This window comes from Tachysurus vachellii, chromosome 19, assembly GCF_030014155.1.
Source record: "Tachysurus vachellii isolate PV-2020 chromosome 19, HZAU_Pvac_v1, whole genome shotgun sequence".
Classification (NCBI taxonomy): domain Eukaryota; kingdom Metazoa; phylum Chordata; class Actinopteri; order Siluriformes; family Bagridae; genus Tachysurus; species Tachysurus vachellii.
The window spans coordinates 18,044,073-18,159,748 of NC_083478.1; the positions used below are offsets into that span (position 1 = coordinate 18,044,073).

General features: G+C 40.3%; 6 protein-coding genes across 8 annotated transcripts; 3 read left to right on the forward strand and 3 right to left on the reverse strand.

The window, feature by feature from the left end:
* The first annotated feature begins 753 nt into the window (after window positions 1–753).
* LOC132862632 (tubulin alpha chain-like) lies at window positions 754–2,247 on the forward strand. The gene is made up of 3 exons (XM_060894755.1): window positions 754–930; window positions 1,014–1,162; window positions 1,249–2,247. Exons 1-3 carry the CDS (start codon window positions 810–812, stop codon window positions 2,227–2,229), a joined length of 1,251 nt encoding a protein of 416 aa, XP_060750738.1. The 5' UTR covers window positions 754–809; the 3' UTR covers window positions 2,230–2,247.
* A 5,780-nt stretch (window positions 2,248–8,027) lies between these two features.
* jph2 (junctophilin 2) lies at window positions 8,028–27,565 on the reverse strand. Its single transcript, XM_060893817.1, has 6 exons — window positions 26,681–27,565; window positions 23,243–24,062; window positions 13,746–13,864; window positions 11,160–12,286; window positions 10,009–10,105; window positions 8,028–9,791 (listed from the first exon to the last, which is right to left on the reverse strand). Exons 1-5 carry the CDS (start codon window positions 27,057–27,059, stop codon window positions 10,025–10,027), a joined length of 2,526 nt encoding a protein of 841 aa, XP_060749800.1. The 5' UTR covers window positions 27,060–27,565; the 3' UTR covers window positions 8,028–9,791; window positions 10,009–10,024.
* Window positions 27,566–29,495: 1,930 nt separating this feature from the next.
* On the forward strand, window positions 29,496–45,981 carry gdap1l1 (ganglioside induced differentiation associated protein 1-like 1). The gene is made up of 6 exons (XM_060894146.1): window positions 29,496–29,846; window positions 36,105–36,297; window positions 39,443–39,616; window positions 40,447–40,541; window positions 42,117–42,231; window positions 44,154–45,981. The coding sequence occupies exons 1-6, from the start codon at window positions 29,667–29,669 to the stop codon at window positions 44,495–44,497; spliced, it is 1,101 nt and encodes a 366-aa protein (XP_060750129.1). The 5' UTR covers window positions 29,496–29,666; the 3' UTR covers window positions 44,498–45,981.
* Window positions 45,982–46,293: 312 nt separating this feature from the next.
* On the reverse strand, window positions 46,294–48,925 carry mfsd5 (major facilitator superfamily domain containing 5). The gene is made up of 2 exons (XM_060894145.1): window positions 48,786–48,925; window positions 46,294–48,393 (listed from the first exon to the last, which is right to left on the reverse strand). The coding sequence occupies exon 2, from the start codon at window positions 48,282–48,284 to the stop codon at window positions 46,854–46,856; it is 1,431 nt and encodes a 476-aa protein (XP_060750128.1). The 5' UTR covers window positions 48,285–48,393; window positions 48,786–48,925; the 3' UTR covers window positions 46,294–46,853.
* A 3,335-nt stretch (window positions 48,926–52,260) lies between these two features.
* On the reverse strand, window positions 52,261–67,219 carry nr1d4a (nuclear receptor subfamily 1, group D, member 4a). The gene is made up of 8 exons (XM_060893985.1): window positions 66,547–67,219; window positions 58,495–58,794; window positions 58,294–58,382; window positions 58,054–58,198; window positions 55,160–55,737; window positions 54,420–54,605; window positions 54,032–54,242; window positions 52,261–53,652 (listed from the first exon to the last, which is right to left on the reverse strand). The coding sequence occupies exons 1-8, from the start codon at window positions 66,560–66,562 to the stop codon at window positions 53,456–53,458; spliced, it is 1,722 nt and encodes a 573-aa protein (XP_060749968.1). The 5' UTR covers window positions 66,563–67,219; the 3' UTR covers window positions 52,261–53,455.
* An 8,925-nt stretch (window positions 67,220–76,144) lies between these two features.
* On the forward strand, window positions 76,145–111,977 carry rarga (retinoic acid receptor gamma a). 3 transcript variants are annotated; one of them, XM_060894967.1, is made up of 9 exons: window positions 76,145–76,419; window positions 85,410–85,681; window positions 106,273–106,421; window positions 106,797–106,938; window positions 107,915–108,078; window positions 108,360–108,536; window positions 108,623–108,827; window positions 109,427–109,585; window positions 109,803–111,977. In XM_060894967.1, the coding sequence occupies exons 2-9, from the start codon at window positions 85,525–85,527 to the stop codon at window positions 110,180–110,182; spliced, it is 1,533 nt and encodes a 510-aa protein (XP_060750950.1). In that variant the 5' UTR covers window positions 76,145–76,419; window positions 85,410–85,524; the 3' UTR covers window positions 110,183–111,977. The 3 variants fall into 3 exon arrangements, with proteins under 3 accessions (XP_060750950.1, XP_060750954.1, XP_060750953.1); XM_060894971.1 differs by lacking the exons at window positions 76,145–76,419; window positions 85,410–85,681 and adding an exon at window positions 89,807–89,825; XM_060894970.1 differs by lacking the exons at window positions 76,145–76,419; window positions 85,410–85,681 and adding an exon at window positions 95,725–96,288.
* The last annotated feature ends 3,699 nt before the right edge of the window (window positions 111,978–115,676 follow it).

Genomic DNA, 115,676 nt, shown 5'->3' on the forward strand with positions numbered 1-115,676 from the left:
TCCACTAAATGAGTCTCTAGCCCCACTGCCCTCAGGGCGCAGGTACAGGGCTCTGAGGTGCAGGAGGGCCCGCTTTGGAAGAAGCCTGATTCCCTCAGTTATTAAGTATCTTAACAACAGACATCGCTGAGTGTTAATTCTGAATGTTTCTTGACGTGTGTATTATGACTGTTTATGTTTATGTTGGTTTATGTTGTGTGTGTCGAACAAGTGCAGTGTTGTGGAAAGGAATTTCCCCTTTGGGGACAATAAAGTAAAGTAAGTAAGACAATAAAAATAGAAACAAATTAATAGAAAAATACAGAATATGTAAATACAAATAGACAAAAAAATTGAAATAAATTGAAAAACAAATAAATTGTCTGCCAAAGTGCAGAGGGCTGTGTGCATGCTGAGCAACACCACGGCCATTGCCGAGGACTGGGCTCGTCTTGATCACAAGTTTGATCTGATGTACACTAAGCATGCCTTACTTGAGTGTAATATTTTCACATAACCAACATAATTAAAAGGATCATGTCTAATTCTGTTTAGTTCGGTTCAGTAGAAATGTAGTGTGCTCTTTTTTAGCAGTTACTAGGCAATCTAAGTTATCTGATTTTCATATCTTCACTGCCAGAAAATTAAATATTGTGTTCAACAGCACAACAAATACGGCAGACAGCAAGAATAAAAATGTCATTCATCTGTCCTTTTTGTTTCCACAGCGTGAGTGCGTCTCTGTCCACGTGGGTCAGGCTGGTGTCCAGATTGGCAATGCCTGCTGGGAACTCTACTGTCTTGAACACGGCATCCAGCCGGACGGACAGATGCCCAGTGACAAAACCATTGGAGGTGGAGACGATTCCTTCAACACCTTCTTCAGTGAGACTGGAGCTGGAAAGCACGTCCCCAGGGCTGTGTTTGTTGATCTGGAGCCTACTGTCATAGGTAGGATTAAGATCTTATGGCACATGACTTTCAGTTACCAGTGCTCTGGACATTAATATATTTGATATTGTTATTTCCTTTAGATGAGGTCCGCAATGGAATATACCGTCAGCTGTTTCACCCTGAGCAGCTCATCACAGGAAAGGAGGACGCTGCTAACAACTATGCTCGTGGTCACTACACCATTGGCAAGGAGGTGATTGACCTGGTACTGGACAGGATCCGTAAACTGGTGAGCACCTTTTGGGCAATTACTTTATATAATTATAAGAGATTCTTTTGAAAAATCAATCTGATTGCCTGTCATCATCTGTCCAGGCTGACCAGTGCACAGGTCTGCAGGGTTTCCTGGTCTTCCACAGCTTTGGTGGTGGAACTGGTTCTGGTTTCACCTCCCTGCTGATGGAATGCCTGTCTGTTGACTACGGTAAGAAGTCCAAGCTGGAGTTCTCCATCTACCCAGCTCCCCAAATGTCTACAGCTGTGGTGGAGCCCTACAACTCCATCCTGACCACACACACCACCCTAGAGCACTCCGACTGTGCCTTTATGGTAGACAATGAAGCCATCTTTGACATTTGCCATAGGAACCTCGATATTGAGCGTCCTACTTACACCAACCTCAATAGGCTTATTAGCCAGATTGTGTCCTCGATCACTGCTTCTCTCCGTTTCGATGGTGCCCTCAATGTCGATCTTACTGAATTCCAGACCAACTTGGTGCCCTATCCCCGTATTCATTTCCCACTGGCCACCTATGCTCCAGTGATCTCTGCAGAGAAGGCTTACCACGAGCAGCTCTCTGTGTCCGAAATCACAAACGCCTGCTTTGAGCCGGCCAATCAGATGGTAAAATGTGACCCACGTCACGGCAAGTACATGGCCTGCTGCCTGCTGTACCGTGGTGATGTGGTGCCCAAAGATGTGAATGCTGCTATTGCCACCATCAAGACAAGGCGCAGCATCCAGTTTGTGGACTGGTGTCCCACTGGGTTCAAGGTGGGCATCAACTACCAGCCCCCCACAGTGGTTCCAGGTGGAGACCTGGCCAAGGTGCAGAGGGCTGTGTGCATGCTGAGCAACACCACAGCCATTGCTGAGGCCTGGGCTCGTCTCGATCACAAGTTTGATTTGATGTATGCCAAGCGTGCCTTCGTGCACTGGTATGTGGGTGAGGGTATGGAGGAGGGCGAGTTCTCTGAGGCTAGAGAGGACATGGCTGCCCTGGAGAAGGATTATGAAGAAGTTGGTGTTGACTCTATTGAAGGTGAGGGAGAGGAAGAGGGAGAGGAGTATTAAAATGTTATATAAAATTCCTTTTCTGCTGCGAGATGAAATGAATCTTTTACAACCAACAAAAAAAACACTGCATGCTATAATCTCAAAAATAAAACTCTTGTAAACTTGTTTTTCTTAAAAAAAATTTAGAAAAATATTCTAACAGAACAAAACTTCATTTATGAGTCAAAACAGTTTTAGTACCGAAATAAATACTGTGAAAAATATTAGTATTATTAAATATTAGTGAAAAACCTAACAAGGAAAGCTTTACTACACACATTATTTCATTCTGCTAGCACCGAGGTGGTGGAATGAACTTCCCTAAGATTTCTGAACAGCTAAATCACTGGCTATCTACCTCTTCCTGAAACACTTAAACTATCACTTGCTTCCATTTTCTCTTATTTTAGTTGATAGAGATTTCAAAGCACTTTTGCACATTGCTTTGGATTAAGCCGTCTGTCAAATGCTGTAAATGTTATGTAAATAATTTGGTCTGAGAACAAGGGCTTGTGCTGATATGCTGTATGTTTCACAAATTCTTGATTAATTCAAACAACTGAGTCACTGGCTATCTACCTCTTCCTGAAACACTTAAACTATCACTTGCTTATATTTTCTCTTATTTTAGTTGATGGAGATTTCAAAGCACTTTTGCACATTGCTTTGGATTAAGCCGTCTGTCAAATGCTGTAAATGTTATGTAAATAATTTGGTCTGAGACAAGGGCTTGTGCTGATAGTCTGTATGTTTCACAAATTCTTGATTAATTCAAACAACTGAGTCACTGGCTACCTCTTCCTGAAACACTTAAACTATCACTTGTTTATATTTTCTCTTATTTTAGATGATAGAGATTTCAAAGCACTTTTGCACATTGCTTTGGATTAAGCCGACTGTCAAATGCTGTATGTTATGTAAATAATTTGGTCTGAGACAAGGGCTTGTGCTGATATGCTGTATGTTTCACAAATTCTTGGTTAATTCAAACACAAAGTGTGTTTTATTCTGGTCCAGTGGGTAAAATACTTTATATTAAGATTGATATATTTTAATATAATGTTGATGTTATTCAGGTGTTTTAATACATATTAGAGAGGACTTGAACTTTCAACATATTGTGTTCTAAAAAAATGCACTAGATGGATGTCAGCTATTTTGAAATCCAATGTTTGTTCTATCTACTACTACCATGTTGGAATACTCATACTCATTGTTAAAAACCATACACATTTATGTATATTTATGTATATGTATATACATTATTTTTCCACATATATTTTCATATTTTATATAGTTTTAGCATCTTCAATAAACATGTTTCCCTTGAACTTGGTCCAGTTTACTTTTCTTTTACATATTAGAAGCATTCTAGTATGTTGGTGAGCCACTCAATGTCTACACAGCCAAATTCAAGGTAAATATAACAAATTGGTGAGCCAGCCAGGAGAGACAGATAAGAAGAGAACTCGCCAAAACCACTGGAACAAGAAGTGAACATTTTACATCAACTAATGATCAACAGACTGACTCCATGGACAGAATTCTTGGAATGCTTTGAACTTGAACTTATCAGCGCTCTCAAAAAACCCTATTTTTCAAAAGAAGCAGACGAATGTTCATAGTGTTGCACTGTTTATTATTATATTAACATTATTTTGCTACTGGATCTTATTTTTCTTAGCCAATTTTTTTTATTGAATGCCCCTCCTAGACCTTTGAGCCACATGCACCAAATTTGGATATGTTTTAGACCCTTTGTTGCTGTTACTTGATATGAGTTCCGGTACTTCCGGTACCGGGTCTCAAAATGGCCTTTTTTTTTTTTTTTTTATATAGAATCCCATTTGAACACCAAACTCGGCCAGCTCCTTTAGGGTGATACTCTGAACAAAGTGTACTGACTGGTGTACTGACTGGCTTATTGGTTTTCCTGCAGCCCCGCCCCCAATATATGCAAAATCAAAAAACTTTTCACACCATTGACATGACATCAAAAAACTCAAAACAATGAGGGTAACTTCCTGAAGGGTATTTGGATGACATCACGTGATGTCACGTGCAGCCCCGCCCCCAAAATAAAAAATACAAAATCGACATGTGATGTAACAAAACACTCTGCACAATAAGGGGAATTGCGTCATGGGTATTTGGATGATGTCACGTGATGTCACGTGCAGCCCCGCCCCAAAATAAAAAAATACCACAAAATCAACATGTGATGTAACAAAACACTCAGCACAATAAGGGGAATATATACTTGTCCTAGATACTATACTATACTATACTATACTATACTATACTATACTATACTATACCTAGACTACTTGTTCTGAGCAGGTGTTTTCAATGAACCAGGGCCCCCTGGCACCATCTCAGGGCCCACAGTTTGAGAACCAGTGGCCCAGACCACTTGTTCTGAGCAGGTGTTGTTAGTGAACCGGGGCCCCCTGGCACCATCTCAGGGCCCCCAGTTTGAGAACCACTGGCCTAGACTGCCTTTTCTGACCAGGTGTTGTCAGTGAACAGGCTGTAAAACTGTTGGCTAAGTTACAGACACTCACGAAAAACTGATGCTGATTATCTGGGAAACATCTCTAACAGCAGTCAAAATGTCGTTGTGTCAAGTTGTGAATTTGTTGTAACATTAAAACAGGAGATCATGACTTACTCTGTGCTCAAAGTGATGCTCGCAGCTCCAGTGGTTTTCTCTGTGGATGAACGAGGATGATTCTGGACATTTCCAGAATATGCTTTTTTTTCATCGGTTGCGTTAAATCTTACCCAACAACACGCTTGATTCCTGCCCAGTTCCATAGAGACAGCGGTGCAGACATATATACAGATACATTTTTGGCGCTGAGGCATATTAAATATATGATATACAGTGTTTTTCTGCGTGAGAAATACAATGTGTGGTGGAAGAGCATGAGAAAGACCGAAATGAGTGACTGTCATGCTCAATGCGTGACACTTGATAGCCCTGCTGTTTTATTCATTTGCGTCCGAAGTACTGTAGCTGTGAATAAATAGACTGACGGGTATCGTAAAATTAACTAGATAGATAGCCTGTAGTCAATGAATCTGTGATTAGTTTTAATACTAAGTTTTACAAATAGTTTTAATATTGTAAAAATGGAAAAACTGATTGTTAAGTACATAGCTAAGCATGGCTCTCAGAGAATGTTTAACGGAATAGAAAATATTGTTTATAAGCCACATGAGGGATATTTGTAAGTTTGAAAATGATCCTAAAATGCCCAAGAACAAAAAAGGAAAAATTGCCAATGCAATGGAAGGAGTTCTTACCTCATACAAGGTCACTAGGAAGACTCTAGTTGCATTAAAGGCTGAAAATGAGCAACCGTAATCTCAAAAAGAGATTACCAGGCTAGTGAAATGCTCTGGAAAGAAGAAAAGGTCAGGATGCAGAATGAGATTGCACTCCTTAGAGCTAACAACAGTATGCTTAGTTCATCTGTGGAAGCATTGTTCAAAGATTTGGAGGAAGCAAAGTTTGTTTGTCCGATTCTAATGAAAAATGGCACAGCTAAGAAAAATGCCAGTAAAACATTTATATGTGTCGCATCTATATATGTCTATGTATACATCTAAATGCATCTACATGTTGTTGAACCAAGTTCCTGAAATGTTGGATAGTGATGAGAACTCGGAAAGAGTTTCAGCAGTCAATAATCTGACTGTACAGTTAGATTCCATATGGCACCAATTCACTCAACATTGGAGGAACCACTGACCTCTACTATGATCAGAGGATTTAATACCACTGAAATAGAAGCTGTGCTTAAGAGTATTGGTAAATGTGATCCTGCCAAAGAAGACCCATCAGATTTTCTCAAACACTTGAAACAATATGGAGTCATTTACAAATTAACAGTGATGCATGTGTTTTGTTAACTTTGTGTTTTCCTGACACTTTGCCTGGAGCGTTAAATCAAAAGGTCAAAACTAAAACTTCCAATAAAGTAGAGAGGAAATAGGCACTGCTTGAATTCCTAGGCGTGATGTCATTTGACTGGGATAGAATGTCTGATGTACACTTTGATTTACTCTGATGTGCATTTTCAGAGTGATTATTGGAAAATTTTAAACTTTCAGTGGCAATCCTGACATTGCTCCAAATTATGTCAATTTCAAATCTGCTTTGATTAAGAAATGTGACCACCTCACTCATTCTGCGGTGACAATATTTGTGACCCATCTCTCTGAATATAATGACATCATTGCTAAAATGACAGTTTTACAACTGCAATGCTTAACTCAAAGAGATCCCATCCTGTGTCAGCAGTAGGTGTTAAAAAGCTCAATAAGAGTAGAGGCTCCAAGGTTTCCTAGAAAAAACAGGACCATCCTACAGGAGATAAAATATAAAGATTACTCCTTATAACCCTGATAACCTCCCGGTGTGTTATTCATGTGGCAAAGGGGGACGTATTTCCAGGGAATGCATTTTTTTTTTCTCAAGAGGACAGGCCCCAAAATTGATTTAAACCAGTTACAGGCTGCAGTCAACAAAGTCAGTAAGGAGCTCAAGAATCTGTGTAACTCCTTGCATATTATTTGCCACTAAGCAAATTTGGTATAGTCAGAAAAACAAGATGTATTTTGGTCAGGATGTGCACCATCACAAGTTGAAGTTAGTGATGATTTTATGGTAAAGAATTACAGTACCAGCATGTTTACTTGGTGAGAATGTACCTAGTAAGAGATGGTTCCACATAGATCAATAATGGTTTGAGAGTTTGACTCCTAACCCTAAGGTTGTGGGTTCGAGTCTCGGGCCGACCACGACTGAAGTGCCCTTGAGAAAGGCACCGAACCCCCCCAACTGCTCCCCGGGCGCCCCAGCATAAATGGCTGCCCACTGCGCCGGGTGTGCGTTCACGGTGTGTGTGTGTGTTCACTGCTGTGTGTGTGCACTTTGGATGGGTTAAATGCAGAGAACGAATTCTGAGTATGGGTCACCGTACAGTACTTAGCCGTATGTCATGTCACTTTCAAATCTGATGGCAATCATGAGGGCCATGTAAATAGTGCGTAAAATGTCTTTTGTATGTGTTTGTAATGTTTTCTGTGTTGTGCGAAAAAAAAGGAGGGGGCATAAATTTATTATGTTTGCAAGTGTTTTTGAGATTCACTTACCAAAAAAATAAAGATGTGGTGATGACTAGGATGGCAGCCTTCAAAACAACAACTAACTTCTTCCTCATGTGTGCTGATGACCCTAACCCAAAGTGTTAATCAGCAACCTACAATGGATCCATGTTCCAGTCCTGGTAAATCTTACAGTGTGGTCTCTAGGCAAGGATGAACGGTGCCACGGAGAGAGTATAACAGGAATGTATAAGGTATGTATAATGTGTAATGTACTAATCCTGAAGTATCTCTGTGCTGTTGCAACCAGGTCATCCACAGTCCACCTAAGAAAACATCTTCAAGTAAATCTGTCAGATGGAATTTTGTGGAGTGTACTGGGAGTTAATTAGTAAACAAGACCTTCTAATAAAACAAACCCAAGCTCAAGGCCCTAATGGGGCAGCTGGTTTCACCAACAAATGCATAATTCAATTATTACCTACAGTATTCAAGTTAATTTGGGATGTAACTTATAAAAACTGCTGTTGAATACAAAGCAAATAATTATTATAAAGTCTAATCATTGAATTATGCCAGCACAACACAGATGATTCTGTGCAGTAAGGCACAGTAAAAATGTTCTCATTGCTAGCTAGTGAGACATTACACTACCCTGTTGATGTAGTTCAGTGTGTTGAGAAATATGAAGTAAATTAATATTGTTTAGGTTGAAAAATAGATTTATTTGCATTCAATAGTACTGTTCAGCACGGTACATTTATATTTGGCATTTTGAGTGCCATGATTGATTTTCTTTCCAAGTTGCAACCAAATTCGTGTTCATTAAATCCTCTACATGGTATGAACATTTTGGAACATCTAGATTTCTCAGTGTTCTTAATATGTGCACAATTCAGCCAGTGAAATCATGACTGAATGCATTCATATGAAAACAAACCTATGAATAAATCTTTTTGTTTTTTATTTTTCATAACATGGAGATTTGTGGTTGGCACTCTGATGAGAATAAAATACACTGACAAAGTTGCATTGTAAAACACTGTCATCACAAACCACTCCAGTGCAAACGGTTACAAGCCAAACCAGATGAATGCTGTTTCAAAGCATTTATATTTAACTCTTCATATCATTAGGTCATGGGACAAGCAGCTAGGTGACGGCTTTAGGATGCATAACTACTATTTATTTCTAAATAAAATAGAATATTTGGGCAATGACTATATTCATAGTGCTTAACAACAATCTGGAATTTGATTCCAAACCAATTTGTCAATGCAAAATCCTTTGAGTTAATTTTCTAAAAGGGAGAAATTAAATCAAAACATATGTTTGCAATATTCTAAGGCAGGGGATGACATATCTTATATGTGAAGGACCAGCATAAGTGTGGGTTTTAATGCCAACCAAGCAAGGACAAAATCAGTTGATTTAACAATTGAATCGGGTATAGGTCCTGAATGGCTGGAAATGAAACCTTCTAGCAACACTGGCCTTTTGCTGGTGGTGGTTCCTCAATATTTGCAAATGTACATATTGCTAATAATGTAACATCACAATTTTAGAAAGGTAGAAAAACCCTTACCATACATGCATACAAAACCAGTTTTGTTAGAGTATTAAAATGTTGCCACTTGGTGCTTTTTAAAATTAAGTATGCAAGCACAAACATGTTCACAGTACAATGTGTCTTGAGCATAAACAACTCGGTTTTTGATCATTTTTTTTGCATACAATTCCAGACACTGTAATGGATGGAAGTGGGATTTTATATTCAGAAAAAATATAAGAAACCTTCTCAGAAACATCAGACAAAACCATACGACACACTTACAGCTAGCTATACCATCTTCCTTGTGTGAACTAAAATTCTTGACCTTTGCATTTTTCTTAAACTCACGCTTATATTTGAACAGGCAAAGATTTATTGCTGATCGTTTTCTTACCATAAGGCTTGAGCAAAGTTTGTATATATGTCATATATTTGTTTGAATATTAGTATTAGAGACTGAAGGAAAAGGCCTTATTGTGAGACTTTAAGACATCTTATGTAGTCAATTTTTTTCACCAGATCTTTTTCCTTCTTCAAATTCAAGTGATTCTCAGACTGATCAGAAACTATGGCTTTGAATGATAATCAGCAGTAAACTGGAGAACTTGACATTGCTTGATTTGTATAAAATATATTCACTCTTTTAAGTAAATGGCATTGTTAATTTGGGAAGAATCATTCTTTAAAGCAGCACAATACAGATAAAATCTTTCCATCATGTGAGAGCAAAGTTCTCTCCAGCATTCAGACACAGAAACTGTATGTCATCCTTCAATCCAACTACACAACTGTCCTTCAGGTGGCTCGAGAGGGCTTTATTGAGACTGAATCACATCAGTAAAGCCTCAAGGGGGAGCTTGTGGCATCCATTACAGCTCATCTCTCTTCTTTTTTCAATCTAGGTGCTCTTGGTCTGAAGGAAAAAAAATCTGGTTTAAAAACAGACATACTGTATACAAAGCATAATTACTTCACTTTATTGTCATTTGCAGTATCCAGTTTTCAAAAAGTGCCAAACTGTCAATTTTCTGATTGTCAAAATCAGATTACAGTAGGATAATGTATAGATATATAATTTTTTTTAAATACATTTTTTTTCAAATATTTATAGTAACTTTTTTTTTTTTTACCTTGGCCATCTTTTCATCAGGACAGGATGTGAACAAAAACAATGGCCAGTCCGATATTAAGCAGAATGACCATGCAGATCATAACCGTATTTGGCCCCTAAAAAAATACAAAAACACAATTACACACATATATAATGTAAAGCACTAAACTGGCAATTATAAGCTTATCTTAACTGTGTAATGTGAAATTTTTTTTAATGCATACATTGTCAACTTTTCTGTTCTACTGTTCAGTACTTGGTACGGCAGATCATACCGATCCGAGTCAGGTTTAGGTTCTTCAAATTATATTTACAGTTACAGCATTTGGCAGATGCCTTTTTCCAGAGCAACGTACATTTTCTCTATTTTTTTTAAATATAATTGAGCAATTGAGGGTCAAATGGCGTTACACAGTGGTCCAGCAGTAAACACTTGGTGGACCTAAGATTCTGACCATTAGTCCAAGTCCTTAACCACTAAACCTTTTTTTATTGTAACATTGAGGATCAAGCATAGAATAAACGTGTATGAAAATTAAAGTCAGGGATGCATTTTAAAAGTCTCATGACTCCTATAGTGGGACTAAATTCAAGGATTGAACATTCACTAACACATTTTTGACTTTAAGACCATTTTTGTATACCCAACCTAGCATTATCAAAGTTACTACAATTATGATTAACTGGTTACTTGAATAGAAAGGGCTTCTTAATAACTAAGAAATAAGCAGGCTTATAATTAATGTCAACTTTGTAATCTAATGTGATTTCTCAGTGAAAAATTTGGGATTAAGAAACTCAGTGCCTCTAATAAATAGTCATAATGTTGAAAAACTAAGGCATAATATTTGGGTAATTTTTTGGCTTGTTTGAAATATTTCATTTCATTCTGAGGCTCGACAAACGTGGACCTTACAACCTTGATTACATTTCGCTCAGTCTATATGTTTCTTTCCTGTCCCTTCATATCACAAAACTTTATAAATTATATGCCAAGTCCAATCATATTGAATTACTAGTGCAAAGACCTCAGTGAAAGAGAGCCTAATTAGTTATCCAGCCACTAAATGTACTTATTTTAACGTACATGTACCATGTTAAGCAAAATTTTGCATATATGACAAGTAAATATCTGCACTTTGTGTGAATGTTTTGTTAGCTATATCTAACCTCTTCTGGCGCTGTGATTTCGGTGACTTCATCAGGGGTTTTTACCAAAGTCCTCTGTCTCAGTTCAGCTTTAGGGTCCACCTTGGGAGCAGGCTTAGTAACTGGTTTGGCAATACCTTTAGGCTCTGGTTTAGGCACAACTTTGGGTTCAGGCGTAGGCACAGCTTTAGGAGGTGGGCTAGGATCATGTTTAGAAGTCGGGCTAGATTCTTTTCTTGGAGCTGGGCTTGGCTCTCGTCTTGGAGCCAGGCTACATTCCTGCCTAGGAGCAGGGCTACGGTCTCGTCTCGGAGCCGGGCTTGGTTCTCGTCTCGGAGCCGGGCTTGGTTCTCGTCTCGGAGCCGGGCTTGCTTCTCGTCTCAGAGCCGGACTAGGCTCTCGTCTCAGAGCCGGACTAGGCTCTCGTTTCGGAGCCGGACTAGGCTCTCGTTTCATAGATTGCTTAGCTTCAATTTGGTTAGCTACTTTTTTGTCTATCTTGGCCTCCTCCTTTCTCTCGGTTACTGATGCTAGGTGCTCTGGTGCAGGTTCCCTGCCCTCGTCTCTCTGCTCAGGATCTTTTTGTTCTGGGGTCACTGCTTTGGAGGATACCCTGGAGGCAGGAGGAGGTGGTTCTTCCTCATCAGTAGAGGAGATGAGGATGGTCCTTACTGGAGCTGGAGCAGGTTCTGCTGCTTTGGACTCTAAGTCCATCTTCTGTAGAGGCTTAATCTCAAGGTCAGAACCCTGCTCAACTTTGGAGTTTTGGCGGCTGGGGGATCGGGACGGACCCTTCGTGACACCAGGCTCCTCTGTGCTTGGCGCTGAAGGAGTTGAAGGACGACTGCTCTGTCTGCTCCCCGAACGACTTCCCCCTTTGCTGCTGCTACCGCCACCTCGACTGCTTCTGTCCCCATTCCAGCTACCAGGACCAAGAAGGTTAGGATCTAAGGCAGCAGAGCTGGAAGGTTCAGGTGATGGGGTACGTGCTGGGCTAATGCTAGGCTTTAGGCTCTCCATTTCATGCAAGAAGGGACTCTCTGGAGGCATCATCTCCTCCGCCAGCAGTGACTCATGCATGTCTGTGTCAGCATTCTCATTGCTCTCAGCAATTTCTTGTAGCGCTCGCTTCTTTAGGTATTCTGGGCCTAAGAGACACATATGATTCCAAACAGCTTTATTATATCTCCAAGTCTTTTTGCTTTAGTCTGTCTAATATTCATTTTAGTATTCAATACTTACTTCTCAAATAAAAGGTCAAATATATTTATACTGTAGCTAAAAACACAATTATCAAACAAATTAATTAGAATTAATAAGATGTGTAATTTTGAGTTTGACCACCATTTTAAAAATAGTCTTCAGGTTGGTCCACTCTTAAATAAAATACTGCTTTGAACACTAGGTGTCGCTGTCCCATAAACTAAACTGTAATAATCTATACAAAATAGTTTATAAAAGTTTGAACACCTCTAATTTAAACAGTAAAACTACATTCCTACATTTCTTGACTTTTTTGTTTACCTTGATGTATGATGAGATTCTTTCTTACATATATACAGTGTTATTTCTGTGATGTAGAAAATGCTCCTTATGTTCATACTGTATAACTCATGTCCATATTTACATTCGGAGCCCACATTACATTTCACCCTTCAACATGTTCCTTCGAAACACAGTACAGACAAATTTAGAAATTGAAGACTAACAGAATTGAACAACTGGGGGAGTCGATTATTCATAGCCGTGCCTTTTCTATCTGAGAAAGAAAGCTGTCATATATATGGAACAATCTATAAAGTGTGTTATTTACACTCATAGTGAAATACAAGCCTAAAGCAACTGAAGAGTGTAAATGGTTTAGAGTTGATTGAGAACTCACACAAGGCCTGAGTGCAGAGTTTGAGAATGTTGTATTAATATTTGTAGACTGTAGCTGAAGTGCGACATTTAAAAGGATACCCCGTTACATTACAGACGAGATAGTAGTAGTACATAATTATGTATTTAATTAAAAACCTATTAGTGATTTTGACCATGTCTTGGTTCTTGGTGCCGATCGCCTGGGATTTGCACACAACCCTTTTTAGAGTTTACAAAGAATGGTATGAAGGACAAAAAACAAGGTCATTAAGAAGAGAGGTCGTAGGTGAATGTTCTGAAATCCAATGAGTAACTCCAATAACTACTCTTTCGCCAGCTGATATCATCAGATACTGTTCGGTTTCACCTTAGCCTGGTTGGCCCCTGGTTGGTTCCTGGCTGATGGGAATGATACCTAATATGAATTCTGCATACTGAGATGCTTTTCATTTCACCGAAGCTGTAAAAAGTGATTATAGCCTGTCTGCTCTTATACAGCATATATTCAATCATGACACAGTGAACATTAATTTATGTATGTGACCGGCATCTGTGTGACTTTATTATTTTCATTGCTGCTACATGATTGGCTGGTTGGATTAGTACACGAATGAGCAGGTGTTCCTATTAAAGTGCCCAGTGTGTGTATATTGGGCCGTGTTGTCTGATATTGTTTCAACTCATGGAAGATTTTTTAAAATAATCTATACATGAAAGTTAACAGACATTTTCCGATGTTATTACCTGGTTGATAAAATGAAGGTGAGAGTTCTCTGGCCACTACACGTGCAATGCTGGACTCGTTGTTAGAAGCTTGAGCAGCCTGTTCACCAGCCTCTCCTTTACTCCTGGCATGGGAAGCTCTGCAGAGGAAGGAATTATGTAGTGAGATACTTCTTCTTTCACTATTAATCACTATTTCACAGACCTTAAATTGAATCCACACTACAAAAGGAAAGCTGTGTTTACTGTGCTTTCAGGCTAAGCTTACTAAATATCTGATAATTAGTCTAGGTTCATTCTGGATCCAACCATTTTGATTAAGCATGTCACGCACGTGTGAAAAACGATCAGACTGACAGCAGTCGAGTGCCTGTCAATGTGAGCACACTTCCAGTTACAAATAAGTAATGCAAAACCATTAAGCTGGGGTATAACCTCCACCCTGTGGTCTATTAATAATTCACTATAATATCAAGATAGTCTTGCACAGGTGGACAAGGCTTTGAAATTTCCCACATATATGTGCATTTTACATACACGTGAACTGTTAAACTCGTCTCTGAGTCGGAAATGCAAAGCTCTTCGTCTCACGCTGACTGTATTTTCACTTCAGCAAAGCACAGCACTGTCATTCCAAGACATTCCCCTTTGTCTTTATTTGGAAGATGGGACAGCAGTTGTCTGTCCTATTTATAAAAAGCACAAGCCCTCAGCACTAAAGAATGCCTCACCATACTCTGCTCAGGTAGTAATGGAAACGTAAAATCCAAAAACAAATATGAGACAAAATGTCACATGTCTCCAGTCTCTGTGTAAACCATGTGTAGGCAGAGATCAGGGTCACGTAATATTAGCAAGTTATTAACATGGGACTCATCAGGTATCAAGCTGGTCCTGAGCTATATTAGCAGCCAGTTTCTGACAATGAGATTTGACCATGGATGCACTGAGAACCAGTCAGTTTATTCTTAACACATAGCTTCTCTATAGTAGCGCTTTAGAACAATAAACAAATCGTGTTCTTCGGGCATAGCAACAACATAAATAATTGCATGAACACCATAACATACTGTGTGAATTTGGGCTCCTAGCCCAAAAAGCTTACTTATTATTTCTATCAGATCTCTTTTTTTTTTCAACTGCTGCATCACAGGACAGAGTAACACACACCGTGGAAAGTGCTATCTACCCTATTCCTCATACACAAACACACAGATGAACATGATTGGCTACTGTTCCTGTGATTGACAGGGGAGAGAGTAAGTAAGCCATACTTCTCACCCAGACAGCACAGCCAAGTTTTACTTCCTTGGCTCCTAGCCATAGATGGCTGTGATATTGTTAGGATACGAACTCTCCTGATGACAGACTGAATGCTTTTCTGTTGTGACACAAAGCAAAAATTATACATGATGTAGAAAGCTTTGGGGACATTCAATGGAAATTATTTGACAAACGTTTTTCTTATGCTTATGCTATTTGGGTCATGCCATATACTATGACTGTTCCTTTTCCTAAAAGAAGATACGTTTGAATAATTTGATACCATACGATCAAACTAATTTTTTTCACTATATTTTATTTTTTCATCTTTAATATTAGATTTACTGTTTTAAAATAAAGAGAGTTAAGCTTTGTATATTTCAGAGTGTCCAGTAAAATCAGCCTCTACCATCTTCCATACAAATGGATTATAAAACTTTGTGTAATTTTGCTAAGTAACAAACAAACGTATTTCTGGGGACATCTAAATTCTTAGAATTTCTATACGCTACTTGTTCCTTTTAGGTTATACTGTATTTTTATCAGCTTTTTTTGTAATGCGAACTGTTTTGTTGATCAAAATGGTTCTGTAGTGTTGTGACCTGGTGAAAGCATCCCTGTGCATAATGAGTTGGAGCACTGCAGATTGTGATTACACTGGGAATACTTTACACACTGTAACATTATCCAAGCCTCAAAATAGCCTCATCCACTTTAAGAGTGTTTAGACTGCACTTCCCAATGGTGCCACTGGAAGGGCTCATAACTGCCTGTAGTGCATCTTAGATCTCCACCTGTCCGAAAGTAGTCAACACGGTTCCTCACTCCCTGCAGGGTTCCTTAGCTTAAGGGTGCCTGATACAGTAATACAGCTGCCTCTTGTTAATTGGTCTGAAATAGTCACTCGTCCCACTCTTTGTGAAAGGCTTTTTAAACTGAGGTCTATCTCAAGTCATAAACTCATAAGCCATTGAAGTTTATGTGAAAGAAGTCATCTGAAAAAAATATGACATTCAAAGTCATATGATTCATATGATTTTTTGTCTTGGGTAGGGCATACTGGAATGACATATACAGTAAGATTCTTATATTGAAACTATTACATATTTAACACAGACAACGCCTTATAATGTTAAAGTTACTAAATACTAAATTACTAAAAGTTTACTACTCCTGTTTTGAATACCAATGATTATAGTTTCAAATTTACTAATGAACGTTATGAATTATCATCCATTTATAGTTACATTTATATTAGATGTACACAGCTGTCCCATCAGCAGCTTCCCTGTTTGCTCTGACTTTCTTCATTCATTCATTCATTCATTCATTTTCTACCGCTTATCCGAACTACCTCGGGTCACGGGGAGCCTGTGCCTATCTCAGGCGTCATCGGGCATCAAGGCAGGATACACCCTGGACGGAGTGCCAACCCATCACAGGGCACACAGACACTCATTCACACACACACTCACACACTACTAACAATTTTCCAGAGATACCAATCAACCTACCATGCATGTCTTTGGACCGGGGGAGGAAACCAGAGTACCCGGAGGAAACCCCCGAGGCACGGGGAGAGCATGCAAACTCCACACACACAAGGCGGAGGCGGGAATCGAACCCCCAACCCTGGAGGTGTGAGGCGAACATGCTAACCACTAAGCCACCGTGCCCCCCTCTCACTTTCTTGAATTTTATAAAACAAAAGCTGCAGCTTGCTACTGTAAGTTGTCTAAAAAGTTACTGGAAAGTGCTTACTGACATTGGAGACTCCTTCCATAAATGTTAATTAAATATGGCCTTACAGAAATGTACATCATATCAAAGGTTCTATGATTATTCTCTTTGTTACTAAAACTATGCTTGAAATGACTGAATTGTAATATTTAGATGTTTTGGAGACGAATATAGGTCTAAAGCACTTCCTTAAGGTTCAGTTCTCTAGTTCTTTTCAGTGCCAGAGGATTCAGTGTAGTGAACTTTAGACAGGTCCTTCTACAGCTAACTCATACCACAGTTTCTAGAGACTTTCCAGTGAAATCTGCTACCTAGTGTTAAACCAGCTATCTCACAGTGACAGCAGTTATGTAGCAGATAATTGAGCAGGAGTCCCACAGCTCATTCATTTCTAGGTGAAATAAGCAGAATGCACGAGTCTGCTTCATGTCCAGGCTTAACCTTCACGACGAAATGTAATGAAGCAAATTTGCTGAACAATGGAGTTAATGTAAAATAAAGGAAAAAAAACCCAAAAACAATTAAACAGCAAATGTATGTGTGGGTGTATACTCCATGCCTGTGTTAGCATGTGGCTAAGCAGTAGGTGGACAGACCTTTGACAGATGGCATTTACTGCAGACGAGCTGAAGCAACTCAGTCAACTGACATACACTTTGTGGCTTATAAGCAAATGGAGGAAAATATAATCTTAAAGAAAATACCAGAGAATATTTGACCTCCAATCAGAAAACATCGCCAATACCATGTTCTTTGTAGTAAAAAATTCAGATTCTTAACTGTTGGCCTTTCACCAAAAATACTTATGCCATTTGAATGGCATGAATATCACTATAGAATAAACAGGAGCATAAGTTGGAACCTCTGCAACAAGGAAGCACTCACTTTCACATGCACACTAGTTTCCTAATCTAAAATATGTTTCGCTTTCGTGTCTCAACCGGACGTAACTCCAACAGTTGAAAGTAGAAGGTTTTTATTTCAACTGCGATGAAGAAGCACCAAAGGCATTCTGTCATCTTATGTCATTTTTTTTTTGTTAACATATTGACTAACTGTCACCTTACTTTTGGTGAAATATGTATCTATATTTTTTAATGATGAAGCATAAACTATGTTGTATACAATAATTTTCACAGAATTCATAATAATATCTGATGGCTTTTCCCAGACCACCACACAAGATAAGACAAGGTTTAATAACTGAGATTCGTCTCAGATTGTCTTTGAGATAATTAATACATTTACAATGGATTAGACCAAACTATCTCTAAAGCCGATTTATTTTAAAGTTGTGGTAGCAGTTTTTATTTCAGTTCCTGAATTGCACAACAGAAAAAAAGTTTTGCCCAACTGTCAGGGGATACAGCCATAGAATAAAGGACAGGAAGTACTCTATAGGGGTGGTATACTCTCTCTGCTGTCAATCACGGTGACACAAGTCAATTGCGGGCATCTCCGAGCTCACATATGCAGATAGCCTATTCCTCTGAGTGTGTTACGCTGCCCTATGACGCAAGCATAAGCAGCAATTTTTTAGTCATTTATAGATACCTCACCGTGAGTGATGGTTGGTGTCATGCCGTCTGTCAGCTTGGTCTATATTATACCAAAGAATAAAACAAGTGGCTTGATTTATGTATGTTGTCCTGCCCAACAATGCAAAGGCAAAGTCAGGGATTTTGGCAAGTATGCTTCCTATCCAAAGCCAATAATAATAAATATCATACAGTCTTTGGCCTCTGAAAACATAAGCATATTATAAGCTGCTGGTTCCAGTGTGTCAAATATTTACATTACCCCATGTCAGGTAATGTCAATGCTGTATCAAAGAAATAGGAGAAAGGCAGACACTTTAAATACCGCCTAGTGTATTTAGAACAGGCTTCATACCATGTTATTAAAGTTAAGATGAGCTAACATTAAGATAACCTAGAGAACTTTGACTCCAGATAAAGGCTAGGTGTCGGACATCAATATACCGCCAGTGATACCATTCGCTTACAGGCTGAGTAATATTTATACCTACTGAAAGATCTGACACCACTGCTGACGCAAAGCTTTTGCATAGCCTTAAATGCTTGTGGCTTTAAAACAGGAACCAGAAACCTTCCTCGCATAGAAATGGTAGTTAAAGATACTCCATTCAACATATAGTTTTATTTTTCTCCAAATTTGATTTGAGTCCTTTCCAAAGTCCAGGACTGTCTTTGTCATATTGCTACAAATTTGTGTCAAGTGAGACAGATCAGTTCAGTTGACCAATAACACATCAACAACTCTTGTTCATTCATTCTGGACAGTATATTCTGAATTCAGAATTGGATCCAACATACAGTATATGACATATAAAACAGACGTGCAGTAGCTTGCAATAGTTTTCACCCCCACAACTGCAGCCCATTATTTAATATTTTCACATTTTACAGTGTTACAGTGGAACAATATTTCATATTTGTGAAATTTGTGGCCTGTTCATAGAAATGTTCATTCTATGGGGTGATGATTTGGGTAATTACTTCAAGTTTTTGCAGCTAAATAGTGGACAAAATTCGATTGCAGTTACTCTTAAACCACATATCTATCCCACATATCTATTGCATAAGTATTCGCCCCCTTGCTGTGAAAATAGATGGTTCCATTATACATGGTTCCAGCATCCACTTTAACAGTAACAAAGAATGACTGATCATCGGCACATTTTGTCAGAAGCTGAGTTTATGGCTTTTTCCATACAAGTCAAGTATGGCCCATTTGTTGGCTTGGATTATAAGACTTGTATTTCTGACACCCTAAATTAAATGATATGATACTAAAGATAAATAGAAGATAAACACCTTGAAACATATCAAAGGATTTTAAAACCTTCACTTTCTATTTCTTTTTAAACTAGCGGGCAGGCAAATAAAGGAACCAGCAACACAACGATACAATAAACGTGTGTACACTTTCTGAAACCTTGACTTGGATCCAGTGGTTATGTTTGTTAGTCCTGGACAGTGAAACAACATTTATTCTGGCACACGCTGTAACACACTCTACATTTACAGTTCCGTATTTGCAACAGCTATTCAAAATCTATCCTAAAATATACTACAGCAGTCTCTAAACCTCTTTCATTTCACAGGTTGAGTGAACAAGAATCAGCATAGCTTCTCTATTGTAACTCTAAAACTAAGAATGGGAGACCTCGGCTGATTGTCAGTGTCTGGGAACCGCTATCAGCTGTTACATTCTTCTGCAATTGTGATACAGCAACAGTGCGTGTCCATATTTAGGCAGGACTCTTTCCTGACACCGGGGCTACACCATTTACACCCACTGACGAGCCTGAGCTTTCACAGCACACTAGGCAATGCTCAAAATACACCGAAGCAAGCCAAACCCAGGGCTGGATCTCAATGTCAAAACTCAACCAACTTGAATTTTTTCTCAAGACAAAGTAAATAAAAAACAATTCAACAGACACAACCACATTTACAGTGCGAGAAGCAGAGCAAAGCAAAGTTCTGTATGAATCTTCCTCATTTTATATAGATGAGCTAGCAGATAAGATGCCAGTCTTTGTTATAAGACTACATGAGAAAATAATATCATTGTTTCTATTCTGGCACCAGTTAGGTTTTTTCTTTTGTAACCATAATCACAACGAGTAAAACTACAGCATTTCTTGTTACTGAGCTGGTTCCCTCAAGTGTATGCTAAAGGTAATTATCCATTTCGGGGATTAAAACTTATGTGTTAAAGGCACAAAACCTAACCTAAGCGTATCTTTTTAATGGCAGTAAAAGGTAGAGGTTAGTACAAAAGGTGAACTAGGATTTAATTATGATTAATAAATAATATTGTAAAAGAGTGCAAAAGCAGTAAAGTGCCCCAACTTGTGTTGTGCCCCAACACGACATAGAGATTCACCACAAATGGAGTCTGTGAGCTGATTGAGATGCACCCTGTATTTTGTACGACTCCCAGAGCATTTTATTACATGTACAAAAACAGTGTTTATTCTTTCATTTATATTTTATAACACAACCATGAGGCTTTGTATTACAGGTAACTATTTTGTCCAGACATGTACTGAGTAAACAACTGCACTGTTTATAATGCACAAGCAGAGAATAAGCCTATTTTGTGTTATACAGTGTCACATTAACATATAGAATTTGTCTCACTGTAATTTCAGTAACACCGTCGGAATGCTGACAAATAATAACATGTTTTATACTGAAAAAAAAACCCTTCTCAGGTAAATCTGAGACCACCGCTGTGAGAATGATCTGCTTCCTGACTGTCAGCGCATTAGAAATGTGAAAACACTCTTGGAGGATCTTCATGTACTGTAGCCTCACCACAGACAATAATAAGAGAGAGAGAGAGAGAGAGAGAGAGAGAGAGAGAGAGAGAGAGAGAGAGAGAGACAGACAGAGACAGAGAGAGAGAGAGTGAGAGAGACATAAATCTGCATGTCTCTCAGGTAAAATATTTAGAGTTCTCTGAGCCACTGACAGGCTCTGCGACTCATCACTGGGGTGCTCGCGCTTATAAACAGTAGGCTAATTTCAGGTGGTTAGGCTTTGATAAAATGTTCCCTCCTTGTAAGGAGATGCACCGATGAAAGCAAAAAAGCCTTGTGCTCACAACTGGAGAGAAGTGCATGAAGTACAGAAAAGCATATAAATCATTTACTAGAAAAAAGTCAGTGCGTTCAGTAACAGTTGAAATAATAGATGGTGTAGGGTGTAGAGAAAATATATCCTCGCTGATGGATTTAAAATACAGTACAATAATTTAAAATAATTTGTTTTTGCTTTTTTTTTTAAACATCTTTTATGAATTTTTCGAAGTCAAACATAAACTCCACATTAAGCGACTTTCTATACAAAAATGACATTATAATAATAATCTGCAAAGATCTCATTATTTTGAGAAAAGTGTTTTATAGCTACTTATAGATAACTTTGAGATATATTTGTATGCATTGCTTTACTGTTACTTGACACATTTTTATTGAATTATGCTGTAATTATTGCCCACTCCCCTCCACTTTAGCTTACTTTAGGAGAATTAAATGCCACTCCTGTCCTACGACACAATCACAATGAAGAAGAAACCTTCAACCTTTGGCATGTTTACAAGCTCGCATACTCTATGTGGATTTGTATTGGCCGCCATTACCGTAGATGGAACATCTTCTCAAGGAAGAGTTTTGCTGCACTTATTGAGTCCATCACCTCATGTAGCATTTGTGTCAGTCTTTCTGCACAGCATTCACCCAGATGCCATGTGCATGAAGGTCCATTTTCACCTCAATACATCATATTGTTTGTGGACAACACAGTGAAGTACAATAAGACTTTTACTTGATGCCTCCCAGTGTAAATTGATGGATATAATATACACATAAAGTTCTGCAACAGTTTTCCAAACCCAGATCATTTTTTACCAGGAATTACCCTGAAAATATTAAGCACTTACAACAGAATCTACTTAGAGACAAACGGCTCATTCGCATCACTACAAAGGTCAGCGGTCACACATTAAACCAAAATGGTATCTGATAGCTGACTACACTAAACCTGGGCCTCATAATTATGTCTAATTCTGCTTTGTAAAGGCCAGAAAAAGACCAGTGACTCTACCAAAAAGACAGAAAGACAAAGCATGCTGTTCTCACTGTGAGAGAAATGTTCTCCTCTGCTGAAGGCTAATAAATGAGACAGGATATGCTTTGAATGGTAATAAGTATAAGACCCACAGCAACCTAACAGGCGGACTCTTAGAATCTGCTGAATTTTTGTGGCCAAAAATGCTTGCTGGACTTTTAATGCAGTTTTTTCCAAAATATGTAATGCAATTTGTTGATTTTTATATGCATTTTTATTTTTATGCCGAAAACAACTTTTAATAGATTAGTAACTAGCAGTTGAAGACTTTACAACATGTCTTGACCCAAATCTGTGGTAATTTTGAAGAATCTCAAGCTCCTCCAAATATTACAGTGTTTGCTGGATTTTGTGTTAATTTCAGTGATAGAAAATTGCAAAATCACCTGAGAGACTGAACAGAGGTTTGAATATATACAATAATGACATGAATTACACCAAGTCATGGCTGTGTCAACTGGAGAAGTGAGAATTTGCTAATAAGGTGTTTATCCCTTAAAATTTCATGTTAATAATCTCTTCGTTTGTCTCATGGTGTAAAAAAATCTGCAGGTTACATAGAGAGAAGGAGTCTAAAAAGTCATTTTAGTGGTTACTTAAAGCTCCCTTTGTGGCCTACTTCCTTCTTTAAATCAACAGACTATAGTGATATGTTTGAAGATTGTAGACTGTGTGTGTGTGAGAGAGTTTGAGTCCACTGCCTTACTGCGATAAGCTCATGCTGGGTTTGATAAGTAAAGGCTGGTCTATTTATATAATAAAACTTATAGGATATGTTTATCGTTTATTATCTTATATTAACTCAGTTATTCCACACATGAAAGTCATTCTGTCATGAACATTGACACTGACCTTGAGTTGGCAATTTCTGATTTTTGTTTGGCAATGGCTGCGGCCCTCTGTGCTCCCTCCACACTCCTTTCCACTTTTTGCTTGATCTTGGTGCCCTTCAGTTGAATCACCTTCTTCCTCACAGCCTTCACTAGCACATTGTGTACATACTTGCCCTCCTCTTTACCGCCCTCAGCGAATGTAGTGCATCCGTATCCATGCCGTTGGTTGTCGAGCCACTCACCCTCGTACTTGAGGCCACTGGAGCGCTCGCTGATGCCGTAGCCTGAGCGCTTGTCATTCTTCCACTCGCCCATGTAAACCTCGGTGGTGGTTGCGTCAATGTCAGCCTCGACAGGTGGAAACTCATGGCCCTCACCTTCTGCTTCACTGTCACCCATGCTGATAGTAGAGTTGGCATCACTGGTTGCTGAACTGAGGCCTGATTCGCTGCGCAGGAAGCTAATCTTACTCTTCTGGCTGGAGAGGGATGTGCGAGATTCCGACTTGGTTAGCTTGCCCAGCAGTGAGCCGCGACGGAAAAGGCCTCGCTTCTTTGGTTTGGCAAGTTCAGGGTCACCGTGTAGGCTGAGCGCAAAGCCACCACGTGAAGGCCCCATTGGCTTAGATGAGGTGACAACAGTCTCCTGGCCTGATGCGTTTGTAGTGGTGATGATGGGAACATCCTGCTGCAGTAGCATGCCATTGCTGTGTTCGCTACGCAGTGAGGTTAGCGAGTTGCGCAAAGGAGAGCGCACCACAGCTGCCATACCGTATGGAACACTTTGGCGTACACCGTAGCCATGACGCATTCCACCCGTAAACTGGCCTTGGAAGGTGCCTGTCGAGTGAGCAGAAAAGACCAGTTTATATATCAGAGCAACAAAAGGCTAAATATTGTGCAGTGGTAATTCAGCAGTTCATATAGTTCACTGAGTTCTTATAGTTACTAGCATATTTGACTGGTTACTTAAATTCAGTAGATTTCATCTAAATCCCAATAAATCTAAATTATCCAAATAATGCCAAATTCGACCTTTTGTATTCTGTCAATGCAGTGAAATGTCCATGAGTGAGAAGATAATCAGAAATACTATTGTACACACTTATAAAACAAGATTTATATTTGAATATTTTACATTTAAAACACCCTGGCTGTAAAAATCACATAAACATGACATCAGTGTTCCTTGCTTATCTATACCCACTGTTCCCTGTCCTCAGTTGCAACCACAAAAGACAAGCATGTTCACATGACATATTCTAGAGCCACAAACCACTTAAGGTTTTTTACTGTGTGTCCCCGGAACTTGAGGTCAAGCAACACAAGCCTATGTTCATCATTTCCAGGACATCACACAAATGTCAGCTTTTTATCTATATTATAGTTCTGCTTCAGGTTATTCTGAACATTGTTACAATAACGATACACTGAACCAGACTGACAGAAAAGTTTTCCACTTTTTTTTAACCCACGCAATAAAAATGGCTTTACCTCATTTCTTCACTTTTTGACTTTACTTCGAGAAAAACACTACAGAACAGAGACCGGAACCCTGAGATTTTATATTCAACCCAGACTCTCTCAAACACACAGCGCGAACAGAATTCATTACAGCTTTAATTTGTAACCCCCTGCTCCCCTTTCCTTTGGCAAACACTCCTTAGTGATGGGCATTAACCCAGCAGGCCATCTGTGGTGACACCATGGTGCCACCGTAATAATCCGTTAAGCAACTGGGTTTCTGTCAGAATCCATTACTCTTTATTGTTCTTTCCAGAAGACCAGCCACCTTTAAAAGTCCTGCACACATAAAGACTGGAGGATGTGTTAAACTAACAGTGGGATTCTTGCTGTGTGGGGATCTCCATAATTTGACCCAAATTTCGGCTTCTGTTTTAACGTAAACACGTAGCAAATGACTGATGGCCCAGTACTGGCCCAAATTTCTCACTACAAATAGTCCATATAAAACAGTGGAATAACAGTGATAAATTAATCTCAATCTGATTATCATCACAACAGCTACACCACTTGGTTAAGGAATGTTATGAACTGGGATGTGGTAGCTCCGTGGGGAGCTATTGAACTACTGACCATAAGGTGCTGAGTTCAAATCCTAGAGCCACCAAGCTGCCACTCCTGGACCCCTGAGCAAGGCCCTTAACCCTCAATTGCTCAGCTGTATAAAGGAAGTAAAGATAAGTTGCTCTGGATGAGAACGTCTGCCAAAATGCCAAACATGTTATGAACCAAAATCTAAAATTTGGCCTCTTTCACTAAAGCAATCCTGAAGAAAAGTATACAGTCAATTTAAAAGGTATGGAAATTTTAAGGCTCATATTTAGACTCAGTTATTTTCAGCTATCTGGGAATTGTAGTTCATTTTTGGCTTTCTTTTTAAATTTTGAACTTTAATGATGCAATAATTTTGGACTGAAAATACTTTAATACTGCACAATAAAGCTTTGAGACTTAACTGGGTGTTGGTACAAGTTGCGAAGAAAACATTTATGAAGTCATTTCTTGACTTTATCTGTTAAATACACCCCATAGATTCTCACAATACTGATTTATTTCATTTGTCTCATTCTTTTCACAAACAGGAACAAAATGAGGTCTGACTTGATATGTAGTGATTTCTGACACTCTAACTAAGCTATTAAAACTTGAAATATTCATAGACCCCTGGGGATCCTCAGAAAACATCTTGTAGAACCACTGCCAGAGAAAATTTTGTGTTCTCGTGTACTTCACGTCAGAAAAATAGCTTTACATGAACAGACTAACACAGAGGTGTCCAATCTTCTCCACAAAGGACAGGTGTCTGTGCAGGTGCCTAAGCACATGTTCCCTCTCCCACTTCTACAGAAAAATTCACTTTGGAGCAGCAGTGAGAACGCAAACGGTTTGTATTTTACTTTTCTAACAAATACATATTACAGGACTAAATGTTAAAAGAGGAAAGGTGAGATCGAGTTGTTTGCTTCCCCAGGCAATCACCCTGATTAACAACTCACCATAATTATATTCCCTGCTTCATATCTATAAGTACTGCATTATCAGGACTGACAGTCATCACATCATCTGTATATGTCACACACACTACTGCTGCTGTATATTGTACAAAAGCATAATATTGCACAATATTGTTATTTGCACTCCCACACTTTATGTACGTAAATGATTGTTCATATTCTATATTCATATTTAATACTCATTCTGTCTATATTGTATCTCATCGTCTGCATTGTCTTGTATAGTTTGTATAGTGTTATTTATGTCTGTACTTTTGAGAGTCACAAACAGCTGGAACCAAATTCCTTGTGTGTGTCAACACACTTGGCTAATAAACCTGAATCTGAATCTAATTCTGATCAGAACATTATTATTATTATTATTATTATTATTATTATTATTATTATTATTATTATTATTATTTAACACCCTAAACTCACCGCCATCCGCGTAGGTCTCGGTGCCGTAACCATCCTGCAGACCGTTATTCCACGTGCCCTCGTATTTGGCACCGCTGCTGAGGCTCATGCGCGTACCGTACCTGCCTTTGAAGCCGTGCGTCCACTCGCCCTTATACACCCAGTGGCCTTTGGTTTCGACGCCCAGTCCGTGGCGCTTGCCCTGAGCCCAGTAGCCCTCGTACGTGTTCCCGCTTGGCCAGGTGTACACCCCGACCACCTCGAAACCGTAATTCCATGAACCGGAGAACTCGCCTTGACCCTTCGGTCCCGTGCAGATGCCGTGGCCGTGCGCTTTGCCTCCTTCCCAACCGCCGCAGTAAGCGCCGCCGTCGTCGAACTCAAAGCGACCTCCACTCATCCTTCTTCAATGGAAAAAAGGAGAGGGGTAAAAAAAACTTCAAATCAGGACTGAGAGTGTGACCTTTTCCAAAGTGACGTTAAATTATTAAAAGGTGTATTTCCTCCAAGGGGAAATCTTGTTCTTCAACTTCGGTCATCGTCGGTGCGTCTAGTCGCTGGCGCGCATTTTCTGTAGACAGCTGTTCTGTTTTATCCGAATTCCTTTTAGTTTGTTTTTTATCCACATGTATTCCACATTAAATGATGGACCTCTTCGAGAAATTGTCGGCACAGAGCGGATTTGACAAGGGAGAGGGAGTTACTTTTCTTTAGTTACATGGTTTCGAATTGTAAGGTGAGTACCATTGAGTCGAATTGGTGAGCCGGTGGTCTTTCATGGCTCTCCCCTCTCCCTGTCTCCCGTCTTTTCTCCACCGACCTCGGTTAATGTTCCAGCACTCCCAACAAGGATAACCAGACCCCGACACTGTATCCAAAAATACAGCCCAATCCTGCCCCGGCTACAAGGCCCTGCTCAACGCCGTGCCAGATCACTTGCAGTTAAAGGGGGTGGGCGAGCAAGTGGCCATATCAGGTTCAGTTTAAATCTGTGCCAAGCTGACAGGGTGTTCCAAAAAAAAATAAAAAATGCATTTTATGAATTATATATGTGAAAAGGTGCTAATCAAAGGTTTTGGATTACTGTCTTATTAAATTCCTAACTTGACCAGATTATCCCCTAAAAAATGCATAAATAAATTACTTTACATAAATAATTATTTCTTCTTCTTCTTCTTCTTCTTCAACTTTATCTATTTTTTCTTCATCATCATCTTCTCTATAACCACTATACATCACTATAACAATTTTACATACCACTGAGGTGGTACTGTTGTGTATTTTGATCACTTTTTAAATCTAAATTAAGGTAATCTAATGAACCTTGTAAGCCTAACTTTAAGGGGCTATTTCATTTTCACTATTATAAGACCACATACACTTGGATTGTTCTATATGTGTGTGTGTGTGTGTGTGTGTGTGTGTGTGTGTGTGTGTGTGTGTGTGTGTGTGTGTGTGTGAGTGAGTGAGTGTGTGTGCATGTGTGTGTGTGTCCATTTCATTGTTCTGATTTTCTATTTTACTTTTTACTTTGATCAAATTGAAATTATTCTAACATGATTAGTATTTATGAGACCTTTGCAAGCTTAGTTATAAAAGTTTTACTGAAAGACTGGAGAGTTTAGCTTGGATATATATATATATATATATATATATATATATATATATATATATATATATATATATATATATATATATATATATGGTCATTTTTATATTACATAATGATTGTGTAAATCTGTATAGAGCAGCCTACACTGATCTCTTCTTTTGGGAGGGATTAAAGAAAATTAGATAATTTGGCAAATATCAAAGTCTAGCATGGCATTAAAACTCATAACTCAAGAGCAATGCAAGGTTTTTAATTCATATAAAAACTACTAAAATACTCTTAAAACTCTACTGAACATTTAACAGTTATTTCATAGGGATAAATGACTACAGCGCGCCCTCTTGTGGATATTATATGTAATTAATAGACTTGAATTTGTTTTTGGTAAAAATGAGTATCACAATAATAAAAATAATAGTATAAGACAAGAAAACCGTTAGTGGGAAGACAGTAAGTAGAAATATGTTTTATCAACATTATTCCAAAATCGAAATGTATAGATAATGTGGCATAATGGAGCTTTATATGGTTGAAATGACAATAAATGCTTCTTGACTTGACTTAATAGTAATTTTATTATAAGGTTATATATATATATTTCCTTGAGGAAAGCTTGGTAAATGCCTACTGATGAGTGTGTATCTACTATTGCACCAGTATAGTGCAATATTAGTGTCCTGAAAACACGGATTCATTGGAGACAAATAGAAAAGCGCACACTCTGGTGGTCAAGTGAGGAATTGCAAACCTGGCTCATTTTATATATAAAAGTATTTAAGAATTTGTCCGATGAAGAATGTATTTAAAAATTCGATTTATGCATGAATCATCAGTTATTGCCAAATCACAGTAACCTAAAAAAAATAACTATACTTAAAAATTATATGGACCTGATTAATGGACAGTTCAAGATTAAAAAGATTTATGGCTTAATAATTGTACACAATTAAAATTCGCCTATTGTGATAGTGAGTGGAATCCATTGTATAGTTAAAGGGGTGTTTGCGGAAACCCTGGTAAATGGCGTTAGGAGTTTATCTTGACCTTCACAAGAGGCATCACCAGGAGATGACCATCTCCATGCGTCATAGCGCGCTCGCGCTCCAGTCTGTGTTTACAATAGAACTTATAGATATATAAATGATCCTACATGGCAGTTATGCGTTAATTAATTTCCTTATTAATATCGCACAGATGGAGCATCCTCTGTTGGATTAAGGGGCACCCGGAAATAGATGATAACCTGAGGATGGTGCACGGGTTTATTGCACAGTTTGTGTTCCCTCCTTCCGCTCTCTCTCTCTCTCTCTCTCTCTCTCTCTCTCTCTCTCTCTCTCTCCCATCATCCCTCCCCGGTTGGTACCCTTGCTCTCGCACGCACGAGCATCCTCCGTCATGGCGTCTTCCAACCATGTCACCCCCACCAACTGCAGCTGGTGGCCCATTTCGGCCATGGGCGAAGACGGCAAGCTCGCGGATGGAGAGGAGAGTCACGAGCCGCCAGTGGAACACAAACCCTTCTCTAAAGACCGCCTTGTTTTGTACCACTGGACGCAGTCTTTCAGCTCGCAAAAGGTAAACACATAGCCAGCAAAATGGAGGCTATACATTGCATGTTATGCAGTGGGACACACTAGTTAAACTGAATTCATTTATTTTACCTTCTCTTTGATTCATTTTAGCACACAATGCTGATCCAGACCTGTTCAGTTTTATAGAAATATATAGCTGATGATGATTCAGATAGATAAAGTGTAAGTAGTGTTTATTGCTAGGATTGGTTTTAGAGAATGCATAACCTATTTTGACAGCTCAGAACATTTTGCACAGTCAAGAGACATAGATCTATGGGCGAAGACATGAGGATGACACTCTAAATTATTCATTATTCATTAAAAGCTGACTGTGAGCTGTATGTTGTAGTAGACGGTACTGCGAGCATGTGGTGTATAGTATATAGTATGATGTAGTTCTGGAGATTTAAGGCAACATGAAAAACTGTGAATATCTTGGTTCAACTGCTCATCTTATTACCAAGCACTGCTCTGCTGGACAGGGCCTATGTAAAGCAGCGGATCGTACAGTTGAAATGGTAGTCACGACTTCACTCAAGTAAAAGACAAACAGATCTTCTCCCTCACCGACCTTACAAGCTGAGCTGCATTCATGAGGCTCAACTTTTTAATGTGTCATGGCATCCTGTGCACAGACACATTATCCAGCAAGTCAATGAAATGTCTCAACACAGAGTAATGACTCAGATGAAACCATTAGATGAGACTGATCCATGTTTAGTCAAATTGATCATATAAATATATATATAGATATGATCAATTTGTCTAAACATGGATCAGTCTCAGTATACATATATGAAAAAAGAAGGAACAGCTATGTGTATTAAATATTAAATACACAGAAAAATCAGATTATGTGGATGAAACAAGCAACAACAAATGAAACAGATTCAATTGTGTAGACCAGATAAGCATTAAATCAGAATCTGGTTTCCTGTTTCTGCCCGAAATGGTTTTGTCTAAATTGTCTAAAGTTTCTAAAAATGTATAATGTATAAATGTAAAAATGTAAAATGAAGACGTGCCTGTGGTACGCTGTCACTTCATATCTCAGGTATAGACATTGGATCCTTATACAACAGCTGATAAGGCCAGGTCTATCTGCTGAGTGCTGAGTGAGGATCTGTTCATTTGGTCATTTCATTAAATTACAAGTCAGTCTGCATTTCTGGAAATGAGACGGACGTCTTTAACCTTGTGATTAAACTACAAATAGCATTTCTACACAACATGGCTACAATTATAGTATACAATGCATGTTGATTATTTCCATTCATTTTCTAAAACAATTCAGGACTTCACCACAAATATCAGCGTTGTATTAACCAAGTACAAGAGCCAAAAAAAATTAACATATGTCCTATTTAAAAAACAGAATATTTCACTCTTAAATAATATACTGGATGGTGTGATGGATAGCATTGGTGCCTCACATCTCTGTATAAATTTTTCCATCTCCCAAAAACATCCTGAAAGGTCTATTAGGTACTTTAATTGTGTAAATGAGTGTGAATGAGTGTGTGCATGAAATGGTACCTTGCGATGGACCGGTGTCCCATGCATTGTCGCCTCACTCCACTGTTCCCTGTTTTCATAATATGAAAAGATTTATAAAATTCAAAATTTGCATATAAATGCACTATATATTTATTATTTAGCAGTACTTTATTTAGAGACGTGGATATACCACTTTTTATTTTTTGAAGCCCGTACTGAAACTTTCAGTATTCTCTAATACTGACCTGACATTTTTTTTGGTAAAGCTTTAAAATGAGAGATTTGTAACTGAAGCAGCTTCTTGTAGTTCTTGTCCATGATTCCATGGATAATCGGTCAGATTTGTTCAAACCCTCTCATAGCCAACTCAGTACTTTCTGCTGATGTCCAGTCAATAGTGATATTGGATAACAGCCCTGTGCTGTCTCTAGCAACAATTACTTTATACAAAGCAACTTACAGTTGAGAGAAGAAGCAATTCAATAATACAGAGGATGCTTAAAGGCTTTGCTCAAAATCCTGACAGTAAATCTCTGCTGGTTTAAGTATTCAGCTTGAAACTCCTAGTCATCTGAGCACTAGCGTAGAACCACCGAGCTTCCACAGAACACTGTCTATATTAAAAATTTTTTCTTTTGCTTATGTTTCTTTCACACTTTTTTAGTGCCTTTTTGACAAAGCTCAGACTCAGATGTCTCTCTGTTAGAACTAAAGTGCAATATAGGGTACAGCATCCATTAGTTCATATATTATGGCTTGCACTTATGGAGAGTAGGCACTCATTTAGAATTCAGCCATTCAGCTAGGATCAGCTATAACATAAACACCAACTTCCCATATTTTGCTAATACTATGTCGCATACCAAACACCACCACCGGAAACATTTAAGCCTTACATTGTAAATGTAATTTCATGTAGTTGTTTTCTCAGTTTTTTACAAAAGTTAAAGTAACACTGATTTCCTTTGTAGCTTGGTGCATATGTTGACGCTCATAAATGACTACGCACCTTCATATTTACCTTTAGAGACATTCACAAAAAACTTCATAGATGCTCACAGGACAGAAGTGCTGTGACGTCTCTATTAATAAACATGATCTCATAGTGGTTCGTTTGCTTAATGTCTAAAAATACTATCAGTCTAAAAACCCTGTTGGAGATTTAAGTAAAATCTGAATTTTTGTTAGATGTTTCATGAGGTGGTAGGTCTTAGTTCTTTCATTCCTCAACCTAGGCACCAGAACAGAGAACAGCATTAATGCATGTCTTCCTCTTACACGAGAGACGGTGGGTTCAACCAAACAGCGATAGACGATCACAGGGAGCAGGGTGCAGATTGCGGAGTGCAGTGTGATAAGTGCTTTAAGGTGGAAGTGTGCTGGTCCATTTTGGGCTTTGGCAAAAAGCAACAAGGTTTTAAGCCAGGAACTAGTAGAGAACAGGTAGCAATTATTTATAGTGGGAGAATTTGTGAAGGTTGAAAACAAGTCGTCCAGCTGCATTCAGGATTAGTTGCAGCGGTTGTGTGGTGTACAAAGGAAGACCTCCTTAGAGCAAGTTGCAGCAACCTTGAAATAGCAAGAGACTGAACTGTGGATAGAAACGGACTAATCGTCCTCATGTTGTAAAGGATAGAAAAGACGAAGGGAAGGAGGTCTTTTGAGATGGTTCTGAGCTTTGTGAAAGGGATGAAACCCAGCCGGAAGATTATGGGATTGTAAAACCAGATGTAGGACAAGATAGTGCACAGAGAGTTCAAAACAAAACAAGACAAATAAAAGGTCAATAAATGGTAAAAGAACATTAAAAAGCAGCTAAATCCTCCACAATGCGGCTTAGCCACTGAAGCACGTTGGGTATCACAAGGTTTAGCTAGCAACCAATGAACAATATGACGTTATTCTAGAGCCAACTGCCATTATAAAGACATGTTGTGCACATGGGATCTGTACAAACTCCTGGAGCAATTATTTTACATGATAGAGACTGTGACTGATCTTTACAATTAATGTGTATACAACTGATTGGATTTCATTTTCTGTAGTTAATTTACCATAGTTTATTCTGTTGGCACTTTGATGCGATGCTCAATATGAAAGCACAGAGATTGTAAGCTCGCTAAAGCAATTACATCTTTGAGAAACCCTTGCAAATCCAATATATATTTTTAACGATTACCTTCAAACCAATATCAATCAAGGTAGACATTAGTAAGAGTCATTATATGTAGATTTACACAAACTCCTGAGGTATTTTTGGAAATGTTTTTCCAAAAGGAGAGAATTTTTGTAAACGCTTCATTTTTTGTGTAAACGCTTGTTTGGAAGATTTATGAATAAATCAGTTCGTATCCAGGTCGATCATTAAGACTCACTATATATTATATTCCAAACGAAAAAGATCTCAGTCTAGTGACTCTTATCTGTAGGATCTGGAGGCAACTAATAATAACTGCGTTCAGTTCTGGTCTGGGGTCAGGACATGCAGTACGGACAAACAGGAGTCTTTGGAGCATATAAAGTATCACTGAACTATATGAGGATTTACTATACTATATTTACTATACAGTAAATCCTGGATAGCATGTCTTTAAAACTAGGTTGTAAGAATTTACTCCAAAAGACAAAATAATACTTGAATTTATGCAAATGAACCAGTTCAAAGGTTTACATCGCCTTGATTCTTTATACTATATGTTGTTACCTGGATTATCGGCGACTGTTTTTATTTATCGGATTGATCTTCATGAGTCCGTTGTTTGTCCTGCCCACGGGTCTTCAGAACAATCCGTCAGGTCCTGCACATATAGGATTCTGATGTATCATTGTTGCGCATCAGTGAATGATTGCATCTTTTGTAATAGTCGTGTATGAGTCTCTTGGTTGACCTGTGAGAAAAGATGGATCTCAAAATCATATAGTTTCTGTTGGTAAGAGGTCAAAGATGCAGAAATGCTGGTAGAGGTGAGAATGTACAGGACCTGAAGGATTATTAACTTCTGTTTAACCGCTCAGGACAAACAAGTCTCATGAAGAACTCTCAACAATACATATAAACAGTTATTGATCATTTAGATAAATACTCAATACTCAATACTCAAAATACTGGATTAAAGATCGAGGGGATGTAAACTTTTGAACTGGTTCATTTGTGTAAATTCAATTATTATTTTGTCTTGTGGACTAGATGTAAATATCTGTTATGTGAAATAGGTTACTCAGATTCAGCAAGGGGGATCTAAACTTATGACCACAACTGTATCTTTCCCCGAGACATTCATTCATTCACTCACTCATTTTCTACCGCTTATCCAAACTACCTCGGGTCACGGGGAGCCTGTGCCTATCTCAGGCGTCATCGGGCATCAAGGCAGGATACACCCTGGACGGAGTGCCAACCCATCACAGGAAACACACACACTCTCATTCACTCACGCAATCACACACTACGGACAATTTTCCAGAGATGCCAATCAACCTACCATGCATGTCTTTGGACCAGGGGAGGAAACCGGAGTACCCGGAGGAAACCCCCGAGGCACGGGGAGAACATGCAAACTCCACACACACAAGGCAGAGGCGGGAATCGAACCCCCAACCCTGGAGGTGTGAGGCGAACGTGCTAACCACTAAGCCACCGTGCCCCCCTACTGTAGTACATATGACATTATAATTGCTTTTGGTCTTTGCTAAGCAATGATTTTGTATTCTTAATTCTTATTGGTCAGATGGTTCTGATTAATTTTCTATAACAGCAGCAGTTTTCTAGAACTAAAACTGTAACAGCTTAGGGACAGCAACTGTAACAGGTGGAACCACCGCATAAACTATACAAAAAAAGATAGGAGTCTCAAGTGTCAGTGCTAACAGTCAGAAAAGCTAGAACTTTGAAGGTTTTAGACACAGGAATGTCTTCAGGCCATCAGAAGGCATCATTCTCTGTAATATGACGAGCTGCATTTTAATTAACTTCATGATAGAGAGAGAGAGAGAGAGAGAGAGAGAGAGAGAGAGAGAGAGAGATGATCCACAACATTAAATGTAATTATAAATACTTCACAACACCACATTATTGATTTTCCTATAAGAGGACGGCTCTTTGTGGTTTATTCTTTTCTTATTATTTCTTAATTACCCTTTATAGTCATTGAAGCTCATTGTCAGTTTTACTGGGAAGTAAAAGAACTAAATTAGAAGAATAAAACATATTCGGGGGGCACGGTGGCTTAGTGGTTAGCACGCACGTTCGCCTCACACCTCCAGGGTTTCGGGTTCGACTTGTGTGTGTGGAGTTTGCATGTTCTCCCCGTGCCTCGGGGGGTTTCCTCCGGGTACTCCGGTTTCCTCCGCCGATTCAAAGACATGCATGGTAGGTTGATTGGCGTCTCTGGAAAATTGTCCGTAGTGTGTGAGTGCGTGAGTGAATGAGAGTGTGTGTGTGTGTCCTGCTATGGGTTGGCACTCCGTCCAGGGTGTATCCTGCCTTGATGCCCGATGACGCCTGAGATAGGCACAGGCTCCTCGTGACCCGAGGTAATTCGGATAAGCGGTAGAAGATGAGAATGAGAGCGAGTGAGAAAACATATTCATATCCATTTATATTCTATTGTGAAAGTAATATAGAGAGAAGTCATCAAAAAAACAAAGTCTGGCAGGTTTAAATGGTTAGACTGAATCATAACAATCAGCCAAGAGCCAATAACTATAATAAGCTGTGATACATAATGGACATGTGCTTGAGCTGGAGTTTATTTTCTGGCAGGTTCGTCTTGTGATTAATGAGAAGGGACTGCTGTGTGAAGAGCGGGATGTTAGTCTACCTCTGACTGAGCACAAGGAGCCCTGGTTCATGAGGCTCAACCTTGGAGAGGAGGTGCCTGTGTTCATACATGGAGACACCATCGTCAGTGACTACAACCAAATCATCGAATACTTAGAGACCAACTTTATGGGTGGTAAGTGTTAAAATTCCGAATGAAGGTAAGACAAAGACAATGAAGTCACATATAAGGGCATTCCACTGAGAGGCAGAAAATACAAAGATGCATGATGAACAGTGCAAATTCTGTTGTATGTACTAAAACATTATATATACAGTATAACACATCAGAATTCATGGCCCGTGGAGCACAGTGTGTGATGAACAGTGCAAATTCTGGGGAATGTACTAAAACGTTAAATATATAACACATCAGAATTCATGGCCCGTGAAGCCTAGGTAAAGTAAATTCAAAAAGATCTGGTGGAGGTGATTCGAGAAGCTTAATGACCTAAGAAAAAAAACCTGCCCTTTAAACAGCAGGAGGCAGCTAAAATGCTCAGACACCCTTTGATAGATGGCACAAATGTATCGTACTCTGGTCTGTGTGTGCGCTGTGTCTGAAAATATTATGCTATTGTGTGTCTTCTTATGAGCTTATTAAACATTTGATGTTCAAAATCAGTGATAACCAATGATGCGCTAGGCTAATTCACCTCCCTGTGGAGAGGTTTGTGCCATTATATACTGTTACAGACCATAATGATGCTAGCCTCTTTCTACAATAGTGTTTATGAATCCAGACAATATCCTCTCGACTAAATAACCTGAACAATAATTGTGTAAAATAATTAAAAATAGTGGGGAGAACTATGGGAACTTTGCAGAATTTTTAGGAATTTTTAGGATGCTAATTAGGGGGGCACGGTGGCTTAGTGGTTAGCACGTTCGCTTCACACCTCCAGGGTTGGGGGTTCGATTCCCGCTTCCACGTTGTGTGTGTGGAGTTTGCATGTTCTCCCCATGCCTCTGGGGTTTCCTCCTGGTACTCCGGTTTCCTCCCCGGTCCAAAGACATGCCTGGTAGGTTGATTGGCATCTCTGGAAAATTGTCCGTAGTGTGTGATTGCGTGAGTGAATGAGAGTGTGTGTGTGTGTGCCCTGTGATGGGTTGGCACTCTGTCCAGGGTGTATCCTGCCTTGATGCCCGATGACGCCTGAGATAGTCACAGGCTCCCCGTGACCCGAGGTAGTTCGGATAAGCGGTAGAAAATGAGTGAGTGAGAGTGAGGATGCTAATTAGAATGAAGGTGGAGCTTCAGCCTTGGTCTTTCTCATAAACTTAAGTTATTTGCCAGCTCTATTTCTAGAAGGTATTAGGGATAATGAAAGGTTGTACTTGTTTTAGGTGGATGACCTTTGGTCTTCCAAGATACCAGGTATTCAAAGATGGGGACTCTCAACTGCAGACTTTCCATTGTAAAGGGTAGTAAAGTTGACAACCTACAGTAATTCTTTCTTTATTGAACACTCATTGAGATGTTGTTACATCCCCATAGTCGCTTACTATTAACAAACTTAATGACTGTTATTAATGGCCACATAGCGGTGGGTAAACTCTTGATTCTTGGTGTATAGGTTGGGAGGTGACTTCTGAAGACCATTTGAGGTCTAAATCCTCTTAAAGAATAATTTACTTGTCCTGAGATTAGTGATAAGCCTTTATGATATTACTGATCTGAAGCTAAAATGAAAATGATTTGGTTTTCTGTTGATTTGTTAAGGTGAACTACAAAGAGTTGAATTTGGTTGTGATTGTGGACATGTAAATATTCAGTCATTCATTCATCTTCAATAATTGCATTATAGGAGTTGATCTGGAGCTTATCCTGGGACAGCTGGGTGCAAGGTGGGAATACACACTGGATGGCAATCACACACAATTTAGCATACCCAATACATCTACTGCTATGTTTTTGGAATGTGCCAGAAAACTAGAGAAGCTAGAAGAAGCTATATAAAGCTATATAAAGTAGGGAAGTTGTGGGCTAATGGTTAGAGAGTCTGACTCTTAACCCTAAGGTTGTGGGTTCGAGTCTCGGGCCGGCCACAACTGAGGTGCCCTTGAGCAAGGCACCGAACCCCCCCAACTGCTCCCCGAGCGCCGCAGCATAAATGGCTGCCCGCTGCTCCGGGTGTGTGTTCATGGTGTGTGTGTGCAGAGAACAAATTCTGAGTATGGGTAACCATACGTAGCCGTATGTCACTTCACTATAAGCACAGAGAGAACAATTGTAGAACCCAGGAATTGTAAGGCAGGATCACTACCCATGTGTGAACTGAAGCATAAGCAAATTCTCACACCAGCTGAAAATTATCCTTCCAGCACACAACCCAGTTATCATCTTGGTAGTAAATAAAAGTAGTTTGCAAAGTTCAAATAAGTTGAAACAAATGTTAATATGGTGACATGTCCTGTGCAGTTGTGTAGGTTTCACAGACTGATGTTAATCAATCCTGGTGTATAAGGCTTTTCACAGGGACAAAGGGAAATCGTTATGTTGCTGAACTCTGAGGCTGGTTTGCGTCAAATCTCACCCCAGACCTGATGAAGACGTGCAGGTGCAGGGTAGAGGCTGATTAGTCAGCAGGCTGGAGGATAGCCAGGCTGCTCTCATCCATTGTCCCTAATGCATTAAAATGTTACAGACAGAGTGGGATATGTGTGGCCTGTCTCTTTTCTAGTTCTATCTACAAAGCCTTTTTTATTCCTTTAGGACAGCTGTGTTGAGACAAAACAAATGACTTTAATCAAGAGTTGGCTGCTTCTTTTACTTTATTCTGGAAATTGTGCATAATGGGTAAGCACAGCTCATGCACATGTGGTTAACTAAACTATGTTATTTCCTAAAGAAAGGAAAGGCAGGGCACATAATTGAGCTGATATCAAGCTTACTTTTAGATATTTTCAGCATTCTGTATGTTGGGGAGGTGGCACAGTGGTTAGCATGTTTACCTCATACCTCCAGGGTTGGGGGTTTGATTCCAACTTTGGCCATGTGTGTGTGGATTTTGCATGGTCTCCCTGTACCTCAGGATTTCCTCCCCAGTCCAAAGGCATGAGTTGTAGGCATTTCTAAATAGTCTTTAGAGTGTGAGTGTGTGTGATTGCATCGTGTCCTGGTGTGTGCCCTGAGTCTCCTGGGATAGGCTCTAGGTTCCCCTTGTGTGTGTGGAGTTTGCATGTTCTCCCTGTGCCTCGGGGGTTTCCTCCTGGTACTAAGTGGTGTAAAGGATGGATGGATAATTGGGTTCCATGTATGTATACATGTTTCGCAACAGATACAATAGCCCAGCTTATTCCAGATGAAGGCACTCCCATGTATGCTCGGGTCAAGCAGTATCAAGAGCTTCTGGATGGCCTGCCCATGGACGCCTACACACATGGCTGCATACTCCACCCTGAGCTCACCACCGACTCCATGATCCCAAAGTACGCCACTGCTGAAATACGTAGTAAGTGATGCAACAATTAGAAAAAAAAATGCATTCTGGAATTTTACACTGCTTCACTTCAGAATGTGTTTGTTTGATAAGTGCACAAATCTGTAGTTATAGACTGAAACTGGTTTCGACTGGATTCTCAGTTTGAAATGAAACTAACGCCTCACCTTCAAAAGGAGGGCTTCCTCAAAGTGTTGACTTTTCAATGGCATAAACTGCAGTGAGACTAGCTGATTTACAGCAAGGACCGTTATTAGATCAAGTGTTGACCTTGCATTGGCAAGAACCCCAGCTGCGGAAGAATGCTAGCTGGTGTACGCAAAGGCCCTTGTTATTTGATATGGCTTATTCATTCTGAACTGCATTGCACATGCATTATACAATAAAACAGACCAGTAAATCAAGCCAGTAGACTGAAGCCTTGTAAGGATTTAATGTGGACAGGAAAATCCTGCATAAACCCCAATAAATCTCTTTTTATTGAAAATGTGTGTGAAACACCATTTGTAGAGTTATGTTTACATCAGCTTGATTTTCAAGCATACAAATCTCATTACAACTTACTCAACTGCCATATCTGTTTAAAATATTTGATGAAAAATATCCAGACATTTGGCCAAAGCACTCTTCAGAATCATAGACTACTTTATTCTTATTCCAAAAGGGAACTAGCACTTTTTCAAAGTTGTTTTATTTCCCTAAAACATTATGATTTGGCTTTGTTTTCTCCTACAACAATTTAAGAAGCAAGCACTGATATCAAATCATTACATTTATCATAATCTACGTGATCCTGAATAGTGACTGCTGTTCGAAGTTCTTTCTTCATCCCACTCTTCCAGGACACTTAGCCAATGCAGCATCTGAACTCATGAAGCTGGACCACGAGGAGCCACAGCTGACAGAGCCATACCTTTCAAAGCAGAAAAAACTCATGGTAAGATGTCAAGAAATAGGGTTCACAATACATGTTACATTTGACCTGTTATACATTTATGGATAACGTTAGTGTTTTGGCAGTTAAAAACAGTTATTCCCTAGTTATTCAGTTATTCTACTGAAGTTTAGAGAAGAAAAAAAAAATGCAGCTTACTGTATGTTATAAGGATGAACTCTGAAACTAGAGACTCCTTCCAAAAATGTAGCTGCAACATATCAGAAATTACACACCTTTTAAAACCTTCAATGTATGACACAAGAACTGTCTTTCACAAGTCATTGTGTAAGATGTTACTATAGAAACTGAACTGGAAGTAACACAGTAATATACAGTACTGTGCAAAAGTTTTAGGCAGGTGTGAAAAAAATGCTGTAAACAAAGAATGCTTTCAGAAACATAAATAATGAGTTCTGTCAGGACCACGTTGTCAAATGAGAATTTATTAGATGATAGCATACAGTTAGTGTTGGCGGTATGGTTCTGTTCTGGGCAGGAATCCACGCGCCCGTCCGTGCGCATGCATGGACCGAGCGGGGTGAGCAGCAACTAGAAAATAGAATAGACCCCCCCTATAACAGAACCATTAATCATGCATAGAGTTTTTTTTTTTTTTTTTTTTGGGGCAAATAAACGAATAACAGGATAAATAAATAATTAAATAATTAGAGAGAGGGAGAGAGAGAGAAAAATATGTGGAGATTTAAGACGTGACTGGTACAATGAACACAGGTTCCGGCATGGTGGAGTCGGGGTTGGAGGAGGGAGTTTAAGTCGCAGCAGCAGCGACGCGCTAGAAGCGGCTCAATGAATGGGAATTTAAATGGTCGGGTAATAGGAAGTTGTAACCGGATTGGTGCACGTCATGGACAGCTGATTACCAGCTGATGCACGCTTGACGACGTAGCCTGCCAGAACTAACGCGATGCTTGATTGTTTATTTCGATCAATTTACAAAATGCAAAGTGAGCAAACAAAAGAAAAATCTAAATCAAATCAATATTTGGTGTTACTACCTTTTGCCTTCAAACCAGCATGAAGTGATGGCACGGCCCCCAAAGAGCCCTGATCTCAACATCATCGAGTGTGTCTGGGATTACATGAAGAGACAGAAGGATGTGAGAAAGCCGACATCCACAGAAGATCTGTGGTTAGTTCTCCAAGATGTTTGGAACAACCTACCAGCCGAGTTCCTTCAAAAACTGTGTGCAAGTGTACCTAGAAGAATTGCTGCTGTTTTGAAGGCAAAGGGTGGACACACCAAATATTGATCTGATTTAGATTTCTCTTTTGTTCATTCACTGCATTTTGTTCATTTATGAAAATAAATGTTTAACACTTCCATTTTTGAAAGCATTCTTCTGAAAAACCTGATTTGACTATTAATTTTGCATGATATGTATATACTATTGTATTGTACATTAGACGTTATTGCAAATGCCAGTATGTTGTATTTAACTCCTTTAACTGCTTTGTACACTAAGTGTGAGCGGAAAAGGCATCTGGCAAGAAACTTGTGTTTGTGTGGTTCTCTGGAATGAGGTATCTATTCACAGTTCTGTCTTGTTCTACCAGGCGAAGATATTGGACCATGACAACGTGAACTACCTGAAGAAAATCCTTGTTGAATTGGCAATGGTACTAGACCAGGTAGAGGCAGAACTTGAAAAGAGGAAACTGGAGTATCAAGGCAAGTTCTTTCTCATTTCTTACACTCCAGGTGGTTAAACTCATTTTAGGTGACAGGCTATATTACATTTACTCCAATGTCAAGTCCAAATCAGTGAACAAAAACACATTAACAACTGTTCTTTTGTCTTCAAGACCCATTCTAAATGATTGCATTTCTTAATCAAGCAACAACAAAAACTTAAAAAATAACGCCCCCTTTTCCAGTTTTATGCAAGTTTATTTTATTTTCCTTAATGTTACAATTGTCACGTACTTAGGACAACATTTTGGACATTTTTAACTTGCTATCGATAAAATCTTATCAGTGTAACCAGCTTTAGTGCATTTTTCAGTTATTTACAGTGCACAAGATCATTTAAATTAAGAACCAAGACACTCAATTCGGTCGGTTGGATTAAAATGTCGGTTGGATTAAAAATTTTATCATGTTGCAGGGCATAAGTTTGACACCCCTGATATTAGTATTACAGGCTCAAGTAGACCTGTTTTGGCAGTATTATGGGTTCTCTAAGGGCCTTTTTACACCTGGTCACTTCATGTGTTTTCTCTGATCCGATAGCTGTCTGATTTGTTAAAACTGTTCCATTTACATTAGGCCACATAAATACGTCTTGGCGAATCGGATATCAATCCGATATTTCTACTCCCGCCCAATATGCAAATATATTTTACCTCATTTCCGGGGTAATTGAAATGGAACACGCTTTGGTGTATGCGGTTGCTACAAAAAACAGCATTTACTGTTTGCTGCATTTTCGCTGGCAGCAGCAGTGCATTTTAAGACCAAACGAGACACCTGGGTGAAAGATCGGCACCAGCACTGATGGGAAAACATGTTTGTTTCTGGCGCGATGCACGACTCGTGAGTCACCTGCGAGTGACGTACTTCCGTTTGGGAGGAGTATAGCGCTGATGTATCTGGCTTGAACAACCACATTCATTTATACCTGCCCAGTTTCATCTGAAATGCGTCCCAGACCACCTCCTGAAGTGGTTTGAGCGATCGGATTTATATCCGTCTCGAAACCGTTTCGGAGGGCATTTAGACCTGGTCTTTTTACCATCGGATCACAGAAAACGCATGAAGTGACCAGGTGTAAAAACCCCCTTAGTCTCAGAACCAGTGTTTTGTTCTTTTTGGGGTTTTTTTACTGTTGTACAATAAATTTATGTTTATTGTTTGAATGTTTCTCAAAATGGTTCCCAAAAGCAAAAACACATTCAGCCTTAGGATTACTCTGGGAAGCTGTTGTAGTGTTTACTGATAAAAGCACTAGTTTCTTCTTATGTAGTTTCTGATAAAACCAATAACTACTGCTTACTATGCTTAATTCTTTTTCTGTGCATAAAAAAACTTCAAAAAACCAAATAGTAATTGTTCTGAACTTTTAGTTCTTGGATGTTGGACTATTATTACTGAGTAATAGGAGGCTTGTGTGATGTAACAATATTAGCATCATCCTAACGCAATGTTTGTGTATTTTCAGACCTGCCAACTGTAACATTTTGCATACACTGGAATACAGTCACTCGAAAACCACTCAATAATACACAGAAAAGTCTTTTTCTCCCCAATAAAACATTGACATGTGAATGTAGAATGATTAAATGACACTGAAGCAGAATAATGAAGACGTCAGCCATGTGGACATTAGATAAAGTTTGTAACACAACTCACAATCAATGCCAATCCCTAGTGCACATTTACTAATATTACACAATTCTGTATTGTCCTTAAGCCTAAAATTGATGGCTTTTATTTATTTTTATATATTCTAATATATTTATTTATTTAAAAGATGTTCTGGATGATTAAGTTGTTTATTAATGTGTGGTAGTTTAAAATAGAAAATCATGAACAGGGAAATATCAGTAACAAACAAACCTATACTACTAATAATCCCACTTCTCTGCTAACAGGTCAGAAGCAGGAGTTGTGGCTTTGTGGACCTGACTTTACACTTGCTGATATATGTCTTGGAGCCACGTTGCACAGGCTTAAGTTCTTGGGACTTTCAAATAAGTACTGGGAGGACGGAAGCAGACCCAACCTTCAGTCATTTTTCGAGCGTGTGCAGAAGCGTTACGCTTTCCGCAAGGTGTTGGGAGACATCCACACCACCTTACTGTCAGCGGTCCTCCCCAACGCGTTCCGAATGGTAAAAAAGAAGCCACCGTCCTTCTTTGGGGCTTCCTTCTTAATGGGTTCTTTAGGTGGGATGGGCTATTTTGCCTATTGGTTTTTAAAAAAGAAATACATGTAGTAAATACTCTAATACTGTGTACTGTGTCTGTGAATTTGTGTGAGGCTGCAACTTTTCTGTACCAGATGTTGTGCAACAGCTAGAAATATGATGCTGTGCAGAGAAAAACCCTATTATCTGAGTGAACAGATTAAATAAGAACATTCCATGACGAGGAATTCTTCTTATCAACCCATTTTCTGGTAATCGATGCCTTCATTTGTTTATTTTTTTATATATCGATTTCCCTATGGTTTACGAAATGCCTTTAATTTCATTTGCTTACAGATTACAGTCAGTGAAACCAAACGTCACAATCTAAATTAAAAGCACTACAAATTCCTCCCATGTGGTATGTGTTGGCATTACACGCGCACTTATTATAGCATGACCTATAACGATACCCGCCTCAAATGCTCTAGTAGGAGTATCTCATGTTCGAGGCATTCACCTTTTGCCCTTTAATCTACTTTTCATTTATGGCTTTCCAGCTGAACCCCGATCATTATCGAGGCGCTAGTTAAAATGTTTTAGCTGCAGCCTAATACTGCCAAACATATAAGAAATGATTATTTACTCACTCAATCTGTATAGATTACAGCACATTCACAAACAGCACATGGGCATGTCAAGGTTTTTCTTTGTTTGTAGAACGTACTGTACCTCACCAGCATTAAGCACCTGAATAAGTGGACCCTGATGGCTTACATTATACTCAGATATCATTTTTGTTATTTTAAGATGATAAAAATGGGAAATTAAGTAATGCTCGGTGGGCCAGTGATATTTCCATGTATCAGTTGTATCTAGATGGTTAGGATAAGCAGCTCTAGCGTATTTTCAACTTGGTTCATTATCGAACAGCATGGGTTAAATCAGGTGTGCTAGAGCAAGGAACAATGAAATATGCAGTACTGTGACTCTCCAAAGATCAACATACTCGAAACGAAATCAGAAAATCACTCATTATATTAAATAAACTCATAGCACTCGCATGTCATCTTATACCAAGCCGTTAGTTGTTGATCGTTTTTGTCAGTTATGTGTTTTCTTTTCTCTAACATGATTTGGGTTTGTGTAGATGACAGAAGAGAAACAAATTCTAATAACTGCTTCGTTCCCAACAGGCAGACGATGATAACTTATGTTAATACTGAACAAATAAAAACTCTACATATCTGCGTTGATTATTGACACTATGCCAAACAGAGACATGAAAAATAAATTAAATCCTTCTGAAATGTGTTTTAAACGAGCGCCAAATTGATTATACTATTCACCAGGGGCACTTTATCTCCTGGAGATAAAAATAAATGCAAAAAAAAAAAAATAAATTGTTTTCTGAAAAAGTGCTTAAATGGATTTAGGAGAAAGGTGAGTGTACACCTGACACTGTACACTATAGAATAAAAGCCTAGCAATATACACCGCCTTACAAATCATAAATGAATGTGTACGTGTCCAAGCTGACAGAACAATGAGAGATTTTAGCGTTTCTGGTGTTGTTCACTACAAAAAAAAAAAAACAACAAAAAAAAAAAAACTCGGTCAAAAATCTACAGAAATAAATCTTGAAATAAATTTTTTCACTGTGGCCATTACAGTTCACAACATGGGTTTTTTGTTTATTTATTTATGTATTTATTTATTTTTTATATTGATAAGATATGCATTTATGGTGCTTTTTATGATGTTTGTTCATAAGCCATAATTTGTTTAGTTGCCATGGATTACAATAAATGAAAATGCTTAACAGAAAGCTTTATTAATCTTTTCTTATTTATGAAAAGCTTAGCAAACGGGACAGCAGTGTGATAATTGAATGCGAAAATAGCAAAACCAAAAAAAAAAAAAAAATTAAAAATAAATAAAATAAAATAAAGCATGGTTTTGGAGTCAGGATTGGCTTAACCATGCATGTGAATGTTTAAAACAATGCTTTTGTTTGGTTCGAAGCATGCATGGCTTAAACAAAAACTAAAAAAAATTGTGGCTAGACCAACTAGCGTAGACCTTTCAGTATGTGTGTTCAACATCATCTTTTAAGACAACATTGTTTAACCAATTCATGAAAATCTAGAAGAATTTCTTACTCATATAACTTATATCCATCTTCACCAAGGGAGCTGAAAACTCAGTCAGACTATCAGACTATACTTTATTTATGAAACCACAAACTAAACAACAAATACTCCAACCATTTTATCACCTTTGGTCTGCTTTACCACTGAACATGTTGAAAGTCATGGTAGTCATTTCACAAAGTACTTCATTTAAAACATTCTGCCGCAAATATTGTTCGGACAGCTAAACAGCTTTTTGTCTTGGCAAAGTAGTTCACTTTATGATCTTTCTGCAAAGCCTTTCATCCTCCTGATTAAATCTCACCCTCTCCCTTGGTCCCATCAAGTCTCAGGTCTGCATCATTCCTCCCCAGAGTGAAGAGGCTCACAGCAGCCAGCAAGGCGGCTAGCATCATTCCAGCACAGCCGGCGAACATGTGCCTGGTGCCACTACCTGCCTCGCCTGCACCGGCTCCTGACACCTCACCATGTAGCGCCAGCAAGCCAAAGCATGCCAGCAAGTGGAGCGGCAGACGAAAGCAGGACAAAACCGCAGCCCTGCGCTCCACGGGGATCACACGGCCCTGAAGGAAGCTCACAGCAGGGAAGTAAAAGCCACATGCCAACTCCAGCAGCAGGAAAGCCAGAAACGATTCCCTGGGTTTTGGTTGGCCTGGTGCAGTCGAAAACGTCAGCATAAAGAAAGAGAAGAAGGCGAGCAGTGTGGCCAAGCCCAGCAGGTGGGCCGGCTGGAGCCGGTAACGGGCTGATGTGGCCAAACGGAAGAGTGATGAACCTGCCATGTTGGCTGCCATTAGGCAGGAGAAGACAATGCCGAGTGGCGGGCCCTGTGGCTCCAGCACAGGTGTCCACAGAAATATGAAAACATAGAGCACGCTCTCAAAAATGGCCTGCACACCACCCAGGAGCACTACACGACGCTCTGCGAACAGAAAGCGCACGCCTTCCAGACAGGCTCGTCGGAATCGAGTCTGAGGGGCACTTTGAAGGCCGATATTAGCACTATTTCTGTCTCTTTGGCCTACACGCTGTAGTTTTTCCTCATTTCCCCAGTCAAAAAATACCATCCAAGCACATGCAGCCAGGCTTGGAATAGCAAGCAGAAAAGGAGCTACAGGTCCTAGCTCCAACCATTCTGCAAACAGGTTTGCCACGAGCCCAGCAGCCACAGCCAATCCGTGATTCCAGTCCGCAGCTTTGATGAACGTCACAGGGATCCATTCTTTGGGGAAATCATGCACATTAACATGGCAGTGCACATACCAGGACTCGAAGGCCGTACTGAGCAGGGAAGTAGAGAGTCCACCCAGCACACGACCCAGGATGAGCACGAAGTAGTCCTGAGACAGTTTTGTGAGGCAGCACACAGAGTAGGACACACAGAAAACAAGGCACGTCTGCCTTCGGCCTAGAACCTGTGGCAGCCAGCCAGCCACAGGGGCAAACAGTACGCAAGAGGCCAGACCACAGACATACAAGATGGCAATTTGGGACTCCAGGAAGCTGTAATGCTGGTAGAGCTTGTAAAGGTATGGCCCCTGTAGCCAGTCAGCCCACAGGGCCAATAGGTATGTTTTTAAGAAGACCTTTTGGAAGGAGAGGAAAGCTGGGTTGGCCACGGTCGCCTGAGTGGACTGCTGAGAAGCAATGCGCCGAGCTGCGAGTTCCAGACATAGACACAGGACCACCAGGGCCACAAACGCAAGATATGCCGTCACAAACATGGCACTCCAAGGTCAGCTTTCAGGTGGCCAGGTAACGTAGGTCTGCACAGGTCCGGATTCGCAGTGCTTCTCCTTTATAATTTCACTTCATCTTTACGTTTCGGAGAGGCTATAAAAAGTGAGGTGCAACAGAATAAGAATAAATTGCAATGGAAAAACATAGTAAAAATAAGTCAAGAAGGTGAAACTTGCTATGTGGGCACATGGTCAGCATTTGTCACACACATGATCAATACATCACTAGAACTGAAAGGGCTGGATTTAAATGGCTCTATTTCTATAGAAGTTACTATAAAGATTATGGAACAACGTCTTATACCCTAAATATACCCTATTTAGTAGGTTATAAAGCAGAATATTCAGTCTGGGGTTTGTTCAATTCAGCCTGAGCAGTTTAGTGAACTATTGTTGCAAACTAGCAAGTTAGCTTGACATAGTTAGCTTTGATGTAATTGTAGTTCACTGTTACTAAACGTCATTTTTATTATATGTTTGCAATACCTCAGCAGCTTTGCCGTATTCCTTCCCGTCAAGATCCTTCTTCCACAATCTCATATTACGGGTTTATTTAGGAGTCTTGGAATCATCATTCGTGTTCACATCCGTTTTACTGCGAACGCTTCCTGATTCCGGGTAGCAACGTCATCAGACGTGACGTACCCGGAAGAAGACCATTGTTGTTTGATCGGGTTTTTTAAAATATGGTAATTTAACCTAATATTTGGTTATTTAATAATATTGTTAAACGGGCGCACGTGTTTTTTTTCCCACTGAGTAGACCATCATCCAGTAGACAATGTATATGGTTTGCTTAGTTTTTGCATAATATATCAATATTACTTTGGAATTATGTGTGCCTTAAAGTGTTGAGCAGCTCCGAAATATTACATAGGTGTTAAATAGTCATTAGCATATTCATTCATTCATTCATTCATTCATCCATTCATTCAGGGGCACCACTAGCAATTTTGGGAAATATGAAAGGAAATGAGACTTGGCCCCTACCACACCCATTTCGCACCAAATATACAAGCCTCTGGGGCCCCCAAAAGTGCGTGGGCCCTTAGAATCGTTCTAACTTTCCCTCCTTAGTAACGCCCTATTATTTCTGTAGAAGTTATAGGGCGGGGATTGGGAATACAGTCTGGATGGAACCTCAGTGCACACACACACACACACACACACACACACACACACACACAGACTAGCCAATTCACCTATCTTATTCTTTTGAGAGGTTGGAGGAAACCCACGCAGACATAGTAATCCAAGCTCAGGATCGAATCAGAGACCCATATGGCGGGACCACTCCAATCATGGGATAAACATGATTAGACACATTAACAGTGTCTTGATTTGCAGCCATGCTTCACTCTAAGGAGCAGATTGCCAACCCTGGTCCTTAAGTATCTCCTGTCCTGCACATTTTTGTAACACACCCACTTTAACTCATGGAAGGGCTTTTAGTTCAAATGATTAATTGATTTAGGTGTGTTGGGAACATGGATATGACACAAAAATATGCAGGACAAGGGATACTCAAGCACCAGGTTTGGAAATCTTTGCTCTAAGTGACTAAGTGGAGCAAAATCATTAAAAATACAAACCAAAGTCATGGAGTGTAGACACAACACAACACATGGTGGCAGCATAATACAGTTTTCCAAATCCTCCTGCAATCATTTCTGTGTTACATGCCCTTATGTGCCTTTATGCATGCTCACCCTGTATTTGCAGGTGTAACCCAGTGAGCACAAATGAGAGAGAAAAAGAAGAGGTGACTGTTGTGGCCTTAGCCAAAATAGCAAACTTATTATAGATCTCAGTGGTATTCTTCTTCTGCTTACTTAACTACTAACTTGCAAGTTGTTTCAGTAAAACAAGAAACTTAAGAATTAATTATTATGTTAGTGTGTTCTGACAGCTGCGGTGCATATTAACTTGGTGCCCAGCTCAAGCACAGACACAACATATGACAATGAGCTAAATGACTTCTATGAGGTTAGATATTATATAAAATATTTGAATTTGTTTTTTAGTTTTGTATTTAATCTATGTGAAATCCCATGGCAATTTATTTTGTAGCCTGTTCACTTCTATTAGCCACAAAATGAATGAAATCTTTCTCAGTGATATTTGGATAAAGAAGACAGGATGTTCTTTCATCAGTTCACATAAAAGATTTTCTGTATACCTAAAAGACAAAGTGTACTTGATGTTAGATACCAAACTAGAAACTAAAATATGCACCTGTGCTCCCTTTTCATCTTTTTCAGTCAATAACCAAGTGACCCTGATCTGTCTGGCATAATTTGGTGCTACATTTAGGCCAGAGTATATTAATGCCTCAGAGAGCATCCTCGTTTTCTGTAAAACTCAGACGTTACAACTAGTCCAATCATGCAGGGTGGGAGACAGTTCAGTAGAGAGAAGGAAGTGTTATTTTCAGCTTATTGCTAATAGGGGAGCTATTCTAACTCTCACACAGTGAAGACTTAAAGCCACAGTCACAGATGGCCAGAACAGCATCTGCGCTTCACCATGCATGTTTATTAGCGACGGTCAGTCGCTGTTTACCATTTTGCATGCAGGTCTATGATTACAAAGCTAAATCTATTTTTTAAAATCCATGTGCCCTGCCTCTGTATATCCCCTGTTTTGTTTATATTTTGCTTTTTTTTTTAACTGAGCTAATGGGACCATGCATCAAACATGCTCACTATAGTGTAAAGGAACACGCAACCAACAGGAAAAGAGGCAAAAAAAAAAAAAGGGGCAGCAGATTGCTATCACTGGCTCACCACGAATATCAAGCTTTTATGTTCAGTTTCATACAGTATGAGCTAACCTACTAAACTACTTTTGTATCATTGTTTTTGTGCTAGTAGCACATGACAGCAGACAGTGTCAAAAATACGTAAAGGGCTCCACTAAACATGAAAGAGGAATAAACCAGGCTATAAAACATTTACTGATTCCAAAACATACTAAGGTCATTTAGATTTGTGAGAGTTTGAAATTGTTATGAAGGAGAAAATTAATCATTGTGGGGGTTTTTTGAGGTATTTATAAATGTTTAACAAACACAGTATAATACTTGAACCATACTAAACTTTATTGGTAAGCTTGAAAATTATGTAAAGTTTTGTATTGGACTTGGGCCGTATGAGCTTAGACTAGTGATTTAGAGCAATGGAAACACTTTAATATGCAGAACCTGGATGCAGAGAACAAACACTTTAATTTCTGACTTGATTTTTGTCTATCAACTTAGTGAAACCATCATTAGGTTCTTAAAAATTTTTAAGTACACTACTAACTCTATTAATGTTTATTTTTTTAACTGTTTTATCAGATTACTGGATCTATTTATGTTATATTTGATGTTGTTATTCTGTGAGAATATCCCAGGAGATAAGCAGTTTATGAAATACCCAATCCTATTCAAACCTGCCCATCTGGCACATACAACTGTGTTCTAAGTCACTAAGATCACATTTCCCCCTACTTTCCTATGAATATTAACTGAAGCTTTTGAATGTATACGTGTAAGATGCAATCCGGGATTGTATGAACAGTATTTTATATGAAACTTGGTAGATGTCTTTATTTAATGGGTCCAGATGTTCAGATTCTATTGTGTACCTCAGATTCATTGGAAACTTTTGTTTTCAGTTCCTTTTGATGGCCTGTTATTTCATACTTTATATGTGGAAATATTTTGGGCGCTGAAAAAATAAAGTCTCTTCCGAGATGACAGTATTTCATCTCTGAGCTTCTGGTCCTGAGATATACATCTAAAATGAAAATGTCTGTCCTATACATCACCTAGTCCTTATTTCCAGAGATGATCGTCATCCCTCGTGGGATAGAAAATGTATTTTCTTTTACACTGCAGTTCTGTAAGAATACCTGCATTAAAAAGGCTTCACAACGAGTAGAGTATCATGCAGTAGAAAACCGACACACTAGCACATACTGTACATAATCTCATATTTATCTTGCTTTATGGAAGTATAATTTACAAAATATACATTAGCATGATTCCATCACATTGTTTTGAACAACCATTATTTCAAGCATACAATTGTTGTGCACTCCAAGATTAGACCTCTTAGTAAAGGCTGTTGGAGGTCTCTGCTGGTGTAATCTGATCTTTCATTACTTCTTCAACAACTTGGTGAGGGTTTATTTTTTCCACAACCGCACATTAGCCACAACGCTTCTCCAGAAGGCACCCGAACCCCCACCGATCTTTCACATGCACCTTTGATGTATATTGTTTTGTCTCGGTCACATGTATCTTGCAGCTGTACAATATTTACAACAACAAAACAGAAAAATTAGCAACTACAAAACATGCTTGGGTTATTCTGGCTGCTGGTTTTGTCTCTTCAGATTAAAAATAAAACAATGAAGTAGAGCGAGAGACGACAATAAACTGTACGTCCAAGACAGTTTAGAAACAGAAATGTTCAACTCAGTTACAATTTGTCAGGATGAAAGAATAAAATGTTTATATTTCTTTCAAAATGAGAAACAGCTAACCGAAGTTCTTGTGCTTACTGACACAGTTCAAATTGTGCTATTTAATATTACACTAACAGTGATGATATACATGGCGTACATGTTGAACAGCTGGAAAACCTACATGATGTGAATTACATGGCTGTAATATATATTTTTTTTTGTATATGTTAATTCATTCCATTTATTACATTGTGCATGTTTTAATGGTCCCTATTATTTATTCCTCCGTTCCTCAGTATCTGTGGTCTTTGTTGCTAGCCGTGCTAGGAAAAAACAGATGATGAATGATTTAAATAGGACACCAGCTCTTTTTGGTTGATTTTTCAATACCTGGTTATTTATGATATGAAGAGGAAACTTCCTCCTATTGAAAGCTATGTCTGGTGAAAAAGTGTTTGAGGCGCTTTGAGTATGCTGAGAGTCTTGGGCATTGTGTGAAGAAATATAACTCGGAAAGGAGAGTAGATCTTGTCAGCTTTCCATGTCCACAAAATTGCACAAAATCGTTTCCGTTAGTTCTTACAGTTTAACTGAATTGATAACAGATATGGTTAAATGTTCCTAGAATGATCCACACTTATTCTCTTCTGCTAAAAATGAAAAGTCATTCTTGTCATGGCAGGTCGTAATTTGCTGGTCGCTCATGGGTCGATGTGGAAGTTGAGCAGCTTGTCTGAGTGCAAGGTGTTGAGGGTGCGCAGGTCTGGCAGACGTAGCAACAGCTTGGGGAAAAGTGCACTGTCATCAGGATGACGACGGTAAACCAAGGCTCGCAGCGCCCGAATCAGACTTTCCTGCAACTGCTCCACAGCTGTTGTGTCAGAAACACCAGTTCGATCTATGAAAAGATTAACATAATCAGAGCCCATGTCATCATAAGCAATCAATCACTGAGAACCTTGGGTCTTTTTTTAATTAAATGAGATTATATTTTGTATGCTTGCCCCAGTTAATTGTTGCATCTCTTATTTGCATTTTTACCAGTGTTCTGTTTGTCCATTGTTAAAACTCTTTATATTTCTAATATACATAAAATATATTGGTTACGTTACGCAGCTGTCAAATTTAAAACTCCAACATTCAATATCGCTTAGGGATTTTATGTATTTAACATTTTAACATTGAAAATCTTATTGTACTGTTCCAATTTTGTCTCAAATAAATAAAGACTAAAGCTTTAAATGGGAAACGACTTTGTCTGTTTGTCTGTAGTTTACCTGCAGAGACTAGGACCACGGCCATGAAAAGTGCCATCTCATCAGATTCCAGGCTGAGAGAGGCTATTTTCTCAGAGAAGTCAAACATGGCATCCAGCAGCGAGCCCATACCCAGTGCCCGCAGTGTGGCCAGTGGGTAGGCCTGCCCATTTAGAAATGTTACTGTCCGGTCCTTTGGGTTAAACAGCGAGCAGAACCTTACCATCAGCACCTTTGATAAAAAAAAAAAAAAAAAAAGAGAAAGGTCTGATGATGTGCCCTTGCAGAAAATAATTACACAAGAAGAATAATTATTCATATGTAAAGATGTCAGACAGACATCATGAATTAATATGGCTCGAGAGCTGAGAATTGATGAGACAAGGCTATCAAGATGAGTCATTTGTACCTGAAAGGTGCCTGCTTTGAGCAGCATGATCTGGTCATGTTGGCACAGGTCTTGAAACCCTGGGATGCCCTTGGCAAACTCCACCACCTCCCGCACTGCAGGGGTGAAACACTGAGAGAAAGACTCCCACACATGCTGGCTCGAGACGCCTGGTGCTGAAACTGGGCATGCATTCAGAGGGCAGGCCTGGAGAGAGAGATTAGGGGAGAAAGCAAGTTTTAAGTTTGAATTGAAATAATTAACCTAGAATTACGACAAATCATTTTCAAATTTTGGTCCAAATGAGATATTATTCCTTTAAATTAATATTCATGTATTCAATTATTATTTTTTTTTATTCTCACTTCACAAATGGTTTCTTCTATGATACATATCAAACCCCATGCCATTTTTTTAGAGACATATGAACAAATAATTCTAAAATACTAAAAGCTATAAAATTAACTGACCCAACAATGAGCTACGTGTTGAAGTGGCGTAGTTTGAATTTAACTTCAGGGGAATAAACAGTCTCTTTATACAAAAAAGAATTACGAATCAAGTAACAACTTGAAAATTTAAATGTATTTAAGTGCATTAAGACAAAATGGGTCACGCAAGAGTGAAGTGGCAGTATATAGGCAGTACTGACAACCTGTCCACTTTCTTTACTATGCTAGAGTATTCTATATTTGCCCATTTAAAGTCTTAAATACTTTCATAAATTCATCACATGACTACAAATTATATGTACTTCTCACCAGCACTTTGGAGCCTGCAACCAACTTCCACGGGCATGATGTTTGAGCCTGTATCTCCCCTGCTGCATAACTACTGCTGTAATTGCCCTGCAGAGATGGGTTAACTGTAGACTGGCATGGGATTTGATTAGATGGAGCATTGCTTTGATAGTGATTGTTGTCCACTGAGGATATTGGGCATTTGTTGACAGTGGGCATTTGTTGTCCAGGGCAGGGACCAGCTGCTGTGTAACCCACTGGTCCTCCAGAGTGATAGGTTGCGGGAGTATTGAGATGGGAGAAGCTGCTTTCCTGAGGGGCGATACTCTGAAAGGAAGTTGGCACACTGCTGCCAGTGTTGATGCAAGCTGGCCTCTTGGTCAGTCGGTCAGGAGCACTTGAGAAGGTGTTCTGATAGGCTTTTGCCATGGAGCCTATAGTTTCTTTGGGCTGGATCTCCATAGGGCTGGCCGGGGGATCACAAGGAGGGGAGGAAGCCATGTTCATACTAGCCGACTCATTCAGGCTGTTCATGTAACTTTGCATTTCATCAAGGAGCCTCTGCTTCTCACGCTTGGGGATGCGACCAAAGCGCACAGCTAAGAGACAAGCACAAAGAAACATGGAATTCATTGTTGAATTATTGGGTGAAATTACTATATTACTAGGTACAATGTGTGGGTGTGTTGGAAACAGGGTCTTTGAGAATGATGTAAAAATTACATTGTATTTTACAGGAAATATCAAAAGTGCATGTAACCAGATTGTGGTGGGCTCCTTAATATTTTTTCACCCAGGTAATCACTTACAAACCGTATCACTTTCAATCTGAAATTCTGACCAGATTTAACCAGACCACCAGATCATCTTGGTCCTCTCTTCTACTCTAAAAATATCCATCAGCCAGTTAAGCTAAAAATAGGACCCATGTCACCGTATACTGCCCCCGCTCATTCTCCTTCTCTCTGCCCCTCCTCTTCTCCTTTACTCTCTTCATCTTTCTTCTCCTATTACACCCTCTTTTGACCAGTAAATAGGGCAGTGGGACAGGCAAAACGTGATGTTAATGCCATATGAGTGGGTAAAAAAAGGACTGATACCCATTAGAACCAGGGTTCAGAGCAGAAAGAGAACATAGAATGGGGTGGGGGGGTGCAAATAGGGGTGTAAGAAAATGGAAAGAGAACACAGTAGAACGAAGAAAGAAAAAATGTCAATGGACATTACAAAGAATGGAACAAAGGGGTAAGCAAAAAATTGTGAATGAGTAGAGAAAAGGATTAAAGAGATAAGATATAGAAGGACAATGAAAGATTAGAATCTGCAGAATAGGATTGCAAAATGACAGACGAAAAGAAAAAGCTCTCGAGAGAAAAAAAGGAAAAGAGAATAATACAGTAGTAAAGTATGATGAAGAAGCCTGGATCATACTGTTTCATTTACATGGAAAATGTAGGCATGATTATTAAGATAATATATATACAGTATGACAAGCAATAATCTTAAGAGATTTAAGGGAGAGTTGCTCTACTAATGGCAAACTATCTTTAAGAAGTCAAGATGAATCACCTTCCAAACATATCAAGCACTTCTAACAAATGGGCTTGTCTTTGCATTACAGAATATTAGACTACTGTGTGAATGAGACAAGCATAAGAGCCACATGTAGTTATGTTCTGCTGGGACATTGTAACAAATTTGTTGTTATGAACCCTATACTGAGGCTTGTTTTTTTTTAAAATGGTAAAATAACAGCGGAAGTGAAAGCGTGCCATCGTGTCAGACTGAACATCTGCTGCTATCATAAAGCTAAAATCACACAACGGCCTGAGTCGAAATCAGGGCGGCTACTTTAATGTGGCGAGGAGGCAGTTATATGAGGTTTTCCTGTTTGTGCAATAGGTGCAACAAAAGAAAGGGGTTTTTAGGTTGTGGTTTTTGACACCCTCCTAAGGGTCAACAGGAATACTTGTCTACTCCCCTGTGTAACTTTTTGAACATTTTCCCCTGGGTGTCATCATATCATCAACCATATAACCTACTTCTGCATACAGCCCACACTTTCACATAGATCTGATATTGTCCCACAGCTGGTTACGCAGACACTGACGAGAAGATGCGAAGCCAAACCAAACCCACTAAGTAGGTCACAATGTGTGTGACTGTCTTGTTTTGTTTTATGGGCCAGGTAAATATTTCCTACTTAGTCATTTTATTATTTGTTGATTTCACTTTTTAATGTGTTTTTCTGGTGAGAAAACTACCGAAACAGGAAATGAATGGTTCATTGTTACACCAAGGGGGCAACAGAGCCACCTCTTTGTTTTTTTTTTTGCAACTCTTGCTTAATTGTTGCAGCGGCAGGCTATTCATTTCAGGAGCTATCATAAGGGCACATGTGGGGTAATCTAGTTGCCTGCGTTCCAGTTTCCCAAAATAATTCTTGTACTTGCTGCAGTTTTCCAGATGACGGATAGCTTTAGGGACTGCATGACTCCAGCCCTCATAAATCATTGTCTGTGGAGGAAGGAGCTTAGGGATTGTGCAGGAGAAGGCCTAAACTGGCTCAGAGAGAGAGAGAGAGAGAGAGAGAGAGAGAGAGAGAGAGAGAGAGAGAGAGAGAGAGAGAGAGAGAGAGAGAGAGAGAGAGAGAGAGAGAGAGAGAGAGAGAGAGAGAGAGAGAGAGAGAGAGAGAGAGAGAGAGAGAGAGGGATGCAGAATATGCTGCAAAGGGTAGGAGAAAGACCAGAACACGGCTTCACTTCAGAGATGTTCTCACTGAAAAACTTCCTAACTGTGCAAAAGCTAAATAGAGAATGTAGGCTGAGAAATGTAATGCCTTCATTTTTCTCTTTCTGAAGCTGGGTTTGCAATGCAGTGATGACAGGACACCGGCAGCCAACGATGACACTTACCATCACGGGACATGCCCACGGCCAGACACTTCTTGAATCGGCAGTGCTGGCAACGGTTTCGGTTCATGCGCATGATCAGGCAATTCTCATTCTTCATACACATCTTGTAGTTAATGTTCTGCTGAATGCTGCGGCGAAAAAAACCCTGGCAGGAATGAAAATCAGGAGACACAGTGAGGCTTGGGTCTCCATCAGGAGGAATTTCATTACCCTGTATGTAGAAATGTGTCTGGGATTTACCTTGCAGCCTTCACATGCATGAACTCCGTAATGGAAGCCTGATGCGATGTCACCACACACTTTACAGAGTAGGACCATACCTCCTGCTTCTAAGAGAACAGGATGAATAGAAAGAGATTTGCATGAAAGAAAACACGAATTGTTTTATCATTGTTATGACTAAGCTCCTTATCTTTAAGGACAGTGAAATCTGGTGCTTACTGGTGAAGGTGCCAGTAAAGCCACATGGCCTCTTTCCTGCGATGGGGTGGGAGTAAGTACTCTGGTTGGAGGATACTGTCGAGCTGCTGTAGATCTCTGGGAACTGAAAGACCAGTTTTGGAGAGGAGGGAGTCCCATTGTTGCCATGTTGCTTCAGAGCGCCAATCTCTGTGAAGGTGACCTCCTCTGGGGATGAAGGCTGTGAGTGTGTGGAGGGTGACTGGGTCTGGTACCCACTGGATGGGCTTCCTGGGATTGGACTGGCGCTGCCACTAGACCCAGCATATAGTATAACGCCTCCTGAAAAAAAAAGCCAATTAGAATTTATCACTAAAGACATGGGAGTCTTGTTGCTTTGTCCGGGTTTACCACAGACTTTTATGAATTTACTTTTCATATTATAACTCCTAGACCTTATTTGGTGCAAAGTGCAGTACATTACAGTACATTTCACTCACCCAGTTTCTCCCAGTTGTGTTCAAAACTGGGACATTAAATATGCTGATAAGAAGATATTTAGAAATGTGATACACTGGGGAATCATGTTACCCAAATGACACGTTCACCAACACAATGCAAAAAGTGCTGCAATGTCTGGTTGTGACATATTTATGAGCCCACAACGTTTACTTTGACACTAATATCAGTTATCTAATACCAGCATATATCTCAGAAAGTTTACACTAATTATATCACTAATAATATTACAACATAAGCATCTCAAAAACAACATGTGGCTTATTAACTTATGTACAGAACAGAACATTCAATATGATTTGACAGGTTATTATTGGAAACATAATCAACTATGGGGTGGTATTACTTATTTTATTCAATGTATTGCATTCATTTTTATACCACAGCAGTTTGCCTATGATTATATTATTCATATCTGTTTATAATTCTGTGGAACATCAATAAGACAAGTTAGTTCCTGCCATCCCTTAGGTTATAACTGCTCTAGACATCCAGCAATTCACTAAAACCACTTATTTTGTCTCATCACTTGTCATGCTGAACCAAAATGCGCAAATTCCTCTGTCCTAAAGACTTTTCTCTGGAAGAAAACTTACTATTACAAGTCGCTGACTTCGAAGAATGTTAAATAAAAATCTCCTAACAGAAAACTTCAACATATCAATAATTGTGCTTTTCTTAAACAAAACCTTTTTTTATTTACATTATTAATACACTTTTAATAGTCTTTGATTGTGTGTTTTATCTGCCATACAAGTTTGTGTAGCTGTTAATATAGAAAACATCATTTGTTTTCAACTGTTACACAGTAGTAGAGAAACCAACTAACTGGTCCGGCAAGTTGAGGAAGATTTTCTTGTGCACTTTAAGTAGTTATTACATTCAGGGTGAAGTTATACAATGTTGTGTAATCTCAGCTCGCTAGGAAGGGATATGTAATATAAACTATAAATATTATATTGCAAATATATGTATAATGTTGATAACAATGTGCCACTGCTATATTAAAACAGCTTTTTTAACTTTTGGTGTCCCACGGTGCAATACGTTAAATACGTTGTAATTCGTTCAGTCATAAACAGTAACGCTCATCTGCAATTCCTGTGGTTGGTCTGAATGCTCAGAGCACACAATAAAACTTTTGGAGGTGCAGTATAAGTTCCACAAGGGCCAATATCGCATTAATGATTTATAAGCAATATATAACGTGTCCCTAATAAAAGCAGCCTCAGACAGAGTAAATGCAAGTGGAACAAGAACAGGAATACACTCATTCTGATTTTATTTTTAAAACATTATATTTTAGGAAACGTCATTGGATTACAAATTGTACATTTACATGGCCATATTCCCATGTTTAAACTATATTAAAGTAACACAGCAACATTATTAGATATACTGTAGTGAGTTATGGGTCATGAAGAGGTATCTGTGAAGCATAGCTATTATAATACGTAGTCAAAGCTATTATATTATATTTAGCTTTATATATAGTCATAGGTTTAATTGACTGGTTTTGTGACTCAAATGAGGACAATATTTCATACACAACATGCAGACCTAGAAATTGAAACGAATCTACTGTTAGTGCAAGAATTAAATATTAACAAATAGCATTTTAACATGACTGTATGATTAAAAGAAAAGGGTAATACTGGAAGAATTGGATTATGTACAGTAGTATTTTCTAGAGGGGCTCCTTGGAGTCCATGCAGAAAATGTCTGAGAATCCATGCTGTAGAGCCTGAAAATGCTGCAACACTTTAGTAAAATGCTATTTTCTGATAGTTAAAATGGAGTTAAGGATGAATGAGGTAATAAATGTCGATGCCATTAGAAATGATAAGTTCTTAATAAAACAGCACATTAAAAACAACTGCTCAGTTCATCGTTATTGTTCTGCTGGGGAATTTTTTCTTTCTTTTTTTTTTTTTTGTTACATGTTCACTGCAGAACCTTACAAGTGAGTGTGTCGCAGAGGAAGTGAGGGATACACAGAAGAAGATCCATTGGAGGAACCTTTATACAAGATGGCAAATGAAGAACCTTTTTATGTTCAGATTTTGTAACAGGCGTTTTTAATCTTTTACTTGCGGCTCTAGTGGCCTAATTTTGTTTCTTTCTTTTTTTTTGGCACAGCATTAGCTCCTGTGCTGCATCCTCCCCCTTTCTTTCTTTCTTTTTTTTTCTTTCCCCCTCTGCTCTCTTGCACCGCATCCTCCCGCATCTCCGGTCATGCGACGCGAATGAGCTGACTGCGTGTTGGTGTCACGTGTCCGCGCGCTCTCACGCCTCTCGCCTCCACACCAATAGCGGCTTCTCTAGCTGCTGTGGCACGGAGCCAGCAGCGAGCCGCACCTGACCGACTCCTCACATGGAGCTGCGAAATCCGTGGTCTCGTGCACAACGTCACAAATCGGTATCGTGATTTCATGTTGGTGGCGCGCGCTCAAGGACGTCTCGCTATCTTACAGCGCTACCCAGTGCGCGAAATGGATCACACGCGGTTAGGGAGTGTCACGTTTTGGTGAGAATGTGCTCTGCGCCTTTGGTAGTCTGAATCTTGTAATAATAAATTGCTTAGTTAGTATTAGTTAATGTTACTTTTTCCTGTGACCCAAATTAAGGGCTAAGAGAAGTTGCATTTAAAGCACAATTATTTACAGATGATGTGCATGCATTGCAACACAGTGTATTAGATGTGCCAAAGCAAACAAACAAAAAAAAAAGATATCGGTCATGCTTCTGGACCAACAAAACTAAGAATATATAATTAGGTGTTTTAGTGGCAATCAAACTGATTTCATAGAAGCAACTATAACCTTAGGTATAAATTTATGATCTATAATGTTATATACTTTGCAGAGCCTGCTTAATTTTACGCAAAGTTCATTCATCTTTCATTCATCTTCAGTAACCACTTTGTCCTGGTCAGGGTAGATCTGAAGTATTTCCCAGGAATATTAGCCATGAGCCTCCTAGATAGGAAGGCAGTAAGTGACTGTGCATCGTGCATCGTGCATGCACACACCCACATAGTCATTCACATCAACAGGTAGCCAGTAGGCAAAGTAGCCAGTCCAAAATGTCTTTTGGAGGTTGAATGAAACCGGAGAACTGGCGAAGGAAACTCTGCACAGATAGTAACCTGAGCTCAGGATCAACCTGTACTCTGGAGATGTGAGGCATAAGTGCCCACTTTTCAACCTTTTGTCAAAAATGATCACAAGACATGTCAATTTTTATAGCCTTTGGACAATCTAAAGTAGTTTAATTCAATAGGCAAAACATGTCACGAGTAATCGAGTCCCAATAAGAAACATTTACTTCATTTATTCATTATTATTATTTATACATTAGTTAATTTTGGACTTTCATGACTTTCAAAGTTTGTATCCTTGGGCGAAAAATATTTAATAAGAGACCTGCATTTATTATTTACAGACTTTTTATGAGGACACTCATGGATATGCAATATTACAAGTGCATATATTCTCATGCAAACAAGATAAATAAATAAAAATGCCTGGTCTTGTATGTCTACTCAACCACATAGACTTAACATAGCCTGTGCTTTGAACTCTGCTTTCGCTGCCTCCCAAGTAAACAACAGGAAAAGGTTTGAGGTTCCAAGCTTCACATTGCAAATAACCTCTGCTCTGTGAGTGAGGAAAATATAAACAGATGCTTCCCCTGGCTTGGCCCCTCTTCAGCAATGCTGCTGCTGCCTCATGCTGCATGTCATTTGGTTAACACGCGTGTTTTTATAATCCCACAGCGAGCATGTGTGTGGGATTTAGTGTTGACACACTGCCATGCCTGACCTTCCATGTGTGTGATTCAGGTCTTTACCAGAGATTAGCTCGGTAGCCCCACCCAGACGACATGTGAACACTAGAGTATTTCATGGAAATATGAAGTAACAAATGAAGAGTGTTCTAGTAAAGGAGTGCATTTCTTTGAAACTGTCTTGATATTTGTCATGAGGTTAACAGGATATCATATCATTGTTTTGATAGTAACAGTGACCTCTCTGCATTATTGAGTGTAAAAAAAACGGTATGGTCTCTGTGAGAAAGAGGAAACTAAATTAGGATCATGATGATTAAGATATCAGCAGGACCCTAACAGCTTATCATGAGCTTAGATGTACCAATGCAAACTTTAATCTGCCTGTGTGTAAAGTCAGGCACAGGAACGTGAGTTCTTTACATTTGGAATCATTTCCCTGTCTCACCCTGTACTTCCCCTCCCTTTACCATCCCTTTACGCAAAATCCTTGGCTTGCAAGTTTGCCGTCTAACATGATCTCAATATCAACTTCATGTTCCAGTGTCTAAAAGTGTTGGTACATATGAGTCATTCTGTCAAACTGTTGTCATGGTTTTTTTTTTTTTTTTTAGAGTTTCAGACATCACACAGGCCCATAGGGGAGCTACACGGCATGCTGCTTCATCAACATTCAGCGATTGTTAATAAAAAGCATCACTTCTCTAAGTAGGTCAAAGTCACAGTGGAATATCTGACTCAAGTTTTTTTTTTTTTTATAAGGGACACTCTATCTAAAAACTAACTGCAGCTGAATGCACAAATCTGATTGGTCAGAAGGTGTTGCTTTAAAAATAAACAGTGATGTAATACTGGACGTGTTACTGGATGTTAATGCACTTTAAAAAGCTTTATTTTAGAACACGTTTACATAATCTGACATTTATGGAAGAAGTCTCTAGTGTCAATGCTTTGCAAAGTAAATTTGTAACATGGCAAAATCTTTAGAACAGGATCATTTTCTTAGTAACATAATAAACCTGTAAGATGTAAAAAAAAAAAAAAAAGTGAAACTGGTGAGGGATTGACTGTTTATTGACTGCTTTAACATAAGCAATAAAGAGAATCAGTAAAACATCTGGATCACATTCTTATCGAGATGTTTTTGTTTATAGATCTAAAAAAAAAAAAAATGATTGCATGAGGCGGAAAACGTGACGACGTGCTACATTTTCTCGGTGAAATCTCTGACCCACTGACCAACCTCCCTCTTTTCGTCTCTCTGCAACGGGCACCGAAATATACAACAGAGTCGAGAGCAGCAAAAGGAAAGGGAGGGTGGAGGGAGGGAGGGAGGGAGGGAGGGAGGGAGGGGGAGGAGGGAAGGGGTGGGGGTAATCACGCGCGGCACGCGGCCGAGAGAGCGCATCCACGTGAAGGCGAACGGAGGCGCGCGAAGGAACGAGGAGAGGATCTCGCGCACGTGGGTGGAGCCTTGCCTGCTTTTGTTATTTAAAAAAATGTCAAATTAAATGGCGCTGGTATGTGTGTGTGTGTGTGTGTGTGTGTGTGTGTGTGTGTGTGGGGTTAGAAGGAGATGGGAGTTCTCTCCTGATTCTGCATGTAGCGCCGCCACACAGCGAAATTCAACACTCAGATCTATACATTGCCTCATATGACCTTTATTTCGTATTGTTCAGGTTTCTGACTACTGACATTTTTTCGACTGCAGTTCTCTCTACAGGAATGAAAAAGACACAACCAGAGCATCATGACAAGAGATCAATATAAGGTAGAACATAAATGTTCTAAGGTTGTCCCTTTGAGGAAACCCTTAAATTTATATGTAGAAATCTGTGATAGTGTAACTTTACCAGAAAGGCTTTCAAACTGTATTTTCCAATGCCATTGAGGTCAGAATCATGGAGTGTATCCAGGTTTGTACCTTTAGTAAGACTCTGTTAGCTACCTGGGATGAAATTGTTTGGTGTAATTTTAGAGGAATGCTTTAAAGCTCCAATTTTGCACTTTAAATATTTTTAAAGGTATGCTACGGTCATATTTTCAGTTGAAAACATACCCCTTGATGATATGGGATGCGGTAGACTAGTGGTTAAGTGTTGGGACTACTGATTGGAAGGTTGTGAGTTTGAATCCCAGGTACACCAAGGTTCCACTGCTGGGCCCCTGAGCTAGGCCCTTAACCCTCAATTGCTCAGTTGTATAAACTGAAATAAAAATGTAAGACAAATGCTAAATGCTGTACATGTAAATATCACCCCAATTCCATGAAGTTTGGTACCATCCGGTTACATCTGAGAGAGTTATTGTGTCTTAGTCAAGTCTATGTGCCAAGTGTTACCCCAAAGTGTACAATAACTTCACCACACTGCAAATAAAACCAAATATTACCTGCTTAAAAGTTTCATATAACTTTTCTGCCTAGCTGTACTCTGAAACAGTAGATCGCGTGCAAGTAGCTTATGTTAATATTTGTCAGTCTATTTTAGGCTATTTACACAATGTTTCCTTTCTGTGTATCATATCAGTATGTATGTTTTCTAGTCATAAAGTGAGGAGTGGCATGTTTTCATGTCCCATATTTGTTTCAGATAGCCAAGCCAAAACTGGATTTCCTCGAATTCAATGGGGTAAAAAGGACACCTCATGCTTCTATCACAGGTCCCAGAACGTGACTATAACCTTTGGACCAATAAAAACATCCGTCAGTTAATAGACCAGTGCAGTAGGTAAGCAGATCCAGCAGGACTTAGTGGCCCCTAGATAACCTTCCGGAGGAAAGCCCTGTGCAAATAAGCTTATCTAACCAAGTTCATGTGGTGGATGTTCAAGTAATAATATTAAAGAGCTTCATGTGGGGAAAACATTGCTCATTGCTAAGTGCTTTTGCTGACAAACTGAAGAATCGGTTTTAAATTAGATACAAGTCTCTGAATTCTGGAAACCTTTGGCAACTATGACACATACACACACACACACTATGGCTATACTACACATACTGTCCATTTGAGGACTTTCCACTGACAATAATGATTAACTATTTTTGCCCTAACATACAAATAGCATGCCCTAAATTGCCCTAACAGCCAAATAGCATGCCGTAAATTGCCCTAACATACAAATAGCATGCCCTAAATTGCCCTAACATATAAATAACATGCCCTAAATTGCCCTAACATACAAATAGCTTTTTCTGTTTACATCACGCCTCAGTGATAGTTGCATGGCTACCGAGATCTCATTCTAGGCAGCTCGCCCGCTGAACCGAAATACTTTGGTCTTCTGGAGCGGAGGCGCGTGGACTGCTCCACGTGAGTTTGTTTTCATGCTCAGAACAGGAAGTTACAAGGGCGGGCGCCCGCGCGCGTGCAGCACTCGTAGATCTTAGTGTTTCAGACTGCTGTTTGTGTCAGACCTGTTAAATGTTGCCAATCCCTCATTGTCGCATTCAGTGTATGCAAACTGAAATGATCTTTAATGCACGTTGCACTTGCTTGTTGCGCCCTTTTAGGTAATAAAGCAGCACTACACTGAAATTTAACTTCCCATACATAAAAAATGCAAAACACACAAACCAACCTAAATTTGTAATATTGCAAGCCAGTGGACATCTAGACATCAAGAATAATACGTAGAGCATGCATAAATCTTTGGCACAAAACTTGACAACTATAATATTATTTATAGGATTTATGGAAAGCAATGTGTTTGAAAATAGCATGATAATAAATAACACTATTTAACACTATTATTATTATTATTAATAATATTATTATTATTACTTACCAGGGTTGCTATCCATTCTTGATATGTCTTGTTCGAGCTTTTTTGTCGATTACTTTCTTTTAGTTCAGTCTCAGATCCTCAATAAGTGCACAATGTCGTAACAGGTAAAAGAGAAGCTGAATATATGCGCTGGTCGAAACCGGTGAAAAAGTCATAAATACCAATGCACTGAAGCAACAAAAAAAAACGAGTACTGCATACAAAACAGGAGATAGTTGTGCAAAATAAAGCTAGAGCTCTGTCAAGGTGCGCAGAGCTTTGTGCAATTCCTTCTCGCTGTCTATATCTTTGCCGGTGCAATAACGTCTCAGGTCTGGCACGCGCGAGTAAAGAGTAAAGAGTAAATCTTGCCTGCACTGTGTACAGGGACTGACTGTCAAAACTTGAGCACCCCACCCTTGCGATAACACAACACACACCCGTCACACCCACATCCGTCCCGCTCAGGTGACTTGAGTAGTGCCACTAGTAGGGACCCTATCCAGAATGCTTGTGGTTCCTTTTGGACTCGTGTGCACATCTAACTCCGTTTCCCCTCCCTGCGTTTGAGTAACACCGTGCACTTTCATTTGAATCGAAGTATCAGACGTGCTTATTCGAGCGCACGGTGAAAAGCCGCCTAGTGCATGTGCGCTCTGCATGTGCCGGAGAGATCGCTGCCCTACTGACACACATTTTATGCAAAATGTTCGAGCGCGCAGCACGGAGACATGAGAAAAGGCAAAGGCGAGCACGTGGACCAGAGGCGGAGCTCACCGTGACCGCCGCGTTGCTTTCAAAAGGCATTTGCTGCTTGTCAAAACACGCCCCGTGGAGTGTCACGACATGAATGCTGCATGAGCAGTGATAGCAGCTATTCAAATCCACAACCGTTGGGAATCCTTGGAGATGTCCACTGTAAGACAATCACGTGGCAGTTATATACATATATATTTGATATATCTGAGCTTTGACATTGAATTAATCCATTTAAAATAAAAAAAAAACAACATTTCTGGACAGTCATAATCTAAGATATGTTACAATACAATATGTTTACTAGTAGGCTTAGTTTATACAGTCGACGTTGACAGACAATTTATTCTTGGTTCAGTTTGTAAAATCATATAAAACCCGTTTATATTCGGGGCTTTATTTAAATATCTAAACGCTAACACGATACACAAGGACAAAAGGCACAAGGAGGGGAAAAAAAAACCCATTAACATCGCCATCTGGTGGCTGCAAAAAATGCGTACAAATAAATAATAATTGGACTGACTCACCAACATTTTCTATACCACCTAATTATAAATGTATATAACTGTAAATGCATTGCCTTAGTTTACATCCATTTCTGTATATTATCTGTAAATACACTGTATATTGTCTTGATTACTGTTGTACATACAATGTACATAATGCACCCATTTGCACAGCCAACCTGAGCTGTCCATCTGATGTCCTCATTTCTAATCCTGTCCATCGTCACTGCTAAAGAGAACCCCAAAATCCTCATCTCTGCTATCCTTTTCCTCACTGCTCTCTAACCCATTCAGCATAGCTGCTCTCACTACTGTCTTCTAAACCTTTCCTTTGATTTTTCCTGACACTCTTCTATCACAAAACACTCCATACATAAAGACATATTGTGCTGTATAAACACCCATCTAGCACGTATTCACATTGTCTTATGCACATACTATACGTATGCACATGCTACCTGCCATATCTTAATTTATTTGTTGTACATGTATTTATATACTTATCTGTTCTTGTTTCTTTGCACATTTCTTTATAATATTTACACTTCTGGTAAATGCTAAATGGCATTTCATTGATATGTACCTGTACTAGGCAATGACAAAGTTCTATCTATCTATCTATCTATCTATCTATCTATCTATCTATCTATCTATCAGATCATCATTTGTACCTTTAGTATGCATCGTTCTCCTGATAAATGAATATTTTACCTTTACAAATAAGGTACATAATTGGACGAACTACTTAATAAAGCATTACTCTGAGAACTAATTAAAGGTACAACCACCTACAACCACCTAGAACTGCTATAGGCAAGTAGCCTAAGGTTTGGTACCTTTATTTCTGAGAGTGTATATCCAGTACAGGTTTCTCATATGTTCATAATAGCTATACAAAAATACAAATGAACCAAAAAAACACATGCAAACAAAGAAATAAATCGAGTGTATTGTAAACCCAAATGTCATTTTAAATAAATAAATAAATAAATAAGGTTATAATAAAAACTGAACACTGTAGGATACAAGGCAATGTATTGTTTGTTTCACGAATCTGTCCCTAGGTGTCACTATAACGCAGGAAATCGCTTTCCCTACAAGTTTATGTTTCAGGCCTTCTTGTACTCGGAAAAAAATGTAATTTACACCAAACTACACTGGCGTGTGATTGGTTTTGGAGGTAATTTGTCGATCAAAAGACACCGTTCCAAAAAGTTGTTTGGGCTGTTTGGTGTAAAATCTTTATACGTTGTAAAATAAACATGCTGAAGTAGTTTATGATTAAATGACGAGTGAAGTGATGCAAAGAAGGAACACAAGTCAAACACAAAGAATGCAAAGTCTGTTTATGTAGTGTTTTGAGCGTTGGCAGGATTAATTGGGCGTGATGTAATTCGTGCTGCAGTCAGCAGTTACGAAGCTCTATAACTGTGGGCGACATGTGCAGAGGGAAAAGCATGTTATGGCAGAACAGCCCGGTAATTATAGTGCGCGCGCGGTGTTTTGGACTCGAACAGGAGATGCTGCCAAAACACACAGAAAAATCACCTTGGGCCTCCGGCGTTGTAGTCACCCATCAGTGTCAGTCACGTCTGCCATCTGTCTTTTTCTCCATTTTTCATATTTTAGCTTTATGCACAGTGTTCTGAGTTTAAACAGATGCCATGTCTGCTGACGCGTTTTGGGGAAGGAGGTTTGGATGCGATCAGTGAGTGGGATGAGTGAGTAATGGCAAGCTGTGAAACCGAACAAGCGGTGTTTTTAATTAGAGGAATGGATTTGGATTCTTTGTGATTTACGGCTTCTTAAGGCTACAATCAGTGCGTTCTTGTTGAATTGCCTACTGGCTGAAATCATTATTGGCTCGAACAAAGAGTCTCTCTGATACCAGTTCATTTGCAGCAGCCTGCTGTGCGCGCGCGCGTGTGTGTGCGTGCGTGAGCGTGTGTGTAGCTTTGAACGGTAAGTGTCTTGAGAACGTGCCATTTTTGCTACACAAGGGGGAGTTTTATTTGTGGAGGAGGAGGCATGGAAAAGACGACCTTTCCTCTGGCGCTCGCAGATTTGCCGTAATTACAGAATCACTTCCACATGTTGAACAGGCTGCCCCCTCCAACTAAATAGCTCCTTTTTTTCCCCCTTTCTCTCTTTTAACCCTCCCCCTCCTCTCGCCTTCGTGCATGCTGCTTCAACAAAGTCCAGGTTTAATGAGAACATCCTGGTACTTTTGGCAACGCGCTTCACGTGCAGTGATTCAATTAGAGCAACTAGAGAGCCCTGATATAGCGCGTGCGCAGGAGAGTGGGTGTGTTATGAAGCAAAGCCGGGGAGAAAAACAGCAAACGGGGGGGGAGTGTGGTTTTGGAGAAAGAGTTCAGGCAGGATTGAGGTCTCCTAGTGAGGGCGAAAGAAGGGAGAGATGGAAAAAAAAAGAAAGGCAAAGAAAGAGGGGGGGAAAGCAAGTGAAAAAATATAACGGTGAGTTCAGAGAAGGTTCATAGTGACATCATGGCTGATCATAGACAGGAGGGCCATTCAATTTTATTTTTTTTTTTTTTGCACATCTTTTCAGGCTAAACACATACCATACATACAGTAATACACACATTTTTGCACAAATGCAAAATGATTTTTTTTATTATTATTATTATTATTATTATTATTATTATTATTATTATTATTATTATTCTCTCTCACTCACTCATTTTCTACCGCTTATCCGAACTACCTCGGGTCACGGGGAGCCTGTGCCTATCTCAGGCGTCATCGGGCATCAAGGCAGGATACACCCTGGACGGAGTGCCAACCCATCGCAGGGCACACACACTCATTCACTCATGCAATCACACACTAAGGACAATTTTCCAGAGATGCCAATCAACCTACCATGCATGTCTTTGGACCGGGGGAGGAAACCGGAGTACCCGGAGGAAACCCCCGAGAACATGCAAACTCCACACACACAAGGCGGAGGCGGGAATCGAACACCCAACCCTGGGGGTGTGAGGCGAACGTGCTAACCACTAAGCCATCATGCCCCCATATTATTATTATTATTATTATTATTATTATTATTATTATTATAATATTTGACATTAACCTGTGTGCATGGTATGTAGTAAAAAATAGGTTCCCCCATCTTTTGGGTTCACTTTTTATTTTTCCATTTTCCAATGCCTTCTCTGTTACTGGTGTGTATGTTTTTACTTCATGACTGTTGGATTCTGAAAGTGTACATTTTGCCAAGCAGTATGAATGAGCCCCTTGACGTCTCAGGATGAACGTCTAACTTTAAAACCATGCGTAAGTGTGGGAGATGAAGTGAGTCTAGTGGGTGGATTCAGTTTATTTGTGTTTGTGTGTTTATTTTCTTGCTTATGTCTATGCAAGATTGGTCATGCACGCATTCCTGGTGTCTTGTGCACGTCTTGGTGTGGCACAACTTCACATGACATCAATCAAAACACGAGGAAATAGTGAGCTCATTAAAGGCACAGAGGCCCTGAATAGAAATGTGTCCCAACCTCCATCCATTTTTCGTTTACAGCCGTACTTTAGTTTTTTTCCTTTTGCTATCCAGGCAGTTGTCGTCGTCTTGGATGCAAATAAATACACGTCTGTCTTCATAGGTACGGTTTTCCTGTTCCTAACTCATGCAACCATGCTAATTATCTAAGAGGGAAATGTGTGAAGCAGGCTATACGAATGCAGTCACAGGGTGAAAGATGTCAGAAGGCATCGCTGTGGGTTGGTGTCAATTCAGAGTGGGAAGTGACCCTGATGTAATGATGAGGCGATTAGTAGGTAAGACGGAGGCAGCGGGTGCGACAGGAAGACAGAATAAATGAAGAGTACTGCAGAGAACACAGGAAACTCAATGGAATCGTAAAGGAAAAAAGCAATATATTGCATAGCAGTAAATGTGAAAACCATATTTTACCTTCTCAAGCTTCCTCAGTTGTAAAGTTTATATGAATATACAACAAGGAATGCAAATGACTGCTTTAGCTATGTAGTTTGTACTTAATAACATAATTTAAAATAATTACAGTCTGTTCAGTCAGAAGTAGTTGGAACATCTGAAAGAGATGGATAGCGTGACAGGAAGATGAGAGAGACGAGAGAGAGCGTTAACAGTCAGGCAGGAAGCACACCGAAGCTGTGTGTTTTACACAGAAGTGGAGGTATAGCAAGAGAGAATGAATGGGGGGGGTGGTTGGAGATAGCAGTCTGATCTGTCTTCATTATCCTGCACTCGGCAGTCTCCCTGACACACGGATCATAAATCTCAGCCTCCAGCACACTCCGCTGACTCCGAAACACAAACACTGCTAACCTCTGACCTTTCAACTACTTGGCTGCTACTGACACTTACACACACTGATGTAGACACTTGCTCATACATATTAAGGCCTTAAAATCAACATATCCAATAAGATTACAAAATTCAGTAGATCTACAGCCAGTTTACATGATTAGAGGCTTTCTTTTTTACAGTCACACGGTGGGTTTTTGCCTGTCTGTGATTTTTAGGTTAAGTACGACGTGTAGATTACTTGGTACTCAATATACATTATTTCTGTATGAAATTTCAAAAGCACTCTACCCAAAAGTAACGTTTAGAAAGTAGTAAGAGAAACTTCCAGTGAAGTGTGGCTACGTCGAACATTTCCTGTTGACTACATTCTGATGCCAACAGTGCTGCGGTTGCCCTGTTACTACCTCTGATTTCAAGTCAGATAAATAGATCATTATGGAAATACATTTTAAAAACTCAGGTCTCAGATACTTTAGATAGACAGTTCATTATGTATGTAGCATATTTCACTTATTACAGCTTAATAAGTTACACAAGTCCCTAGTTTAAAGTTTCCATATAAAATGAATGTTGTCTGGTTTCTGTTCAGCTTTTTATGAGACACACAGATTGTTTCAGTGATGTTCTTTGTCTTTATAGAACCTTCAAGAAATTACCCTGCAAGAATAATAAAGGCTTTAAAGATGATTTAAAGGATTTTGCCAATATATTCCTGAAACTAGGAAACAAAAAGCTGCTTTTTTTTCTTCACAGGACAGAAAGGTCATTTTCACTCAGTCGTTTAAATCAATGTTTGTATTTAAGGATGACTTGGTGAAATTTGATCCAATATTGTATATGGGGGTAAGTGTAGAGCAATGACTGGAAAGCCTGGGCAATGCTGAGGAATAGTCCAACTAGACGGAAAAGGACGAATATCAGATTTCTTTATGGACAAATGCTTTTATTTTCTGCAAATCTTTCTTCACCACCTTCTTAATTGATTTGCCATTTTGTTCAATGTATTGAGGATCGCCGAATAGTGAGACATAGCTTTAAAAGGGAAAATGTACGTTTGGTTACGTAGGTTTTAATGGCCAACAGTTCTACCAAAGTATTTAAAAAAAAAAAACATTATATACCATCAGCTATACAATATTTTGGGTGTGCCATTGTGCCTGTAGGAATTTGAGGTTTCTAACCACCGGGCTGCAAACTTGCACTAGGCCACAATTGAGCAACAAGGTTTCTGCACTAACACACAAACTCATCTTGATCTGACCAAAATGTGCTAGCTTTGCCTTTCTCACACATCTCAGATATATACTCCAGTTCTGTATATAGTGCTCAGACTTCGATCACATTGATGGCTTTTCTACCACCATCACCATGAAAGTGTTTTTTCACTGTCAGTGCAGCCAATGTTTCTAATTCTAAAATTAAGGACTAGCAGGTACATAGTTGTTGTCTTCCAAGTAACTTTCAAGCTTCCAAGTAACTTTCCAAGTCCCCCCCCCATCCTCCTGTCATAGAAGACTTTGGAGATCAGAGAACCTGAAAAAGCACCACAGAATATTTTCTTTTCCTTATGTCCGTTTTTCTATCCGTGGACTAACTGCTAATTTCACAGAACATGAAATCTAAATGTACCCCAAAAGATGGACTTGGATTTATAAAGAACTGGACTTCAACAATAAATAATTCTTATTAAAAATCGGTCACACATGCCTCTGATTGCGTCACCCTCTGACGTTAAAGTCTACCAATAACGTTGCTAGATTTAGTCTACAATTTTTCAGATTCAGTTTCTCCCCCCTTTTTCCCTTCAATTTATTCCATTTCCACCAGCAAGCTAGTTCTACTCATCACATGATGGCTACCAAGCGTTTCCTCTGAGATGCAGGAAGCCAAGCAGCTGTAACTTTCTGAATTGCAGTTCCTGCTCCATCGCTGGGCAACTGAACAGATGATTTATGTCCGTTTTTCTATCCGTGGACTAACTGCTAATTTCACAGAACATGAAATCTAAATGTACCCCAAAAGATGGACTTGGATTTATAAAGAACTGGACTTCAACAATAAATAATTCTTATTAAAAATCGGTCACACATGCCTCTGATTGCGTCACCCTCTGACGTTAAAGTCTACCAATAACGTTGCTAGATTTAGTCTACAATTTTTCAGATTCAGTTTCTCCCCCGTTTTCCCTTCAATTTATTCCATTTCCACCAGCAAGCTAGTTCTACTCATCACATGATGGCTACCAAGCGTTTCCTCTGAGATGCAGGAAGCCAAGCAGCTGTAACTTTCTGAATTGCAGTTCCTGCTCCATCGCTGGGCAACTGAACAGATGATTCATAATCTTTCAGATAAAAAAAACGAAATTCAAGCTCGACATCATTTTGTGAGAATTTGGGTCCATGTAACAGGCAAATGTGTCCCAATTTGTCTAACAATGTGTTTTTGTAGAAGTCAAAGAAAAGTAATCAAAGAAAGGTAAGCTTCCCTGCCCCATTCTGGCCCCATGAGATGGGCACACGAGAGGTAGCATTATGAAAGGGGAACTAGTTAAGGTGTGTCTCTGCAATGAGGCTTTGGGGTTTTAACCAAAATTCATTTCAGAACATCGGATTCAGGAACAGCCAAGGGCATACACCCAGAACCACAAACAGCCCATCAAGCGCAATCTACACCCAGTACAGATGTAAACCATATGAGCTCATACAGAGAGTGGTATATATACAGACACACCCTTGCTACCGTATCAGAGGGGAAATTTTTATGCTTTCAGGTCCCTTTCATCTGTCAAAGTGAGTGAAAAAGAGTGGACCTGTGTGCGTCAACTATATATTGTACTGTAAATGATGGAAATTCTCATAGTTTTTTATTCTTGAAGAAATCTTGAAAGTATCGGTGTGTTTTTTTTTGCCTCCATATATGGCATTTCCATCGTCTCCATAGGAAAAAAGTGCTAAATTTACGCATTAATTTCGTTTTTGGGTCCAAAATAAATCCGTTCTCTACGGAGGTTGGCTGGTGACTAAAACTAGGTGCTGTCCCTTTTCTGAGCTTGTCACACACCATACTCATGACTGGTGTCTCACAGATTGATAATAATAATTACATCAGAAGTAAAATATCTATAAAAAACTAGAATTAATGGTTATTTTTCATTAGCTAGAATTGGACTATTACAATTGTGATTGCAATTAGTGAGTGGAATCGATGCCAGTCTCACCGGGAATTAGCATATTTAGTTAAATAAAGCCACTTTAGCTCAAAATAATTCTGCTGTTAGCTTGAAATTAGATGTCTCCTATAAGAGGAAAGGAAACAACTCTGAAACAGTTCAAGTATTCAGTTCTAACATGTGTTAGTTGTTACTTATTCTGTAGCCAATAATAACTTTGCTCTTTATTTCTCTCTCTCTTTTGGATAGCTCGAGGTTTATCTTCGATATCAATGAAAGTACATCTTGAACTCTTGATTGGATGATTGTTAATAGTTGGAAAAGGTTTGAGTTGACCCATATAGATTGTTCGTTTTGTGTCAGCTGTTCCCTCTGTCTAACCCTATTCTTAATCCAAATATGTTGTGCATATTGTACAATAATACCCAGCGGACAACCTGCATTTAAGCCCCTGGTTTCCTCTACAGGATATGGTGTTTGTAGCTGGTGTTGGAGGAATACTATGCTGGAATCGTATGACGGAGGGGGAGGAACACCCCGAGGCTTCAGTCAGCTCTGACTCTGTGCAGAACTTCTAAATGAGTTCCTTATTGCCATCCAAAAATCAGCCATTGTTCAGTGTTTGTCAGTTTCTCCGACAGAGGGAGATTGAGGTGAAGAAAACAAGAGAGAGAGAGAGAGAGAGAGAGAGAGACAGAGAAGAGAGGGAGGGGGGGAGAAAAAGAAAAAGGAGACTTAGGAGACCGAGTAAGAAACGTACGTCTCTTTTTTCTCCCGTCTAGACATTTTGTGTCTTGTCAAAAAATGTGCTGTTTATTTAAAGTCACATGACCCAGGCTGCATTTATGATTCACAGAGCCTAATTATTTCTCACCGAGAGCCACAGGGAGTGTGTGCTTGTAGAAGGAGAGGGAGGAAGAAACGAAAGGGAAGGAAGGAGGGAGGGAGAGAGAGAGAAAGAAAGAACGAGACAGAAATGAGTTGGTGAGTTGGTTTGTGCTCTGCCTCTGCAGCTAAAGGGACCCGGCCGGACGAAGAGCTTCACTTACACTCGCTTCCTCTCCTCACGTACTCTTGTCTCCTCCTTCATCCTGGGTGAAGCTGGGAAAGTTTCTACAGCGGCTGGAGCTGCGCACAAGTGGGTGAGTTTGGCTCTCGGGACACTTTCTAAACAATGCCTTTGTTTGTTTTGTTTTGTTTTTTTTTCTTCCTGTTTTTTTTTTTTTCTCCCTCGACTTCATCTCTCTTTTCTGCTGCGAGAGCTCGTAAAACGAAAGAAAGGCATTTTTGACTGCAGCCTGATCCGATACCGCTGTCAGGCTTAATTGAAGACAGAGATTGAGAAAGTGAGTAAAAGGGAAAAAGAGAAGAAAACCAATCACAGTTTCCATACTCTGGGACCAGCTCCCGGTATAAATATAGCTTTCCACGCTTTGAGTTCATTCCATGTGTATCACAATAATTGTACGAGTCTCCGTTTGGTTTTTAATATCCTTTCATGCTCACAGCGTCCCGATATGTGAAAAAAGATCGGCATTTGCATGTTTCTCCCGGCTCTGAAGGGACCTTTACTAAACATGTGTTTGTTTTTAAAACATCCGTCACATTGCGTCTGTTTGCGTCCGTAAAGCATTCGGCGGTTGTGGAATGTCTTTAAATCTCACCTGTATTGTCGTCCTGTCAGTCTAGCTGGCGAAACAGACTGCACACGCAGCCAGGTGAGCAGGTTCCTCAGCACCTGAGTCACATTGCACAACTTTTTAGAGACACTGTGACTGTGTGTTCAAAACTGCAAAGAAAGACACTTGGGAGCGTTAGTGCATGACCATGTGGCGCCACTGGGTTTTATTTATTTATTTTTTTTCCCTTTGATGTCACCTGATAAGCCAGACCTCTACAGGTATAACTTGTAACGTAAACGTATATAGGTTGGTGGTATTGATTTTAAGAAATGTTAAAAAGAAGGAAGACTTGAAACCGTTTCACTGTGTTTACTTCATTGTGAAATGAAATTCACCTTTCAGTGATTCTGAACGCGTAACTTCTTTGTTCTGACCTCTCAGTGAACGTAAACTATATGTCTGGCTGGAAATTGTGCCAAGGGAATTATTATATCTGACTCAATCAAGTTAAAGTTGATCCAGTCTGCGCCGTGTAACTGAAGCGTGATCAAAGATTTGCGGTTTAATTTATCGCTACTTCGTCTTGGTGAGCGCTCGCGCCGTGTGATATTCAAATAGTGGATGTCGGTATTTCGCACAGGCCGACTCGATGGTTATTTTTAATGCGTGACACAATGATAGGAACAATCTGGGCTGAGGAGGAGCCTGAGAGGTGAACAAATTGCAAGCAAGACAGCCATCAATTTCTCCCCTCACACACACACACACACGCATGGGACAAGGCCCTAACTTTTATAACTAGAATGCCTCGAACCTTTTTGTTTAAGTCTCCTCAGATTAACCACGAGTTTATATGAGCGGAGACAAAAGGCGACCGTCACAAAGAAAAACAAATTATTGTCAAACCAGATATTCACGTTCCGCAATGTTTCGGGCCTGAGCGGTAATGTGCCTTCTCACCCCTGCTTAATGGAACAGCAGACATTCCTCAGCTGATTGTGAATAAACAGATTAAATATAGCCTCGTCAATTGCATCCATTCATTTCCGCTGGCGTCAAAGAAACAATGACTAGGATGCTTATTATGCTCTGTGTGTCTATGTCAGTGTTTGTGTATGTATTTATATTTATACTGTACATATATATATATATATATATATTATATATATATATATATAAATACACAAATCTGTGATATAAGGTTTTTACCTTGACAGTCAGCCTCTTGGTTAAATAATCCACTTTTAATTCACTTTTAAAAGTCTAGACACACTAGATCTACTAAGTTCTATGTGACAGTGGCTATATTTTTACTCAAGGGTAGGAATATCTGACAATTTGGCCTTGGGGGATGTTTGTGTGGTCTTTTCAAGGAAAACTGCTTCTATATTAAAAGCTAAAATAAATAAATAAATAAATAAATAAAAATCAAACTTCGAAAGGCTTCCTATTGGTTACTGATGGTACCAAAAGGGCGGGGTTATATTTAGGTGTAGCACAGAATTAATTATCTGGAATGAATGATTATTATTCGAAGGTCCTCACAAATGTGTGTTGTAAGACAAGTGTGTGTGTGTGTGTGTGTGTGTAAGTCCTCTCATCTTCTAGTCCATTTCCTGTTAGCTAATGAAGGTGTAAAGCGTTTATATTGTCTGATGTGATTATGTTCAACACTAAAATTCTAAAAAAAATCACTAAAAGTGAATAAGTTCCATCCTTATAGTGCCGTTCAATGCGCTATACAATTCATTTCAACGCAGGGATTTTTTCTTTTCCTTTTTTTTTTTATTTTAAAAGTGTGTTAAGGCAAAGTGTTTTCCCCCACTGTGTAAGGGTGTCATCTCTTTTTTTTTTTTAATCTCCGAATGAAGTGCAACCATCAGGGAGGATCCAGACAGGTGGTTTAAGGGCAAAATGAGAGATGAGGAAGAGAGCTAAGGAACATGTCTCTCTGTACCCTATAATTACGTAGGAAGCCGTCAGATCACTATTTCCCCCTGTATATTTTTGCAGGTGTGTAAGGACCTGTCTATGTAACGCTTTGTGTGTCAGGCGACGTGTGCGCATGTCTGTGTGTGTTTGTGTGAAAGATGAACATCTGCTGTTTGAAGTACTTTTTTTTTTTTTTTCCCTGCCTGCGTGTGCTTGCGTGCATGTTAGGACTTATATTAATGTGCATATTGTGTGTGTGTGTGTGTGTGTGTGTGAGTGAGTGAGTGAGTGTTTATACTCATGGGCTACTGTAACCAGAGACACATAATTGTCTGATTAAATAATCCGAGCTCTTATGAAACAGCTCGCACAAGACAAGCACAATTGTGACTTTTTTTTTTTTAAATAGCTGTGTTTTTAATACACATCCATGAGCATAGGTGATAAGTGATTTCTGCTCACGGTGTTAATGGATGGACTAAAAATATGCTACAAGCTGTGAGAAACACAGTCACCATTACTATTCTAGGGTTGAGTCGTGTAGCACGTGCTTATTGAACGTTTCTTGAACATTGTCATGCTTTGTTCAAACCCATAATTAATTAATATCCTTCTATTCCATCCGTCTGTGTGATTAATTATCGATCAGGTTTTAAACGCTCCTCCTCCTTCACGTCACCGCTGACGTGATCGAGGGCTGAAATCCTTTAACTTCACTTGAGACTAAAATGTTACGAAGAAATCGGCCAAGGCTCTACTTTTAAAACATATCCTTCACATTTTTTTTTAAATTTAAATGAAAAACAAAATCCTAAATATAAATCCTGAAATCTCCAAAAAAAAAAAAAGTATTTATGTAAATGAGGTAAAATGTGAAGCATTTGGGATTCCCAGGACACGCTCATGTCAGTGAGGTTAAACAGAGTATTCAAAGTCGAGTCAGAATCAAAGAACCAAAAATTTCAAGGTTTGCTGCTCACAACTGGCAGCATTACTACGTTACTGTAGAATGACTAGCTAGAACGTTTTAACATCACTGACGTGAACCAGCGATTTTAATAAAGCATAAAAACCTTTTTTTGTTTGCTTAAATGTCATGAAAGCGTCTGACTTTCTAGACGAATGACGGACAAATACTGAGAAAGTTCTAAACAAAGACAAAAACCTTAGCGTCAGTATATGTCTATACATTAACAGTGGAATTTTATTTTTTTTATGTTTGACATATCTAAATTTTTTTGTTATAATTTACGTTTATGGCGTTCAGCAGATACCCTTATCCAGAGCGACTTAAATTTTTGTTATACAACTGAGCAATTGAGGCTTAAGGGCCTTGCACAAGGGCCCAGCAGTGTTCGCTTGGTGGATCTGGGATTCAAACTCACAGCCTTCTGATTGGTAGACCAACACCTTAACCACTAGGCTACAGTTCTCCTCCCTCGCTATCCTCCCTCCACTGCTCTCTCTCTTTTTCCCTCCTGAGGTCCAGCATCACATCATTGGAACACCAATGTCAGTGGCTTGGTTCCCGCTTCATCCCTCGCTCCGTCTCGTCTCGTCACCTCAAGCTCCATCCCTCATTCTGTTCCAGCTGCCATGTCATGACACACATATAATTCTGGTGGTGCTGAGTAGAAAACGTGACGCTGGCCCATCCTGCTTGTGTTTTTTTTTTTTTTGTCTATTCCTGTTTCCGTTATGGAGAAACACTTCGATTGACGTCTGTGTCTAAAACGCAAGCCTCTCCCTTTCTCTCTCTCTCTCTGACGCGGAGGAAAACGGATGAAGTGTAAATTGCTTGTTGTGACACCTATTGGCATTCGGAAGAGGCAGACAGAAACAAAATCTCTCACGCAGGTGTGTGATTACAGGACAATTTACCTGATTCTTCAGCTCCTCAGAGAATCAGACCGATTCTCAGGTGTCGGGTTACCGTTTGGCCGAAACGCAGGTTATTCCAAAGTGTTTTTGGGTGTTAAGATTAGGCTTCGATCAGTCTGTTTTAGCTCACGAGACACCAATCAGAGATCTTATCAACACAGAACTATACAGAGGGAAGAAAAAGGCTAACATAATTGTGAGAACGAAGGAATGAAAAGCAGCCAGAAGGAAAGAAAAAAAAATGGAACTCGAAGAAAACAATCCGTGCGTGTGGTATTTATTTATTTAGTTCGCTCGTCTGGCTCCTTGCTCCACCTCCTCCTCTATACTTTTGTTGTGATGTGCGCTCGTTGCCCAAAGCTCGTGACCAACCCGAACCCCTCTTTGCCTCAGGGCGTCTCTGCAGCAGCCAAAATGTTTTGCACAACACACTTCACATTCAGACATCTTTATTCAATTGGATCCACATGCATTTTTATAGGAAGCCGTGGCACACGAGACCGGTGTGATTTCACCACGCTCTCATGTGAACGTCTTCCTGGCAAAACACGGAGACTTGAGGTTGTTTTGAGATTGTTTTACCAACCAGAGCTCCAGATGGAAAAAAAAACAAAAACAAACGGTAATACACGTTCGCTGTTTCATAGACAGGAACCGAATTTTTATTTATTTATTTAAATAATTATTAAAAAAAAAAAAAAACAGCTTTTAACAATTCCTCAATTCATGTTGTACAGATGAATTCTGCGAAACACGTTTTGGGACAAATTCGTTAAAGGATATTGTGCAATACGGATGGGAGACGTGTGTTAGCACAGAGAACAGGAGTGGGCAAGTCTTCCTGTGGAACGTCAGAAACGAGCCTGAAGTGTGCCAGTCACCGACTCCAATTTCTTTATACGGTTTCGATTATATAAAAAAGCTTTTATGCTGAGCAAAATGGCCTCACAACTTTTCTTTAAAGCTCAGAATCGTAACCTTCAACGTTTGCCCCATCTCGTGTTGTTTCTCTCTCTCTCTCTCTCTCTCTCTCTCTCTTATTTAACCCAGACGAATCCAAGACTCCAGGCTGTGGTTAGACCTTCTCGTAAGAATGTCCTTTTGATGAAAAACAAATGTGGAAATTTAAAGCCTGGGTTCATGATCCATATAGTTAAGAGTATAGAGTGGAAATATTAAGAGAGAACTCAAGGAGGCAGGAAGTGACCCCAGAAACCACGGGTCCTATCAACAGGGCAAGAAAGGGTTCATATAGAGAAACCCTACTCACCCTCATCTTATCCTCCTGACATCTCGTGTCATCATTATCATCCTCTCTCTCTCTCTCTCTCGGCTGTGGCACTCGTCGCCAGTTCAGCGCTCAAGTCTTAAGTGTTTGTTTTTAGCAAAGAAAGAGTGTGAGAATGGCCGCGCAAGAGTGACACCTGATCCAGAGAAAAAAGGGACACTCGACTCCGGAAAACCCGAGCCTCCAAAACACTCTTTCAATGTGTCTTCAGCACCTCAGGCAAAGGCCAACCCTGACCATCAATCACGTCTCTGTGACATCACCATAGACACAAAACGCATCATGGACCACGCTCAGAGCTTCTCTGTGATTCTCTGGCTTTTTCTGTCTCTCTGGGATTAATAACCCTCTGCGTGCTCGGCTAATGATGTGTCGAAAAGGTTTGGTCAGAACCCGAGTCAGCAGTGAAAACAGAGGTTGGTGGAAAGTCCCAGCTTGGGCTTTTAATCCCCTGCAAACACTGTGGGCCTTCTGCGTGCCCCTCGAGTCCACTGGAGCTGCCAGACATGGTGAACGCACGTGTGTGTGTGTGTTGGAATTTACCAGAATATAGCCGTAATAAGAGACCATATGTGTATGTAGTTATGTGTGCTTGTGGTATACATATATAAATATATATGTGTGTGTGTGCATGTGTGTATGTATGTGTGTGTGTGCCCCAGGGCTTAGGGGGCTGTGCCAGAGACTGGGCTAAGGGTGTTGGGGGGAATGAGCTCACTCCATGCAGTCCGTGCTCTATAAACCCAGTGCAGGCCACGTTTATAAAAAAAAAAAAAAAAAAAAAAAAAAAGCCAATGTGACTCATTAAAACACACTGGCGCCAGTTTTTTTTTTTTTTTTTTTTTTTTTGTTTTATTAATTCATTACTGTGTTTTTAGGGAAATTTCTAAAAACATGGATCATTTTTCAGTTCCCATTTAAGATGCCTTATTTGAAACTTTTTCTTAAGGACACACCAGAATGACTGTGTCTATAAAAAAAGACTGGTCTATAAAACGAATCCATTTAGAAATCTAAAAAAAAAGTTTAAAAACGGAACAGTGTTTTTCTGCACACTCGTAGTGGATTAATTTCCAAGTTTTGTTTTTCCTCGTGGTGATGATCTCAGCTTTCAAAGAAGTTCCATAAGATGTATTCGGCAAATAATTTTTGGATTTTTTTTTTTTTTTTTACACATTTTATTTATTTTATATATATATATAGTTTTGTTTGTGTGTCAGATCAGTCATTTTTTTTTTTTCCTACAGCAACATTTCTTTTATACACATTTGATTTCGATTAGATGTCAAAGCTTCAATAATGACCCAAAAGTTTTGTTTCTTTTTAACATCACTTTGAACTTCCAAGCCACACAAACATTTAGCAGAAGTCAGGAAAAGAAAAAGTCTGCGTTTAATTTGAAGCAGGCATTTCCTGGCTTTGATTAAAAACGTGAAGAAAACACATCTCTTATTGTCTGTTTGTAATGATTGTGTAATGGCTGTGGATGGGATCCTGTGACTGGCTTTCTTCTTTTCCTATTTGAGAACCGTGCAGAAAAACGCATTTGTTCCGTCGCTGCACCGAGCGAGCGTCCGAGGCACCTGTGTGGAACTTTGGGCCATGTGTGCTTTCATCAAGCGCCGACTTCCAAATGATATCTGTTACATGTGGAAAAGTTCTTCGGGGTCATGCGAGGCGTCGTATAAGCAGTCGGGTGCTGAGGGTGGGGAGACGTGGGTGAAGAAAAAAAAAAAGGGGGTGAGGCCACGGTCTTCGTCGGAGCTTGGAAGAAGAAAAAAAAAAAGAAAGAAAAAAGACGGGGAGCCCTTAGGAGACTGGAGAGGATGAAAAACAGACTCTGAGCAATAGCGAGTGAGGGAGAGAGAGCGAGGGATGGGATGGCAAGGCCCTGTGGCAGTGGCTGGCTGGCTGGTCGGCTGGCTGGGGGCGGGTGCCTCTCCGCCTCGCTCCTTCCTGAGACGTGGCCACTCGAGGCCGCCTGAGCCGCGGATGCACATGTGGAACAGTTTACGGTAATGGAACTCTAAATTAGTGGCGGTTTCAAGCTGCCTGCAGCAGTAGGCTGTAATTAACTGGCTCTGTTGAAAGAGAAAGAGCCAGAAAGACATGCAGGGAGGGTGTGTGTGTGTGTGTGTGTGTGTGTGTGTGTGTGTGTGTGTGTGTGTGTGTGTGTTTAAGTTTTCAGGAGACATATTTAGAGCCCATGAGAAGAAAGCACTCAGTAAGGAGAGTTTGAAGCCTGGTGCTTAAAAATGTTAAGATGGCAGAAATTACTGCAGACTAGGCGTCTTTTTTAATCTTACATCATTCTGGGTGTGTGTGTGTGTGTAAGTAAGTAAGTGTGTGTGCTGTATTCCTGTCATATATGTGTAACTGATTTTCTGTGTGTGTGTGTGATTGAAAGGAAAAAAGCAGTATTCCATGTGTCTAAGAATGCCGTAGTTACTTTGCGGGGCATATGGCCGCCGCTGGTGCCCCCCAGTGCCCAGACTTTGAGCTGCTCTCGCCATACAATCCATCTTTCAGTTGGCCGTCACCTTTTAGACTTGTTTATTTCCAGTTCTTTGCTTCTTTTTTTTTCCCCCTCCGCTGCTGCACAAGCCACAGCACTTCCAGAAAGCTCTGTTTTTTTGGCTCAGTTTATTCACAGGGGGAAAAAAGCCACATGTAAAGGATCGGCCGCTGGCCCCCACCCACCCATAAAATCAGTCCGGGCAAGCGAAAATCCTACAAGACGGCACCGAGTTTGTCGAATAAGAGGATGGTTCGATCATGAGAGAGATGTGGAAGCAAAAATGAGAAGTTCAACAAAGTTCAACCTCGCAGATGAAAATCTACCTCCTTTGTTGCCCTTCAGCTTTCTTGATTTTTTCCCCTCTCTCTCTCCATTGGGGTGAGTGGGGCAGTTCAGGGCCTGGCTGGGGCTGAGTTGGCCTGGCAGCACAAACAGAGAGGTTCTTTCTTGTGGAGTTCTAGTGATTTAAATCATATGGCATAGCCTGGAAGCACTGCAAAAGTCTGGATGCTTTTCAAAAGTGCAGGAACAAGAGCGCTCTCTCTCTCTCTCTCTCTCTCTCTCTCTCTCTCTCTCTCGCTCTCTCGCTCTCTCTCTTTTTCCGAACCACTTTCTTATTTTCCTTTCCCCTCCCTCTACCCCCTTTTTTGCTTTTTTATTGCGCTCTACTTTCTCTGGTACTTTTTGTACTTCAGAACCCTCTGCACTCTCGCGTACATTCACACTGATCTGTACACTCTTTTTTTTGGCAGGTAGAGAAGCAGTTGTCATTCACCTCTTTTGATTTATCGGGCACTTTTATTGAGTCTCACGCTCTAGTTCATGGTGTTGTTGTAATCAAAAGCTTATGTATGTATTATAATATTTTCTGTTTTCTCTCTATTCGTACAGGTCCTCTGAGTAACTGGAGCACTGAATACGCCAGGTGAACTAACCCTCTATCACCCTGGCAGCTTGGCCGAGATCACAGGGCCAGCCAATCAGAGCCTCGGCCTGCGGTGTCGCCATGGCCACCAATCGTAGCCACATGCCCGGCTTCCCGGCCGCCGTCTACCCGTTCGCCTTCAACTCCATGAGGAGCCACTCCCCCTTCGACCTGATGGCCAATGGTAGTCTGTTCGGCCGCTTCGGGGCGGACCTACCAAAAGAGATGGCGGCCTTGTGTGAGTAGAGTCCTCCTCTCTCTCTCTCTCTCTCTCTCTCTCTCTCTCTCACTCACTGTACAGAGCACAACATGATTAAAACAGTATGCCCAGATCATTAGTCGGTAGCATGATTAGCTTTTACAGGCTGCCCCAAAATGTTGCTTTAGATGGATAGCATGGATAAAAAAAAGGAGAATGAATCAGCTGATTAAAAATAATGATTTGAGGTTTTTGTTTGTTTGTTTGTTTGTTTGTTTTTTTTTGGTTGTTTTTTTTTCCTTCTTTTTTCATTAAAATGAATGCAACTTCAGTTAGATCCTAGAGGGCGCTGTTGAACACAAAATAGCCATGCCGGCACGGCAAGCGAAAAGAAGGTAACGATTAAACTTAAAACTGCTTTTTTGTGCAAAACCTTTTGAGACATTCCAGAAAAATAACACGGTTTCTTATGCCCTGATTATCTTGGCCATGTGAAAGAAGCGAACCTATAAAGTTATTTTGGAGCTGGAGTGTGTCATTAGCGGTGTGTGAGAATATCTGGCAAGGCATTGGGGTTAGGGGAAGGTGGGTGGGTGGGTGGGTGGGTTGGTGGGGGGATTGTCCTGTCAATGAGGCAGTGGTTAGGGTGAAAAGTTAAGACGGTGATTTGAAATCTTATCTGGCTGCTGAGGGAGTTTATGGGTGGCAACAAGTAAGTAAAAAGACAATGAGTTCCCCCCTTACACAGTCCCACAGACATGCACACATTCTCCCGGTGTGGTGTCTCTCTCACTCTTCAGCATGCCCAGACAGCGCTCTTGCCTTTCAGATGTCAATCAATACCACCACCCCTCCCCTTCATTGCTGCCAACCTAATCCAGTAGGTATTTATTTACACAGAGAGAGAGAGAGAGAGAGAGAGAGAGAGAGAGAAAGAAAGAAGTGGGTGGGGGAGACGTGTGTGTGTGTGTGTGTGTGTGTGAGAGAGAGAGAGAGCGCCCGAGCACCTGGGGGTGACGTTCCTAATGTGGCGGAATCCAAGAACACACCCTGCTATGAAAACACACCAACAGAGCCTCTCTGTCTCCCTCTCCTGAAAATTAAAAACATACACCTATGTATACGAGGACAGCCAAGATCGAGTCGCCATCGTGGAAAAACACTCGTATGAATGTGGAGAAATCGCTGCTAGAGGATTCATCACAGCAGTCTGACGCGCCAAATGTGGATTTTAATAACCAGCCCTGGCTCATACTGACTTCTAAGATAGTTAAAAAAAAAAAAAGTATATTTTTTGAAACTGAAACTAGCTGAAACTACCAGGCTGCCCTACAGAAGGAGTTCAGCAGGGTCTGGGGTTTGGGCGAGCGTCAAAACCCCAAATTTTACATATTTTTTTCTTCTGGATGGAGTTTGACATTCTTTTCAGACACACATGCCATAAGTCATTTTACTGACACGCTGCCATTGCAGGCAAAACAAGTGTCGCAGTGCTGGTTTACTTTTGAAGGAGTTGCTTTAACAGGCTTCCCCATTGTTGTTAAAGCAGTCTGTTGGCTAGACAGCAAAAATCCCCGGCTCATAATGGGCCCAGCGCAAAGAGGAGCCTGTTTCTAACTGTGTGTATGTGTGTGTGTGTGTGTGTATTGTGCATTTTTCCTTAGGCTTGTGTGTAACTGCCTGCAGAGTGCAGACATGCTCTTGGCTTTGTTGCGCATACAACGTGCAGATGTGTAGACAGGTTCGAGCATCTCTCAGGATCATAAGTGTTGGCACATGTCTCTCCGCAGTGCCTGTTTCCATAGGCTAGAGACAGAATTTGGGAAGACTGAGGAGGGAAAGGAAAGAGGGAGGCTAATAAAACAAACAAAAACAGGGGGGAGAGGACATAAAAAAGATTCTTCAGGAGTGTATGTCAGCTTTGTACTTAGCTCTAAGTGATAGTCGTGTGTGTGTGTGTGTGTGTGTGTGGCACTCTTAGAACCCCCGTGTCCAAATCTATGCTGATCCCTGTCATTAATCGGAGGCCTTTACTCAAACGGTTGGAAGCCCATTAGCAACACTTACCACGTGATAACATTTACACTGAGCTTTGAAACGCTCCAGAAAACTTCAGCCAATCAAAATGGAGGCATATTTTGAAACACTCATTTCATTTATCTCCGCAGACCCCCTCAGGACCAGCTGGGACACCAATGCTAAGGTCTTGTTTAGTCTTTACTTTGTACAGTAAAGCTGCTTACTTGCAGTTTTTTCCATACTGATTTTTTTTTTCTTTTCTTTTGGCAAATCCTTCTAGGATGTTGAGTGTCCTGAAGGAATGATGTGCTAGTTTCAGCATGTTGCTTTTTTTTCTAAGAAAAAAAAAAAAAGAAAGTGTGCAATGCTGCCCCTTCAGGAAAGAACTGGTGTAGTTGTTTTGCTATGCACAAAAATCTGCATGAATCAGACACACTGAGCCAACAAACACAAAACACACACACACACCTAACCAAGAGCTCATGTTTCCATATAAACACTGAAAATTACATTAATGAAAATTAACAAAGTGGTTAAATAAAACCACTTGCGACTGTTTTTCTCTCTCTCTCTCTCGCTCTCTCTCTCTCTCTCACACACACACGTTACTTTTTAAGAATTGTTCTCTGCCTGTATGAAAAAGAGCACTGAGAAAAGACTGTTTAAAAATCAGAGGAGAGGAAAATCTAGAGGAGAGTGGCGGTTAAGGGTCTGAGTGCAAACAGCTTGCTGGTCCTGATTATTTATTCTTTTAAAAAAGTTCACTTGAAGTATTAGGTTTCAGCCCGGCTCTTGGCTGCCACTGCTCTTTGAATGTGTGCATGCCTGTGTGTGTGTGTGTGTGTGTGTGTGTGTGTGTGTGTGTGTGTGTGTGTGTGTGTGTGTGTGTGTGTGTGTGTGTGTGTGTGTGTGTGTGTGTGTGTGTGTGTGTGTGTGTGTGTGTGTGTGTGTTTGAGGGAGAGAAAAGTGAATGAGGAAAAAATTCAGAGAAATGGAATGAGAGTAAAGTATATACTTGAGGTCTGGACACTTCCTCATAGGCATAAAGACTCCATTATTTCCTGTTTACACCTTCACTTTCATTCTCTCTGCCCAAGTCTCAATAGAAGCTGACCGGTTTTGCTAAAAGCCTTTATTGTAAACAACTCTGTTCAACTTCATATTGAATGAATCAGGCACGTGGGGCCTTGATGTATTCGCCAGTCCGTTTACCGTCCTTTTGAAGTCTTTGCTAATAAATCGTTACAGCAGGAAACAATGCAATCAAGACATGACGTTCCAGATGATTCAGACTCATTGTTGGTGGCCAGAACTGAATGCCCTCACGTTCACCCTCATCTGGGCTTAAGGCATGAACAGAACAAAGAAAAAGGAGTCCGGGAGCAACCGATATAAAAGATGGACTTGAATAACTTTATTCACTTCATCTCCTCAGCTGATCTTTTGATATTGCAGGACATTACAAGAAAATCTCCAACGGGAAAAAACATTTCGTATGTTTGTACTGTAATGTTTGTAAGAGAAAAAAAACAGAACAGGAAAAGCTTTTTTTTTTTCTTTCCACACTCACTATTTAACTCAATGTCCTTTTAATAAGAAATCCAGTGTAGTAGTGAAGAAGGTGAAGCTCACAGGTCCAGAAATCAATCCAGACGCAGCGGACTTACAGTTCAGCTAATTAGCAGTCTAAGAGATAACGAGCATGATGGCGGTTATGGTGTCATTAGGCTTATAATTGAAAGTTTGGATGCTGATCTGTGTACAGATTAGGAGACTGAAGAACTTAAAGGCAGGGTCTCTGATTTTTGAGAAAGGCTTCAGAAAACTGAGTCGGACCGAATAATAAACAAAAATCAAAACAAACGTGTAGCCAATAAGCAGAAAGGGGCGGGGCTTGTCAGTAAGGGCGGAGAAAGTGTTCAGTGCGCATGTGACATTTAGCAGAAATCGGTTTAAGCATTGACATGGAGGATAAAAACAAAGAAAGAAAGCGAAGAAAGGCTTACGATAAGGTAAGAAGTAGGACCCGTGTTAATATAAGATCAACCGTGTTTTGTGTAGTAACAGTGTTTAGCTCAGGAGTTATTGACTCGGGAAACTCCAATCTGTGAATATGTGACCAACTTTACTTAAGACGCCGAGGCACTTTTTTCCTTCTCGATAGGTGAGTAACGTTGGTTTTGCTTTGTTACACAGAACTAATATATGCCTTTGTCCTTTACATGATTATACTTGTGTGTCATTTTTGCTTGTTTGTTTATCTGCAATCGTATTGTTCTTCCCTTCAGCTATGATAAAGACACATTTCTTTCCGTTATTTGCCTGGGTTACGTATGTATGTGTGGGCAGAGCTATCAATAACAGGGGTGGGACCCATTTGGGTTAGGGGCGTGTTTGTTTTGGTGATTTTATATGTCAACATTGGCTTTCAAAAATCGGAGACCCCACCTTTAAGCGTCGCTGCATCACTTTGTTTAGGTAGAGGTGAATAAATACAGCTAACGTCTTCATCAGAACGACATGTTTAATACAGGAAACTGTTAAACAGTGAAAAATAAGTTAATGAAATATAATAAAAAATTATAAATGATATAAAATACACAAATAATAAATGTTAATGACATTTTACTACACACCCTTAGGACACCACTGAAGGACACACGTTAATTATAAAGAGATAATGCAAATCGTTCAGGGTGGAAGATTCCTTCATGGTTTGTTCACTAGGCTTTCAAACCCAGAGACATTTTCCTAAGCCTTGATTCTTTTTTTGGCTCAGGACACTGCTCAGTGTATATAAGAGATTCGGGGTTGTCTGTGCATAACAGAGGGATAAAAACAGCCTTGCAGTTTTACACATCATTATTAGCAATGACTTCTACACACATCTCCAGTCCCCAGTAGTATATCCTGTATCAGTCTCGCCTTTCCAGTGGAACGGAGAAAGAGAACAGTGGTGGGATGAAGCGGTCGAGGACTGAGAACTCTGGGTCACTGCTGTCTCTTCATGATGAAAGATGAAGATTAAGAGCGGGTATCAAGAGTAGGACGAGCGGTTGAGTGTCTAGTGGACAAGAGCGGGTGTGACGTGCAGGAAAAGAACACGACCATGGCGACCAAGAGGACGGATCAGGGGTGGGCTCCTAAAAAGTGGGCGGGGATTGAGTTTTGGCAAAACTTTCATAATTGTATGCATTTTTTTAACGGCTCAAATGAAGATACTCAGGACTGACTGTGAGAAAGAAAGCTTGACGTCCCTCGAGCTGGTTCTTGGTGAAGACCCTCTCACCAAACCGACACCCAATGTTCGCCCCAGTTAAACGGCAGCACACGATTACACGCCCTTTCCAAGCTGAACATGTGCCTGACGGCATCCTGCGAGTATTAGCTGATTGATGAGAAAGACTTTTCGCAAAGGAAAAGTTGACAGGAAGCAGGAAATGAAAAGACACTCACTTCCAAATAATCAACGAAGCTTTACTCTACACACATGATTAAACCCACAAAACTCTCTGGAATGCGCTTGGCACATGTGCCTTTATGTGTGGTACGCTATGTGTCAGGAGAATTGGTCAGTGTGTGCTTCCACATGTGCGGACTTGCCCTGGACTAGCTTTGAATTCTGTGGCTTGAAATGTGCGTGTTTGTAGCTCTGAAGCTCAAAGAGTCGACTAAAAGTAAAGTCGTGGGTTATTCTTGCTTGTGTAATATTTTTATTTGAACCTTTTTATTTCATTTGAACTGCCTTTGAACCTAAATTATTTGGCTTCTGAAATCAAAATCTGCTTCTCATAGCTTTGTTTTTCAGGTTTTAAGTATATTATCGTTTTAATTTCATGCTAGTCTTCATCTTCATCCAATGAAATCCTAGCAGCTTGTTAGCACGATCAGTGCATTTTCCCACACAATGTTCCCTTTTCCAAGCATCTATTGGTTAGGAAAAAGAATGTTTACAGAATGTTCATTTCAAATTCGCGTCGGTTTTACTAACTCGGGGCCGAAATCTCGCTCCGATCACGATCTCGAACGGGATTCCGTCTTCACGCACCATCTCAGCTTCTTCATCTGTAAACGTTTTAAGAATTGGACTAATAGTCCAGTTTAAATGTAAACCTAGCGGTCAGATGTATCAGACCTCCCACCGATCAACCCGTGGCTCTCCGTCACCAACGTCATCGATTCCAAAAGACACGCAGCATCTCCTTGTCTAGGATATCACCGTGAACAGGCTCGGGTGGTGAAAAATCCTCCCCAGTTGACAAAAGTCTCTTTCTTAATTTTTTGCTAAACAACTGGCAGTTGTGTAAATCAGTAAACCACTTCACTGGAGGAACGTCATCATTAAGTGAAAATTTTGTAATCATTTTGTAACTTTTGTGCAATATATATTTACTGTTTTACTTTTATCGTATTTTTACTATTCGAACGCGTCTTTTAGTTTTTGTTGACATTTTGGTCAGTTTTAGAACTTCCATTCTATGGCACCAGGAACCTCCGGTTTTAACCCATTTAACCCTTTCATGCACTTTGTTTCATTGTGTGCTGTAAATGTTTCATGTGTCTGTATATCTATGTATGCATTTTGAACATATTTTCTGTCGCTCTCTTTTGCACAGTAGTTGAACCTGAGCCGAACGTGACGTTGCTCTGCAGCTCGTCTGCGTGCAGCACGTCTCCGGCCTGCCGAGGGTAGATGACAGAGCCAGCTAAGTGAGATGGATTTCCTGCAGTTCAGGGCCTGTTTGTCATTGCAGTTTTGTCACACGAGATGGGGAAAGAGAAATAGAAGGGAGGAAAAAAAATGGGCTGAGGGTGGGTGAAGACAGACTAAAAGAGTCTGGTCTTTGGCAAGGATGAAAAAAAAAAAAAGAACTGGGTCTCGTCTTTTTGTAATCAGTTTTGACTTAACGTCTGAAGGGTAACGAAATAAAAGGCAGGCAGGCAGGCGGATATGTAGAGTTTGATGTGTGTAAAGTACCTCTTTCTTTCAAAAGTAGCCATGAGGTAAAAAAGCAAAAGAGGGAAAAGAAGAGCAGGAGAAGTTGGGGAGAAAAGTTAGTGGCCCTGTGGGGGTTTCTCCTGGAGTTCACTCCTTTTGGACAGGGAAGGAAAGGGAGGGCGGGGGCTCAGGTCAACGGTGCTACGATGTTGGGGCGGATTAAATGTCTGAGCCAACTCCGTTTTTTTTTTTTCCTCCCTCCAGGTACAAGAGCTATGTCTAACAAAACTCTTCGATTTGGAAAGTGAGAGAGAAGAAAAAGTGTGTGACTGAGCTTTTATTCGGTGAAGATAGACGACAGGCCATGAATTAGTCTAATAGCTAGCACTTTTTTGTGCACCATCACTCCTATCTGGTGCAAGGGAAATTCCACATTCGTTTCTCTCCATACGAATATGAAATGAAACCCGTCAAGAAAACGAATCGCTTCATCTTATTTCGTCACAGTGACTTCATTTCGGGTTTATGCCCATCATTCAGAAAGTGAGACAGACGGTAAATAAAAAAACGAGAGACCGAAAACTCTGCAAAACCTCCTCGGTCGACATCCAGCGCGACTTAAACTTGAAAAGGCCGAGTTTTATTAGTGTAGCAACCAGCTTCTCGACCATGCCACTTTTTGATCTGTTCTTTTAAAGTGCTCTTTCTTTATGGCCTGACAATTACAAGAAGGAGCAAAGCAACTCAATTGATGTTTAGTATCAGCTCAAACAAAAGGGCAATTAACCAACCCCTTACCCCCAACACTCACACACACACACACCCCTCCTTTTCCTCTCACCCCTTTTCCGTCTCTCCCTTCTCTTTCTGTCTCTGCTTGTGTGTGAGAGCCACCTAAAGAAAATAGATGAGAACCATAACAAAGTCAAGAGCCTTAGGATCAATAAACAGTGTAATCAGGACTAGGCCCAGTGCACAAGTTTGAAAAATGCTTCTTCTGTGCTCTGTGAACAGATATAAACATACACACACACACACACAGAGTGAGAAACTGCAGAACGAGACTGAAAATACTATACGAGTGTACAGAGAAGCTAACCAACAGCACAGATTGACAGGAAATGGTTTCTTTTTCTGAGGCAGTCCAGGCTGTACCACTTTTCGCAAACAAAGAGGGTGAGGCGGTTGTAGTAGGTCTGTAAGCTCAGCCGTCTCTGTAGCTTCTGGCATCGAGTTCAGCTGTTTGCTAGATTTGAACCCTGCTGAGGGTCTTGTTTTCCCTCAGCTGTTCTGACACTGACAGCCATTGGCAGTGACTCTGGCAGAGCTATTTATTTCATAATGTCTCGTCTCCCACACACACACACACACACACACACACACAAACGCCCACGCGTGACACCTGACAACCTGAGTACAGTATTGCTAACTTGCCGAATTGGTTTTTCAAATTTTTTTTAGACATCTTAAGAAACTTTTAAGAAAAAAGTCGTGGCCTAACGGTTAGAGAGTCTGACTCCTAACCCTATGGTTCTGGGTTCGAGTCTCGGGTCGGCCACGACCGAGGTGCCCTTGAGCAAGGCACCGAACACCCCAACTGCTCCCCGGGCGCTGCGGCATAAATGGCTGCCCACTGCTCCGGGTGTGTGTTCACGGTGTGTGTGTGTGTGTTCACTGCTGTGTGTGTGTGCACTTTGGATGGGTTAAACACAGAGAACAAATTCTGAGTATGGGTCACCATAATTAGCCGTTTGTCACTTCACTCACTCACTTAAAAATGGCAGATGTTAGCAACTGGCCTGCACTTGATACAGATCTCCAGCTCATATCACTGATCACTAATGTTTCCTAACAACCAATCACTGATCAATTCTTGTACTTTATATTCTCTCTCTCTCTCTCTCTCTCTCTCTCTCTCTCTCTCTCTCTCACTCTCTCTCTCTCTCTCTCTCTCTCTCTCTCTCTCTCTCTCTCTCTCTCTCTCTCTCTCTCTCTCTCTCTCTCTCTCTCTCTCTCTCACTCTCTTTACAAATCAGAAACCAAATTTTTTTTTCGAACTATTCACTAGAACCGATTCTTTGTCTGCATTCTTGCTAGAAATGTAAGTATTTTCTACCTGTATGTGTAAACGGTTACTTTATGTAGCCATGACCACTTTTTTTTTTTTCCCCAACAAGAATTGAGCTGTAATCTATTATTTTTCCTTCTGATCCAACACTGTAGTCCATTCTTTCGCCAGCGTCTTTAGAAAAAATCGTCCTTCTTCATGTAACACCTTTTGATATGCAAATTTCCATGACAGTTCAATTAATATGCAGATCAGCCCATGACATCATGTGGTGACTTTTAGCTACTTTTTTTTGAGCATGCATTAGCTACCGTTTGGAAGGATTTGATGGTCGGAGCGAGCGGAAAAGTCTCATACCTCAGGTGAAGTTAACAATCTGTGGGTTCAGGTAACGGCACGTTGTTTGTAAAATTATCGTATGCAAACCATCGGCTCGAGCGAATGTTTAGTTGTCGAATTGTTAGACAAAGTGAAATGCAATGTATTTGAATCTATGCCACATATTTAATGAAGGTCCCACAGAAGTGGTCATCAGTCATTTGCTGTCTTTTGTGGAGACAAAAGAGGAGACTTTTTTTTTTCTCCCTCTGGCATCTGCTCTATGCACAATGCTCTCTCTCTCTCTCTCTCTCTCTCTCTCATTCTGTCTCACACACTCACTCTTTCTCTTTCACTCACTCACGCTGGACTTTAATATGGTTATGATTAGAGACGGAGCTGAAAAGGGAAGGAGGGATCGGGGGTCTCATATGTACTGCAGGGGAAGGGGGAGGTGTAGAGTCACTAAAGCTGAACAGAGAAAAACGAGTGATTGAACGTGTGTGTATTCATGGCTCGGGTGTGCTGTGTGCTAAGATATGAATCACAAAAGAGACCAAATATGAGGACAGTAGGATTCAAATAAAAGTTTGTTCTCTAACCAGATCAGGGCTGGCAAGCACACATACACAAACACACTAACTCTGGCCCTTCCTCTGCCCCACCTCCTACCTCCCTCTTTCTTTCTCTCCTCCTCTCTCCCCCTCACTCTCTCCCTCCTTTCGCTCTCTCTCTCTCCACCCCCTTCGTGGGCGCGGGACTGAAGCAGTTGGTTTGTTCCTCTCTGCCTGGGACTCTGCGAGTGCTATGTGGAGCTCTTATTTAGGTCGGTTACAGAAGACTAAGAGCAGCTTGCCCAAGGGCATCCGGTGAACTGAGTGAGTGAGAGAGAGAGAGAGAGAGAGAGAGATAAAGAGAGAGAGAGAGTTTCAGCCAGCCAGGAACTAGCACCACATTCCACCCAAGTGAAAGGCAGACAAACAGCACTAAGAATATAGAAGAAGAAAGGAACAACAGGCGCAGATCCTGAGAAGAGAAATTCCAGCCTAGGCTTTGCCATCTGCCCAGTGTGGTTTGTTGTCCTTCTTGTTGTTTTGAGATAGGAAGCAGTTGTTAACTTCAGAGAGTCGTAGCGTAGGGAACGGGGACAAGGCAGTATGTTCGACTGTATGGAGCCTCTGGGGATGGGACCCCGGCAGCTCTACGATGTTACTAACCGTGGTGCGTGCATGCTGAGGAAGGCGAGCCCCTTCTTTACAGGGCTAGATCACTTCGCCTGGACGGGGACTACAGCCGTTCAGTGTAAGTGCGTTTCTTTTTCTTCCTGTCCATGCTGTCATCTTGCATTCATTCAGGCAGTTTCTAACTTAGTGAGCCTTTGCTATGACTCGGCTGTGCATCGGCTGTGCATCGAGAGTCCTTACACGACAGATCTTTCGTCACACTGTTTATTTGTGTTGACCATGTGAGTGGCCAGAGAAGTACGAGTGTGTGTGTTCGTGCGGTTTGAAATGTTGTTATTTGGAAATGAATGTCAAACAGAGTGTCTGGTTTCAGCCCCAAATGCAGGTAACCTAATTCCTGACCTTGTCAGTTGTTGAAAAGTTAAACAGCGAAGAACAGGAGGGTAAAATTTAAAGAGAGAGAGAGAGAGAGAGATTCAGTGAGGATTAGAGGAGAATCAGACTCTTTGCTATAATGTCAGTAATGCACATTGGATTTGTTTTCTTCACATCCCAGTTGATGGCAGACGAGTCTGAGGTCCCCACAAGTCTGTCCATGACCCTATTTATCATTCCCAGCATCACCCAGGACACAAACACAGCAGGAGGAAAGACATATTTTAGAATAAAGGATTGTTTACATAAAGGATTCGTCTAGGGAACTGCAAGCATCTGGCTAAGGGGTTAGCAGATAAATAAATTAAGACATTAAGTGAAATAAATAAGAGAATGGGAATCGGATAATCAACGTTCAAGCTGTGTCAATAGCAGCAGTACTGTGTTCCTGTGGTTTGGATAGTCCTTCTTTTCTGTATCTTTCTCTCACTCTCTCTTTTTTGGCCCTCCCTTGCTTTTGACAGTCTTCTGGCTCCCCTGTCCTAGCACAGACAAAACTGGGATCTTTTATTCAGTCTCGCAGGAAGTTTAGCATGTGTATGCATGGGCGTGCGTTAGGAGAAAGAAGGAACGGCCTTGTGTTTTTGAGGCAAATCCAAAAAATGAGCATTTGCACAAGCAACACAGCTCTCATTCTTCAGCCTCTCAAATAGGAGCCGGTTGCTGCGCTTTAGGGTTTTTATTTGTTCAACCTTCTGTTTTTTTGTTCCTTGGTGCTGGCCTCTGTGGGGTGAGTCATCTGTCTTCATTAATCCTGAAGACACCAACGTTTCAGTGGCTGTCAGCCACACTGGGCCGCCATTTAATGAAGACAGATGCCCTGTCAGGGGCCTGGCCGAGGCATCGCGCTCCACACCGCCTCCCCAGATCAGAGCGTGATGAAATCTGTTTATTTAATCAATCAGGTTTCACCAGCCAAGAGCAAGCGCACACACATACACATACACACACACGCAAGCAGGAAAAGTATCCCTTCGCTCCTCGACTGTACGAATTCGTAGCCTCTTGAGTTCCAGGAAACGGGGGAGCTAGAAATGTGGTGGGAAAGCGTGGGCTGGCCTGAGGGAAGGACCGGTGTCCTGTTTCAGCTCTGCATGCCCGCTAAAGCTCAGTAAACAAGGCCAGCTTGTCCCCCTCCAGCAGCCACTCGACTCATTGTCCCCCTCGATGAAGCAGATGAATTGATGTTCAAACCCAATATTTCATTAGGACCAAACCAGCTGCGGAGCATGGCTGGCTGATTCAGGGACGTTCAGACGGTTGACTTCTGCTGCTTGCTTGCTGTCTGTCTGTCTGTCTGTCTGTCTCAGCACTTTACAATCCCCAACATTGTCTTTGTAGTCTACAGGAAGGAACTTTCCCTCATAAAAAATGTCTGCTTTGCCAGTGAGACACAGATATTCTGTTTATGGATGACTCTCTCTCTCTCTCTCTCTCTCTCTCTCTCTCTCTCTCTCACTCACTCACTCACTCACTCACTTCCTAACACCACCTCAGGAGCTTTTTGTAATCGTTTGCACCTTTTGTTCATCCAGGGAGCCTTGAACCATCCTAGAGACCCACTTGACAATGAAGAGCTTTTGTCTTTGTACCATTCAGTAAAAGCTCTAGCTGCTTGCAATAGGTGGAGAAATAAAACCCTTACGGGTCACTTTGGGATGCATAGTCAGCTTTCCTGTTTTTTTTTTTTTTTTTTGTGCATCTCTTTCCATTCCTGGTGTCAAAGGTGATGTAGAGGTTACAGGCTGGGCAGAGTCCGCTCTCTGCACCACGTGCACTGCACTTGCTATGACCATGAAAAGGAAGACAAGTCAAAGTATATATTTTTTTAAAATTGTGCAACACTTTGAACAGTGGAAAAGACTCGAAGGAGTGGTTGGAATGTGCACTTGAGACACCACTCTCAATTATTTGGAAACATATTGATTAGCACCAAGATAACATCACATTTCCTTTTAAAAACGAAGACTGATGACATTTAAGAATTGCACAGTTGTTACTATGAATAAACAGGAAACACACATTAATACATGGCACCAGACGTTTAGTGTTTTTTTTTTTTTTTTCAAGACAAAAGATAACATTTAAAATTTTATGGTTGAATCCATTTTAAACTGCTGCTTTCTCAATGTAGGACACACACACGCGCGCGCGCGTGCACACACACCTACTTTCATTAATTATCTGTTAATGGAGGTCATCCTGTACAAAAGATTCAATTAAAAGATTACAATGCTGCAGGGGTTGGGTATATGAGTAGATAAAAACAGCGATTTGCCTGTGTGTGTAACACAGAAAAATGGATAGATGGTGTAGTGTGTGTGTGTGTGTGTGACCGTAGTGGTGACCGTTTAGTGGCCCCTTAGTGAGAAGGGTATGTTTTTGTACTCTGTGTTTATGAGGCTGCAGAGGGATTTCTGTTTTAGCAGTTCAGAATCATTCTGCGCTAACCCCGCATACATATCTATCCATGGATTATATGTATACACTAATATATACTGTAGTATCTGTACTCCACTTTAAACTGGCATAAAATTTAAAATAAAATAAAATTTGATCGGCTGCCCTTCGGTTAGACCGATACTTCAAACCGATTCTGCCTCTTTCGATTGCATCATGGTTTACTATATCTGTGCATGAGCATGAATCATTACATATGGAGTGCGTAGTGATGTATTGTACCTGTATGTGGATAGATGTGTTGAAAAGGGAGTTTCTTATACTGTCAGTCGCAGAAAGAAAAAAGAGGCCTGACGTGGCCGCTGAGATTCCACAGCGGGCCGCTGGAATCCGGATCGCTGCCATAATGGCCGTAGAGCCTCTTGCTGGGGTCAGGGAACTGTAAATAAGAGATCTTTCCTGTCAAAAAGCAGAATGACTCTATAATTTTCCCTTGGCTGTTTCAAGCAAGATTATGCTTAGGCAATGGAATTATGCTTGGAATCAGTGCAATATAAAAATGTTTCATTGTGCTTCTCTGATTTACCCAAACATTTGCCAAGTCACTGCTATTACAGTAGCTTCTGACACTACCTTGTTGTAGATTTTCCATGCCATCTCGGATGCAAGTCAAATCTGCGTGCTAGTGGCCCTACCCATTCTCCGTCCCAGATTTGGAACTTAATTAGCCGTCCGTCTTCTTCCCCGTCTCAGATTTCTGTGACACACAAACAGGGCTGAACGTCATGCTTTAGGGAATTCTGGGACGGGCTTGCTGATGTCTCTTTTGGCCAGCACCTCTGTGCAGACCTCAACTCTAGTAGCTGTTTACTGAGAAGCTCATTGCGTGCAGGAGGCTAGGCATTGGCAAGTAGTTGCTTTACTGTTGTGTGTGAACATGTGCTGAAGGGTCTTGGCTTACAGGACAGTGGTCTTAAGCCAAGAAAGAGCAAGCCACTGTAAATTTCACTATTTAATGTTATCTCAAACCTCGGTTCCAAAGGAAAAACTGCACTATATTCAAACTTTACTCTAAGTACGAAGATAGATAAGGACTTTTTTGCCATACAAACACTACCTCTGTTGGTCTGGCATGGTAATGATATTTGAGAAATATTTTTAAACTCACCTACTAACCTCTTTAGATGGCACCACCCAGGTTTCTATACTCTAATGTAAATGCTGAGGATTTTTGACATAGGTGCTTTGTTAGACAAGGTCTGTGATGATTGATTTATTGGTATAGTCATTTTGATGAGCAGGTATGAAACTGTCTGGCTGCTATGACAAAAGTCTGACCTATGACACAAATAAAAAAAAAAAATACAAAAAAGATTTTGATCTAAAAAGCATTATAGTAACACAACCATGGGGAGGACTTTCCCCCCTTGCGATGATTCACAAGTAGGTTTCCAGTGAAGAACCTTTTCAGATAAATTCATGAACAGGATATCACTCAACATGTGACACTTTGAAGGCTGCCAGTCCACACCCTTCTCTGTTGGGTAATCTTTTTTTTTTTTTTTTTTTTTTTTTTTTTAAACAGACCTTGCTGGGTAGAAAAATTCCACCCATGTAATCAAGCATCATTTCTTGGTTTCTGTTGCTTAAAGCAGAAGTTTCTCACACTTGTGCGAGATGCCACTCTAAGACTGGCATTAGAAAGAACCAATATTGTACACAAATCATACAGAGAACTGGAAGCTACAGTCGCGCTGTCTGTTAATTACTAAAGCCAGCTTTGAATGGAAACTCATGAGTATTGTAAGGAAATATGCTGAAACAAAGTTCAATTTCAGTGAGTCACTGTATGGTCCATAACCAGTAATATTAACCAGAAAAATAAAGAGGAGTGATATTTGTATAAAAAAAAAAAAAAAAAAGGGTGCAACACTTTAAATCTGCAACGTGCTATTACAACAACTTCCAATTTGTACACTACTGGGCTTATTTCTACATAAAAACAACGAAATTCCTGAATGTTTGGCGTCTTCATTTACCTCACAAAGGCGTCACCCAACTTGCTACTTCTACATTTGTGGTTTCTATTATTTGGGGAAGGAAGCAATAAGCGCCATACAAGGAGTTCCTTAAATCTGTTGCATAGGAACACGTGGGAGCATGGCACCATGGCAGGTGAGTGCAGACGGCTAGACAGATGGAGAAAGGAAATGTGTGAGAGCAAGCAGAAGCCCTGGGATCAAAGCTGAATGGTAGACCAGGCTGAGCCTGTCATTTGGCTCCATTGCATGCAGACAGATCAACACCCCAGCGTCTGTGCCCATACAAGAATGATCCAGCCACTGGAGTGAAGAGGAATCAGAGGAGACAGTATCCCCTAAACTAAATTCACATATGAGGCTTGGCAAGCTGTGACAAGTTCAGTGCCAGAGATCTGTCTCATTTGGGTCTGATCTCCATCTACTGGCTCACAATGAATTGTTCAGATTAGGTCACCGTGATGGATCCATAGTGGGGCCTTGTTTAGATGGTTGTTTAACCTACAGCAGGGTGCTAGAAAGATGGAGTGGTTCATGGTAACTTTGTGTTTCTTTGATGGACTGGTGTTGTGCAGTAAGGAAGGGCTTTCATGGCCAAATGCTGACAGAAATAAAAAAAGTGTCCTAAAAGTGGTTTATGAGGCACTGTAAAGAAGAAAGTGTTGAATCTGTACTTCTTAATCCAAGGGTAATTTAGTAAACACTAAGGGTCTGGCTTCCCCCACCTACTGAATAGCTCCTATGGAAGGTGCTGGCATCTCAGCTAGTTTTGTTCTGACATTACAAAGGTGTGCGCACACACCCAAGGCCATTCCTGCTCGTGTGTGTGTGTGTGTGTGTGTATGTATTCATGCCTGTGTGCTGTTTATGACATGAAGGTGCAAATTCTTTGTGGCTCCAGTCTCAGTCGGATTCTGTGGTCTTGTCCAGTTTGGTGCATGTTCTCACTTTTTCACCCTTCTGAGTCGTCGTCTGGCTGGCAGGTCAGGGCTTTTTTCAGAAAGGCTTTTGCTGTAACAGGAACAAAATCTCACAACATGCCCAGGCAGCGGGAGGAGAGAAATTGAGAAAGAGGTGGGGGTTCAGATAATGAAGTCATACTCAGCTGTTGACAGGAACTGCTACTGCTGAGTACCTTAATAAGAGCATGCATGCACTACCTCCTGCTATAACAACAGTTCATTACTCATTTTTTTTAATGAAACCACTATGGGCCAAGTCAAATAGTCCGGTCAGATTTCTGAGTGTGATTTGTCTATGCGTGTGGTTAGGATGGACAGTCATATCGGGCGATCAGTGACTACTTGAAATCAGTTGTATTTGACTGATAATAAATTTGAAGATATTTTTCTTTTAAATGATATATGACTAATAGTGGAAACACCACTCATTTTGCGTCAGCAATCAAAAAACATCCAGTGGAAAAAATGCAAGTGAGGCAGAGAGGAGGAAGGAAGTGTGGTTGTGTTATAGTGAAGTGTTGTGCTGACAACCATGTGCCGGGGATGGCAGGAAGCTGTGGGCAGAGACAAAAAGAAAGGCAAAGTAAAGAGAGAGAGAGAGAGAGAGAGAGAGAGGGAAAAAGAGCATGCGAGCTGCACCTGGTCCCCCATCAGGAAGCTGGTGCAAGTTTTCTGGAGAGGACTGTGCGTCCTTGCTTGTCAGGCGAGGCTTGGAGAGAAGCCTCCTGCTCATGCAGTCTGTGCCAGTCAGCTTATCAATCATGCTGTTCAAGACAACCTGGCCAATCTGTGCACCGTCTGCCACACAGAGCGTCTGGGCATGCACAACTGAGACAAAAAAACAAAGCCTGATGCTTTGGGTTAAGCAATAATAGTATCAAAGTCAGGTCCCACAATTTCATAAACTCCTGCAGATATAATGCTGAGCGAATCATTTAAAGGGGAATTGAGATGAGTTGACTGGATTTGCAAATCAAATTTGGTGCTTTGGAAACGGGGTCATTGGAAGCCATGCGAGTACCCACACAAAACTGCTCACACACACACACACACACACACACACACACACACACACACGCATGCACAGGCCAAGACTAGATCTGGGAAGAGTGTTTCCAGAAGATTGAATCACACCCACAGTCACGTACACAAAATCTGCTGTACTATTGTGAAAGAATATCTGTTCCTTAGCCAATGCGTCATATGCTTCTAGTATAAGTAGCGTTGCAACACAAAACGCATGAAGCATTTACTTTTAGCCAGCACCCAGCATGTGCTATGTTTTTATAGCACATAGCTTGTTGGTCATCAGCCTTAGATTTTTAAACAAGCTCTTCATTTAGACTTGGAAATGATTTGAGTTTGAAATGTTTGCCCATATATTTAAGCATAAAGGCATACTGCCTTGTTTTTATAATTAAAAAAAAAAAAAGAATTTCTTAAACCGTGTATTTCCTTCTCAAACTATAGGTGGGTTGCAAAACTATTGGCACCTGACAGGAAGCCACATTCTATTTTTGTCCTGATAAGTCCTGAGATGGCCAATCACAAAACCATTATTTTTGTCTTTTGGAAATATTCACCTATAGATATTAACCTTGAGTCAGCAGCAACCAGACTACCAGGTGAAAATATCCTGGTGCTTAGTGGGATGAATCAGTCTTCCAAAGAGTCCAACTAGGCCACTAGAGTAAAAACAAGCAGCGAGAATCTATCGTGTGCTAATGTGTCTAATTCGTAACAAATTCTAACCTGTTCCAGAAATGTTATTATCCTGAGTGTGTCAAGTGGTATTTCTAATACTTTCTAATACTTCTATGTAAACTGTGTATTTATTTTTTTTACATCTCTCTTGTGTTCATTTTTTATTTGTTTGCTTTTCAATGCTAGAAATAGGCTTCTTTCCTAAAGATGCCACTTTAGTTTGCATCTATTTTACATGCCTTCTAGTGATGGTACTATTTTAACCCAAAAAAAGAGTTTTTTTTGCTCAAGCCAAGGAAAAAAGATTCAGACTTTTTTTTTTTTTTTAAATTAAAGAATTTGAAGCATAGTGGTATAAGATGAGAAGAGTCTTAAATGTAATTGAACATTTGCATTGATGCATGATTGTTCATATGGCTCTTGTGTGCAGAGAGCTTAAAATCGAGAAGATTAATAGTAAAATGACACAACAGGAAATGACCAGTGGCTACTGATAACTATGACCCTGACATCCCTACCTTGCCCTGTCCCGCCCCCAACCTGTCCTTCCATCAGCCAGCAGCAAGGCCTGCAGATTGTCATGCAAATGGAGGCCCTGATAAGGAGGTCTGGTGTTTTTGCAGGGAATTGTTTTCCAAATAGTAAGATGAGATCAGTCGAGAAACCAGAGTGCAGGACCTATTGGGTCTGGGGGGGGGAGCAGCTGTCAAAGACGACCTGTCCCATTGTATGCTCCACAGAAGTGTTGACTGAACTTTGGAATGATGTGTGAAAGAGGTGTAAGAGAAGCCTTATTTACCACAGGAACCAGTTTGGGGTGTTGACAGACACTGATGGATTTTTTTTTTTTCCCCCTCCTGTCTCGCTGTCTGCCATTCAGTAGTCCACGCTTGACTTCACACATGGTTCTGCCTTTTTAAACTGTGTGAAAGAGGTGTAGTCACAATAATCGAAAGATTACTACATAAACAACTTATTCATGTCAGGTTTAACCCATGGCAGTAATCGTCTCTGTTTCTGTGATGACAGTACAGGATTTAGTATTGTAACCGTTAACACCATCCTGTAAAAGTCCTTTCTCTGGTACCGAAAATGTTCTAAATGACTGTTTTGATATTAACATTCATTACATTCATCGTGAAAAGTAAACCGAGATGAAACAGTTGAATCAGTCTGCAAAAATGTACAGGCGCTATGTAGATTTAATTTTCAGCTCCACGGTGTTTGTGTAACCATGGCCATGAACAGAGATGTTGCTGCTTCTAAGCATGGAACATTTACTTCTCCCTGCCCCCATCTCATTTGTCCTTTTTCTGTTTTCTATCAAATTCCTCTTTTTATGCCCTCTTTTCTTCTTTTTGAAGTCTCCCAAGTCTTGTAAAATGCCAAGCCACTGCTTTGGCTGAGTCCTGTGGTGTGTGAGAAAGAGAAAAAGGAGGGGGTTTGTAGGTTAAGTTCAGGCTAGTCTCTGTGCTTTCTATTGACCATAGCTGGGGGATTGTGTGCAATAAAAGTTAGAAGTTTAAAGCCTCCCTGTATTTTGTTTTATGATTGGGCCTTTTTTTTAACAGGCCAGGGCTACAGCTGGTGGTGTGAATAGCTGCCCGAGGTGACTGAACCCCAGTAAAAGCTGCTGCAGCCAGGCTGTTGCCTCCACCATGGCCCTGAGAGTACCTTTATAGGCCAAGCTTATGAGGCCGGGTCTCCAATAAAAACTGGTAGGACCATACTCAGGAATTTAGGGCCAGGAAAAATAGGGTTTGTGTGTCAAGAGGTGGCAAAGGGGTGGTGCCGAAGTTTTAGGGGAGACCACAGGGTGAAAGCTGAAAGAAGTGTTGCTCAGGAGGCATTGTCCAGCAAAGGTTCCTGTTTCGGATTACACGAGTGTTGTGTGAACTGTCGCTCAGACACACATAATGAATCACAGCTTTGGGGGGAAAAAAAAAAACAATGTTTTAGTAATTTGTCATTGTGGTGTTTTTTGAAAGATGCTTCTGGGCAGTGAGTATGTAATTTGAAGTATGTTTTGAGGGAAGGAAAGGTATTTGTGTCTATAAGCTGAAGAACACACAAGCTGGCTATGTAAAAAAAGAGGAAGCCTTGAAGCCCCATGGACAGATGAGATGCATATCTTATCAGAACATCAGTGATGCTCCTGCTTATCTGGCACTGTGTTAAACTGTTTTTCTTTTTTCTTTCTTTCTGGCAGTTAAACCAACAATCTTTCTAAAATACCAAACCCTAAGTCGAGGTTTGGGTAGAGGGAGGGGTTAGGTGCGATTAATCCTACAGAAGTCACCCCCACTTAACCTCGTCCAATCTGTCACTAATTACTCAGAATAGACCGTACGACAAACCACCATTTAGCTAAGTAAGAATGCTCTTCTTAACTGAATGGAAATAAAGAAACACTGAGCTTGTCTGACCATCTGGTTCATTTGTCTCTGGAGATACGAATTTTTTGACATCAATATATTAATCCTTCCTATCCTTTGATGTTATTTTAAGAGGATTACACAATGGCCCAGCATGTAATGTATATCATCTTTATTTCACTTTCAGCGGTGGAGACTCAGAGCACCAGTTCAGAGGAGATGGTACCCAGTTCGCCGTCTCCACCCCCGCCACCTCGTGTTTACAAGCCGTGCTTCGTTTGCCAAGACAAGTCATCAGGCTACCACTACGGCGTCAGCTCCTGTGAGGGCTGCAAGGTAAGAAGAATGTGCCAAAGCATGCTTTCTGCAGATGTACTGTTCCTGGATGTGAAAGTCTGCCACGTTCATTTGAACCTGAAATGTCACAAAAAATCAGGAACAAGGACAAACATCGGGGTTTGTGTGTGTGTGTGTGTGTGTGTGTGTGTGTGTGTGTGTATATGTATATGTGTATATATATATATATATATATTTAATAGACAAAGATTCACTATAGTCCTATGGTTATGGGGGACTGTGGAGCAGTTGTTTCTGTTCTGCATGTTCAAACATGAAGTTAAGAGCCCATTGAAAAGAGAAAACGAGAACAGATAAGCACAAGTGAACACGATAGGTAGCAGTGGCTAACAACACTCTCTCGCCTGGCTGCAGGGCTTCTTTCGGCGCAGCATCCAGAAGAACATGGTGTACACCTGTCACCGCGACAAGAACTGCCAGATCAACAAGGTCACACGCAACCGCTGCCAGTACTGCCGCCTGCAGAAGTGCTTTGAGGTCGGCATGTCCAAGGAAGGTGAGGCTGCTGGTTTGCATGTAGGCGTTCTTGGCACCGTGCCCACACAACATGCTGACACTTACATACTCGCATACAGAGCCACGACGACTAAAACACAGATCTGAACAGATAGGAAGGCAGTAGACGACAAGTTTTGACAGAAGGAGCAACCTAGCCTGCAGCACTGTGCACATCATCCACAGATTATTGTCGCGCTTGTAAAGATGAATGATTATAACCTTTGAGAAAGTCAACTCAATGAGTATTCAGATGGTCGAATTATTTAAACCAATATCACCTTAGAAACTTAAATGAGGTCTCCCATCTACCTCCATCAATCCATCAGTTCTTGATCTTTATTTAATTTCATTTTTTGTAGCCTTTCCGAATGGCACTTTTATGATCTGGCACGGACAGATTCGTGCCATGTAAGAGACAATAGCACAAAGTTCAAAGACTGCAAGTGGCTGTGTTTTTGTTCACATGCCAGAGTCACAGCAGTGATCTCACTAGGACAGTGGCACATTGGCCACTCTATGTGTCCACAGGGACATGTATGTGTGTCATTATATGTGTGGGATGTATGTAGAAACCGGGATCACATTGTGCCTTTGCTATTACTGGATATCCTGAGAGGAAGGAAATAATGGGAGGAGGGAAGGTGGGAGGGAGGGTGAGGGTTGAGGGTGAGCAAGAGGGGTTATGGAGAAGGTTAGGCTTGGCAACACCGAGATGTTCTCCTCCAGGTCACACACATTACAAGAAGTTGTTCTCAGGTCACTTTCCCCAGTGCTGTTGATTTATGAGTCACAGATTTTGGTGAACTAGTCCTTCGGTTCTTAGGGATGATTGCTGTGAGCCAGACAAACGTCCACAGTGTCAGCCGTTTGAGAAAAAGCACTTCCACCTGCCAAGATCATAGTTTGGCTGTAGTTTTGATGAGGCCTGATTCATGGCTGAGGTATTGACTCGCCTCCCCTCTCGTAACCCTCAGCTGTGCGGAATGACCGAAATAAGAAGAAGAAGGACGTGAAGGAGGAAGTTTTGCCGGCTGAGAGCTACGAGCTGAGTGGTGAACTGGAAGAATTGGTAAACAAAGTGAGCAAAGCACACCAAGAGACCTGCCCTTCATTGTGCCAGCTGGGAAAATACACCACGGTAAGTAGAACCACACAGCAAATAATTGCTCAGACATGCAAAGGGCGGATAATATTTTGAAATTTAAATAATGAAAAAAAAAAATTCCGAAAACTTTTTTAAGGAATACTGTGTATAATTTTTTACCAATAGTTTGATTCTTTAAACCTGTAATTGTAACATTTATTAAATATTAAACTAAATATTGTCATATTTGATGTTCTCTTGTATCTTTTATTTTTATCCCTTCTTGGCTAATTTATTTGTCTTCCTCTTGTTCTCCTTGTCTTATCTTCTCTCAGAACTCCAGCTCAGATCACCGTGTTCAGTTGGATCTTGGATTGTGGGATAAGTTCAGTGAACTTTCTACCAAGTGCATTATTAAGATCGTGGAGTTTGCCAAGCGCCTTCCTGGCTTCACCTCCCTCTCCATTGCTGACCAGATCACCCTGCTCAAATCAGCCTGTCTAGACATTCTGGTAACTAAACTGTTGAATAAAGATAGTGTGTATGTCCATTGATGAGGCCAAAGACTTAACACTTTTTTATGTCAATGTTACGGTAGATGCTGCGGATCTGCACGCGCTACACACCGGAGCAGGATACAATGACCTTCTCAGATGGACTTACTTTAAACCGCACTCAGATGCACAATGCAGGATTTGGTCCACTAACTGATTTGGTCTTTGCCTTTGCTGGACAGCTGTTACCGCTGGAGATGGACGACACAGAAACAGGCCTCCTCAGTGCCATCTGTCTTATCTGTGGAGGTATTGCATTCTGCACTTATAGAGTATCACTGCTGCCATCTGGTGGAGAATTGTCTAGTAGTAAGAGGTCGAAGCCATTGAACTTGTAGTATAATCTTTAAAGGTGTTTCTATACTTGGTAAAAGGTTGAGCAGAAACAAAGACCTTCAGATGAACAACAAAACTTACTTTGCTTTTCTAATAAAAGCCAAATAGCAGAAAACTAATAGAGAATCTGTTGGACAGTATGGACTTATTCACCATGTGCTAAAATATTGCTTACATTTACGGCATTTAGCAGACACCCTTATCCAGAGTGACTTACAACTGAGCAACTGAGGGTTAAGGGCCTTGCTCAGGGGCCCAGCAGTGGCAGCTTGGTGGACCTGGGGTTCGAACCCATGATTTTCCGATCAGTAGCCAAACACCTTAACCACTGAGCTACCACATCCCCCATATGCTTAGTTAGAATGGTTGTTTAATATATAACTTGAGTCATTAGAATTTGGGAATAAAATTAGGAATGACTGGTATGCAAGGTAACCAAACAAAGTCATCATTTTATTTCATTAAACTGGTGCAAGTAAAAGTTTTCTGTCTGTCTGTCTGTCTCTACCCAGACCGTATGGATCTAGAAGAGCCCCAGCGAGTAGATCGTTTACAGGAGCCCTTGCTGGAGGCGCTGAAAATCTACGCCCGTCGCCGCCGGCCCAACAAACCCCACATGTTCCCACGGATGCTGATGAAGATCACAGACCTGCGTGGCATCAGCACCAAAGGTCAGTCCAGTTTTCAAGAGATGTTCCTTGCTGATATGACAGAAGATTTTCTACAAAAAAAAAGGAATGGGGGCAGAAACATGAAAAATCACAGAACAAATCTGACCACTGGAAGATTTTTTAGTTAAATTTAGCTTTGGAAAAAAGTTGCAACAAATTGTACCTTAAACAGAAAAGAGAATTTCCCATCTAAACCATTTACTGTGGTTTGTTACAGGAGCAGAGAGGGCAGTCACCCTGAAGATGGAAATCCCAGGCCCAATGCCACCTCTGATCCGGGAAATGCTGGAGAATCCAGAGGCGTTTGAAGAGCAGCCAGAGTGCAGCGAGAGCAAAACCGAGCCAGCTCCTCCTGCTCCTCCTCCTCCTCCTCCTCCTCCTCCAACAGTTCCCCCATTCACCATGAAGACAGAGCGTGAGGACGAGGACGAGAGCTGGGCCACCGAGAACGGAAGTGAGCCATCACCAGAGGAGGAGGACGACGAAGACGAAGACGCCGAAGAGGAGAGGGGAACGGACAGTGACGGAGACGCCTGGCCAGGTCAGGAACCCAATATGGACATGTCCAGAAAGAGCCATGGTGGAAGGGCCCAATGATCCGGCTTCTTCTCTGTAAACACACACCCCACACCTCATACCAATACCTTCATCCCTCTTTCCCCTCAGTTACCCTGCTCTAACAGCAATCTGCCCCATAGGGGTGAACTTAGAGCCTTATATCCCTACAGCCAACCCTAACTCAGGCCTCGTGGTCAGCAATGAGACACACATGCACAATGTGTGAAGACTTGAGATGGGCGGCTCTTCTCAGGAACTCTGCAAAAAGGGCAAGAGGGAAGACGCGAGACAAAACAAAGGACTGTACAGACAAAACAGTTACTTTTTTATACTATCATGTTTGTATTAAAGATAAAGGAGCAGCCATACAGAAAGACACAACATAAAACAGTCAACAGTCGACGGGTTCAACAAAAAAACCCTGCAAGGTGAAACAAACAAACAGAATCAGCTAATAACTTTTGGGATGCGTTTGAATACCGTTTTGACTTCTTTTTTTCAGCCTCTTTACTTTTTATGAATATGCCCATACATATCTATATACCTTTATATTTTTGTCTTTGTATACTATTTCTTCAGTTATACATTGTTTGGATAGCTTTCCTAAGGAGAGACAGAGATGATCTATTCCTTATTACCGGCAAAACGTCTACTGAGTCCCTACCCAGACGTTCGACTGGGTTCTCAAGCACTTGGCTCATCGTAGACGACGTCATTAATCAGTTCGCTAGGTCGTTCTCTTCCTTGACTCCTGCTAGTTGATCAATGTAGGACCGGGACTGCTGATATGAGTTTTGTTTGCTTAAGCAGCAGTATCTTCCTGCCAACTGAAGAGTGTTTTTGTGCCAAAGCATGCAGTATATAATGTGGCAAAGAGTTTTTCAGATGTCAGCGATCCCCTTTAAAAAGCCAAACTCACTTGGTCCGTAGATATGAGGCAGGTTTTAGATGCTCACGATAAAGAATGATCACCTCTTTAATGTTCTTTTGAGACATGGATACCAGAAAAATGCTTCTCAAAGATTTTCAAGCACACATGAAAATACTCACGTTAACCCCACATATCGAAAGCACATCCAGCCTGCCGACAGAACTCTTTCTATATATGAAAATAAAACGGAAACTCAGACTCAGGGCATTTCGGTGAGGACCAAACGCCAGCTGCCTGCAGGCATGCTGCAAAAAAAACAGCAATATTTATGTGTGTGTAGTATTGAATATGTTTGCTCAGTTTAGATGTCCTACTTGGAAGTGGTGACATCTACAGACCTTAGTAAAGCCATTGTACAACTTTTATATGCTCTCTTTTATTATCAAAATGATGGTCTTTTTTTATTAATATACTGCCAAAAAACAGCATGCAATTAGGTGACCGTGTGTAATGTGCCACTTTTACAGTTATGCAATACATAAACCAGTTGTGTGTGTTTGTCTCTGGGAATGTGAGGTCTGTTGAGCTTAGATTTGGAATGATGAATGTCATTTGTGTGGTGCTAAAACATTGAGAATGTGAACATGCACCCACTCTTCATTACACACACACACACACACACACATCACCTGTCTCTTGTGAACACTCATCTCTATCCTGTTTACTCAGAAACATACACACACACACATGTCCTGGCACCTTGTGGAGTGTAGCACCTCCTGTAACACGTTGCTGTGTTGCAAACCAAATGTTGATATTACGTTGTCTGTTTTTTTTTTTCCTGTTCATTTTCATGTCATCAATTTGGCTGAGGAATTCTCAACTCCAATTCATGTTCAAGCAGCTCTGTTGTATAAAGAAAAGCCATATAAACATTCAGAGGCAATAAATGACTGATTGCAAGGCTGTATTTTATTATTTGTACACTTTTCTCCATTTTGAGCATGATCTCTTGCAAATTATATCATTTCAGAGCTAAAGGTTTGAAAATTAAGTGCCTCGATGTAGAATAACATAAACAAGTTTGTACTCCGAGCTATGAAATGTAAAGATGAGAGATTAGCGCATCATGCTTTCTACAATTATTATTATATTATTATAATTATTTTCGGACATTTTTTGTTCTGATACAACAGCCAAAATAAAGGACTGTTGGTTGGACTTTGCTTAGCCGTGCATGGGAAGAACTGGAAGAGAACAGAAATACAAAATATTAATACTTGAGTAATTCTATGACTCAAATGTCATTTAGCTCGTTTAACTAAACTCAATGAAAGTTTTTTTTTTCAGCACTGAGTGAAGAAAATAACTAACAAGGTTGCATTTAAGCATATAATTAGCAAAGCCTCCATGCTAATGGAACAAGGATAATAGGGACATGATGTCATGTATTTTATTTAAAAAAAAAAAAAAAATATATATATATATATATATATATATATATATATATAATTTGTTATAAAATAAATGACATTTATATTTTACATTTACTTTAATAATTTACTTTTGACCTATAACTGGCTAACAGATACTTTTTTTTTAAGCAATCTAGTCAGTAAACAGAAATAAAAATAACTAATAGAAATATTTCTTCTTTAAATGACCCTGAGGAAATTTCCTGTTGAACATGTGGCTTAAACATGAGAATATATAATCTAAGTGAATGTGTTTGTACGTGTAACATGGTTTCATAATATATAATGAATGACTTATGCGAAAAAAGGACTTTTAATAACGGAAAGAAATAATGGATGTCGATTTTACTTCACCAGTAATATTTTTAAGTGTTTGTAATGATTATACTTTAACAATTCTTATTTAAAGATATTTCTTTTTATCTATATCTTTACCTGTGTTTAAAATGATTTTGGTTTTAGATTTATAGTATCATTGGGACACAAATGGCACCCTGATCATATAATGAAGCCTGTCACTGAATCAGGTGTAGCAAGGACCAGCATCTCCAAAATACAGTGTGCTTGTATGTCAGGAATACCGGATACATACCTCTGCTTACGGATTAAATCGAATATAAGTACAGCGTTAAACTGATTATATGCAAACAAAAAGGCCAAGCAATCTATTGTATTAATATAAAAATGTACCTTATCCCTATTAAACCATTCAGTTTTCTATAATTATTAGGCAATTAGGATTATTAGGATTATTTTTTATTTTTTTTTGGGGACCAAAGCCAATCCTATATGAATTTCAGGGTGTGGTTATAGCATTACTGCATAATAGTAAAAAAAAAAAAAGAAAGAAAGAAAAGAAACAGGCTTAAAGACAAACAATTCAAACAATTCTAAGGATAAATCCATCCACTTGGGGGCGATAAAGTTCTGAGTGTGCTAATTCTAGGGAACAAAAACATACAGCTTCATTATGCATGCATGCAAAAGCCAGTAAGGCCAATGACTCATTCTGTCAGTCTTATTAATCCTCAGCAGGAGGCACAAACAATAAAAGCCAGTGTAGTAGATATACTGTAGGTCAGCTTCATAATCAGTAACAAACCAGGCTCATACACATGCATAATCGTCTCCATTCTGCATAAAAATGCCTGGAAAAAAAAAAAACTTCATATAGGTTTAAATATTTTATATGTTTTTATCACAACCATATGGCTGCGTGTCTTGTTTTTTGATTCATGCTTGTCAACGTTAGTACTATGAAGGGAGGCTTATAAAGGCAAGGCCCGCCTATGTATTTCATGAATGTAGCTTTTATATCAACACTCTGTAGTAAACGCTTGTAGTGTTCTATTTAACATCCGATTCAACTCTTTTCACCCAGTATGAAAATCCAGTCTGCAGTGTTTGATCCTTCTGATGACACCAAGAATATACAGTTATTTTTATTCAGAGATTAAGGCCGGCGATAAAGAGGGATATGGCACTATTAATTAAATGATTGCTATAATGAAACTTCATTAAACAGAAATCAATAAACCAGGGCTCAAATTAAAACAAGGTCCATACATTATACACTCTTTTACAAGGAGGCTCTAAATGGCCTCGTATATTCAAGCCAATAACATGTTGCTATGGGAACACAGGAAGGGGGTGGGATGTTTGACGAATTTAAAAAGACAGGGTACTTTTTCGTCCTCTTGTCTGATTCAGAGGATAATCTCGGTTGCTGTTCAGAAACAATTTGGACAGAGTTAATGATAAGATCTAAGTAATGATGAGTGAAATCATCATCATCGTGGCTATTCTGATGCCATTAGAGTAATGCGTCTACGTAGCCATTCGTTCACGAGACTGAGATTCTGCAAATGCAACGTTGTCCTTAGACAGGATTAGTGTGGACTCGACTGCTCTTTATTGCCACCCTGGATCCAAAAAGAAAAAAAATCCCAGCATTATAAATCTACTGAGTTCAAACACAACCACAACAATGCTTTGTTTTTAGATCCACCAGCCACCAGATGTATTATCTGATATACAAACACCAGACAGATTATTAGAAATATTAGTCTATGAAATGATCCAACCAGCTAATCAGGTGGCAGCAGCACTATTGGATATCACCGTGCACGACCAGATCATAACCTTTACTTAATGTTCACCAGAAAGTGCACAAAATGGGATTTTGGTGTGAGTTCAGAAACTGCTGATATCCTGAAATGATCACAATCTGTCAAATTCTGAAGTAGATGGAATACAACAGCAAGAAAAGGAATCAGGTTTACTGACAAATGTCCGGGCGAAGTGTTTCTGTTAAAGTGGCCAGTGAATGTGGTTCTTTTTTTTTTTTTCCTACAGTACAAAATACGAAGGTCCGTGTCGGACTCACTGGTGCTAACTGTCTGTTCTTTGCTAATGAGAGCTATAAAAATAATTGGAATGGTCTTGTGCCTTTGGACGTTGCAGATAAGACTCGGTTAATTTTTTCCCCCATAAATATCCCGTAGCTTGAGTGCTCTGTCGAGCCGCAGAACCTTAATTTACGGCGACGCTGACCACTCTGTAGCAATCTACCTATGAAAAGCAGGAAGAAGGATTAGGAACGAAGGATTAAATTCATAGACCTGAAAAGCAAAATGAATGAATTATGTATTAATGAATTATGGCAGTCGGAGGCTAGTTAAATCACTTTACATTAGCATTTCCATACCATGTGACACATGAATTAATAGCTGAAGGCAGAAAGCGTCAAGAGACTAGCGTGTGGAAAGAAGTCAAAGGCATATACAAAATGGAGGCTTATGAAACATGGCAATAGAGGAGTAAGAGGGCCTTTTGGAGGAAGAGCATCAGACCCTGGCAAGAGTGGAGGGAGGGGTGAAAAGTCGTAAAAAACCTGGGTGCACTACTCTGGCCTCTGGCTCTTCATATCTTTTACATTTCTAATTAAAAGAGATAAAGAGTGAGGGAGTCATCAATCCTACAGTGATTTCCCTGTTAAGGTTTTAAAGGAGGCCATAAAGCAGGCAGCCCGGCTCCATTGATTTTATAATTAGACCCCCTGCACAAGGAGAACACAAAGAATACAGAAGAAGAAAGAATAAGAGAGGTGCTTAAAAAACGGCAGCGAGAAAAAAAGAGTGATGAAGGTCAGCGAAAAGTGATTAAAAGGGAAAAGATTATTTTGCTC

Bases quoted from the DNA above. Each gene is read 5' to 3' on its own strand.
- rarga (XM_060894967.1), top strand. From the start codon at position 85,525: ATGGCCACCAATCGTAGCCACATGCCCGGCTTCCCGGCCGCCGTCTAC. The intron at 106,939-107,914 runs GTGAGGCTGCTG...CGTAACCCTCAG, and splicing joins GGTCGGCATGTCCAAGGAAG to CTGTGCGGAATGACCGAAAT. The intron at 108,079-108,359 runs GTAAGTAGAACC...ATCTTCTCTCAG, and splicing joins AGCTGGGAAAATACACCACG to AACTCCAGCTCAGATCACCG.
- LOC132862632 (XM_060894755.1), top strand. From the start codon at position 810: ATGCCCAGTGACAAAACCATTGGAGGTGGAGACGATTCCTTCAACACC. The intron at 931-1,013 runs GTAGGATTAAGA...TATTTCCTTTAG, and splicing joins TCTGGAGCCTACTGTCATAG to ATGAGGTCCGCAATGGAATA. The intron at 1,163-1,248 runs GTGAGCACCTTT...TCATCTGTCCAG, and splicing joins TGGACAGGATCCGTAAACTG to GCTGACCAGTGCACAGGTCT.
- gdap1l1 (XM_060894146.1), top strand. From the start codon at position 29,667: ATGGCGTCTTCCAACCATGTCACCCCCACCAACTGCAGCTGGTGGCCC. The intron at 36,298-39,442 runs GTAAGTGTTAAA...GTTTCGCAACAG, and splicing joins AGAGACCAACTTTATGGGTG to ATACAATAGCCCAGCTTATT. The intron at 42,232-44,153 runs GCAAGTTCTTTC...CTCTGCTAACAG, and splicing joins GAGGAAACTGGAGTATCAAG to GTCAGAAGCAGGAGTTGTGG.
- mfsd5 (XM_060894145.1), bottom strand. From the start codon at position 48,284: ATGTTTGTGACGGCATATCTTGCGTTTGTGGCCCTGGTGGTCCTGTGT.
- nr1d4a (XM_060893985.1), bottom strand. The intron at 55,738-58,053 runs GTAAGTGTCATC...CTTGTCTCTTAG, and splicing joins CGTGGGCATGTCCCGTGATG to CTGTGCGCTTTGGTCGCATC. The intron at 53,653-54,031 runs GTAAACTACAGA...ATCTTTTCATAG, and splicing joins CGTGGTCCTAGTCTCTGCAG to ATCGAACTGGTGTTTCTGAC.
- jph2 (XM_060893817.1), bottom strand. From the start codon at position 27,059: ATGAGTGGAGGTCGCTTTGAGTTCGACGACGGCGGCGCTTACTGCGGC. The intron at 13,865-23,242 runs GTCAGTGTCAAT...CTTCCTCTGCAG, and splicing joins TCAGAAATTGCCAACTCAAG to AGCTTCCCATGCCAGGAGTA. The intron at 12,287-13,745 runs GTAATAACATCG...TGTGTCTCTTAG, and splicing joins ACCTTCATTTTATCAACCAG to GCCCAGAATACCTAAAGAAG.